Source organism: Schistocerca nitens, chromosome 7 (genome assembly GCF_023898315.1).
Source record: "Schistocerca nitens isolate TAMUIC-IGC-003100 chromosome 7, iqSchNite1.1, whole genome shotgun sequence".
NCBI lineage: Eukaryota > Metazoa > Arthropoda > Insecta > Orthoptera > Acrididae > Schistocerca > Schistocerca nitens.
Genome location: NC_064620.1, coordinates 238,908,634 through 239,052,812, shown reverse-complemented (window position 1 = coordinate 239,052,812; position 144,179 = coordinate 238,908,634). Strand labels below are relative to the sequence as shown.

At 42.7% G+C, this 144,179-nt stretch overlaps 1 protein-coding gene across 1 annotated transcript; it reads right to left on the bottom strand.

The window, feature by feature from the left end:
• Positions 1-24,553: 24,553 nt before the first annotated feature.
• LOC126195550 (nascent polypeptide-associated complex subunit alpha, muscle-specific form-like) lies at positions 24,554-133,905 on the bottom strand. Its single transcript, XM_049934173.1, has 8 exons — positions 133,897-133,905; positions 119,977-120,089; positions 110,823-110,946; positions 95,902-97,810; positions 84,340-84,524; positions 70,982-71,148; positions 29,422-29,720; positions 24,554-24,636 (listed from the first exon to the last, which is right to left on the bottom strand). The coding sequence occupies exons 1-8, from the start codon at positions 133,903-133,905 to the stop codon at positions 24,554-24,556; spliced, it is 2,889 nt and encodes a 962-aa protein (XP_049790130.1).
• Positions 133,906-144,179: the final 10,274 nt, after the last annotated feature.

Genomic DNA, 144,179 nt, shown 5'->3' with positions numbered 1-144,179 from the left:
TGATGATTCCAAGCTCGGATGCAGAAAGGCCTAGGTGTTATTCTGCGATATTCAAAAGTTTTATAGATGTGTTTCATAAACCATTCTTGAAGATTAAACTTTTGCCAGTTAAGACAATGGTGATGTAAAAAAAGTAATCAACACTCCGAATTTAAGTTACACTTCTTTATTACTTCTGTTGCAATATCACTTCACTTCACAAACTAAAACATACTTGAAAATATCTTCTTCACTGTTAAAGTTGACATTTTATAAACTGACTACAATTTGCGTCTTTCCAACATGACGTCTAAGACTTGGCTTTCTCTAACAACCGCTTACTCCCCCAAAAATTAGAGTTACAAGTACTTCAAAGATCATAGTGACAAAAGAAAGAATTCACATAAGAATAATATCATTGCAACATAAACATATCGATGTATCAAAGTACCTCTACATTAATGAAATCAAATATGAATGTTGCTCAGAAATATGTTAACTACTTTAAGGAAACACAGTAGAATATTGCTGGTATCGAGAGGTTGAGGTGAGCTGCCGTAATGGTTACGTAATTCAAGTACCATTAGAAGGAGATGGACAGGTAGAGGTCAGAGAAGTGTCCAAAAACGGACATGCCACCAGACCAATATCTGATGCATCTGTTTAGAGGAAAAAATCCTGACTCATGTCCGGATTTTGATGCCGGATCTCACTCTGAGGTAAGCACTCTAGAACCAAACGGCAGTTCTGTACACTGTTAGCTTTTTCCAACAAAAACAAAAGCCGTATATTTGTGTGATTCTCTGGCAGGTGGGATCCGCCAGTATGATCGGTAATTGATAGATATTTTACTCCTTGACAGCTATGAATCTTTTCTTCCAAGTTTCCTCGCTGGATCCTGACAAGAACTAATATCCTGTTTTAGCCCTTGTGTCTAGCTTAGACGTATGCTTTGATGTGGCAAGCAATGTAATGTAACATAGACTTTTTGAATGTTCATTTACGCCCCAGTGTAGCAATTTCCTAACTTATTTTGTTACTGCTGGTCGTTTGGCCCACGGAAAGCTATAGGAACTGTGGCAGTTTGTTTCGTGAGGATATACATCTAGTTTACGTTTGTATCCGTGGATAATACCGAGACATTCCTCAAAAATAGTATCGTAACATTTCAATACTTGTTCTAATTCCATCCTTTGTGTAGCAATGGAGAGAGTATGACTCGTTTATTTTCTCATTTATGGCACATGTTACATTGTCAGTCTTGTAGTCACCGTTCTGCTGGATAGTATCTGTGAACTATGCACAAATCTCACTTTTACTCCCTGTCAAAATTTACCATGGCCAGTAGCTACAGTAATGAAATCTGTAGTGATGTCATGACAGTATACTTTTACACATAGTTTACCAGCAAAGAGGTTGATAACTGCATCCCTCCTCGCCCAAAAAAATCAGTCCCTGTGATGCAGTTGTTATCAGGCATTCTACAATGAGGGACGAGTCTGTAAACATTATTTTCCCTAATACGATCTGCATCATAGCCTGGGTATTCACGGGTTTAGATTAGGAGCTAATTGCCTCCACAAGCTTGCATCCACTCACTATTCAAACACCCTGGCCCAGAGGGCGTCTTTCTAGCCTAAACTAATTCTCTGAATTATTGTGAGTCGAGTCAGAGTGGACTTGCGTCACGTACACTCTGGGCTCATGGTTCCTAGGTCGATTCTCGTGCCTGTTACCATGTCTGTGCTGCAATCGCCTGAATCACCACGCCTATTATTATCTTTATGGTTGTTACTGTGATTACTGCATCTCTCGCATTGCATTCTTTCACTACATGAATGATAGCAACTGTTCGATATGAGCAGCTCTCCATGATAGCAGCGGTTTTCCGTGTTCTCTGAAGTTGCATTATCTCAGTTGAATGACTAATTGTCATTTTTCTGTCCGGTGAAAGATGTGTTTTGTGCAGCCCTAATATCTATATGTATTAGATCAATGTACCAACATGAAGGTCAGATCTTTTTCTGTCACCTTTCTTCATATCTCTCTTATTTGGACAGACAACCTAGACTTCAAAATGTGAAGCACATCTAGATTCACAGTTGTCTTATCCCAATATTTTATGTTCACGTATTTTTCGAAATAGCACCAGAGACTGACGTGGCACTTATTGCGTGATTAAATACTTCTTTTCAGAGGCGTTCCTGCACTCCTTTGGATCAATATTTTGCAAGGAATGACGTTTCAAATTTCTTGTAAGTTTGACGACTATTTGCAGCCTGTGTTGTCCAGAGTACTGAATCGCCCTTCATATAACCAATGACAAATATAATTTTTTGTTCTCCTTTCCATGAATGGAGTAGAATTGCTTTAAATGAACGGATAAAAACAACTGGATGCATTCGCTTTTTGTCCGGTGTAAAACTGGCAACATCAGGCAATCAATGTTTTCTTCCAAGATCGCATTTTCAGTCAATGGAGCAGTATCTATTCTGTACATACTCTCATTGTTGTTTGCAACATTGTGACTTGTTTGTGAACTGGGTCCAGCTTGCAATACAAATGTGCCATTCAGACTTTTTGCATTGTTACTGTCACTAATTTCTAGTGAGCTATTGGCTTCAATTACTTAATTTAATTGCTTTATGGTTGCGATTTTCTTTACTAGAGATCCGCACCACTCCTTGAATTCAGAAAGAACGGGCTCTTTTACCTCTGAAATTTGTTTATTGAGATTTTCTACCTGTACGTCCTGTTCTTTTTTTGACTGCAATAAATTGTTTGGCTACAATTTCATTTACACATCTATCAGTCTCTTCTCTACATTTTAAAAATGTGTTTTCCCTTTTGTCTTTTTGTAATTGTTCCCAGTGGGAAACCTTTAATTAGTTAATTGGCTACCTTTTCCTTCTAGCGGTTTGGCCGTTTCCTCTTTCATCATTGCCTGATGATGTCTGAACTGTTCTGATATTATTATTTCCTAATTTTAGTAACATTTTCTATTTTACTTTCAAGATAAGCATGCAGTTTGGATTAGTAGGTAGTAAACAATTGTTCCCATACACAAGAAGATTCTTCTCACGCACGGGAAATTTGTTCAATTACATTTAACGTATCGGTCTGCGCTTTGGACTTCGTTACCGGTGTGCGAGAAATTCCTTTCCGTGCGTGAGAAATTTGCTCAATCTTACTTAGTAATTGCGTTTTCATCTTGGTCTGGATGTTCAAAACAGTTTTCATGGCAAAATTTAAAGTTTTACAAGTTTGCCAAACATTTCGTTTACTTGTTCTACAGGAATGCCTCATTTGGCTCTTTCATCCCCATTTTTTAAAAATTTATTGTTAAGGGAATGCACAAAATAAAGCGATGAATAGTTACTGTTTTCCAAAATTGCTACGGCAATATCACTGACAATGAAATGTCTCCTGTTAGAAACGTAACGTAGTAGCTGCCAATGAACATGGAACAATTTCAAAGCGTTTCACATTCTAGAAGCTCCGCACGCTGTTCTACCACCATTACATGCAATACTGAAACTGGGAATAATGAAATTTGATCTGAAAGAATGTTGACTGCCATCTGCATAGGAAATTTTTTAAATGCCATTATGCTGTGTAGAAACCATCGAGAAGGAAAGATCTGACTTGCCATATTCCGCCGATGTTACTCGTGTTTGTCAACACTGGCTTGAAAATTCTCGATTTTCGTCAGTCCTTGGCTTTCTTCTTTCCTCTCTTTTTCCTTCGTTATTCCCAGTTTTGGAATATGAAAAAGGTATAAAACGCTTTTATTATATACACAATAATTCGGCCTCGTACAGCGGTCGCCAGATTAGGATCTGTGAAAATAAAGTCCACAGTGTATGATATTAATAAACGCATAATGACATAGCTAATTGTTTCAATGAATAAATAATGGCAATGAAAAAGCTTTTTATCTCCAATCGTTTATTCTCGGGATCTTTAATTACCAATAATTCATATATTCTGTGAGAATGGAATTATTTGCGCATTAATTACTTGTTTTCTCTCGCAGTAACTTAACATTGTGTTTTCGCGATACGCAACATTCTAAACGCACACATTGTGCATAATACTTGAACATGATTATAAAAACCATTAATAACAATGTGTGAACAGAAGTATTTTAGAGTAAAAGAGTGTTCAACACATTAATAAGTTACCTTATTTAATTAATCTTCTCAAGAGTCTTAATAATACATGAAAGACTCGTTTCTGGGTCATATCTCAGCACAAAAAATTTATTTTTGCAACTTACGACTTCTATTTTGGGAGGAGTAGAATAATCTGTTGTACTCGTACTCAGGCCATAAAAAAGAAAACTAAATGCGAAATAGCTTCGCTCATTTACAAGAGCGATATAATATTTACAGTACTTGCTTTGGATTGTTAGTGATTCATTACAGAGCACTTACATTAAAAATAATACCGGATACTACAGGTGGCAGCAATACTGTATAGAAAAGAAATTATTAACTCTCAGGTTTGTGTTGGTTAGTGCTTCCATAACTTCTGTAGTTTCAACATTTCTTAAATTTGTGAACAGTATGCGATCGCCGCAACAGTATGGTAGTAAAGGGTAAGTTTTTTTTTATCTTGGCAATAAACTTTTTTAAAAGTATAATCTACAGTCAGGTGATTTAGTTTTGCATGGGGAAACAAGTATCTTCCAGTATATTTCAAACATAAAAATCAATGCGTTCTAGCATAACAAATGGTCTAGTTTCGTTACACAGTAAATGTTGCTTACAGTATACAGCGTTTTAACTCTCGTTTAAACGTTGTTCGTAACTGAATCAGAAATCCTCTTATGTATTGACATGTTTATTAAAGATTGTAGCTGTGACAATTACGTCCACTTATTAGAAGGAATGAAATGGAAACAAAACGAAACAGAATAAGATACAACACAGTAACATGGCAGAGAACAATGACTACCTCACACAGCACTTTGAGCCATGTAATGTTGTAATGTTGGCTGCAGCAAAAAAAGGAATGACTACTGGACGAAGACTTCCGACTTCCACCGATTCAGGACGAGAGATGATCAGCCATCATACAGTAACACGATGTACAGTGTTCTTAATTAAGTGACCAAGAATAGAATGAAGTTTACGGTCCATAAGTGAAAAGTAACGAAATTATACAGTTCATTTGCTTTTGGTTTCTACAGAACACCGTACTTAATGTCTGGAAGAGAAATATCAAAGCAAATGTAACGAACAAAATATTCTTACTTTATTTCTATTAAATATAGGCAAGTGCTTATTATGTTATGAAATTAACCACGACTAAACTGGTTGCAAGTGCTGTGGCCCTTTCACATAATGTTTCTATTTTATATTATTTGTTTTATTTTGATGTCATCTTCGAGGGGAAGTGTAGGAAATCTAAAGAAGTCAGTATAGTAGAGGAGAGAGGGGCGGCAAGATGGAGAAGTGTAGGGGACCTGAGGATTTGCAGGGAGCAACAGAATTTTGGTGGTACTAAAGTCAAGGTAAAACTGGCGAAAGAGAAGGTGGATCGCATTAAGGCTTTATGAGTGTGGAATGTGTGAAGAGATGTAGTCTCCTTTGTCAGGCAGGTAGTAGTCTTAAGTCTATTGTGGGATTCTTGTTGTGCATTTATTCGGTGGGGTTTAGTTTATGATGAAGTGTGTGGTACTTTAGTGTGTTTGGTCCTAATGGGGGTAGGGGGAGAGCCGTTGGTGGTTTGTCCTCTAATTACTGCCTATGTCTTAGATGGGTTGATCTCGAAAAGCCATCGGGAGAGAAAATAGTTGATATGAAGCTGAAGGAGTCGGGATCTCTGGAGGGTGGAGTAAAGGGCTGGGAAGGTGGCGGAGGAAGTGAGTGGGAGGAGAGGTGAGGCGTTCAGGTATATCTGCAGTGTCGGCCATTTCTCTTTTACATTAGGACCTACTTACAACATGCAGTTACTGGTTATGGCGCCAAATGATTCAGTTTGCGTTGAGGAGTCTGTGATTGTACTGTTTCCAGTCTCCAACGATTTTATTTTCTTCATTTTCGTACTTACATGGAATCTGTAACAACTATTGTAACTGCAAGCGTCGTGTTGCGCTGCTTTGTTTAATAGGCACGGTGTCCCGTAGGTGTTCCGTCTCTATTGCTTTTCTGTTCCTTCATATTAATTATCATCAACCAACATCCAAAATTTCAGTGACCACTGACACTGGACTTCATGGTAAACAAGAGAACTGCACAAATCAAATCTTTTTAATAAATTTATTAATGTAGTGAATTGTATTTTATTTTTAATTTTATCGAATTTGTAGATTCGTATTAACTTCGCAATGTAGGAGATGAAGAAATCGCAGAATTATTAAATTTCATTTTTTGTAAAAAAATATTTGTTATCCATTCACTCACACAAGCACTACTACTCATTAATAAAAATTTCGCTGCCTGTATTCCTGTTCTTGCCTTGGACTGTTAAAATTCCAACATTTCATTTTTAATCGAGATAAAAAAAAGTTATTCACCAATAACATGTACTGGGATCTCATGTCTCTTTATGAAATATTTCTTCTCGATCCTGCTCTTAATGAATTCCCTCTATATATGTAGTCTGTTCACCGTAAACTAGAGTTGATATATTAGCTTTACAGAGTGTGCGCTTCGGTAGACGACATTCTGTTGTGACAGTCTGACATCACAATGCTTTTACACTGCAGTTATAATTATTACAATTCAGTGCTACGAGGCAGAGACAATGCGACTGCTACGTTCTCGCGATCGCTGACCGTCGCCCAAAACACAACGGTGACCGCAACTGCAAAGTTCCTCGTTAATTGAGGAAGACAATACCGTGTTGGCAACGCAAAACAATGAAATAAACACATCTGCGCGAATATATTGAAATAAATTCATTGAAATATGAAAATATAAGTATTTACCTGACATCGCTCGGCGGGAAATGACAGAAATGTTAAAGGCAGTATTTGTAACACTACAATGTTCGCCTTCTTGGGAATATCAAATTAATGTTTTTATTTATAATATTTTCCACTCTTTTCAACCTCTGCTTGTAAAATATGATTGACCAATGCTTATTAGCTGACAAAGGAGTAGAAATTAGAGGAAGAAGAGTAGGGTGTTTAAGGTTTGCTGATGACATGGTCCTTCTAGCCGCAGGGGAAAAAGAATCACAGGATTTGGTGGACACCATTGAAGCCAACGGAAAATTATGGAATAAAAATTAACACAGAAAAACCAAAGTATTGGCACTAGGAGGAGATAAAGAAATAAAAATTATGCTGAATGGATAAATACTAGAACAGGTGCAGAATTTTAAGTATCTTGTAAGCAGGATAAACACCGACTGGAAGTGCACCACAGAAATTAAAACAAGGATAGAACTGGCAAAAAGAGGCATTTTACAAGAAAAGGAGAATTTTCTGCAGCGGTCTGGACAGAGAACTCAGGAAGAGACTCATAAAATGTCTTGTATGGAGTGTTCTTCTATATGGCGCTGAAACATGGACTTTGAGGAAGAACGACAGAGAAAGGCTGGAGGCTTTTGAGATGTGGACATGGCGGAGGATGGAAAGAATAAGTTGGATGGACAGAGTAAAAATGAAGAAGTACTGAGAAGAGTGAGAGAGAAAAGACAGTTACTAGATCTAATAAAAAGAAGAAAAAGAAATTGGATTGGGCATTTATTAGAATGACGGACTGATAAAAACAGTTTTAGAAGGTTATGTTGGAGGGAAAAGGAAGCGAGGAAGGAAGAGATTTCAGACACTGGATGACGTGATGGACGGTACAACAAACAGCAGCCTTAAGAAGGAAGCAATGGATCGCAGAAAATGGAGAGGCAAAGGACCTCTGATGATAATTATTTTTAGTTTGTATCATATTAATCATAAGATGTTTTACATTATGTCAAGACCCACGAAACCACATACTTGTGTGATGGATCGGGACAGGTCATATTTTATTTGTGAGATAACTGTTCTTTGGCAAACAACTGGCACTGCTGTTACACTCCGTTGAGGTCTTTTGATAAGCAGACTAAAGCTTCGTAATGGAGGAGAAAGAAAGCCACAAGATATGAAATCAATACGTGGTGTTAATCAGTCAGTATAAGGAGCGGACAGCCAACGCTGAAATTGCTTCGATTAGCCGCTCGTACACCTGTAGAACGAAATTTACGGCTTAGAACTCGACCAGAACAATACGAAGGCGAAATCATTGCAGCGCACCTTCCCCAATTCAAATAGTCTATTACAAACGCAAAGAAAACTGATCCACTCACAAAGAATGTCTTTTCTTTTAACAGATTATGTAGCCTGAAAGCTATAGTACTGTGTGTTTAGTGTATCGTTGCCATACACTAAGTGACCCACTGCTAATCAATTGATAAATCTAAAAAAATTAGCATAACTTCATCACTTACTTGTATATGTTCCTTTGTTGAAAGCCGCGCGGTCAGAGGCGCCGTGTCACTGATTGTGCGGCCCCTCCCGCCGGAGGTTCGAGTCCTCCCTCGTGCAAGGGTGTGTCTGTTGTTCTTAGCATAAGTTAGTTTAAGTAGCGTGTAAGTCTAGGGACCGATGACCTCAGTAGTTTGGTCCCTTAGGAAACCACACACATTTGAACATTTTTGAACCGTCGTCCAAATACTGAGATATATGTCGGGTGGTCGCGACAGAAGAACTCTGAAACATCTGAGGGAAACTGTTTAAATTGTATACAACAACACAGCTGATCCTACTACCTTTACAAACAACTCACCTTAGTGTGTTTTGTTAAGTGTTACAATTATTGATACATAATACAAAGTCGTTAAAAAAATTAGCAGACCTGGAAAGATCCGATGACAGCATATACCTCCTGGGGAATGGTAGATCTACTGATAATAGTGCCAACGTCATCCGCAGACAGACAGCGTAGCGCCATAGCTACCAGAGCGCTGTCTGTGTCTACCCGTTAACAGGGAATGTTCACAGCCAGAAAGCTCAGTGTAATGCAAACGTGTGAACCAAATAGGTGACCATGCCATGTAGATGCACTCGAGCTTCCTACGGACTGCTGAACGAGTTTGAAAGGGGTCAAATTGTGGTCTTCGGAGTGCCGAGATGATCCTTTCGCAAAATCGTCCTACAAGTTGGACGTGATGCACCAGTTGTGCAACGATGCTGGTATCAGTGGTCACGGGAACATTTTCACACCAGTAGTCGACGTTCTGGACACACAAGCAGCACAGACGCCAACCAGGATTGTCGTATTGCAAGGGCGGCAGTGGCGGACGTACAGCTACCACAACACAGATGAGAAGGCTTGTAAGCCCAGCCGTGTCAACAGGGACTGTTGCGAACTGCTTATTAGCAGTGGGACTACGGACACGCAAACCTCTAGCCCGTCTTCTACTCACACCACAGCAACGATGTGCATGGCTCGATTGGTGCCGTCAGACGATCACTTGAAAGATGCACTGGTGCGTCGTGATCTTTTGCGACGAAAACAGATTCTGCCTGCACGCAAGTGATGCTCGTTTGCGGTTACGACGTAGACCTGGTTGTAATATCCACGACACTGTGTTCTAGCAACAAGATGTTAAAATGAACTAAATGCGCAAACTTCAATAAATATTATCGATACTACGTATGAAAAAGACTGTATCGTGTAAAAATGACGATAATTATTTCATTATTTCTGTAATAATTTAATTTCTCTGTGAATTAAAACTATTATCAGAGAACTACATTCATAGACAACGACAATTATGATCTTTTTTGTTATCTGCGATAATTATGGTTCAGTTGTTCTCCCTGTGCTAACCGATGAACTGTTCGGACGTGAGACGTGTGAGGTCTGTAAAGAGAAAACCTGTAACTATATGTTGTTGTTGTTGTTGTTGTTGTTGTTGTTGTTGTTGTGGTCTTCAGTCCTGAGACTGGTTTGATGCAGCTCTCCATGCTACTCTATCCTGTGCAAGCTTCTTCATCTCCCAGTACTTACTGCAACCTACGTCCTTCTGAATCTGCTTATTGTATTCATCTCTTGGTCTCCCTCTACGATTTTTACCCTCCACGCTGCCCTCCAATGCTAAATTTGTGATCCCCTGACACCTCAGAACATGTCCTACCAACCGGTCCCTTCCTTCTCCGTGGATTTTAATACCTACACCGAACTTTTCTTTCGTTTCCTTTATTGCTTGCTCAATAGACAGATTGAATTACATCGGGGAGAGGCTACAACCCCGTCTCACTCCCTTCCCAATCACTGCTTCCCTTTCATGTCACTCGACTCTTATAACTGCCATCTGGTTTCTCTACAAATTTTAAATAGCCTTCGCTCCCTGTATTTTACCCCTGCCACCTTTAGAATTTGAAAGAGAGTATTCCAGTCAACACTGTCAAAAGCTTTCTATAAGTCTACTAATGCTAGAAACGTAGATTTGCCTCACGTGTTCCAACATTTCTACGGAATCCACACTGATCTTCCCCGAGGTCGGCTTATACCAGTTTTTCCATTCGTCCGTAAAGAATTCGGGTTACTATTTTGCAGCTGTGACTTATTAAATTGATAGTTCTGTAATTTTCACATCTGTCAACACCTGCTTTCTTTAGGATTGGAATTATTATATTCTTCTTGAAGTCTGAGGGTATTTCGTCTGTCTCACACATCTTTCTCACCAGGTGGTAGAGTTTTTTCAGGGCTGGCTCTCCCAAGGCTGTCAGTAGTTCTAATGAAATGCTGTCTACTCCGTGGCCTTGTTTCGACTCAGATCTTTCACTGCTCTGTCAAACTCTGCACGCAGTATCGTATCTCCGATTTCATCTTCATCTACATTCTCTTCCATTTCCATAATATTGTCCTCAAGTACATCGCCCTTGTATAGACCCTCTATATGCTCCTTCCACCTTTCTGCTTTCCCTTTTTTGCTTAGAACTGGGTTTCCATCTGAGCTCTTGATATTCATACAAGTGGCTCTCTTTTCTCCAAAGGTCTCTTTAATTTTCCTGTAGGCAGTATCTATCTTGGCCCTAGTGAGATAAGCCTCTACATCCTTACGTTTGTCCTCTAGCCATCCCTGCTTAGCCATTTTGCACTTCCTGTCGATCTCATTTTTGAGACGTTTGTACTCCTCTTTGCCTGCTTCATTTACTGCATTTTTATATTTTCTCCTTTCATCAATTAAATTCAATATTTCTCCTGTTACCCAAGGATTTCTACTAGCCTTCGTCTTTTTACTTGCTTGATCCTCCGCTGCCTTCACTACTTCATCCCTCAGAGCTACTCATTCTTCTTCTACTGTATTTCTTTCCCCCATTCTTGTCAATTGTTCCCATATGCTCTCCCTGAAACTCTGTACAACCTCTGGTTTAGTCAGTTTATCCAGGTCCCATCTCCTTAAATTCACATTTTTTTGTAATTTCTTCAGTTTTAATCTACAGTTCATAACCAATAGATTGTGGTCAGAGTCTACGTCTGCCCCTGGAAATGTCTTACAATTTAAAACCTGGTTCCTAAATCTCTGTCTTACCATTATATAATCTATCTGATACCTTCTAATATCTCCAGGATTCTTCCATGTATACAACCTTTTTTTATGATTCTTGAACCAAGTGTTAGCTATGATTAAGTTGTGCTCTGTGCAAAATTCTACCAGACGGCTTCCTCTTTCATTTCTTACCCCCAATCCATATTCACCTACTATGTTTCCTTCTCTTCATTTTCCTACTCTCGAATTCCAGTCACCCACGACTATTAAATTTTCGTCTCCCTTCACTACCTGAATAATTCCTTTTATCTCATCATACATTTCATCAATTTCTTCATCATCTGCAGAGCTAGTTGGCATATAAACTTGTACTACTGTAGTAGGCGTGGGCTTCGTGTCTATCTTGGCCACAATAATGCGTTCACTATGCTGTTTGTAGTAGCTTATCCGCACTCCTATTTTTTATTCATTACTAAACCTACTCCTGCATTACCCCTATTTGAGTTTGATCAAAAGTCTTGTTCCTCCTGCCACCGAACTTCACTAATTCCCACTATATCTAACTTAAACCTATCCATTTCCCTTTTTAAATTTTCTAACCTACCTGCCCGAGTAAGGGATCTGACATTCCACGCTCGGATCCGTAGAACGCCAGTTTTCTTTCTTCTGATAACGACGTCCTCCTGAGTAGTCCCCGCCCGGAGATCCGAATAACTACACTCCTGGAAATGGAAAAAAGAACACATTGACACCGGTGTGTCAGACCCACCATACTTGCTCCGGACACTGCGAGAGGGCTGTACAAGCAATGATCACACGCACGGCACAGCGGACACACCAGGAACCGCGGTGTTGGCCGTCGAATGGCGCTAGCTGCGCAGCATTTGTGCACCACTGCCGTCAGTGTCAGCCAGTTTGCCGTGGCATACGGAGCTCCATCGCAGTCTTTAACACTGGTAGCATGCCGCGACAGCGTGGACGTGAACCGTATGTGCAGTTGACGGACTTTGAGCGAGGGCGTATAGTGGGCATGCGGGAGGCCGGGTGGACGTACCGCCGAATTGCTCAACACGTGGGGCGTGAGGTCTCCACAGTACATCGATGTTGTCGCCAGTGGTCGGCGGAAGGTGCACGTGCCCGTCGACCTGGGACCGGACCGCAGCGACGCACGGATGCACGCCAAGACCGTAGGATCCTACGCAGTGCCGTAGGGGACCGCACCGCCACTTCCCAGCAAATTAGGGACACTGTTGCTCCTGGGGTATCGGCGAGGACCATTCGCAACCGTCTCCATGAAGCTGGGCTACGGTCCCGCACACCGTTAGGCCGTCTTCCGCTCACGCCCCAACATCGTGCAGCCCGCCTCCAGTGGTGTCGCGACAGGCGTGAATGGAGGGACGAATGGAGACGTGTCGTCTTCAGCGATGAGAGTCGCTTCTGCCTTGGTGCCAATGATGGTCGTATGCGTGTTTGGCGCCGTGCAGGTGAGCGCCACAATCAGGACTGCATACGACCGAGGCACACAGGGCCAACACCCGGCATCATGGTGTGGGGAGCGATCTCCTACACTGGCCGTACACCACTGGTGATCGTCGAGGGGACACTAATAGTGCACGGTACATCCAAACCGTCATCGAACCCATCGTTCTACCATTCCTAGACCGGCAAGGTAACTTGCTGTTCCAACAGGACAATGCACGTCCGCGTGTATCCCGTGCCACCCAACGTGCTCTAGAAGGTGTAAGTCAACTACCCTGGCCAGCAAGATCTCCGGATCTGTCCCCCATTGAGCATGTTTGGGACTGGATGAAGCGTCGTCTCACGCGGTCTGCACGTCCAGCACGAACGCTGGTCCAACTGAGGCGCCAGGTGGAAATGGCATGGCAAGCCGTTCCACAGGACTACATCCAGCATCTCTACGATCGTCTCCATGGGAGAATAGCAGCCTGCATTGCTGCGAAAGGTGGATATACACTGTACTAGTGCCGACATTGTGCATGCTCTGTTGCCTGTGTCTATGTGCCTGTGGTTCTGTCAGTGTGATCATGTGATGTACCTGACCCCAGGAATGTGTCAATAAAGTTTCCCCTTCCTGGGACAATGAATTCACGGTGTTCTTATTTCAATTTCCAGGAGTGTATATAGTTAATTATTATTTGAAAAATAAAGTCGCTATTGTCTAGACGTGGATTTGTATTTATTTCAATTGTAATCCAATCTAATTAATGTTTTTAAGTGTTAATTTTCAGCTCCGAAATTATGAACGCAGCCATTAGCGCTAGTAACTTACAGCGGAGTTTACTAGTAGCTGGTATAAAAAGTATGAAACATTTTTCATTGAGAATAATTTTAAATTCTAAAGAATAGAGAACAAAAGGCTTAAAGACTTTTATCTGAATATATTAACTGGTTGTAAAAGGAATCGAGAATAACAATAGACAAATTGACTATCGTCTGTCTGCCGCCATGTTAGCAAAAATATCTCCGCGGCAGTTTTGAATCGAGAATTTTAACAAACATAAATGTTGTTAGATATAAATGAATGGAAATAAATGTGCACCGGTGGTCCCGAATCTACTTTAAAAGACAGAATTCAACTCAGATTGAATCTTTAAAAATAGTGTTCACAGTACGTTACGTAATATCAGTTTCTTATTTGCTGATGTATGAAGCCTAATTATTTCGGACGATTTACATGAAATATTTTAATAGGAGACATACGTCAGTGATGTGCGCGGGTAGTATTTTGTGACTAAATGTCCCTTTTGCTAGAGAAAAGTGCTTCCATCTTAAGAGACAGTTGTGTAAAATCTGATTAATGATTTGCAATTTAGTGCCACTCACACGACTTTACAGCAACATTTCTACACAACGTCAAGTGGAGATTTCTTTAGCAGAGTGACAAATATTAGCCGGGATAATCATTTTTGAGATCAGACGAATTGTTATGCTGACAAGAGGTAACAATTTTTATATTTTTTTGATCTATCTGAAACATCATTTATAAGTAATTAAAGTCACGAAATACTATAAACCGGATTCGCCACATGGTGAACGTTGTCTCGTAGGGTGCATTCGTCCAAAACACACTGGTCCCACCCTGGGCTTTCTGGTCCGGATAGCAATAAGTTACAACTCTCGTTCACGTTTGTTGTTTCTGTAGGGTACGCTAACCGAGCGCAGTAAGTGCAGCTGTTCTTTTGCCGTTGTTGGAACAAGTAGATGATATATTGTTCCAGCACGATGATGTTCGCCCACACACTTTCCTCGAAGCTCAACGTACTCTGCAAGACGTGAAGGAACTTTCCTGGCCAGCACGATCTCTGGACTTATCTTCAATCGAGCACGTATGGTATAAGATGGAACAAGAAGTGACTCGTGCGACTCGTCAACCAACAACTCTTACAGAACTACGTGAACAAGTCCTAACGTATCCCAGAACAGTATTCGTCATCCGTACGATCGACCTGATGCGAGAGTGAGAGCCTAAATTGCCACCTATGGAGGCTACACTGCGTACTACTAGTATGGGTGTTTCAACATGGGTCGGTACCTGATGTGTCAGAGCCGTTTGTGCTATTGATCTGTAAATGTAATCATTTCATGTACTCCATATGCAATGTTGCAACAAAAATCTTGAGTGAATTGCAAACCTCTAAAAGAATGTACAAAACAACGTGCTCGTCATAGCTCTCCATCAGCAAAAACGAGAGTTTCCTCTGCCTCTGCCTCCTCCACTGAAACTTAAGAACGCTTACTTTTTTATTTTAAAAAACATTAATTCCAAATGCACAATTCCCGTGGATATACTTATCTCGTAGATGTTTATTTTCCCGGATTGCAGGTCTGCGCCTTGGTATATACGAGGTGCGACAGTAAAGTAATGAGACTGACGTGAAAAAAAAATGTTGCTTACCGTTTTAATCAAGTTTTGCGTTGTCTCCTTCAAACTAATTCCCTTCTGATTGCACACACTTTTTCCACCGCTTCTGCCATTGATGGTAACATCTCTGGAATTCATCCTCCTGTAATTTCCTCCAAGACCCTCGCCACAGCTTTTTGAGCATCTTGTGTTGTTTGAAAATGGTGTGTCCCTTGACCGCCGTTTTGACTCTTGGAAATAGAAAAAAGTCGCACAGAGCGATATCTGGTGAATAAAGTGGCTTTGGTAGTAGTGAAATTTGTTTTGAGTTTAAAAATTGCAGTACTGACAGAGCAGTATGGGATGGCGCATTATCGTGATGCAGAATCCAATTATCAGCAATGTTGGCACGGACACGAAGAACTCTTTTACGAAGTCTTTCTAAAATTTCTTTGTAGTATTATTGGTTAACTGTTTGTCCAGGAGGTACCTACTCTTTATGAGCAATTCCCTTGGGATCAAAGAGGCACACAAGCATGCATTTCACTTTTGACTTTGACATTCGAGCTTTTTCTGGTCTGGGTGATCCCTTTGAGCAACATTGCGAACTTTGGCGTTTTGTCTCTGGATCGTACTGAAAAAACCAACTTTCATCACCAGTGATAACACGGCTTAACAATTCTGGATTGGTTTACGTTTGCTCTAACAGATCGGCTGCCACATTTTTCCGTGTTTCTCGCTGTTGTGGTGTGAGATTTTTGGGGACCATTTTTGCACAAATCTTTCTCATACCAAGATCTTCAGTTATTATTAGACGAACCGTTTCTCGATTGATGTTCAGTACTTCTGCAATCATTTTCACGAATAATCTTCGATCAGATCGTACGAGTTCATGCACCCTGGCCAAGTTGACATCCGTCCGTGAGGTTGACGGACGTCCACTGCGGTCTTCATCTTCAACATTCGTTCTGCCTACGCTAAACATTTTACGCCAACTACAAAATTGAGCTCTTGACATAACCTCCTCTCCAAAAGCGCCGGCCGCGGTGGCCGAGCGGTTCTAGGCGCTACAGTCTGGAACCGCGCGACCGCTACGGTCGCAGGTTCGAATCCTGCCTCGGGCATGGATGTGTGTGATGTACTTAGGTTGGTTAGGTTTAAGTAGATCTAAGTTCTAGGGGACCGATGACCTTAGAAGTTAAGTCCCATAGTGCTGAGAGCCATTTTTTTTCTCCAAAAGATTTCTGAAGCTTACTGTAAGTTGTCGCGTTTTCACCCAATTTAACGCAAAAAGAAATGGCATACCGTTGCGCAATACTATGCGGTTCCATTTCCGTGACGAGAGACACAAACACGTGTTAACTTATTACAGCACAACTCACGATTCAGCAGTTGCATCGATGTGCCTCTTGGACTAGAAGCAGCTTATAGACCGAGGTCAAAGATATTGTGCCTACGCAAGCCTGCAGGGTTGCCACATCTTGCAAAGAAAATCAGTCTCTTTACTTTATTGATGCACCTCGTAAATGACGACCTAACTTCGATAATGTATCTTCATTATTGTTAAGTACAGAAACAATAAAATCATATCGGTGCACTGAAGTTTTCTGCTGCCTCAGCGAATCACTGCTGCCACTTTCACCCTAGGCAATACAGTTCGGTTCCATCTTGGAAACATACGCCCATTTGTCGTCTCCTGCAGCAACTGCCAATGCTCTCATCTCGACAACCGCCGACGCAAGTCCAGCTGCCAAATGTGCCTCCTTCGTCTCAAGCTACTGCTTTTATCCAAGTTCCCAGTGGTATCACTTCCGTGGCATCAGACAAGCCTAAGTAAGAATTACGACATTTCTGATGATTCCCATTAAGTATTGTGTAAATTTAAGTTCTCTTTATGGCTAATAGAGAGATAGTTCAGTGAATACAAATAATATTTGGAATTGCCCATACACTGGCAGTTCTGATCGCATGCAAATTGTGTTGATAGTATTATGATTGAAATGGGTTGAAAACGGTTGTAAGGACTAAAAACACATCAAAATCCTAGAAAAATACCAAAATAAAATTCTAACAGTATGCTATAGTGACGTATATCAAACGACTGCGTGCGATCGGAGGATTACTAAATTGGAATGAGTTTTTGTCCAAGCAAACAATTACTTATTAATTAATTAACAATAAATAAAAGATAGTGTTTTAAGAGAAACTAGGTGTCGGAATCGAGATGATTGGCCTTATGCTTTGATTTAAATACTTCAATTGCCCAAAAGACTTTTTCTAAAAAAGCGTCAAAAATAAGCGTCACAAAGCGCAGTTTGTAGCAGAGAGGGTGCCACAAATACGCTTCTTGTATCGACATCAAAAATTTAATGAAAAGCATAGAAAACACATGAAACGCGAAACTAAACGGAAAGAACTCTACCCCTGCCTGGGAGGGGTGTGGGGGGTGGTGGTGGGGGGGTGATATGTGTAACAATAATTTTTTATATAAAGACAGTTCTATATTTACATCTACGTCTCTGCTCCGGAAACCCTTACGGTATGTGGCTCAGGATCCTTCCCCCCCCCCCCCCCCCCCTTTTCCTGATGCAGTCGCGTATACTTCACGGGAACAACGATTGTTGGTGAGCGTCCTTGTGGGCTCTAATCTAATTTTTCATCTTCGTGGTCTTTTCGCGATACATACGTACAAGGGAGCAGTACACTGAATGAATGTTACAGAAACGTACGCTCTCGGAACTTTAATAGCAAATCTCACCGTGATGCAGAACGCTTCTCTTGCAGCACCTGCCACTCGACCTGGCTGACATGTCCGTGAAGCTTTCGCGCTTAATAAACCTGTAACGAACGAGCCGGCCGTGGTGGCCGAGCGGTTCTAGGCGATTGAGTCCAGAACCGCGCGACTGCTACGGTCGCAGGTTCGAATCCTGACTCGGGCATGGATGTGTGTGATGTCCTTAGGTTAGTTAGGTTTAAGTAGTTCTAAGTTCTAGGGGACTGATGACCTCAGATGTTAAGTTCCATAGTGCTCAGAGCCATTTGAACCATTTTTAACGAACGTCCTTCTGTGGGTCTTCTCTATTCCCTCTATCAGTCCTATCCGGTACGGATCCCATACTAATGAGCAGTATTCAAATACTGGTCGAACGAGCGTTTCGTAAGCTGCTTCATTTGTTGACGGACTACATTACCTGAGGATTCTCCCAATGTGTCTCAGTCTGGCATCTGCCTTACTTGCGATGATAATTTCCAAGAATGATTGCCTATCGAAGCTGCGGTGTCCAAACGATACATATCGAACGTGCGATCGTAAATCGATCATGCGGCTCTGGTGGCGGGCGTTGTGATCAATTATTTGTGATCGTCATTTTTATCTGTTTTCTGTCGTTCCCATAGTTGCTCTAAATTACATACCTCCGCGAATTATTTGTGACTTTCTAGGGAATCCCAGACGATTTATGTCGTTAGTGACTGGGGTGTCTCTTGTTCTTGACGTTTCTTCGGCGGATTCTCTCACATGGAAAAATCTAATTCCGTGTTTATCCAGCGCAGAAAATTGTTCGACTTTTTTGTCGCAAATGTGGAGAACCACCGGACGAGGAAAGAAGGGACTATGTACAATGTCGTGGTGCGAAGCGTGTAAAACTTCGTAAGAACAGTTTCGATGCTCAAATACCGTTTACAATTTCATTGCGGACAGGGCGGAAAACAAACGAGTATCAGGTAGAATACATGGTTCGACTATTCCAAATTATCCGTCCAGAAAACCGTAATGGACTTTCACATGATGACAACAGCGACGAGTAAGGTAAGTTGACTCCTTTGCAGTTACAAGAATTTTTGTAACGCTCTTCTTTTGTCGTTGCTGTAGCGACCACCGTAAAAATACTCGTAACGCTCGCCACCAGAGTCGCATGATCGATTTACGATCGCACGTTCGATATGTATCGTTTGGACACAGCGACTTTGATAGGCAATCATTTTTGGAAATTACCCTTGTGATTAATTGTATGTGGTCTTTCCATTCAAATCGCTCCGCATGTATACCGCTCGATGTATTATGGAAGTAACTGCTTCCAGTCATCGCTACTGCGATAAAGGCTCTTTATGTCTTCGCAATACATTACGTTTCTTTATGTTTTGGGTAAATTGCCAATTCATGCACCGAACACCGATCCTCTTGAGGTGTTTTTGAATTTCGCTACACTTTTCTAGTGCTGCGACTTTCCTGTATAAAACAAAATCATCCGCAATAAATCTCACGGAACTTCCGACGTTATCTGCTAAGTTATTAGTATATATATTATGAAAATTTATGATCCTATAGCACTCCGTTGGGGAACATCCGAAGTAATTTTTACGACTGATGACTTTTCTCCATTCAGAATGACATGCTGTGTTCTGTTTGCTACAAAATCATGCAGTTTGTGTGATATGCCATACGCTCGTAGTTTTGTTCATTAGGCAGCAGCGCACAACTCTATCGAATGCCCTCCGGATGTCAAGGAACGGGAATCTATCTGGGTGTCTGTACCTACTGCTCTCTGGGTCTCGAGGACGAACAGAGCGAGCCGGGTCTCACACGATCGTTCTTTTCGGTACATTCTTGATTTCTACAGAAGAAATTTTCGGTCTCCAGAAATATCATAACAACGCGAGCATAAAATGTGTTCGAGAATTCTACAATAGACCGACGTCAGAGATATAGGCATATACGAGGGTAATCCCAAAAGTAAGGTCTCCTATTTTTTATAAATACGTAGACCTGTTTATTTCTACAGTGGTTTACACCAGTTTACAGCTTGAACATTTAGCTATTTTTCAACATAATGACAATTTCTGTCGATACATTTTTGTAGACCCTGTGCCAGTTTTTGTATGCCCATGTTATACCAGCTCGCCGCCATGCTGTTCAGAAAGTTATGAACCTCTTCTTACACCTCGTTGTCGGAGCTGAATCGCTTTCCGGCCAAATGTTCTTTTAACCTAGGGAACAGGTGATAGTCACTGGGCGCCAAGTCAGGACTATAGGTTGGGTGGGTGATTATGTTCCACTGAAACTGTTGCCGAGCGATGTGTGGGTGAGTGTTGTCATGGAGAATGTGTACGCCCTTGCTCAACATTCCTCTTCTCCGGTTCTGAATTGCCCATTTGAGTTTTTTCAGAGTCTCATAGTACCTTTCAGCGTTAATTATGGTCCCAGTGGGCATAAAGTCGACCAACAATACCCCTTTCCGATCCAAAAAAACGGTTGTCATGACTTTACCGGCAGGCTGTGTTTGTTTGAATTTCCACGGTTTTGGCAAAGGAGGATGCCGCCACTGGCGTGGTTGTTGCTTGGTCTCAGGTGTAAAGTGGTATGCCCAGGTTTCGTCACCCGTGACAATTGAGTCCAGAAAGTTGACCTGTTCGGCTGCAAGGCGGTGAAAAAATGCGCGGGAAGCATCAACTCGTTGCCGCATGTGGTTCTCAGTCAGCATGCATGGCATCCATCTTGCGCACACCTTTCGGTAGTTCAATGTTTCCGTTAAAATTCTGTGATCGGTGCTTCGGAACCAACGTGCAGAGATCACGCATGCTTTGCTCAACCTTGAACACTGTCTCCACAGAAATTGACGGTCTCCCGCTTCTTTGTTCGTCGTGAATTTCGGTCCGACCAGCTGCAAAGTCTCTACACCACTTACGAACATTTTTGACATCCATGTACGACTCACCATACACTTCCGTCAATTGGCGATGGATTTCAATCGACGCAGTGCCCTTTGCATTCAAAAACCGAATAGCTGCGCGCAATTCACACATCCAATAAGAACTCCATTCTCAACGGCTGCCAAACCGAGGCGCGACGTGCGCATGTTTACACACAGCGCGTGAAGCACTCTTCATAACTGCCACACAAACAGAGTCCTGTACTTATAAAAAAAATAGGAGACCTTACTTTTGGTATTACCCTCGTAGTTTTACCTGTCTGTTCAACGACCCTTGTTAGAAACCGAAATGATCTGTGCTTTTTTTCCACTGATTAGGAATGCTTCGCTCCTCTAGAGAACTAAGGCACATTGTTGCTCTATTTTGTGTAGAGTCGAAACTGTATTCCGTCAGATCAAATCCCCTTTCCTTTGTTGAGCTATTTCAGTTGATTTACATCCATCGATCAGCTATTTAGATTCTTTATTTTGTCGTACTTGAGACGATTTAAAGAAGGAACCACAGCGCTTTCTTCCTCTGTGAGACAGTTTTGAAAAACGACATTTAGTATTTCGGTCTTTTCTGAGTCAGTCTCTGTTCCTATATCAGTATGGTCACAGACTGTCTGAACAGATGGCTGCCGGCTGGTGTAGCCGAGCGGTTCGCAGGTTCGAATCCTGCCTCGGGCATGGATGTGTGTGATATACTTAGGTTAGTTAGGTTCAAGTAGTTCTAAGTTTTACGGGGTCTAATGACCTCAGATGTTAAGACCCATAGTGCTCAGAGCCATTTGAACCATTTTTGAACAGATGGCTTCGATACATTTACAGATTTTCTGTCAAACCGGTAGATATTATGTTCTTGCATAATTTCATAGCGTTTTTGCTTGGCGTATTGGTATTCCGGTTGCCATGAGTTTATTTATCTACTGTTTTTATTTATAATTTAGTATTGCTATGTGAGTTTAGGTATTATAATTTTGTCATTTGAAGATAGTGAATGGAGCTGCGAACGCTAGAAAATGGAGGGCCAAGTGGAGAAATTGGAACATTTGCGACATGTTGTTCTGCTTGAGTCCAACAGAGGGATGAGAGCAACGGAGGCAACCAGAAACATTGGCGCGGTGTATAGGAATATACCACTGGACAAAGCACGGCAAGAAAATGGTTTTCTCGTTTTGAGGAGAAATTATCCGACATTAGTCGCTTTCCACGTTCAGGAAGATCTTTGGGATTTGATGAAGGTCTTGTAAAGGCATTTAATCTATAATGATCCACGTCAGTATTTTCGAGAACTGGCAGATGTGATGAACTGTGCATTCCACCATCGCGCGACATTTTCATGCAATGGAGAAGGTTCAAAACCCGACTGTTCAAAAAATGGTTCAAATGGCTCTGAGCACTATGGGACTTAACATCTTAGGTCATCAGTCCCCTAGAACTTAGAACTACTTAAACCTAACTAACCTAAGGACATCACACACATCCATGCCCGAGGCAGGATTCGAACCTGCGACCGTAGCAGTCCCGCGGTTCCGGACTGCAGCGCCTAGAACCGCACGGCCACTGCGGCCAGCAAAACTCGACTGTATCCATACGAAATGCTGTAAGCCAAAATCACATCTATGCTTGCTCGTTAACAGTTGGCTCGTGAACAACACCCTGCATCGTTACTGTTGACAGAAAAGATGCCTTTATGCTAACACATGGAATGGAAGGAATGGCTGAGCCCAAGCAAAGCAGCAGTTACCCATACAAAGACCTGCACGAACAGTGGCGATATGGTGTAGAACTAATTGCTTCCCCGAGGTGTAACTATCACTGCTGACATTTATTGTCAACAACTGTGACATCTTGCAGACGCAAACCAAAAACGACGATTAAGAAGACTGCATAAAGTGATGTTTCTCCACGATAACGCCCACCCGCATTTTGCTAAACTGACGAATAGCACTACACAGGTACTGGGAAGTCATTTCGCACCCACCTTATTCACCAGACCTTGCAACCTCAGATTTTCACCTTTTCTCCTCTCTGTCGAACAGCCTTCAAGGAACTTCCTTTCTGGATGAATATGCACTCCGAACATGACTCGGCGACTTCTTCGTCTCAAACCCACATGATTTCTACAGTCGCGTTGGCAGACTGTTGTAATTAATGACAGAGAATATATTATTGATGAATAAAGTCTCTGTTACGAGTATCTGTTGTGTTTATTAATCTTATGGAAAAACGCTACAAACTTATGCAGCAGCCCAGCAGACTTTACTTTTCGTTGAACGCTTCACAAGCCCAGCTCATACTACAAAAACTGTTGATAGCCATTAGGTTTGTAAACTTGTATAAAAATTAAGATTTATAAGCTCCGTTCCCCCATTAAAAAAATACCATGTTCCTATCGTCTAACAAAACAAAGAGGTATATGTTTATCGTCATCCAATACGGTGCATAAGAGTTTTGGCACAGTTAGTGTCCATTACCTAAGAAAATACACTGCTAAAAAATTCCGCAATATGGTGTCTTACTTTTGATTGTTTGTCTTTCCTGTGTATCTTCCAATTTCAGCCACGGGAATATAATAAATGCAGCATGCCATCTGCAACACAGGCATACTCAAGTATCGGAAAAATAGGACTAAATTGTGACATCTGAATAACGTATATTAAGACACGAAAACGTCACCATACATCCTGAGCACTTTTTGTAGTGGTAGTGGACTTCGTGTGAGCCACCTCAGATGAGTTGTTAGGCTATGCCAAGGCATTTCGAAAATTTCATTACATGGGGTCTGTGACCAACAAAATATACGGAACCGTGCTCTAGTTGCTTATTAATCTCGGAGTCATGCTGTAGATTAGCACAGAAACTTCTGCTCTTCAGAAATAAATTATTGCTGATGATTCCTTCGTTCAGATATTCGTTATGTTCATGAAACACACAATAACATCCCAAATTCTTGGGATTAGAGCTTAATAATTAATTATTTCACGTTTCTGTCGACACAATCATGCACGATTCATGTGATTTTTTAAAAATGACTACAAGCTTTTTTGACTTTCGTTATGTTTATGAAATACCCAATAACACCCCAAATTCTTTGGATTACAGCTTAATAAATAATTATTTCATGTTTCAGTCCACATTAATTTGGACAATTCAATGGATTTAAAAAACTTACTGCAAGCGTTTCTTTTTTTTTACTTTCGTTATGGTTCCTTCATTCAGACATTCATTATGTTCAAGAAACACACAATAACATCCAAAATTGTTAGGATTCCAGCTTAATAACTAATTCAAATGGGCTAAACATACCACACAACTCCTGTAACTTCGTTTCTACACATGTATTTACATTTAGCTTTCACGTTACCGTGCAGCCTCTTTAGTACAACTGCAAAGCTCTGTATACGTACTAAGTCAGTCACTATGACGTAGCGATCTCCTCACCCAGCGTGAGATGAATGTTACCCATATGAAAGTGGGTTAAAAACAAATGAAAACATGTTCCAGAAATCACGTGTATATACCAGGCGGCTCACACTGTTTTGCCCAAAACCTTCTCTTTTGCTTGATGGCGAGACTCTTCTTCATAGCTGAAGACTTTTATTTTCTTTGATGCTGGCGAAAACGAAATTTAAGTTTTACAATATTTTTCTATGGTTTCCACGGTAAGGTTATACTTAATGGTATCCATGACGCCATATGTAAGAGTGTAGGCCTGCCTACTGAGCCAACGAGAACAGTAGCTAATCCAAGCTGACCAACTGATCACGAAATTCTGGTTTAGGAATAAGAAACATAATACTCAAATGACAGTCACTGTGAATATCGTCATCGCAATACTGTTGCAGCATGCAAATGCGGTATGTGACAAACAACACCACTCTTTGAGTACAGTAATTTTATTCTTACACGTTGGACATGGACATGGTGGACCTACGTCACGTGGCACAAGTATAATTTTACAGCAGCACATGAGCAAGGACAGCAGAGGCGATCACTCCTTCCCTTCTTCCTCCCTTTTACTTGGGTGACGTGGCGCTCAGCACATTGCGGACGGTTCGTTTATTCCTTCTGCAAACACAGAAACATAATTATGTCACTCTATGATAGTGAGAGTCATGGAAGTTTTCAAAACCGATTTTACGTGCAGTAAAAGTTTTTAAAAGGTTAGATATGTAACGTTTTTGCAATTTGCTGGGATTTCAAATTTCTTGTTTCATGTGTGGTACACTATGAAATACACTCCTGGAAATGGAAAAAAGAACACATTGACACCGGTGTGTCAGACCCACCATACTTGCTCCGGACACTGCGAGAGGGCTGTACAAGCAATGATCACACGCACGGCACAGCAGACACACCAGGAACCGCGGTATTGGCCGTCGAATGGCGCTAGCTGCGCAGCATTTGTGCACCGCCGCCGTCAGTGTCAGCCAGTTTGCCGTGGCATACGGAGCTCCATCGCAGTCTTTAACACTGGTAGCATGCCGCGACAGCGTGGACGTGAACCGTATGTGCAGTTGACGGACTTTGAGCGAGGGCGTATAGTGGGCATGCGGGAGGCCGGGTGGACGTACCGCCGAATTGCTCAACACGTGGGGAGTGAGGTCTCCACAGTACATCGATGTTGTCGCCAGTGGTCGGCGGAAGGTGCACGTGCCCGTCGACCTGGGACCGGACCGCAGCGACGCACGGATGCACGCCAAGACCGTAGGATCCTACGCAGTGCCGTAGGGGACCGCACCGCCACTTCCCAGCAAATTAGGGACACTGTTGCTCCTGGGGTATCGGCGAGGACCATTCGCAACGGTCTCCATGAAGCTGGGCTACGGTCCCGCACACCGTTAGGCCGTCTTCCGCTCACGCCCCAACATCGTGCAGCCCGCCTCCAGTGGTGTCGCGACAGGCGTGAATGGAGGGACGAATGGAGACGTGTCGTCTTCAGCGATGAGAGTCGCTTCTGCCTTGGTGCCAATGATGGTCGTATGCGTGTTTGGCGCCGTGCAGGTGAGCGCCACAATCAGGACTGCATACGACCGAGGCACACAGGGCCAACACCCGGCATCATGGTGTGGGGAGCGATCTCCTACACTGGCCGTACACCACTGGTGATCGTCGAGGGGACACTGAATAGTGCACGGTACATCCAAACCGTCATCGAACCCATCGTTCTACCATTCCTAGACCGGCAAGGGAACTTGCTGTTCCAACAGGACAATGCACGTCCGCATGTATCCCGTGCCACCCAACGTGCTCTAGAAGGTGTACGTCAACTACCCTGGCCAGCAAGATCTCCGGATCTGTCCCCCATTGAGCATGTTTGGGACTGGATGAAGCGTCGTCTCACGCGGTCTGCACGTCCAGCAGGAACGCTGGTCCAACTGAGGCGCCAGGTGGAAATGGCATGGCAAGCCGTTCCACAGGACTACATCCAGCATCTCTACGATCGTCTCCATGGGAGAATAGCAGCCTGCATTGCTGCGAAAGGTGGATATACACTGTACTAGTGCCGACATTGTGCATGCTCTGTTGCCTGTGTCTATGTGCCTGTGGTTCTGTCAGTGTGATCATGTGATGTATCCGACCCCAGGAATGTGTCAATAAAGTTTCCCCTTCCTGGGACAATGAATATTCACGGTGTTCTTATTTCAATTTCCAGGAGTGTACTTTCATGTCATCATATAGAACAGCAGTCTGAACCATACAGAATGAGACAAAAGCAGTTCCGCTACTATTTTTGTGTCTTGCATTCTGGGTGTGTAGCTCTCATTCCGCCTGAAACTGATTTTCATTATTAGCCACAAATAACGTGTATGCGTTAATGTATCGTGGAGATAGTATAAGAATTCTACGACCCGCAAAATATTCGCTTATCTATTTTACAAAATATTGTCACTACTACTTTTTAGTGAATGAATACTCTGTTCACGTTAGCAACATTGATCCAGAACAATAACTGCGTAGGTTGACAGAAAACGAAAGTATACAAAATAGTACTGACGTATTCAAGTCAATTCAGTGGGAGATACATCAAAATGCGAAACATGTCAAGCTCATATTCTTGCCACGGTTAACGGTTGTGTTGTTTCACTGCCCCTTCACAGACAGACACCTGATCAGAAATGAAACACTGGATCAACTTGTTGTGGGTCACCGCAGTGAGTTTAAGCGGTTTATCCTTCTGACGAGTCCGTCTGCTTAGCTGGGTGGTAACGAGCTCGCCTGCCATGTTAGCGGGCCCGGGCTCCATTCCCGGCCGGGTAGGAGATTTTCTCTGCTCGGGGACTGGGTGTTGTGTTGTCCTCATCATCATTTCATCAAGTCGCCCAATGAAATAAGACTTGCACTTGGTGGCCGAACTTCGCCGGTAGGGGCCTCACGGCCAACGATGCCATACGCTCATTTCATTTTTATCCTACTGACGAAACCCGCGCGCTGCACTACCAACCAGTGCAGAGATTGTTATATAGAGCCAGTGGCTGGAAAGACCCGTCAATAGCCGATTACAAGATTAGTGTTGAGCTTCTTGAGGCTGTAACGGTGTTTAAAAATCTTGCACTTATACGTTGGAACTATATGAAGGGAGATAACAATTCATATCACTAGGATGGAAGGCAAATGGGAGCCTTAAATTTCTTGGTAAGGTTCTAGTAAACTGCAATGTGTCTATGAAGGGAACTAGGAGGCTAGCGGAACCAGTTTTAAAGTAGTGAACCAGCATTTAGAGTCTTTACGCAGAAAACATTACACATACATCAGAATCTGCCACCTGGTTTGCTACAGCTAAACCCACTTGATCGCCCCTGCAAATGTTACACCCAGATATTTGTATGAGTTGACTTATATCAATATTGTGGCTCTCTGATACTGCAGTCGTAGAAGACTCCGTTTCTGTCTTTAGGGAAGTGCACAGCTTTACATATCTGAACATTTAAAACAAGTTTCTAAGCTTTGCACCACACCCTCTTCAGTAACTCCTGGGTCAGCATGCCAAATTGGTAGCTGTTGGGACACAGGTTCGATTCCCGGCCGGATCGGAGATTTTTCCTTTTCTTCGAACCATCATAACCGACTCGAAAATGGGCTGCACGCCGTCATATGACAAGTCTTCGCATGTATGTAACTTCGTACCAGGACACGGCCAGGCCGTAATGAATGTGGGCATCTCGAAAGAACGGGTACATAATATTTTGCATAAACATTTGGACTGCATCGAAAAATGAAAAAGGTTTGCCCCAAACACGTAAGTAGTTTTTATTTTTGCACGAACTTTTCAAACGTTCCTCGTAAGCTGACACTTTTGTCCTCGATGGTGAGTGTTCATCGGAGGTGAGGGTATGATCTGGAGAGCCCCAGGGAAGTGTGGTAGGTCCGCTGTTGTTTTCTATCTACATAAATGATCTTTTGGATAGGGTGGATAGCAATGTGCGGCTGTTTGCTGATGATGTTGTGGTGTACGGGAAGGTGTCGTCGTTGAGTGACTGTAGGAGGATACAAGATGATATGGACAGGATTTGTGATTGGTGTAAAGAATGGCAGCTAACTTTAAATATAGATACATGTAAATTAATGCAGATGAATAGGAAAAAGAATCCCGTAATGTGTGAATACTCCATTAGCAGTATAGCGCTTGACACAGTCACGTCGATTAAATATTTGGGCGTAACATTGCAGAGCGATATGAAGTGGGACAATCATGTAATTAATGGCAGTTGTGGAGAAGGCGGATAGTCGTCTTCGGTTCATTGGTAGAATTTTGGGAAGATGTGGTTCATCTGTAAAGGAGACCGCTTATAAAACACTAATACGACCTATTCTTGAGTACTGCTCGGGCGTTTGAGATCACTATCAGGTCGGATTGAGGGAGGACATAGAAGCAATTCAGAGGCGGGCTGCTATATTTGTTACTGGTAAGTTTGATCATCACGCGAGTGTTACCGAAATGCTTCAGGAACGCGGGTGGGAGTCTCTAGAGGAAAGGAGGCGTTCTTTTCGTGAATCGCTACTGAGGAAATTTAGAGAACCAGCATTTGAGGCTGACTGCAGTACAGTTTTACTGCCGCCAACTTACATTTCGCGGAAAGACCACAAAGATAAGATAAGAGAGATTAGGGCTCGTACAGAGGCATATAGGCAGTCATTTTTCCCTCGTTCTGTTTGGGAGTGGAACAGGGAGAGAAGATGCTAGTTGTGGTACGAGGTTCCCTCCGCCACGTACCGTATGATGGATTGTGGAGTATGTATGTAGATGTAGATGTAGACACTTGCCAGCGAAAGGCAAAGGTCCCGAGTTCGAGTCTCGGTCTGGCACACAGTTTAAATATGGCAAGAAGTTTCATCCCCATATTGACATCCACTGACAGGTGTCTGAATGCTTATGCTCGGGCTTCGGGGTCTTACCGTCCGAGGCGGACAGATAGCTGCTGTCCTCGGAGCTGGAGGAGAGGTCTCCGCTGTCGCCCGCGGGCCCCACCTTGGGCCGCAGCCTGGGGCAGGCGGAGGGCGCCAGCTTGGCCCCGGAGCGCGGCTCCTTCTCCTTCTTGCGGCGCGTGCCGCGGGCCTTGGCGGTTCCCCGCTTCGCCCCCGCCTTCCGCTTGCCGGTCTCCGTGCTGGAAGCCGCCGTCTTGGACGCCTTCTTGCTGGCGCGGCCCGCGGGCGCCGCCGCCGGCTTCTGCACCACCACGATGTCCTTCTGCTTCCTGCAACAGTCATCGTTTTCCGGCTCTACCTGTTCTGCGTGCTACGTACAGGACGCACAGTGTGGGAGGGGACAACGGTAGTGGTGGGTGTTAAATAGTCAACGGTCAATGCACGGTAGGGAAGGTCCACTTCAACAGCTGAAGCCTACGCACAAATGATATCTCGCATAACTTGTAAGCTGCAATTAGAACGACTGCAAACCATCGTACTAACATGTTCTGTCAGTACGACCAGTAATTCTACAAATATAGAATTTCAAAGTACATATTTCTTCAAAACAGAAACAGTTGCTTAAAAACGGATCAAACAAAGAATCAGGAGTCTGAATATACACTTGTAGAAGGAAATGTCATCAAATAGATAATAGGTAGAAAATGTAGAGTAGCGGACATTCGAGCTTCCTAAGAAATTGAAAACGTAAAATAAAGAACACGGGTCATGTGGAAATCATGTGTCAGTTTCCTGACAACCTGTTCATCAGTACTATGTAAAAATAATATTTTTCTCCTTGTTCCGCATTTTTCCTGAAGTAGTGAAACTCAGCGAGTACACCTACCTATCACCACCAACCCCTTCCTTTTTTTATTTCATTTATTTTTTTTTTGTCCGCCCCCGGTAGCTGAGTGGTCAGATTTTCTTCGCTCAGGGACTGGATGTTGTGTTGCCCTGATCATCATTACTCCAGCCCCATTGACGAGCAAGTCGCCGAAGTGGCGTCAAATCGGAAGACTTGCACCCGGCGAACGGTCTATCCGACGGGAGACGCTAGTCACACGACATTTACATTTTGTTATTGTGCGACTGGAATATCTAGGGTTCCAGCAAGCCTCTCAAATAAGCTTTTACTGAGATTTTGGTTTCGTCCTATACCTGCTCTGACGTATTATTATTCACGTACTGGCCAAATAGCAGCACGCGAGCTACAATCTATCAATGTTGCTTTTGATGGCTGGCCTTCCTTTGTGTCCAAATTTGTTTCGTACTTTCAGAATGACGTCTCTTTCTTTCATCAAACCACGGTGTACCAGTACGTTTTCTACTTTCCCTCTGACCAAATTTCCAATCAAATATCTTTTGCCTGACTGTTTTTCTATCTGTAACGTCTGCCTGAATTATTCTGGCTACTTTAAGATCCCCCTTAATCGCAGCGATCCATTTAATTGGCTCAGGTTCGGCCTTACTTCTGTTTTCGTATAATTCTACTATTTGTTTTGTCAACCTAGTTGGTGCACTCCTTTAATGTGCTCATAAAATTTAAATCTTCGTTTTCTTATGTCACCACGTATGTCTGTGTATTTTTCTATTCCCTTATTACTTCTGAGCGTATATGTTTCTCCATCAGTAATTTTGGGGCCTAATATTTTTCTAATATCCTCTCTTTCTTTCTTTTGAATTTCTTCAATATCCCTCTTTCTATTTAAAATTAAAGTTTCTGCTCTATAAAGATATTCAGGTTTGATTACAGTGCTGTAACGCCTAAGTTTACTAAATTTAGAAAGTGATTTTTTATTGTAAATATCTTGTGTTAACCTGAATGCAGTTGCCATTTTTTGACAGCGAACTTCGTTTGCAGCTTTTTCCAGAAGTTTTCTTGTATGATTTCCTTGTTACATGTCACATCTTCTATTTTTTCGAATGATACTTGTAATCCTGTTTTATCCGCAACTTCTTTGAGAATTTCTATTTCTTTTTGAACTGTGGTAGTACCCCTAGTTAAAATTACCACATCATCTGCGAAGGCGAGGCAATCCAATGTTACTCTAATGTTAATCTAATGTTACTAACTTGATTGATTTATCTATATTTTAACTCGACTTCTTCTCTCGCCATTATGTAATTACCTTTTCCAAAACACAGTTAAACAGTAATGGGGAGAATCCCTCTCCATGCTCTGACATAAATTTAATGCCATTACAAATAGTAAAATGTGGCTAATTATGAACATGACTGAAGCTGTGGTGCATGAAGACTGGAGTGACGTGCTATGTAGTAAAGAAATAACAGTGGGAAAGGTCTAAGTATGTAACTCGACAAATCATACCACATTTCAAAAACTTGGTGGCCAATTTCGTGAAACAGCATTCCTTAGATCAGACTGGCGGGAAATGGTATGCCTCGCACTGCGCCAACTGTTCAGTGTGAGGCAGCTGTGTTATGGGAAATTGAGGACAATCCCAGCATCAACACACATTCGATAGGCAAAGAACCATAGAACCATATAGTTCCAGTGTCAATATATGGAACATCTTGCACGAGACAGGCATGCATCTGTGGAAGTATCAGATGGTACAAGACTCATCAGCTGATGACTTTCCTCAGGATTCGGATTCTGCCAATGGCATCTACACCAAACTGAAAAATCCATGACTTCCAAATCTGTTTAATTTACTGACGGGCTATTTTCATCAGACACAAGAGCCACGTCTGTTAGTTGAAAAACCACAAGACAACTCCTGTGCACTCAAAGGTCAAAGATATTGTGCCTACGCAAGCCTGCAGGGTTTCCACATCTTGCAAAGAAAATCAGTCTCATTACTTTATTGTCGCACCTCGTAGACCATAATATGAGATCTGATGGCGGTGTGGCCAGGGGAGATGCGACAGACCACCTTCGTGCTCAGAAAACCAGTCCTGGACGATGTGAGCAGCCTGAACAAGGGCCCTCTTGTCTTGGAGCACAGCATCGCAAGTAACGCAAAAAATATTATGACCAGATAAACCAAAACGGCCTTATACTCTTTTGCAACAATGCAACCTTCCAGAGTAACCATGAGGCCCATGGAACACAAAGATGTCGTCGCCCAAATCATCAGCGAACACCCGCCCTGTTTCACTCTTGAGACGTAAACGCGGCCAGAAGTTGGAAACAGTGTGAGCCGACACTCATTCGACCTAATGACTTTCTTCCACTGCTACGTTGCCCAGGTTTTATGGCTTCGGCACTACGTTTTACTGTTACAGTAATTTGAATCACTAATGAGTGGTTTCGGGATTCCAGCTCGCCCTGTTATTCGCTTGTTATGGAGCTCCCCTAGTGTTGTTTTGGTACTCATGGTGTTCGCTAGCCGTGCGGTGACATTTACTGCTGTCATTCTCTGATTTTTCGTCACAATTCTCTTCAATGACCATGTGTTACGATCTCTCAACACAAACTTTCATCCGCGTTATGACGTATCAGATGATTTTTTTTTCGCTATCCGTGTATTCGATATATATTGTCGATACAATGCCTCTTGAAACACTAAACACTTCGGATCCCTTGGTTACAGAAGCAGCCACCATACCAGCATCCAAAGTTTGCTCATGATCGAGTTCCGCTTGCTCCAATATAATGAGCTCACAACTACACAGAACACTGTTCTGGCCACTACTGAGATTTGTGACATATTGAGGACATTACGCAGGAGCCGTTCGTGGTGAAGTACAACAGCGTAACCTGCAGGCCGGGCTATCATCTCCATTAATGTTCAAGCATGCATATCTCATAGTGGGTGTTTCAATATTTTCATCAAACCACTATCATTCCTCCTGCCTTTGTAACTCTGTAAATGTAACTGTAAATGGACTCTCCCAAGAGAGAGTCTCCATTCCTTCCAAGGTACTTATGTAAGTGTAGACCAGACATGGCTCAAATTCAAAGATACAGTATCGACAGCAATAGATAGCTTCATACCGCATAAGTTAATAAGAGACGGGACTGATCCACCATGGTACACGAAACACGTCAGAATACTGTTGCAGAAGCAACGAAACAAGCATGCCAAAGTAAGAAGAACGCAAAATCCCCAAGACTGCCTAAGTTTCACGGAAGCTCGAAATTTAGTGCGGACGTCAATGCGAGATGCTTTTAATAGTTTCCACAGTCAAATATTGCCTAAAAATATGGTAGAAAATCCAAAGAGATTCTGGTCGTATGTAAAGTACACCAGTGGCAAAAAACAGTCAATACCGTCACTGCGCGATAGCGACGGAAATGTTACCGATGATGGTGCCACTAAAGCGGAGTTACTAAATACAGTTTTCCGTAATTCCTTCATGATAGAAGACGAAGTAAATATTCCAGAATTCGAAACCCGAACATCTGTTAGCATGAGTGACATAAAAGTGGATATCTTAGTTGTTGCGAAATAACTCAAATCACTTAAGATAGGCAAGTCTTCCGGTCCAGATGGTATACCGATCAGGTTCCTCTCACAGTACGCAGACACAATATCGCCTTTCTTAGCAATCATATACAACCACTCACTTGACGGAAGGTTTGTTCCTAAAGACTGGAAAGTAGCACAGATCACAACAATATTCAAGAAAGGAAATAGGAATAACCCTTTGAATTACAGACCCATATCACTGACCTCAATTTGCAGTAGGATTTTGGAGCATATACTGTACTCGAACATAATGAATCACCTAGAAGAAAATGACTTATTGATACATAACCAACACGGATTCAGAAAATATCATTCTTGCGCAACACAGCTTTATTCCCATGAAGAAATGAGTGCTGTAGAAAAGGGATCTCAGATTGATTCCGTATTCCTAGATTTCCAGAAGGCTTTTGATACCGTTCCTCACAAGCGAATATTTATCAAATTGCGTGCATATGGAGTATCGTCTCAATTGTGTGACTGGATTCGTGAATTCCTCTCAGAGAGGTCACAGTTCGTAGTGGTAGACGGAAAATCATCGAGTAGAACAGAAGTGAAATCTGGCGTTCCGCAAGATAGTGTCATAGGCCCTCTGCTGTTTCTGATTTACATGAATGATCTAGATGATAATCTGAGCAGCCCCCTTACATTGTTTGCAGATGACGCTGTAATTTACCGTCTAGTCAAATCATTAGACGATCAATTCCAATTGCAAAATGATTTAGAGAGAATTTCTCTATGATGCGATAGGTGACAATTGGCACTAAACAAAGAAAAGTCCGAGGTCATCCACCTGGTTACTAAATGAAATCCGATAAATTTTGGGTATACGATAAATCGCACAAATCCAAGGTCTGTCAATTCGACTAAATACCTAGGAATTACAATTACGAGCAACTTAAATTCGAAATACCACATAGACGATATTGTGGGGAAGGCAAAACAAAAAGTGCGCTTTGTTACCAGAACACTTAGAAGATGCGACAAACCCACTAAAGAGACAGCCTACATTGTCAGTCCTCCGCTGGAATATTGCTGCGCGGTGTGGGATCCTTACCAGGTAGGATTGACGGAGGACATCGAAAAAGTGCAAAGAAGGGCAGCTCGTTTCGTGTTATCGCGCAATAGGGGTGAGAGTATCACTGATATACGCGAGTTGGGGTGGCAGTCACTGAAACAAAGGCGGTTTTCTTTGCGGCGAGATCTATTTACGAAATTTCAATCACTAACTTTCTCTTCCGAATGCGAAAATATTTTGTTGACACCCACCTACGTAGGGAGAAATGAACATGATAATAAAATAAGAGAAATCAGAGCTCGAACGGAAAGATTTAGGTGTTCACTTTTCCCACGCGCCGTTCGAGAGTGGAATGGTAGGGAAGTAGTATGAAAATGGTTTGATGAACGCTCCGGCAGGCACTTAAGATTGAATTGCAGAGTAACTATGTAGATGTAGATGTAGAATCGTTTGAACGTGTGTCGGAAGTATAGAGGAGGCAGCTGATGGTTACTGTCTTACATCATTTTTCTTCCAGTATGCGCAGCCGCAAACACATATACAAGAGTGAAGGCACAGAACATTCTGGCCCATCCTTGACCTCCGCCAACTACTGCGGAAGCAGCATCGCCTCACATACCAGCTCCATACTGATTCGCCAATATAGGCCAATAAAATTCCATGTTTAATTACATCATTAATGAACCTTAGCTCAGTTCCTCTCCACTTCCGACATCCAAACATATCGCTAATTTTAATTACGCTCGTTTTAAAGAACTGTAGGAGCCGGAGTCAAATCAGCATATTAGAATTAATGTTGCGATGCCGCAGTGGTATTACACACTCTGATGAAGACCACTGTCAGCAGGGGCCGAACCGTTGGTACATCGTTCTACAACGTGAAGCGACCTCCTAGCCAGAAGAAACTTGGGGCAACGTAAGACTGGCGGTGCAGCTCTGTAGGCAGCTGGTGACTAGCGAATGGGCAATCTAAGTCTACATCTGTATAATTACACTGCAAGTCACAATTAAATGCAGGGCATCGAACCATCTTCAAGTTATTTCTCGAACAGCGCGCGGGAAAAACGAACACTTAAAACTGTCTGTGCTAGCTCTGATTTCTCTTATTTTATTACGATGATCATTCCTCCCTCTAACCGTGGGCACAAACAAAATATTTTCACACTCTGGGGAGAAAATTGATGATTGAAATTTCATGAGAATATCCCGCCTCAACGAAAAACGCCTTTGTTTCAATGACTGCCACACCAAATCATATTTCACATCCGTGGCGCTCTGGCAATTTCTCCATAATGAAAAACGAGCTGCCGTTCTTTGAACTTTTCAGTGCCCTCCGTCAATCGTATCTGATGTGGATCCCATACTGCACAGCAGTACTCCAGAAGACGTCGTACAAGCGTAGCGTCGGCTGTTCCTTTACTAGACCTGTTGCATTTTCTGAATGTTCTGTCAATAAATCATAGTCTTTGATTTGCAATGAATGAGGGACCGAAAAGAGTAACGGTCTTGAGGGTCTCACCGTGGAACCTGCAAGCATACCTTGTCTACCTCGCAGAAAGTTATTTGGGAAACGGAGATGCGTTGAGCACTGTCGTGCTGATAATGCGAGTTTTACGATTTGATCGCGCTTACACTTTGTCGAGTCAAGCGTAAGTTGAGTCAGCCAGCGGGTCGTGCCGCTAATGCAGGCGGGCGGTATCTGGAGTACTAATATTCGATATCATCGATATTACCAAAATATCTGTGTCGAGAATTTAAGCACCGCTATTAAAATTTCAGTACGTAAGTATTTTGATATCGATGTTAAAGACAATACATCGACATTCAACGCTGGCAGGAAAAGAAATAAAACAAGCTACTTGTTACCACCGTTAATAATTTTCGTGCCCCAGGCGCTAACTGATTCAAATTCAGAAGCAAATTTCCCCGTCAATTCAATTCTTGCTATCAGTTGAATATGTTACGGTATATACCGTCTCAATTTGCTCCATTGTACGTTTGAGAACATACACACTGAAGTTGCTTTAGCATGTTGAAAGGCAATCAAAACCACCAAGGATTTGCTTGCAGATGTTGAAACGACTGACAGCGAGGATGAGCAACGCATAGATAAATTACAGGAAAACGGAGAAATCGAACTATTTCATTTATGGAGTGAACGTTGTAAAATAGCAAAAGAAAAGGATAATTCGCAAACTGCAACAGAAACGGGTCTATCAATACATTCAGTTTCTATTTGAAGGATCGCCTTCTATATCTCAACGCCATTATGAGTATGGAATTAAATCATCGGTAGTACATATCCATGCTCCAAGAGAATGCACTTACAAATTTGAGCTATGTAGCCACATCCTCAACTTCTGAAGGACTGTTCTCAAAGTGAGCATAGCTCTCCCTCATCAACGCAATGCAGTGAAGTAGTTTAACTGTTGCTGTATTTATTAATTAATAAATATATCAGAGTAGCGAACGAGCAATGCTTCGCAATTGCTAAATATGTGTGGGAACTGCACATGCGTCCTCAATTTCTTGCCCCTCCTTGCCCTCCCCATATTCTCAGCCCCCCCCCCCTCCTTCCATCTCCATACATCTCGTCCTACCTCTGTCTCTGTGTTCATAACCGCCTCCTCCATCTCTCTGTCGATTTCCGTCTGAATGTTCAACAGAGTGTCGTGTAGAAATTTGAAATAAACCTGTCAAGGTCTTTTGAGATTTTTGGTAACAACGATTCCCCTTCATCTTACGTATATACTCATATATGTAATATATTACAAAAATATGTAGTCTAGGTCTGTCCGAATGTTCATTAAAGTATCATGTAAAAATTAGAAGCGAATTGGTCAAGAACTCTTCGATATTTGTTGTAACTACGCTTCCCCTTTATACATTACAAATATATGTATATATTACATATATTATAAAAAATATAGCCTGTGTCCGTCTGAACTTGAAAAAAAATTGTGGTAAATCGGTCAAGAATGTATAGAGATTTTCGGTAACAAAGTTTCTCCTTTGTATATTACATATGTATTTATATATTATACATACAAACTGTCAAACTATTCTTTTGTTGTAAAGACATGTGATAGCAGAACACAACATTTTGTTTGTTTTCTTTTTCATACCAAAAATAGTGTTATAATCCACAATTCATCATCATCATCATCAGCCAATTCAATCATTAGATGATGTGGCCTCTTCGAGTTGTGGATTCAGGTAGGCTTTCAGAAGTCTTCTCCAAGTGGGACGGTCTTGGGCAGTTCTCTGCCAGGTGTTACCAGCGATCTTCTTGATGTCTTTGTCCCCTCTGTCTGGTGGTCTTCCTCTAGGCCTCCGGTGCTCTCTCGGACTCCACTCCAGTACTAGCTTCGTCCATCTGTTGTCTTTTCTTCTTGCAACGTGGCCAGCCCACTGCCATTTCAAGGAACCTACTTTCTCTAAGATGTCATTAACCTTCGTCACAGACCGGATGTCATCTGCCCTTTTCCTGTCTTTTCTTGTATAACCCAGCATTGATCTCTCCATGGCTCTCTGTGCTGTCCTAAGTTTCCCTTTTGTGAATGAGTTCAGTGTCCATGTCTCGCAGCCAAACGTCATCACAGGAAGAATGCATTGATCAAATACTGCTTTCTTCAGATTTACTGGCATTTTTGATCTGAATACTTTTGAATTCTTCCCAAATGCTTGCCAGCCAAGCTTGATGCGTCGATAGATTTCTGGCCTTATGTCTCCCTTCATATTTATAATCTGGCCAAGGTAGACATATTCACTGACCTCTTCTAGTAGACTGTCTTTGACTTTCACATCTCCAGCTGGGACCCATTTGTTGGGTATTACTTTTGTTTTGGAAAGGTTCATGTTCAAGCCAACAATTACGAACATAAAAAAGAACAAAATCCAACGAGTCGTTCTCAAGTGATTTTAAGTTGCGACTTTCCAGATGGGTTTTCCAAAAACAAAAAAAAAAAAAAAAACAAAAAAAAACTATCATACAACTTTGTCTACACAATTATGAACACAACAAAATCAAAAATCAAACAGATCTGTAGGGCCGTTCCTAATTGATGATTTTTCATACATGCGCCAATTGAAGTTAATTTTCGACTTTCCATTAGATTTTTCGGAATTTTTCTCTCATACAAATCTTGGCCTGACGGTAACGAACACAGCACAAAAAATCAACCAAATTGATAAAGTCGTTCTCAGGTGACGATCTTTCATATATTCGTTAACTGATTTTTATTTACATAGATTTATTTGCATGTTGCCTTTTATTCCATTCTATAAATTCGTCATTTAACATCGATGTTTGGAACATAGATGTTTTTGGGTCGATTAGAGAAGAGAGTTGTACTGAATACTGGTGAAGATTAAAAGCGAAATAAATGTCTACCAAAGGTAATTTCAGAATGCCTGTAGCTAAATTTGTGGGCGATAATAACCACAGAAATAAAGCGGAAGCGATGTAAGCTCACAGTTGTTATAATAGACATACAACAGAAACGTTTTGTGAGGCAATTCTGTGAGCTTGAAGAGATAAGAGATTGGACATTAGCTAGCTGCACTAGGAGTAAGCAGTATAGGAGGTACAGCACTCACAGCAGAAGCGAGAGCGGAGCCCTGCGCAGAGGCCGTGTAGACTTGGCGTTCGGCTGGTACCTCGCAGAGAGAGGGCTGAGGGACCGGGGGGCGTCTCCACATCTGCAAACCAGGCACAAGCGTGGGTACAACAGGCAGAGAGCCAAAGCCTAGGGCTGTTTCCAGTCACACATGACCTGTTAAGCTACATCTAGTGGAACACATTCTCCATCGAAGGTGTCCGGACATCCCTACGTAATGCGGAATTGACGATTAGATGGCACGAGAGGCGGGCCGCCAGAATGAAACGAAGCGGTGACTATAGTGTTGTCAGCAGAGAAGCAGTACCACTAGAATGGAACCGTCGGGAGAGCTCACTTTATTCGAACTGGATCACATCTGAGTAACAAATCCTTCAGCAGCATTTCAATCATTCTGAAGTCGACTGTTGGTGATGTGACTGTGAAATGGAGATTTGAAGGAACAACCACACCTAAACCAAGATCAGGCAGACCTCATCTACTGATGGACAGGGACTGCCGAGAGTTGTGAAGGATGTTCGCAAAAAATCGCATGAAACCAGCTGAAAGCATCACTGGAGAGTTGAAATGTGCGACTAGCAATCCAGCCAGCACAATGACTGTGAGTAAGTGGTTAAAAAGAATGGGCAACAATAGTAGAGTAGCTCCTCAAAAGCCAAGTATTTCTGCACTCAATGCTGAGCTATTCTTGAAATGGTGTAAAAAGCGACGCCACCGAACGCTGGATGATTGGAAACGAGCAATTTTGAGTGATGAGTCATGATGTACCCTGTGGAAATCCATGGAAGTGTTTGGGTTTGCCGTATGCCTGGAGAACGTTACATGCCATCACGTGCACTGCGAACAGTATAGTACACATGAGATGGTGCTACGGCTTTGGGATGGTTTTTTGTGGTTAAGGCATTGTGTTCTTAGTGTGTTTAAGAAACCTCTAAATATTTTACGAAGTTGTGATCTGAGAGCGGCAGAGGAACATTTCGGAGACGGTGACGGCTTGTATCAGCATGACAATGCACCCTGCCATAAAGCAGCACCTGTGCTGCAATGATTTGTGGACAATAGCATTCCTCAAATAGACCGGCCTGCCCATAACCCCGACCCGAAGCCAATGCAACAGCTTCGGGATGAATTACATCGTCAACTTCGCTCCCAACCCTAGCGTCCTACATCACTACCTTGGCTGATTCCGGCTCTCGAGGAAGAATGAACTGTCGTTCCTCTGCAGACATTCAGACACCTCATTCAAAATATCTCTAGCAGAGTTCAAGCTGTCATATAGGCCAAGGGGGCACACCCTTTGCATCAATACTAGAAGTACTGGACTTCGCCGTACCCCTAGCAGTACCATGTGGGTCATTTTTGACCCACAGTATAAAACCACCGTTTTATTCATATTTGGTTGGTGGTTGGCGTTCAAGTTGACAATACGTCTCTAAAATGAATCGTCCACTGTCAAATATAAATTTTCAGATGATGATGATGGGGTCCCATACTCCGAGGGGCGTAGGGGACGATGCAGGAGACCCGCACCGCCGACTAGGCAAGGTACTAGTGGAGGTGGTTTACCATTGCCTTCCTCCGACCGCAATGGGGATGAAAGATGATGACGAAGACGACACAACAACACCCAGTCATCTCGAGCGAGCCGGCCAGGGTGGCCGAGCGGTTCTAGGCGCTACAGTCTGGAACCATGCGACCGCTACGGTCGCAGGTTCGAATCCTGCCTCGGGCATGGATGTGTGTGATGTCCTTAGGTTAGTTAGGTTTAAGTAGTTTTAAGTTCTAGGGGACTGATGACCTCAGAAGTAAAGTCCCATAATGCTCAGAGCCATTTGAACCATTTATCTCGAGGGAGGGAAAAATCGCTGACCCCGCCGGGAATCGAACCCGGGACCGCGTGCCCGGGAAGCGAGAACGCTAGCGCAAGACTATGAGCTGCGGAAAAATTTTCAGAAGCAAACTTTTTTTATTTTAAATTTTACAGAAGAAATTCCACAATCTTTCACCAATCGCCGTTAAAACAAGTAAGTAAATCAATGTTATAACGTTTTTCTTATAAAAGATTGAAACAGAGTCAAGACATTTGTTTATGTGAGTATTAATAGTATCTTCACTTTTTTAGAAAAAATAAGGTAGGTACCAAATATTTGTGACAGATTCTAAAATGCCAAAAAAAAAAAAAAAATGGCTCTGAGCAGTATGGGACTTAATTTAGATCATCAGTCCCCTAGAACTTAGAACTACTTCAACCTAACTAACCTAACTAACATAACACACATCCACGCCCGAGGCAGGATTCGAACGTGCGACCGTAGCGGTCGCGTGGTTCCAAACTGAAGCGCCTAGAACCACTCGGCCACACTGGCCGGCTCTAAAATGCAGCAGGTGACTAAAATGCTCTGCGTGCTTTCTTGCTTATTGCAATCAAGGAACCAAAACGTAAGAACAAATAACATCAGCCTATAATTATAAATATTTGGAAATATTTAAGAACAATGACTTGACAGAATTGCCTAAGTAGGGGTTCAGACATTCGACAAGAGTTTTTGCTCGGCAGCTTTTGCACACATGCTTGTTGCACTTGAAGCATACACCTGATGTTTTATTTCCCCTTGTTATTTTGTTGCTTGCAGGAAACTTGAATTTGAAAAGACCTACTGTCATGCAGGCCAGTTCCGGTATCGAGTGCCTGAAACGTGGGATTGACTTCTCTCTGCAGTTTATAAGAAGCAGCAAGCTCACCTGCAACTCTGAGGATAATGTCCTGAATTTGACAACGCCTTTTCCATATTGACCAGCGTTGGTATCGAGGGCCTGCAAAAGGGAGATTGACTTCTCTCTGCAGTTTGTAAGAAGCAGCAAACTCATATGTGACTCTGAGGATAAAGTCGCGACGTGAAATCTTCTTGGAGGCAAGTAACTTAAAAATTGTTTGACTGTTGATCATGGCAAGGTAAGGTATATTGTAAAAGACACGCACAGGCCATCAGTGGGCATCAGCTCGGACACTGAAGTGTCTAGCCATTGGGTCAACTATATCGACGCCTTCCTTAGTTTTATTATAAAACTTCAGTTTCTGGAAGTTTCTTCTCAGTATTATCATTCCTCTGACATTCAGCTTGCATGTTACTCAGGATACGGATATTTTTTTTCTTTTTCCCTTGGTACGCTGTGAGAAGACTGTCGCCTGACTTATATGTGTGTTGCATACAATGTGTCGTCTCCACTTCGCACTACAGGAAGAACTTCCTTGAGTGATCTCTGAAGAGCGCCAACTAATCTTCTTCCTTTTTGTTTCAGCTCATCTACCAGTTTCACCCACGTGAAGAACTTGTCAATCGTAACGTTCCGTAAGGGCGACGCGCCTGGCATCAGCTGCCGTGTAAGAAAGCTGTTAGCAGTGCCCAAGACAGCAGTGTAGAAAAGGACGAAGGGATTTCCCCACTGTATAATGTTATTCTGTAGCTTCTCAGTGTCACTCTGTGGGTCTGCATATCGCCAGTCCATAGAAAACGGAAAATTACGCTGATATAAAGTATCATCCGACCTCCGAATACTTCGTATTCCACGTTCTTTTGGCCCAGAGTATCATAATGTACTCTAACATCTAGTGAATAACGTCGAGGCAAGCCCAGAAACTATTCAGTGTCGGAAAACCGGTGTTACTGATATTAAATTGCGTTAAAATGTGTATGGGTCAAAAATAACCCACATGGCACTACTGGTATAAGAGATAAATTTTTCATACTTCTAGGTGAGCTAGGAGGATGAAACTTTGGTGAGCTGTACAATCCATAAATGATGAAAAGTCATGGGAGCGTTTGGTCCTGAAATGATTGTGGATGATTGTGGAGGGGGCTACGGCCCTCGTAAAACCGTCGTGGGTCAAAAATAACCCATATGGTACTTCTAGTGTTAATGTCCACTAATAAGTGTTCAGAGACTTTAGATAATATAGTACACCCAGGTAGAGACATAGGAAACAGAGCATAGCAGTAATTTTTCTCGCCATCCGGAAACTCTTAGAGAAACTGTCACAGTCACATGTTACAGAACACATGTACCGCTTGATTGATTCGTTTCTGGCAGGGAGACAGGGAAGGTGCGGCAAACATATTAGTACGATCGCGTATGATGTGATGGGGGTACGAAAGATTCGATACTAGGCCTCGTATTCTATAGTCGCCGCACCAGAGTCGGCAGGTCGTGAAATTGCCTTCTACGCTGACGACACGGCGATACAAATCAGTAGCAACATTAACTTCATAGAGGAGAAAAATCAGGAACTCCTCGACGCAATCGCCAATTGTTGCAATGCCTGGAAAATAAATATAAATTGAAAGAGAAAGGTTGCAGTAGTATTCATCTGTAAATTAACCTTCCCAGATCGCCAGACTTATGTGGCAGACAGAAATCTGCAGTGAAGTGACGCGACGTCTACGGAGGCCTTCAGTTTGATAAGCATTACCAGAGACCAAGTAAGGTTGCGCTGCCTTCTATCAGATGTACACGCGTCTTAAAGGAGAAGTGGGGAGGGGGATTACAGAGAGAAACGGATCTTATGATCTAAAGGCGTGGCATCTTGTAGCCAACTCTGTATGGATTGAGGGTGTGGCCCGTTGCAGCGAACAAACACTTACAAAAGCTACAGTCTCTGCAAGACAAGGCCATGCGCACGATGGTAGGTGCCAAGCACGAATATAACGAGCTGGCCGGAGTGGCCGAGCGATTCTAGGCGCTACAGTCTGGAACCGCGCGACCGCTACGGTCGAAGTTTCGAATCCTGCCTCGGGCATGGATGTGTGTGATGTCCTTAGGTTAGTTAGGTTTAAGTAGTTCTAAGTTCTAGGGGACTGATGATCTCAGAAGTTAAGTCCCATAGTGCTCAGGAACCATTTGAACGAATATAACGAAACTCCTAACCGAACCATCCATCTACAAACAAATTAAGAGGAAGTCTGAAAAACTCTTTGACAAAGCTGTCACACCAACCCACTGAGCTTTTTAGGTAAACAATACCCATTGCTTTCGATAAACAACCTCCCTCCACTCTCAACAGACAGTTTACGATATAACCATTTGTTCTCTGAAACAAGAGAGGCGTCAACTACTGGAAATTCGAGCAAAAAGAGACGAGGATATATTTCTAACTGAGGATTGTGAAACGAAACAGCTTTCTGTGGCTAATGACGCTGGAAACAACGCCGTGATGCAACTGAAAGGGCCGTCATTACGTTTCGCTACAAGATAAGGACCCAGCAGCAGACAACGAACAGCGTCATTACGACGCTCTGGATGTTAAGATAAAGAAACATAAAGCTGCAAACGAACATAAAGTAGACGAACCAGTCAAAGTTTTCTACGCAGAAGAATATGAGGACGTCGGACAGATAAGTGGCATTACAAGTACCGATCCAGCGCAGATGAAACTCCCAAACACAACAGATGCTTTTTTAAATTAAAAAATATCGTAAATATGCCACAACTTAGTGGAGCAGGCTTATAACATTGCAAAAATAAATGCAAAAAAACTAATAGCAAATTAAAAATAACGTTACTCGCTAAATTTCTTTATTGCTATGCTGTTGGCGTAGCCTCGTTTACAAAAAATTTGTTCTAAGAAAATGCAGATGACGGGCTACTAATCTGGTGTGAATACTGCCAGGACTGGTCGTAGCGGGAAGGTTATCCTAGTGAGAGAAGAAATTTCGTTTTCTGACACAGCACATATCGATACGTGGCATGGAGTATTTGTACTTCTTTTCACTTGTCAACAGTAAATACTGATGAGCCAAAAAGTTATGTGCATTGTCTAGCTGTAACACCTCGGTTCAGTTTACAGTGATAAAAGCCATAGAAAGAATAACTTAAAATTAAGAATACAATTTTTAGAGGGGAAAATAGTGTAGAATCAGAGTTCGGTAATTGCAGATCAAAATTATAGTATATTAGCAAGTAGTTTAACGTCTAAGTACAGCAAAGCCAAGGAAGCTACGTCATGGAGAAGGCAGTGACGTTAAACTCTTGTTCAAATGGTTCAAATGGCTCTCAGCACTATGGGACTCAACTTCTGAGGTTATCAGTCCCCTAGAACTTAGAACTACTTAAACCTAACTAACCTAAGGACATCACACACATCCATGCCCGAGGCAGGTTTCGAACCTGCGACCGTAGCGGTCTCGCGGTTCCAGACTGTAGCGCCTTGAACCGCACGGCTACTCCGGCCGGCTTAAACTCTTGTGATGAAAAACCTATAAAAAGGCCTGATCGTCATTGTTGCCGCCTTTTTTTCCTTGATTGTTTCGTTAAAGGGCGGGGAACCCGTGTCAGTGAGCGAGACAATAATTAGGTTGTACTTTATCGTGTTAAGATTCACGATAAACTGTTAGAATATTACGGAGATTAAAAGTGATGTAGTGTACGATCTCTGACTGTTGGTAGCAACGGAGCATTAAGGGGAGTTTAGGACTTTAGTGCTAGATTGGAACTTTACGGACATATAGACGACAGAAACTCAAATTATCTGCTGATACGAGTGAATTCAGAGGTACCGGTATTCCGATATTAACCTGTGGACTTTTGAAAGTGTCGTGTGCCGTTAGTTGCGAATCTGGACGTAGAGCGCGTGCATATCGGCATTTGCGGACTATTTAGATTCCTCCAGGCTAGGAACCTTTTAAATAGACCATCACCCATCACCATCTTAATCCTTGAATATAGAGTGAAAGTGAAATACAAGAATGTTGTACTTATTTCATTTACCTAGTACTAATGAGTGAAGGTTTTACGGAATCAAAGCTATTCAGCAGTAAGCCAGCACCATCTAGCGGAAAGCGTAGGCATTAACTAACACGCTAACTGAAGTGAACGTTTACGTGTTTTACGGACTGCTTAATATGAACTTTAGTGACTCTTTGACGTCCCCACTCCCTCCGAAAGGTGGCGCAGGCTGTCTTAATCGTAAAAGGGGAGAGTTTTAATGGGTCAAATTACTAAATAAAAGCAATAGTTACAAGACTCGCAGTAATAGCAAAACACAAGGCCCGCACCTCGTCGGAGAGTCGTCGCTGTCGCGTCGGGAAGTAAAGCCGGAAAACCTACCGACGATACGTATCTACGAGCGGACGTCGACGTGGAGTATCTAAAAAGGGAACCACAAGAGAGTTGGGGATGCTTCATGGCTCGATACTGAGTGCCTTCTGTTGGCGCTGCGAGCCAATGACGTGATAAGCAGCGGCGTTAGACGAATTGGGAATCATTTTATCGACGATACAGACCGAAAATTGGGAATCCACTGACGATACAGGCCGCAAATTGGGAATCCTCTGACACAAGTGACTTTCACAAAGTGTCCAGCGTCCGTAAGAGCGTTTTGGAAACGGCGAGACGATTGGCTGTTCGTGTGCTACTGTCATGAGCATGTATGAAAAGAGGTTGAAGGACGGAGAAACTACGAGTAGACAACAAGGTGTTGGACGTCCACGGCTCATCACAGAACGTGGAGGTCGGAGGCTTGCTCGCTCCATGAAACAGGATAGGTGGCGACATATGGCAGATGTGAAGACAGAGTACAGTGGTGGTGGGGACACAAATCTTTCGGAGCTCACGGTTCATTGCAAATTTTTTGAAAATGTGTCTCCGCAGTAGACGAATCCTAAGTGTTCCAGTTTGATGCTACAACATTGTCAATTACGACTGCAATGGGCAAGGAATTATCGAGTGTGAACCGTGGCTCAGTGTAAAAGTGTCGCTTGGCCGGATGCATCAGGTTTCTTGTTACACCAATTCGATTATCTTGTCCGATACGGAAACGAATGGGTGCTCGAAACATGCACGGTTCCACTGACCCATGACGGTGGAAAGTGGGGGGCAAATTATGCTACGAAGAACTTTCACCTGGCCTTCCATGGGACCTGTAATAGTAACGGAAGGCACCGTGACAACTGTGGAGTACGTGAACATTACTACAGACCACCTGCATCTCTCCATGTTTGATGCCATCCCCAACTCTGATGGGGTCTTCCAGCACGATAACTGTCTACATCTACATGGATACTCTGCAAATCATATTTTGTGCCTGGCAGAGGTTTCATCGAACGACCTTCACAATTCTCTATTATGCCAGTCTCCTATAGCGCGCGGAAGGAACGAACACCTATATCTTTCCGTAAGAGCTCTGATTTCCCTTATTTTATCATGGTGATCGTTTCTCCCTATGTAGGTCGGTGTCAACAAAATATTTTCACATTCGGAGGAGAAAGTTAGTGAACGGAATTTCGTGAGAAGGTTCCGCTGCAACGAAAAACGCTTTTGTTTTAATGATGTCCACCCCAAATCCTGTATCATTTCAGTGACACTCTCTCCCCTATTTCGCGATAATACAAAACGGGCTGCCCTTCTTTGAACTATTTCGATGTACTCCTTCAATCCTATCTGGTAAGAATCCCACACTGCGCAGCAGTATTCTACAAGAGGGCGTGTGTGTGGTTTGAGGTTTTCGGGCGCTAAACAGCATGGTCATCAGCGCCCAAACGCATAGAAACAGGAACACATGCGGTGAAGGGACGAAGACGGACAGCGAACAAGGAGAATGACTAAAAGACACAGACCTGACGCAGTTCCAACTCCACACATACAGAGGCAAAACAAGAGGAGAAGAAACGCACTAAAAAAAGGAAAGGAAGCACAAGGAAAAGAGAACAGAAATCGAAGTGAAATAAGTAAGTAATAGTGACTGGCGGACCTCTTACCTAAAACCTGGGTGAGCCAGTCACCCAGCAGCACATTAAAATCCTCTCCCTAAAATCCGAGGCAACAAATTGGACAGGACACAAAACCGTAAGACCTTAACCACAGTTGTTGCGTCGTCTTGCAAAATAGAGGGCAAATCCGGTGGCAAGGAAACCACCGCCCTCTGGTCAGAGAATAAAAGACAGTCAAGTAAAATGTGGCGGACAGTAATCTGGACGCCACAAGCACTGCAGATTGGGGGGTCGTCCCGCCGGAGTAAAAAACCGTGCGTTAAGGGACTGTGCCCGATGCGGAGGCGAGTGAGGAGAACCTCATCCCGCCTGCATGACTGGTAGGACGTACGCCATGGCCGCATGGTGGCCTTGGCCAGACGCAGCTTATTTTCACCGACTGCCAGCCACTCCTCTTCCCATTGACGCATAACACGAAAACGCAAAAGGGAGGTGACAGCATGGAGGGGGACGGCACATTCAAGAGGGCGGACAAGCGTAGTGTAAGCAGTCTCCTTAATAGATCTGTTACATTTTCTAAGTGTCCTGCCAATGAAACGCAGTCTTTGGTTAGCCTTCCCCACAACATTTTCTATGTGTTCCCTTCAATTTAAGTTGTTCGTAATTGTAATTCCTAGGTATTTAGTTGAATTTACTGCCTTTAGATTTGACTGATTTATCGTGTAACCGAAGTTTAACGGATTCCCTTTACGAGGGTTGGAACTTTAACAGTGGCAACTATTTATTTACAGTTCGTACAAAATAGATACGTGTTTCAAAGTTTTACTGATCTTCAAAGTAGGCACCAGCATTGTGTATAACCCACTGCCAGCGATGTGGAAGTCGTAGCATAATCTTAGCAGTGTTAGTTGTGTTGACAGTTCGAGCGGCGCGGTCTGTTGCCCGACGAATTTGTAGCAGTTCTGAAGCGAATGCCGTGAAGTGTTTCCTTAAGTTTAGAAATCGAGTTGAACTCACGAGGGCTTAAGTAAGGAGAGTGCAGTAGGTGGTATAGCACTTAGCAGCCCCATCAGTCAAAAAAATCAGTAACAGCTTGCACTGTACGTGCTTTGGCATTGTCCTGCAAAATGATGGTCAGGCCCTGCAGAAAGTGTCATCACTTATGTCTCTAAGCCGGTAGTAGATTGTGTTCCAAAAATGAACAGCATACACAGTATATTTATAAAATGAACAGCATAGTTATTTAAATATCGCTCGGAAGACACAGTACATGTTGCACCATTGTCATACCGAAAGAAATATGGACCGACGATCGCAGCTGTAGTGAGTCCACACTACACCGTTAATTTCGGGTCGCGTAGCGCTTTTCATGAAATTTCTGTGTGTTCTCTGTGCCCCTAAAAACGGCAATGTTGCTTGTTAACTGCCCTGACAATAAGAAGTGTGCCACGTCAGTCATAATAAAGTTGTCAACAATTCCTGGAGTAGCCTCTCACATTTCGAGAAACGTTTCGCGAAACCGAACACGTGCGACCTTGTTAACGGGCCTCAATCGTTCCAGTACCTGTGTCTTATAGCGCCAAGCATGCAAATTCAGGTGTAGAACGTTCCGTACACTGCCATAGCTCATGTTTAGAGTCTGTGATAGGCGACGCAGCGATAATCGTGGACTTGTTTGAACTGATGCTCGTACTTGGTCGCATGTGTCTGCCATGGTTTAATTTGTGGAAAGCTTTGTGTTGACACTATTCGTTTCACTGTAAACCTTTAGCAGATGAACACGGTCTTGCACACTCCACTTCTCCATCAAAACTGAATTTCCCACTCTCTTACAACGCTGCCAAGAGTGTCACTAAGTACCTGAGCGCGCAACCGCAGTTAAGACAGACACCTGAAACGGATGATCTTTCTGGCTCACCACGTGCTAGACGGATTTATCTAATACTGAAATTGACTTCTTTCCAGCAGTTTCTGGTTATTCGGAAGTGTGAGTATTATTAACTTCAGGAGTTTCCCTATGTTGGCCACTCTTTCTCCTACGTAGGCAGCAATTCGGTTTCTAGATTGAGCAGACGAGTGTAGGAGTTCATTCTGCTGTTTTTGAATGTCGCAACATTTTACAACATTAAACATCATTTTGTGAGCTTGCCTCGAAAACCCAGCTCTCTTTCCACGAACAAGAGTGTAAGGAGATGTATGTGTCACCATATATGAATCAGCATCAAACTCATAAACCATTTTTAAAATAAATAAAAGTCACAAATAGCGCTTCAAAAGTTACGACTCGCTATGGCGAAGTTAACCCGGAAGCAATATGACTACAACATTGCACATTATTGAAAGGTAAGAGGGGCAGCGACCGGAAACAAATGGATATTGGTCAGTGGTCATACTCAGTCTTTCGCTATTTATCAAGAAAGCGATTGTAGTCGTAAAAGACTGGTGACTCTTCTTAGTGTTCAAGTAAACAGTTAACACAATGACCGAGATAGGAAACTTTTTCCACTTCGTCTTAATTGAAACTGGCGAACAACTGGAGTGTCCTTTTTCTTTTTCTTTTTTTTTTTAATATTAAGAACAGATTGACAGAACAAGACAACTTAAAGATTATAAAGCCACATTCAAAAGATACTTAAAAGTTACCTACCCAGAAATAAAAATGTTCGCGTTTGAAGATGCCATTCATTTCCTATATAGACAAGCGTTCCACCCACAGTGCCCTGACCAGTCCTTTGTAGTGACATGTTGAATGGAATCGTCTGCAGGCTTATATTTGCAGGTGATAAACAGTTTATACAGGGTGGCCAGAAACAGTCTGAAAAACTTGTTGGAACGTAGGTTGAGCTGAGAAATAACAGATAAGAAAAAAATTCGATATATTGTGCCTTTTGCGAGTTACGTAGCAGTGAAATTAGCAATCAGGCCGTTGCACTCGCAAATTCAAGCGGCCTACCAGAGATGGTGTCGCCAAACGTGTTGTTCGTTTGGTTTCCTAAAACCGAAAACGAGAGCGATACAAAAATTAGACATGGAACGGCAGTAAGAATCGAACCCGTGCCGAAGGCTGAGTAGTCTCGAGCGCTATCATCTACGCAAACGACAGCAACTGATACTAATTGTATCTGGCGGGCCGCTTGAATCTGTGCTCGAAACGGCTGATTGTCTAACGTCAAGGTAATTGACTTGGGAACGGTGCACCACATCGAATTTTTTTCTTAACATTTATTTCTCAGACAACCCTATCCCACAATAAAGTCAATAAACGTTTCAAACTATTTCAGACCATGCTACATGAATAAAAGAAATAATTGCTTTTTCTTGATCAAAAAGGTAATATATATTTCTAAATTAACTTTTTAATCAAGAAGAAGCAATTAAATGTCTTTTATATGTGTAAGTTGTTTATCTTCAGAAGATTTCAGGTCGTTTTTTACATATACTTCTAATTTTAAAATGCGGTACCATGTCAACTGAAACTGACGACCATAAGGAAAGAAGAAAAATAGTTTTGGACAGAAATAAGAACCATCTGGATCAGTCTGCACAAGTATTTCCTGTCATTCGATTTTCATTGATCCATTCATTCCGCTTCAATATGTTTAATTCAGTTCACAAAGTGAACGTCTTGTTGGTCTTAGCCTGGTGCATGTCTTTCCATTTCACAGTACTTCGATCTGTATGTCCACTAGGAAACGAATCTGAGACCCCTGTATCAGTAACCAACCCTGACAAGCACTAGACTTTTCGACTCCAGCCTCCTCTTATCCCATCTTTGCTTTCGCCATATTGACCTCGATCGACCCAGGTTATCTAACCTGTCCTGATTGCCTCAAATAACTTTTCCCATGGGGCAAGGCGCCGAGCTCTATGAAATATCGAAAGTTAAAATCTTATGTGGGCCAATGAACTACCAATAACTGGTGTTTCTCCAGCAGAACGAACTCGGTTGGAGCTAATCCATGTGTTCCAGTAGGCCAGCCTTGTTACAGGCTGACGCGCTGATACGAAACCTTACTCGCATGTAAGACATTAGGCGGGCGATACAGGTCAACTAGCTGCCGATTAGCGGAAAAAATTCCGCTTTTCGACTGCGTCATCGAAAAGACAAACCCGATACAGAAGCAGTTCTGAAAAACAGCTGAAATAAAGTATTTCACACTTCGAGACATTAAATTTACAAGGTGTTTCGCTAGTTGCTGAGGTACTGTCTAACGGCTGCTTCGATACAATCCCTCTTTCTAACGTCAAGCCTACCAAAAAAGTGAGTGACGACAAAAGCAAAGGAGCACGTCAGAGGCGCAATGTTTCTCGTCCGAGTTACATGTACTATCTTTTATTTGTTTATTTTTGATATCGGGGAAATCATGTCGTGTTTTGAATAAAAGTACTAATGTCTAATCCTGTACGAACAATACAAATCAAAATAATTTCTGAGATTATAAACGGTTAGTAAAAGTGCTGATCTTTTTTTATGCCACACGGCAGCTCGGGCGATGGCATTCACTCGCTAATATGTAAATCTACACAGACATTAAATTATAGAGGCAAAGGTAGAAAAATGGGCCCCTGCTGGTATTATGGGCCCCCTACATATTTGGAAGTACAGGCCATGAATTCTAGCGGAGAGCACATGAGCCACTAGAACTAGTTGCCAAACTTCACTGTAGTGTGTGCAGACGTAGTAGCTGTCATGGTTTGTGAGTAATTGTGCTGCGAATTTTTTCGCTGTCATCAAAAGTTTGAAAGGTTAGTGTTTATTTGAATAAAACTCAACTTTCTAACATGTTATTACTAAAACTAAGGTAAGGTACGTATTTGGTTTGTTGTTGGGATGCCGTTTTACATTAATTAACGTCGGTTGCGAACCAAACTAACCGTAGGCAAAATCGTTTTTCCCAAGATGTCGAGGGTGGATATATGGGCCCCTTTTGCTGCTGGTATTATGGGCCCCGTAAAATCAATCAGATTTTATGGGACCATTTACAAATATTGCTACTCTTTATGTTTCAGATGCCTCGAAGACATCTTGTACCACCAAAAAAATCGAAACGGCAATCGTGAGACAAAGCAAATATGTCAAATGCTATTGTAGCTATTAAAGAGAAAAAAATTGGGTTGAAAAAAGCGGTTAAAGTGTACTCTGTCCCTCGTTTTACGCTCCAAAGGCTTTCACGAATCGATAAACCGGTCGAAGAAATAGTTAATATTAAACTGGGCCGTCCACCGGTTTTACCACAGGGACTTGAGGACGAACTGGTTAAATATCTTCCCATTGGCCGGGCGGAGTGGCCGTGCGGTTCTAGGCGCTACAGTCTGGAGCCGAGCGACCGCTACGGTCGCAGGTTCGAATCCTGCCCCGGGCGTGGATGTGTGTGATGTCCTTAGGTTAGTTAGGTTTAATTAGTTCTAAGTTCTAGGCGACTGATGACCTCAGCAGTTAAGTCGCATAGTGCTCAGAGCCATTTGAGCCATATCTTCTCATTATGGAATCCAAATTCTACAGCCTTACCAGAAATAACGTCAGGCGCATGGCCTACCAGTTTTGCACAAGAAATAAAATCCCTCATCCATTTGTAAAGGGCGAAGTTTCTGGTGGAACTTGGTTTGACTATTTTATGTCACGGCACAAAAATATTGTCTATTTTGAAGCCATCCGCAACTTCGATTTCACGTGCTAATGAGTTTAATAAACAAGCTGTCGACAATTTATTCAGTTTACTTGAAGCTGCGTTCAGTAACTACAAATATCCTGCAAACAGAGTTTTTAATGTAGACAAATCAAAAAATGGCTCTGAGCACTATGGGACTTAACTGCTGAGGTCATCAGTCCCATAGAACTTAGAACTACTTAAACCTAACGAACCTAAGGACATCACACACATCCATGCCCGAGGCAGGATTCGAACCTGCGACCGTAGCGGTCGCGCGGTTCCAGACTGTAGCACCTAGAACCGCTCGACCACCCCAGCCGGCAGACGAGTCAGGTCTTAGTGTCGTTCAAAGAAAAATTTCTCGTGTCATCGGCCTGAGGGGAAAAAGACAAGTTGGTGCATTATCTGCAGCTGAAACAGGATCATTTGATGCTTATGCGTGTGACTTTTGTGAATAGACTAGGCGTAGGCTGTGAAAATCATCCCACCAGTAGACTAATTAACAATGTTCAGAGTGAATCTTTCTTTCATTATACACAAAAATTAAATAAAATTATTTTTTCAAATTTTTGTTTCTTTTTATTTCAAACTACCTCGGGGCCCATATTACCAGCACAAATTCTTGACGCAACAAAATGCAGACTATCAGGAAAAATAAAATTTTGTTTTAACTATTAAAAAGTTGAACCAAAACATGCCGTAACTATTTGCAGGACATACTAGAGAAATGCTTTATGTTAATTTCAGGTGATTATACTAAAAATAGAAGGTGTTATATAAAAAAAACAAAGTAGGGGCCCATTTATCCACCTTTACCTATATTAAATGCATTAATGAAAATGTACAATAATTATAAAATAACGTAATAGACTCCACAATCGATGTTATATATGTTGTTCGAACTTTTCCTATCGCTCGCTTCATAAAGTTGCAGAATTGAGCAACTCTCCGCATTGATTTTATTTCAGTGACTACAGAATTCTTGTTGATTTTAAGGTCCTCATTCTTTCCCAAAATACTGTAGTTCATTTAATTTGAAGAGACTCTGATCTTCCGAAGGATGACAACTTACAAACAGATTACGCCCTGCGCCTATTGCCAGCGCTTTGTCTGTAATTAACTGCTACACAAAATTGGTAACCAATATTGACAAGAATCTTCTGCAGCAAAATACAATGTACACTGAGTTGGTTCATTAATCTTCGAACAACAGAACACACCTAGCTGTGTCCTTCTCATTCGCACTGAAGTAACTCAGAAATCAAAATTCGTTCATTCCAGGGAAGTCATACTTTGTTCATTTTGATTCAATACGAAACTGATTATAAATGTACTAAGGTTACCTACAAATCGCCGGCCGGAGACGCCGAGCGGTTCTAAGCGCTACAGTCTGGAACCGCACGACCGCTAGGATCGCAGGTTCGAATCCTGCCTCGGGCATTGATGTGTGTGATGTCCTTAGTTTAGTTCGGTTTAGTATTTCTAAGTTCTAGGGGACTGATGACCTCAGCAGTTAAGTACCATAGTGCTCAGAGCCACTTGAACCCTATCTACAAATTATTCCACATTCCGATGTTCCCGCTAACAATAGCTACTAAAATGTATCAAGTAAGTTGACATCTAATACCGTAAATTTACTTCTGCGCAGTGCGAAAGATTCACTAGTTCCTTTCTTCTAATTAGACATTATACATCAAATAATATAATCCTCGACATAACTGCTGAAGTACTTCCCACCTTAATTACCGCGAGTCCATTCTCCGCGACGCTGTCCCCGGAAGTTAACATAGCCCACCCTCAACTTGTGACTTCAGAACCACAGCCCAACCTCAACTTGTGACTTCAGAACCTATAAAACAGACTAGTAGTGCTCGGTACTGCAAGATTTTGCTTTTATTGCTGGTCGTAAATATAAACATTTTGATCTCATTATCCTATCATCATGTCCGTTCTTCTTGCCAGTGTTATCCACAGTCTAGTAGTGCTCGGTGCTGCAAGTTTTTGCTTTTATTACTGGTCGTAAATATAAACATATTGATCTCATTATCCTATCATCATGTCCATTCTTCTTGCCAGTGTTATCCATACATTCCTTACTTCGCTGATTTCGCATGTAGCTTCATCAGAGACAAGGGTATCGTCAGAAGTGCTCCAGGGAAGTGTGATGGGACCGTTGTTATTCGCCATATACACTGATCAGCCAGAACATCATGAACAGCTACCTAAAAACCAGTATGTCCACCTTTGCCATGGATAACAGCGGCGACACGTAGTAGGATGGAACTAACGAGGCCTTCGTAGGTCGCTGGAAGGAGTTGGCACAACATCTGCGCTCACAAGTTACCTAATTCCCATAAATTCCGGGGATGTGGGCGATGAGCTGAAGACCTGTTCAATTAAATTCCAGATCTGTTAGACCTGGTTGAGATCTGACATCAATTGGAACTCGTCACTGAGTTCCTCGAACCACTCCATCACACCCCTGGCCACTGCTGTCGGGAAACATGATTGTCATGAAGAGTCGTACGTGGCCTGCAACCAGTGTACGAAATTCCTTGGTCATCATGGTGCCTTGCAAGAGCTCCACTGGACTCGTGGATGCACACGCGAATGTTCTCCAAAGCATAATGGAGCCGCCGCCTGCTTGTTTCCATGTACCCAAGTCATTTATACTAAAATCACTTCTGTTAGAACCACAGCTCTACCACCACGGCGACTGAAATAATATATATATATTTCATGTTTATATCAGTGGCTGCTTAGACACAGTGTAGCAAAGTTTAAAACCTGTGATTTGATCATCTATTTTTCCACAACCACATCAACTGAGTCATGCTAATTGCCAGTGAATTAGCATATTACACAAATGTTTTCGCATTTAATTCGACAAAATTGATTTATATAACCTAAGATACATGTTTTAACGATGCCCCTCGTCACGACTGTGTCACCTACCACCACGTCAGAGAAAGCCCCTTGTCCTTCCTAACTGTCCTCGCCCTTCTCTATAACGTCATTCTCTCTACCGGCTTCTAGCCCAACCTGTGGAAAACTTCCCGCATCCACTTATTCCTCAAACCCAACTCCCCTTCCGTCGCCTCTTCCTATCGTCCCATCTGCCTCACGTCTATCTTCAAAAAGGTCTTCGAATCCATCCTCTCCTATTGTATCCACCAGCACCTTAATCAACACCACCTCATCCCTCTTACCCAGTGTGGCTTTCGACCCTCCTTCTCCATCGAAGGCCAACTCCTTAACCTCATCCACCTTCTCTCCCTCCAGCTTAACTCCCGTCCCTCCGCCATTTTTGTTTCCCTCCACCTCCAAAATGCCTACGACCGCGTACAGCATCCCAGTCTCATTTTTAAACAAACCTACGCCCTGCATATCAGTTTGGTCTGTATGGTTGCTTCCTTCCTCTCATGCCGTCCTTCCTATGTCACCCTCCACACTGCTAGTGTCCCACAGGCCTCTGTCCTCTCCCCTCTCCTCTGTTCTTGTACACCACCGATATGCCTAAGCAACTCCCACCTGTCCACCTTCTCTAATATGCTGATGACACCGCCTTCCTGGCTCTCTATCCTACCCTTCAATGGTCCCAACGCACCCTCCAAACCCACCTTGGCAAGTTCGCCACTTGGTGTAACCAGTAGTCCTTCATCTCAACCCCTCCAAAATCCAGGCAATCATCATAGGCCGCAACCACCCGCTCCTACCGTCTCCACGATTTCTACCTCACCATATATGGTCGTCCCATCCAGCTCAGCCCCATCCTGAGGTACTTTGGGCTCACCCTCGACCATCACGTCACCTAGACCCCTCACCTCCTTACCATCCAGCAGAAAGCCCATTTCCGCCTCTGCATCCTGTATGGCTGGACATGGGGATTGCATCCTTCCACCATCCTTCACAGCTACTAATCCCTCATATGTCCTAGTCCTATCCTCTGTTATGCCAGCATTGCCTGGATCTCCACCCCCCCCCCCCCCTCGCTTTTTACAAGATCCTCCAAATCCTAGAACGCCATGCACTCCACCTTGCCTTCTATATCTGACTTTCTTCCCCCACACAACTCCTGTATGACTTCATCCCCTCCCCCCACGTCCTCCTCCTCCTTCAACATCTCCGCATCCTTTACACTGTCCACAGGCTTGATTCCCCCTACCCCCTGGTTTCCCCCTTCCTCTCCACCCTCACCTGCTGCCGCCCCTCTATCACTGTATCCCACTCTCTCTCCACCTCCACACCCTCCATCTCCTTCATCAGGGCAATTTCCAGCACCTCTCCCACAAGGATGTTGAACTTCGCTGTGACATCTACCCTTCCTTCCAACTGTAACCTGGTTTTGTTCCCCCCTCCCCAAGGCCCCCTTTTTCCTCTCCCCTCCTTCTTCCAGAGCGGATTTCCCTCCTTCTCTCACTGAGTCCCTGCACCCCCTCCTTGGCTGTTTTCCTCTCCCATCCCTTCCCTCCCCAGCCCTCCTTTGGTGCGCCCCCCACCTCATCCCCCTTTCTCTCCCTCCTCCTCACCTCCTTTTTCCCTTTTCCCTTCCCCCCTCCCCCCCCCTCCTTGGCAGATCCTCCCAGGTTTTTATTCATTACCAGTGTGCTGCATTAGTGTTGTGTTTCGGTTCTGTTATACAGTGCCATCTAGTGATGTTTTAATTGTGTGTTGGACCTGTTTATCGTCCATGACTGTTCCGTGCTCCGCCGTCCATCACATGGCTATTTTCATCGTTCTAGGACTTTTTATGCTCTGTCTGTACTTCGCCTGGTACCTTTTAAACTAGCGTGTGTGTTTTTTGTAACATACTTTTTTAGATTTTTATCTCCGACTTGCAGTCACCACTTTATATGGTTTCTTTTCTTATGTTCCGCCTTTTTTGTTTCGATATTCGGCCATAGTTTCTTCTTTATATTGTTTTAAATATATTCCTGTCTATTTATGTCTCTCGGCTGAAGATCAGCTCTTATGCTGCTGCCAGCCCGCCCCTAATTTTTTTTTTTTTTTTGGTCATCAGTCTACTGACTGGTTTGATGCGGCCCGCCACAAATTCCTTTCCTGTACTAACCTCTTCATCTCAGAGTAGCACTTGCAACCTACGTCCTCAACTATTTGCTTGGCGTATTCCAATCTCTGTCTTCCTCTACAGTTTTTGTCCTCTACAGCTCCCTCTAGTACCATGGAAGTCATTCCCTCATGTCTTAGCAGATGTCCTATCATCCTGTCCCTTCTCCTTATCAGTGTTTTTCACATATTCCTTTCCTCTCCGATTCTGCGTAGAACCTCCTCATTCCTTACCTTATCAGTCCACCTAATTTTCAACATTCGTCTATAGCACCATATCTCAAATGCTTCGATTCTCTTCTGTTCCAGTTTTCCCACAGTCCATGTTTCACTACCATACAATGCTGTACTCCAGACGTACATCCTCAGAAATTTCTACCTCAAATTAAGGCCGGTATTTGATATTAGTAGACTTCTCTTGGCCAGAAATGCCTTTTTTGCCATAGCGAGTCTGCTTTTGATGTCCTTCTTGCTCCGTCCATCATTGGTTATTTTACTGCCTAGGTAGCAGAATTCCTTAACTTCATTGACTTCGTGACCATCAATCCTGATGTTAAGTTTCTCGCTGTTCTCATTTCTACTACTTCTCATCACCTTCGTCTTTCTCCGATTTACTCTCAAACCATACTGTGTACTCATTAGACTGTTCATTCCGTTCAGCAGATCATTTAATTCTTCTTCACTTTCACTCAGGATAGCAATGTCATCAGCGAATCGTATCATTGATATCCTTTCACCTTGTATTTTAATTCCACTCCTGAACCTTTCTTTTATTTCCATCATTGCTTCCTCGATACACAGATTGAAGAGTAGGGGCGAAAGGCTACAGCCTTGTCTTACACCCTTCTTAATACGAGCAATTCGTTCTTGATCGTCCACTCTTATTAATCCCTCTTGGTTGTTGTGCATATTATATATGACCCGTCTCTCCCTATAGCTTACCCCTACTTTTTTCATAATCTCGAACAGCTTGCACCATTTTATATTGTCGAACGCTTTTTCCAGGTCGACAAATCCTATGAAAGTGTCCTGATTTTTCTTTGGTCTTGCTTCCATTATTAGCCGTAACGTCAGAATTGCCTCTCTCGTCCCTTTACTTTTCCTAAAGCCAAACTGATCGTCACCTAGCGCATTCTCAATTTTCTTTTCCATTCTTCTGTATATTATTCTTGTAAGCAGCTTCGATGCATGAGCTGTTAAGCTGATTGTGCGATAATTCTCGCACTTCTCAGCTCTTGCCGCCTTCGGAATTGTGTGGATGATGCTTTTCCGAAAGTCAGATGGTATGTCGCCAGACGCATATATTCTACACACCAACGTGAATAGTCGTTTTGTTGCCACTTCCCCCAATGATTTTAGAAATTCTGATGGAATGTTATCTATCCCTTCTGCCTTATTTGACCGTAAGTCCTCCAAAGCTCTTTTAAATTCCGATTCTAATACTGGATCCCCTATCTCTTCTAAATCGACTCCTGTTTCTTCTTCTATCACATCAGACAAATCTTCACCCTCATAGAGGCTTTCAATGTATTCTTTCCACCTATCTGCTCTCTCCTCTGCATTTTACAGTGGAATTCCCGTTGCACTCTTAATGTTACCACCGTTGCTTTTAATGTCACCAAAAGTTGTTTTGACCTTCCTGAATGCTGAGTCTGTCCTTCCGACAATCATATCTTTTTCGATGTCTTCACATTTTTCCTGCAGCCATTTCGTCTTAGCTTCCCTGCACTTCCTATTTATTTCATTCCTCAGCGACTTGTATTTCTGTATTCCTGAATTTCCCGGAACATGTTTGTACTTCCTCCTTTCATCAATCAACTGAAGTATTTCTTCTGTTACCCTTGGTTTCTTCGCAGCTACCTTCTTTGTACCTATGTTTTCCTTCCCAACTTCTGTGATGGCCCTTTTTAGAGATGTCCATTCCTCTTCAACTGTACTGCCTACTGCGCTATTCCTTATTGCTATATCTATAGCGTTAGAGAACTTCAAACGTATCTCGTCATTCCTTAGTACTTCCGTATCCCACCTCTTTGCGTATTGATTCTTCCTGACTAATGTCTTGAACTTCAGCCTACTCTTCATCACTACTATATTGTGATCTGAATCTATATCTGCTCCTGGGTACGCCTTACAATCCAGTATCTGATTTCGGAATCTCTGTCTGACCATGATGTAATCTAATTGAAATCTTCCCGTATCTCCCGGCCTTTTCCAAGTATACCTCCTCCTCTTGTGATTCTTGAACAGGGTATTCGCTATTACTAGCTGAAACTTGTTACAGAACTCAATTAGACTTTCTCCTCTTTCATTCCTCGTCCCAAGCCCATATTCTCCTGTAACCTTTTCTTCTACTCCTTCCCCTACAACTGCATTCCAGTCGCCCATGACTATTAGATTTTCGTCCCCCTTTACATACTGCATTACCTTTTCAATATCCTCATACACTTTCTCTATCTGTTCATCTTCAGCTTGCGACGTCGGCATGTATACCTGAACTATCGTTGTCGGTGTTGGTCTGCTGTCGATTCTGATTAGAACAACCCGGTCACTGAACTGTTCACAGTAACACACCCTCTGCCCTACCTTCCTATTCATAACGAATCCTACACCTGTTATACCATTTTCTGCTGCTGTTGATATTACCCGATACTCATCTGACCAGAAATCCTTGTCTTCCTTCCACTTCACTTCACTGACCCCTACTATATCTAGATTGAGCCTTTGCATTTCCCTTTTCAGATTTTCTAGTTTCTCTACCACGTTCAAGCTTCTGACATTCCACGCCCCGACTCGTAGAACGTTATCCTTTCGTTGATTATTCAATCTTTTTCTCATGGTAACCTCCCCCTTGGCAGTCCCCTCCCGGAGATCCGAATGGGGCACTATTCCGGAATCTTTTGCCAATGGAGAGATCATCATGACACTTCTTCAATTACAGGCCACATGTCCTGTGGATACACGTTACGTGTCTTTAATGCAGTGGTTTCCATTGCCTTCTGCATCCTCATGTCGTTGATCATTGCTGATTCTTCCGCCTTTAGGGGCAATTTCCCACCCCTAGGACAAGAGAGTGCCCTGAACCTCTATCCGATCCTCCGCCCTCTTTGACAAGGCCGTTGGCAGAATGAGGCTGACTTCTTATGCCGGAAGTCTTCGGCCGCCAATGCTGATTATTTATCAAAATTTAGGCAGTGGCGGGGATCGAAACCGGGACCGAAGACGTTTTGATTATGAATCAAAGACGCTACCCCTAATGTGGAATGCAAATAACAATAAAAGAAAAACATTTTAACGATTACTTGGGTTCTACTAAAGTCTATTGATTTATAACGCTTGTAAAACTTGATAATGACCTAACGCCGAAATCTAGATTGCGAAATAAAACCTGTTGTACAGTCAAATGAGGGTTATTTCTTTCAGAAAATTGTGAGTAGTCTCACCACTTATTCGAGTCACATATTCCAATTCCATGATGCACTTCGCACTTTTTTTTTCTTGCATACTTTTTTTTTGGACCACAGCATTGTGGTGTATGCACTTTATTATTGACACTTGCATATAATGCTGTAGGCATTAGTATGTACCATATTTTATCTTTTAATTTTTTAAATATTTTTTAAACTTTTTGTCACTAATTTTTATATTCTTATCTGACTTCTATTTATTTGTGTTGTATTTTCTTCGACAGCCTTCTGAAAAAGGGCACTAAGCGTCTGAAACCGGCGAAGAAATTAAATATCGTTTATGCAGCTGGTTGCTTATTATTTCATTATACACGACTACAGTTGCTGAAGATGGAAAAAAACGCTAAAACTTTTCTGTTGTAAAAGGAATATATTCTCAAAATCATTTATGATGTGTGCTAACTCGCAGACCTAAGTCATAAATTTATACCATGGTTTCTTTCAGTTGGATGTAATTGTTTGAAATCCTGCTTTGTTATAATTGTATGAGAAATTATTCGTAATTAAGTATTCTGAAACTCTTTCTTATTATTGATATTACTGTGTGAGAAGTTATCTGAAGTATTATTGAAATACTTCAAATGGCTCTAAGCACTATGGGACTAAACATCTGAGGTCATCAGCCCCCTAGACTTAGAACTACTTAATCCCAACTAACCTAAGGACATCACACACATCCATGCCTAAGGCAGGATTCGAACCTGCGACCGTAGCAGCAGCGCGGTTCCGGGCTGAAGCGCCTAGAACCGGTCGGCCACAGCGACCGGCCATTATTATTATTCTTTCTTTTCTCAGACGTTATGTCTGGTCAAAAATGGAAAGTGACGCGGCCCTCCATCAAGCGTGACTTCCTTTTAACTGTACGGTATATGTTACATTGCATTTAGGAACTTTCGGGCGATTGAACATGTATCAATAATTACAGATTTCTGTAGTTGTATATATAAGTTTGGATGTAGCTGTATTGCGTTGATGTACTGGTGGATATTGTGTGGTATGACTCCTGTAGTTGATAGTATAATTGGTATAATGTCAACTTTATCCTGATGCCACATGTCCTTGACTTCCTCAGCCAGTTGGATGTATTTTTCAAGCTTTTCTCCAGTTTTCTTCCGTATATTTGTTGTATTGGGTATGGATATTTCGATTAGTTGTGTTAATTTCTTCTTTTTATTGGTGAGTATGATGTCAGGTTTGTTACATGTGTAGTTTTATCTGTTATAATGGTTCTGTTCCAGTATAATTTGTGTTCAACATTCTCCAGTACATTTCGTGGTGCATACTTGTATGTGGGAACGTGTTGTTTTATTAGGATATGTTGTATGGCAAGCTGTTGATGTATTATTTTTGCTACATTGTCATGTCTTCTGGGGTATTCTGTATTTGCTAGTATTGAACATCCGCTTGTGATGTGATCTACTGTTTCAATTTGTTGTTTGCAAGGTCTGCATTTATCTGTTGTGATATTGGGATCTTTAATAATATGCTTGCTGTAATATCTGGTGTTTATTGTTTGATCCTGTATTTCAATCATGAATCCTTCCGTCTCACTGTATATATTGACTTTTCTTAGCCATGTGTTGGATGTGTCTTGATCGATGTGTGGCTGTGTTAGATGATACGGGTGCTTGCCATGTAGTGTTTTCTTTTTCCAATTTACTTTCTTCGCATCTGTTGATGTTATGTGATCTAAAGGGTTGTAGAAGTGGTTATGAAATTGGAGTGGTGTAGCCGATGTATTTATATGAGTGATTGCTTTGTGTATTTTGCTAGTTTCTGCTCGTTCTAGAAAGAATTTTCTTAAATTATCTACCTGTACATAATGTAGGTTTTTTATGTCGATAAATCCCCTTCCTCCTTCCTTTCTGCTTAATGTGAATCTTTCTGTTGCTGAATGTATGTGATGTATTCTATATTTGTGGCATTGTGATCGTGTAAGTGTATTGAGTGCTTCTAGGTCTGTGTTACTCCATTTCACTACTCCAAATGAGTAGGTCAATATTGGTATAGCATAAGTATGTATAGCTTTTGTCTTGTTTCTTGCTGTCAATTCTGTTTTCAGTATTTTTGTTAGTCTTTGTCTATATTTTTCTTTTAGTTCTTCTTTAATATTTGTATTATCTATTCCTATTTTTTATCTGTATCCTAGATATTTATATGCATCTGTTTTTTCCATCGCTTCTATGCAGTCGCTGTGGTTATCCAATATGTAATCTTCTTGTTTAGTGTGTTTTCCCTTGACTATGCCATTTTTCTTACATTTGTCTGTTCCGAAAGCCATATTTATATCATTGCTGAATAGTTCTGTTATCTTTAGTAATTGGTTGAGTTGTTGATTTGTTGCTGCCAGTAGTTTTAGATCATCCATGTATAGCAAATGTGTGATTTTGTGTTGGTATGTTCCAGTAATATTGTATCCATAATTTGTATTATTTAGCATCTTGGATAGTGGGTTCAGAGCAAGGCAGAATCAGAAAGGACTTAATGAGTCTCCTTGGTATATTCCACGCTTAATCTGTATTGGCTGTGATGTGATATTATTTTAATTTATTTGGATATTAAGTGTGGTTTTCCAATTTTTCATTACTATGTTTAGGAACTGTATCAATTTAGGATCTACTTTGTATATTTCCAATATTTGTAGTAACTATGAGTGGAGTACACTATCAAAAGCTTTTTGGTAATCAATGTATGCGTAGTGTAGCGACCTTTGTTTAGTTTTAGCTTGATATGTCACCTCTGCATCTATTATCAATTGCTCTTTACATCCTTGTGCTGCTTTGCAACAGGCTTTTTGTTCTTCATTTATAGTTTTATTCTTTGTTGTGTGTGTCATTAATTTCTGTGTAATGACTGAAGTTAATATTTTGTATATTGTAGGTAGGCATGTAATGGGGCGATATTTAGCTGGGTTTGCTGTGTCTGCTTGATCTTTAGGTTTCAGATAAGTTATTCCATGTGTAAGTGTATCAGGGAATGTATATGGGTCTGCAATGTAACTGTTAAATAATTTAGTTAAATGTGAGTGTGTAGAGGTGAACTTCTTTAACCAGAAATTTGCTATTTTATCTTTTCCGGGGGCTTTCCAGTAGTGAGTAGAATTAATTGCTTGGGTGAAGTCATGTTGCAAAATTATCACTTCAGCCATTTGTCGTATCATCTTGTATGCGTCTGTTTCTGCTTGTATCCACCGTGCATGACTGTTATGCTGTACCGGGTTTGACCATATGTTGCTCCAGAAGTGTTCCATGTCTGTTATGTTTGGTGGATTGTCTATTTTAATGTGTGTGTTATCTATTGTCTGGTAAATTTTCTTTTGGTTTGTGTTGAATGTTTGGTTTTGTTTCCTTCTATTTTCACTTTTTTTGTATCTTCTAAGTCGTTTGGCCAATGCTTGTAATTTCTGCTTCTTTTCATCTAATTGCTCTATCGCTTCTTGTTGTGAGATTTTACCTAACCTTTTTCGTTTTTTGTCTTACATTTCATTTCTTATAAATTGTGTTTGCTGTCCAATGTCTTTTCTCAGTTTTTCTATTGTGATCTGTAGCCTGTGTTGCCATCCTGGTTTTGTGGGTTTCTTCTGTGTGTTGGTTGATTCTGATCTCTGCCTAGTGTGCATATTTAGTGTAGTGAGTGCTCCTATATAAACCAGTAGTTGTAACTCTTCCATAGTTGTATTTTCATTTATTTTGTTGTGTATGATTGTGTTGATAGTTGTTATTGTTGTTTCGACTTGTGGGTTATTTGGTGGTATATGCAAGGATGGTCCAATGTCTGTATTTGTGTCTTTGTATTCTATATATGCCAACTGAAATTTTTCTTCTATATCTAACATGTGTGTCACTTCGTGTTCTATTTGTGCTTGTTCTGGTGGCTGTCTTAAGATTTCGTTTTCCTCTGATTGTTTAATTGATGTGTGTTGTTCTTTGTTTGTTTGCTCTGGGGTGTTTGAGTCCATTACTGTATTTTCTTCTTCTTCTGATTGCACATTATTTTGTTCCAGTATTTGTTGTACTTGTTGTTTGATGTTTGCTAATTCTGACTGGGGTATCCTGTTATTTTTTATTATTGCACGGATCTGATCAGCTAGTCGTTGTTCTGTAAAAAATTTTAATTCTGGGTATCTGGTAATAAATGTTGTGTATACTTGTGATCTGTATCCAGTTGTGTTGGTTCCTAAGTTTGTTGCATGGTAATAACAGAACATGAGGTGTCTGTTATCTTCATCTGACCATCTCATCCTCTGTCTTTGTTTTCCTTCTAGAGTGGTTGGAGGAAGCATATCCTGCAAAACACTTCTATTTCGATTTAAATCATTTTCCGTGTGGCTAGCAGTGTCGTTACCATTGTGGACGGGCATAGGGTTCAAGCGTCGTGCCCGACCATGACAGCGCTTGTCCGAGGCTTCATTAGTTCTGTCCTGAACCAACTAATCACACTAAAAGGGGGGTTAGCCCTATTAGTGGTTTGTTCTTTTCGCCGCGTTTTACGACTGGCAGAATATACCGGAGGCTTATTCTTTTCTCGGGCCTCCACGGGGTCGGAGAGGGACCTCTTCAACTTTATTATTATTATTATTACTGCGTGAGGCATCATTTCCATTAACTTTTATGGATTGTTGAAATTTTAAATTGTTAGTGGGGATTGTTAAAATCATCTGAACGGAATGTTTGTTGGCTTTTAATATCGTAAGAAATGGATGTTGTCTTGAAGAAATGTAACACCCACTTCATACTAACCCTTCCACTCACTGAAGCTGTAACATTGAGTAACGATAAAGGCTATGTTACGGCAGAGTCAGGGCTGCAAGGAGTGTCAGAATCAGAGACATTATGTATAATACTGGGAAAGACAGCACAATTAACAATAGATAATAAGGAATTGCACGGTCAATTAGTAGCACAGCCGGTACAGTGAAGTGTAGACGTGTTAGCTGTGGATCTAGTTACTCCTTTTTCTGGTAAATCGACTGAGGATGTGCAAGCATTTGTTGGGGACCTTAACGATTTCGCGGAGATTGAAGTTTGGACTGATGTGGAGCTTATATGAATGGCAAAGTTAAGGTTAGTGGGAGTAGCAAAGGCTCATGTGGGATTTACGGAAGTTCTTAAGAGAGTAAAAGCATTTGAGGAGTTTGAGAAGGCGTTGGTACGAAGGCAGAACAGTGCCAGACAATTCCGAGAGCAGTTAGATACGGCAGTGAAGAAGAGAGTCTGTGGAAGAATTTGCGGATAGGGTAAGAAAGATCAATGGTTGCATGCATGAGTTAGGACAAGCATTTGACGCATGTTTAAGGGGGCTGCCTACAGATATGTCAAGAAGAGTGCAAACAGAAGTTCCAGTTGATTTTTACGCAGCTGTTAGGCTGACAGTAGAATGCGAGGAAATTTATGTGTTGAGCCAATTACAAGGCAGGCAGGGAGTATTTTCAGCTAATATAAGGTGTTATAGATGTGAGCAGATGGGACACGTAGAGGCAATGTCGCCAACACGAAAGAATGACTGTAAGAGCAGAGGTCAATATAATCACAGCCGTAGTTTCAGAGGTAGTGTACTGGGGAAAAACAAACGTTAAACGCCGGAGGGAACCCGATGTTCAACGACGGGCTTTCCCAATAAAATTAGATGCCACGGAAGTGTATGCAGGGGCGGACTGTACGATGGAAGGAGAAGTAGGAGAGAAGAATTATAGTATGTTATTGGACACAGGGGCCAGATACCATTGAAACTGCATTACGAGGAAAAGTGAAGCATCTGAAGAGAAATGAATGGAATCAATGGATATAGATTTTTCTGTGGATACGTTTAAGTTCAGTCATTGTGCAGAAACTGTGCCACATGTAACTGAGTGCTACTACATGATTCTGGAACTGGCTTTCTTACATCTGCATCGTGCCAAAATCGACCTACATCAACATACAATGGAACCTGACTGAATGAAGTTTAAGTTAGGTGAAGCTCTTGCCAGTGTAGGGCTGTCGAAAGGGGAGTCTATCGCATGTGATGAAACAATTAAACCGTGAGCAATTGTATTAAGTCTCGATTCACACAACTACATACCGAAGGATACCAGGAAATCGCGTTGGATTAATTTTGGCTCTAACTTACCTATGGGGATGTTATGCGTGGTGGAACCGTGAGAAGGAAATGAATTACTAGATCCGGCAGGTTGTTTTGTGAAAAGGAGTATTGTACGTGTGCGTGATGTGAATGCGGAAAAAGGCATACCTGTAATCGTGGATAATTTTGGCGCCGAGGATTTGAGGTTAACAAAGGGGTTGTGAATCGCTAACATGAGTATCCTGGATGAGGAAGAGTGGGGCAGGAGGAGTTTCGGCCAGACGCCATTGAAACTGCATTATGAGGAAAAGTGAAGCATCTGAAGAGGAATGATAACAAGCAGATGGAGGAGTTACTGTTGGACTTTAAAGATTTTTTCCAATGGGGCCATTGGCATCCACGCATATTACACAGCACCAGATACCGATAGGGCGTCAATTACCGGTGTACTTGCAACCCATATTGAGTACTGAGGTACTTACAGCCGATTCTGGAGAAGTTCATTAATCAGCAAATGGAGGATGGGATTATTCAGGAAATTAATAGCCAACGGGCCACAGGAATTGCCATTGTGCCTAAAAAATCAGTGGATGGATCAGGAAAATACAAGTTTTGTTCCAATTATCGACAATTGAATGCCAAGACTGTAACAGATGCCTACCCTTGCCAAACACTACGGAAATTATAGACGATATGGGCCAGTGCAAGTAATTTTCGAGGACAGGCTTGAAAAGTGATTCCCATCAGTTGGAATTGGTTCCAGGAGACTATCTGAAGAGAGCATTCTTTACAGGGAGACAATCAATTTAGGACGACGTCTTCTGGGTTGGAAAACGCACCTACGACATTTCAGATATTGTTGGATAAGGTTGTAAGAGTTTTAAAATCATGTCAGTCTATGGTATATCGGAATTGTTGTTTGAACTGCTAACTGACCACGTTTCATTTCCGTACAAGGCTACAGCGCAGACAAATTTCTTCAAAAAAACTCCCTAACATCTAAATTTATATCCGATTTCGCGAAATTTCTCTTTTTCAGAAACGCTTTCTTTATTTAAGTCAGTTCGTTCTTTACTGCTCTCTACTTTAGCTATCATCAGTTATTTTGCTGCTCAAATGGCAAAACTCGTCTCCTAATTTTAGTCTTATTTCATGATCTAATTCCCGTAACACAGTCTGATTTAATTCGACTACATTCCATTACCCTTCTGTTACTTTCACTAATGTTCATCTTATCGCCTCTTTTCAAGGCACTATCCACTTAGTTGAACTGTTCTTCCAAGTAATTAAGCTCTATATGACAGAACTACAATGGCGTTGGCAAACCTCGGAAGTTTTGGTCTCTCACCGGCAAACTTAATACCCTTTCCAAATTTCTCCTTGGTTTCCTTTACTGCTTGGCCATCGTACACAATGAATAACGTTGGGGCGAGCCTACAGCCCTGTCTCACTCCATTCTCAACAACTGCTTCGCTTTCATGTCCTTTGAGGCTTCTAATGGCAATCTGGTTTCTGTAAAAGTTCTACATAACTTTTCGCTCCCTGTGTTTTATCCTTGCTATTTTCAGAATTTCAACGAGGGTAGTCCAGTCAACACTGTCGAAATCTTTCTCCAAATCTACAAATGATATAGACGTAGGTTTGACTTCTTCAAGCGATATTCTAAAATAAATCTTAGAATCAATATTGCCTCAGATGTTCCTATTTTTCCCTGGAACACAAAGGAATGTTCCCCGACGTTGGGGTCTACCGGTTTCTCTATTCTTCTGTAAATACTTCGTGTCGGTATTTGCAGCCTTGACTTACTACACTGATAGTTCGATAATAATCACGTTTGTCGGTTCTGCATTCTTTTGAACTGGAATTATTTAATTCTCCTTGAAGTCTGAGGATATTTCGCCTATCTCATATACAGGGTGTTAGGGGTTAAGTGCAGATATTTTTATTCGTGACTGAGTACAATGTACTGAACAACATTACATCAGTATTTACTTCATTTGCAGGATAATAATTACAGTTATTGGGAGTAGTATGTTTTTAGGTTGGTTAGTACCTCCAAGCACATGTGGAAAGAGCAAGCCGTTAATGCTTCTCAGGCCAGGCGTTGAAGTGTAGACCTGTGGACGCAAAACGGTTAGTCTATACTGACAGGCATACTCCACTTAGTGGTGTAGTTACGACCGTGCAGAAAACATCGAGTATTAAATTATGTGACATGTTTGTGGGAAACCTGACACAGAAAAAGGAAGTGACGTGGGTACTTATTAAAGTACAATATCTGCACGAACACACCTAACACTCAGTATCTTGCGCACCAGGAGGAACAGTTTTGTCATGACAAGGATGTCAATGATGTAAACATATATTATGAAGACATAATCAATGTCTACGATTTAGACATCCTTGTAGAAAAGAAAAAGCAAATGAGTAGAATCTGAAATTGGCATTTGGTTCGTAGATAGCCATGACGAACAAATAAATATGTATCCAGGAGTACCGCTAACCGCCTGGAACAGATTTGTCAGTGAGTGTACCTGGTTGCCGCGACGCGCCCTTTGCGCCCGCCCTTCTCCGGTGGAGGTGGGAGTGGCGCCTTCTCCGGCTGTGGAACTGCCGCCTTCATTGGCCGCTCGTCCCGGAAGGCCATCATCTTCTCGGTCATCCCTGGGTGCTTCATAGTCTCCTCTTCGATCGTCTCGTGCTGCAAAATCGAGGACCATACCATATGTCATTAACCATATCCAGATCTCACCCGATACTATTATAGTCTTATGGACTGGGAGGCCCTCGAGGAGTAGGTCAGCTGCTTAATTTGAAAGATTTTGTCTCGTCAAGGACAGTGACAGCGCACCTTTACTGTTGTGTTGTTAGCGTATTTGCCCAGTTAACGCGGTATTGGCTACGATTTGCGCTCGTGGGGAGCACCTGAAGTGCTGCTGGATTCCTACATCAACGTGCTATTTGGAGGAGGAGCGAGTGAGGCAGATAAATTCCTAATGCTGCAGCAAGGGGAGAATAGCGAAGAGGTATTTGCAATGCAATGAGACTGTTCATAGAAGGCGAGCATTCCATTTCATTTTTAAATACAGGATTTTTATCAATGAGTTTATTTTCAAGATTTTATTCTTCTACATAATTAACAAAAGCTTTTTCATGGAGTGTCAATGACTGTCCCATCTAGGTTAGGGATATTTTTACCAGAGTGCTTTATTTTTTATCTTTTAGTACAATGTGTATTGGAGCTATAACTCCAGTACTAAGTCAACGTTTTATTCTTTTGCGACAGAATTGAATTTATCTTTTAACTAAATAAGTACATTATACATTGAAGGTATAAGCAGAACGAAACATCTTAAGCATCATACGAAACAAGTTACATACAGGTATATGACACTGAAATATGATGTTAATAAGTTTGTATAGGCTTGGAATTTACACTACTTGATGTATCAAGAACAATGGTCCAATAAGTCTGGATCAATACAGTTTAAAATATTTTGAATGTGAATCTTGGTGGGCCTTGGTTAGTTTCATAATAGGAAAAATTTTGTGTACACAATTTGTAAGAAGCCTGTAGAATTTTAGAACATGTTTTTTGCTCGAGTATCATGTCGTTTTTGGAAACCCAGAATCTACTGTATAGGAATCAACACGGATTCCGGAAACAGCGATCGTGTGAGACCCAACTCGCTTTATTTGTTCATGAGACCCAGAAAATATTAGATACAGGCTCCCAGGTAGATGCTATTTTCCTTGACTTCCGGAAGGCGTTCGATACAGTTCCGCACTGTCGCCTGATAAACTAAGAGCCTACGGAATATCAGACCAGCTGTGAGGCTGGATTGAAGACTTTTTACCAAACAGAACACAGCATGTTGTTATCAATGGAGAGACGTCTACAGACGTTAAAGTAACCTCTGGCGTGCCACAGGGGAGTGTTATGGGACCATTGCTTTTCACAATATATATAAATGACCTAGTAGATAGTGTCGGAAGTTCCATGCGGCTTTTCGCGGATGATGCTGTAGTATACAGAGAGGTTGCAGCATTAGAAAATTGTAGCGAAATGCAGGAAGATCTGCAGCGGATAGGCACTTGGTGCAGGGAGTGGCAACTGACCCTTAACATAGACAAATGTAATGTATTGCGAATACATAGAAAGAAGGATCCTTTATTGTATGATTATATGATAGCGGAACAAACACTGGTAGCAGTTACTTCTGTAAAATATCTGGGAGTATGCGCGCGGAACGATTTGAAGTGGAATGATCATATAAAATTAATTGTTGGTAAGGCGGGTACCAGGTTGAGGTTCATTGGGAGTGTCCTTAGAAAATGTAGTCCATCAACAAAGGAGGTGGCTTACAAAACACTCGTTCGACCTATACTTAAGTATTGCTCATCAGTGTGGAATCCGTACCAGATCGGGTTGACGGAGGAGATAGAGAAGATCCAAAGAAGAGCGGCGCGTTTCGTCACAGGGTTATTTGGTAACCGTGATAGCGTTACGGAGATGTTTAGCAAACTCAAGTGGCAGACTCTGCAAGAGAGGCGCTCTGCATCGCGGTGTAGCTTGCTCGCCAGATTTCGAGAGGGTGCGTTTCTGGTTGAGATATCAAAAATGGTTCAAATGGCTCTGAGCACTATGGGACTCAACTGCTGAGGTCATTAGTCCCCTAGAACTTAGAACTACTTAAACCTAACTAACCTAAGGACATCACAAACATCCATGCCCGAGGCAGGATTCGAACCTGCGACCGTAGCGGTCTTGCGGTTCCAGGCTGCAGCGCCTTTAACCGCACGGCCACTTCGGCCGGCGGTTGAGATATCGAATATATTGCTTCCCCCTACTTATACCTCCCGAGGAGATCACGAATGTAAAATTAGAGAGATTCGAGCGCGCACGGAGGCTTTCAGACAGTCGTTCTTCCCGCGAACCATACGCGACTGGAACAGAAAAGAGAGGTAATGACAGTGGCACGTAAAGTGCCCTCAGCCACACACCGTTGGGTGGCTTGCGGAGTATAAATGTAGATGTATAGATGTAGATGTAGATGTAATATCGCTACCTATCCCGCGGCGGTACCGATAGTCGCAGAAGGCGACAGTCGAGGGTAGTAATTAAGGTTCCATGTTACGTGTAACCCGCAGTGCCGACGCCGTAGCTACAAGACGCAAATTGCTGTACTTTGATAAACCTATTCACCACTGAAGTTTTGTATTTTACGTCAATGTCGAAGACTCAGTGTCAGATATAGTAAAATGAAAATTCTGAACTCGTGTGTTGTGTCACAAGTCAGTTGTCAGCCGCGTTACGATGGTTATGGGACAAGCAGCGTAGAATGGATCGAGACTAAGTGAACGTTCAAATAGAGGGAGATACATATAATAAGTTTGACTAAATTTCATGAAAAGAGATACTTTTCTTTCAGATATCGTACTGTGTGATCAACAGTCAGCCACGTCATGAACAGTCACACATACTCAGGCGAAAACAACTGGTAGCAACACTAAGATGGACTGATGTTAAATTTGAGAACTGTGCCACCAGTCAAAGTAACGATAATGCTTTCGAACAGTGAACACTGCGTGATTGCGGCATAGTAATAGAAATGAGTGACTCACGCCAGGACAATAGACCTCAGTATACTTCAAACAAACTACGTGGTTGAATACCAGTTAATACAAATTAGTAGTTACTCAACAAACAAAGTAGCTCCACTATATAAACACGAGCTTAGTAAAGTTGTTATTTTGTCTACTTGCCTAAGAGAACTAGATAGGAAATCCTGGGGAGTTATAGCCTGTTTATAAATTGAGAAGCGAGCAGCGCCCGTAGCGCATGAAGCTGTCTTTCCTGGAAGAATGCTACCATTGTCGTACAGGTTGACTAAGAATCAATTTCCCCTCTAGCAGTGTAAAACAGTTCGCAGAGACTTATGTAGAAGCTGTCCATGTGTTCTTCTTGCGGTAATATTATTAGTAACTCACACTGCGCAAAATAAACACCCCCAGCCCGAACCGCGGGCATGCATGCAGACTGAGTTGCCAAGGATTCATGAGACGAATTGCGGTAATGTCAGTATAACCTTGTGAAACACCCTGTAGTTGCTTCTTGTGACGTAGTGGGGACTCTCCTGCCCGCTCTTCAGTTTGTAGACCTAAGAAGGATGGAAGAGCATGAACTAAATCCGGTTACCTACCTTCCTCGCACTTCTACAACTCCATCCCCTTCACCCGATTACAATCCCAGAACACAATTTATGCCTTAATACTGCACTCGTACGTGGTACACATTTAATATTTGTTCTTAACCCATTTCATTTAATATTAAACTGTAATTTTATACCACTAAGACACTATATTTGCGATTTTTCCATCCCCTGCATTTTTCATACACAATATTTTCGATACTGAGAGAAAAGAAATTATGTTGAGATGGCAAAAATATTTCTAATCAGTTACAATGACGATATTCACTGATTTTCCTGAACGAGACGTGCTGAAAGACAAAGAGCCGTTCTGACTATTTACTCAGAAGCTCGCTGTGACAAAAATAAATTATAGTTACAAAGATAACGCTGTAATCTGTGCACCAATCTTAATGATTTAATTTTTTTTAATTTGGACAAATTATATAGAAATTGTGGGATTACAGCAAGTGAGGGGAGCCAAAATAAAATAAACTATGTTCATAATTTGACTATCAATAATCATTTCACACTGTGTTCCAGAGCTAATTTGAACTGTTCTGAAGAGCTCTCTGTACCAAATGGAGTATAGTGTTCGCTATATCTAGTTACTCACAGGATGTAATCACAACTTTTATATTAAGTTGTCGTTTAGCAGCAACGATATCTAACACTACATTTCTCTCTTTTGCGCACAGAGATGATATCTTTAGTTAGTCTATTACTTGGCAATGGAGGTTCTCTTGGTTCAGTATTTTTTATTATTTTTTGTAATATATAATATCATAAGACCTAAGGTATATACCTAGCTAATAAATAGTCTTACATTCTTTCAAAGGAATTAAGAGTGTTCCAAAATTCTCTGGTTAAATAGTATAGAGCTAAAGAATGCTAAAGTGAGTACTTTGAGATGAGGAATAGTTGTGGTCTTCAGTCAGCAAATTGGCTGATGCAGCACTCCACGCTACTTTAGCCTGTGCAAGTCTTTCATTCTCCGAGTAACTACTGCAACTAACACCCTACAGAATCTGTTTACTGTATTCATCTCTTGGCCTCAGCCTATAATTTTAACCCCCCACACTTCCCTCGAATTCCCTCAGAATACGAGTATGTCCTATCAACCGATCCCTTCTTTTAGTCAAGTTGTGCCACAAATTTCGTGTGTCCCCAGTTCTATTCAGTACCTCCTCATTAGTTACGTGATCCACTCATCTAATCTCCAGTATTCTCTTCTAGCACCACATTTCAAAGTCTTCTATTCTCCTCTTGTCTAAACAGTTTGTCACCACTTTTCATTTCCATGCATGGCTACACTCCGTACAAATACTTTCATAAAAGATTTTCTAATACTTAAATTGATATCAGATGTAAACAAGTTCCTCTTTTTCAGATACTCTTTTCTTTTCACTGTCAGACTGTTTTTATATCCTCTATACTTTCACCATCATCAGTCATTTTGCTTCCCAAATAGCTTAACGTATCTTCAACTCCTAATCTAATTTCCAAATTCGACTACATTCCATTGTTTTACTTTTCTTGATGTTCATCTTGTAACTTCTTTTCAAAACTCTATCCATTTCGTTCAACTGCTCTTCCAAGTAGTTTGCCGTCTCTGACACAATCACACCAAAGCTCAATTCTTTATTTTTTCTGATTTAACTTTAATTCTCTTTCGCAATTTCTCCTCGATTTCCGTTACTGCTTGCTTACTGTACACACTGAATAACACCGCGGAATAGCTACAACATTGTCTCATTCCCTTCTCAACCACTGCTTCCCTTTCATGCTCCTCGAGTCATAATTGCCGTTCCGTTTTTGTGATAGTTGTAGATAACCTTTCGTTCCCCTTACTTAAATCCTGCAACCTTCAAAAATTTCGAAGACATAGTGAACATTGTTACAATATTCCTCTAAATCTGCAAGTGCTATGAATGTAAGTTTGAGTTTATTCAGTCTATCTTCTAATGTAAGTTGTAGCGTGAGTATTGTTTAACGTGTACTTATTTCTGTGAAGTCCGAACTGATCTCTTCGCCAAAGCCGGTATAATGAACCGGTTAGAAATGAATATCTGAATATTTAGTTTTCTACTGATATATATATATATATATATATATATATATATATATATATATATATATATATATATGTGTGTGTGTGTGTGTGTGTGTGTGTGTGTGTGTGTGTGTGTGTGTGTTCATAGCGACTGTTCAAAGAGACGACTGCTTGTCTCAGTGAATTATGTGGTCCCAGATCTTGCTTATGTTATTAATGAAAGCTGGCCTACCAGTACTCTCCACACTATCTTCTTCGAATTATGCATTTCACTGGCAGTGTGACCGTGTTTATTAATGACGCTCCTTCCACACGATCGAACATGGGCAACTCATAATGTACTGGTCAAACAATCCGAGCCTTGGCCAGCTTTCAGTGGATTGAACGACAAAGTTTCTTGTGCGTTTGTAGGTACAGCGAGTAATTTCTCCCAATTAAGATGACCACTACTGGGACCAATTAGGATGACCACTACTGCGAACTTTTCTCTGTACATATTTTTGCCTTTGGGACACTACACCTCACTAGGCATTAAAGACAACTCTCCAAAATTTGTAATGGGTAATGCTCTTCTTTTGGCAACCAGCCATGAACTGCAAGAAATGGTAAACTCCATCATAGATAATAGACAATTGCTATTTTTAAGGTAGTCACCGAAGTCGATGGAGAGGCTAATTTTAATACCTCCTAGCAGTTCAAGTAATGATTTTCGATCATTTGATTGCTTATCTCAAACCATTCAGTTTACCACCATCTAGGGCTTGCATAATTTTGACGTCCCGTATGCGCTTACATGCAAACACCAAACAAAAATATGTGTGGTGCATAGTTACGAAATGCCTCAAGCGGTTCCTAACGAGCTTTCTTCACAGGTGATTTGTTATCTGGAAAGCCACGCGGAGTGGCCGTGCGGTTAGAGGCACCATGTCACTGACTCCCGCCGGAGGTTCGAGTCCTCCCTCGGGCATGGGTGTGTGTGTTGTTCTTAGCAAAAAAATGGTTCAAATGGCTCTGAGCACTATGGGATTCAACTGCTGAGGTCATTAGTCCCCTAGAACTTAGAACTAGTTAAACCTAACTAACCTAAGGACATCACAAACATCCATGCCCGAGGCAGGATTCGAACCTGCGACCGTAGCGGTCTTGCGGTTCCAGACTGCAGCGCCTTTAACCGCACGGCCACTTCGGCCGGCTGTTCTTAGCATAGATTAGTTTAAGTAGTGTGTGAGTCTAGGGAGCGATGATCTCTTCAGATTGGTCCCTTAAGAATTCACACACATTTGAACATTTTTGTTATATGGAAGGAAATACGGAAGGGAAAAGGGGGGGGGGGGGGAGGAGAAGTATCACAAACCTACAACTCCTTTCTGGGGTTACGGGAAAGTGCTAACAGATAAGCATAACTATGAAACGCCTGGAACTGTTTCAACCAAATTTGGTACACACGACTTACTGTATGTAAAAAATGGCTGTTGGTCTAGGATACTGCAAATACCCCTACGGAGGCCGGCGAGAGTAGGGAAGGGGAAGGATGATAGGTAAACATTATTCTGCAAGATCTGGAGAAATTTCAGCCAAAGTCATATACACATAGCTCACTATCAAGGAAAAGGTACTGTGGCCTTAGAATGATGCTGAGCAATTTAATTAAAGGCCGAGCGGGATTAGCCGAGCGGTATCAGGCGCTGCAGGCATGGACTGTGCGGCTGGTCCCGGCGGAGGTTCGAGTCCTCCCTCGAGCATGGATGTGTGTGTTTGTCCTTAGGATAATTTAGGTTAAGTAGTGTGTCAGCTTAGGGGCTGATGACCTTAGCAGTTAAGTCCCATAAGATTTCACACACATTAACATTTAATTAAAGCAACGATCTAATAGGAATAAAAGGTCTGAAACAGTCTTTATCCCATGAATGCTCCTCTTTCCGGTAAATCAACATATTTTGAAATCTATGACTCAGCAATGCTAAGGAAACAGCTTTATTTGTGAATAAAAATCGCTAACATCACGCCGAGTCACGACAGGCTCGTACGCCATGCTGGAGTGACAGGCGGCAATGATGAAAGGATAAGCCTGTATCACATGGAGTAAGATTTGGTGTGAGTTTATTCCATTACTCATGCAGTAGCTCTCAAGCAGTCACCATTGAATGGTAGGCAGTTTGCCTGCAGGTAGCTTCGCACGTGTTCAGGTGGTAGCTCTGGTGCTATTTTCCATTGGCAGTCTGACGAAATAAAATGTGCCTTAACATCTTTTAAGAACAGAAAAGTGACAGCAAGAGATGGTATTAATGCTGAATTGCTAAAATGTGAAGGAATGATGCTACATTGCGAGTGCTACATCTCTTAAACGAATGTTGGAAGGGCAAGTGCGTCTCCAAAGACACGAAGATGCCAATTTTTTTAAAAAATAGGCAGAATCCTATTTATTAACTAGAGAGGAATAATTTTGTTAGACTCAGCATACAAGGTATTTGATAAGATTTTAAGCACAAGATCTAAAAGCATAACGGAAGTAGTACTGCATGAGGAACAAATAAGTTTAAGGAAAGAAGGCGCTACGATAGATGCAGTTTTTATTTTACAACAGGTAATACAAAAACTCAGAGAATTAATAAATAACCACAAATTGCTTTTATCGATTTTTAAAAAGGTTTTTGACATTGTCAAAAGACAGAAACTTTGGAAGATAATGACGAATCGCGGATATCTGAAACAGCTGGTAAATGTGATAAAATGTTTGTATCAGAACATGGCTTTCACTCGAGATCTCAACGGAAAAATGACTAATGAGATACAAAATAACAAAGAAGTACGACAACGCTGCTATATCTCCCCAAGTTTAACATTTACATACACGGATTAATGTACATACATATCGAAAACAGAATTTCAGTAACGTAAATATATACCTAGACAGGAGGACTTTTTTAAATAACTTACTACGTGTTGACGATGCAGTGATCCTAGTAGATAAAGAAGAGGGCCTTGAGAAAAGAATTTACTTACTGAAACAAGTAAGTGCGGAATTAAACACGGAGATCGCAACAGAAAATCTAAGACAATGGCCCTCATGGCGAAAGAACACATTAGAACCAAATTAGTGGGAGATCAAAAGATTTTAGAAGAAGTAAAGTACTTCAGTTACTTAGGATGTCAGGTGACGTATGGCTACATCAAAAATATGAAAATTAAACTTAGCAAATTTGGCTAGGTATGCGGAACAGCGTAACGGCTCCATGTGAGCCGCTACATGGCTTGATACAAGAGTCACACGCTCAAAACACACCTGGGTGCCCTTCCGACACTCAGGGAATTTTTATCCGGAATTGTGTTATTTTATCACTCTTGGTATAGTCTGCAAAGTGAATGCGGGTCGTCTGCTGACGTTTGAGTGGGCTGTCTGCTGTGGGTTCTCTGAATGTGGAGATGCAGTTTAGCCAACCATTGTATCTGCACTGGACCAGGGAGCAGGGAGACGTAAGTTTCCCGCGCGTTAGCAGGCCCCGTTAGGTTGGCAAATAACCGCTGGGCAGATTCTCTGAGCCCTTCCGGCCACCGTGTGGGGACTCCGGACGAGGGGAGACGGTTAGGCATTCCCTGCTGAGACTCTGGTGAGTATAGACGCTCTGCGTGATGGCTCCTACAGCCATCTTAGTTAGGACATATAGTCAGTCTGCATAAAATTGCTTTTTTTTTTTTTTGGTATCACTGATGAGGGGCCAGCATTCCATATAACCGTACTATTAAGTAAAGTGAGTGACCAAGGAGTTGTTTTCATGATTTTATTGAATAAAATGTTGCTGTTACATAAAATTCTTAACTTGGTCTCACAGCAACGTCTTATTTCCGTTACCATTCCCGTTAAGTTATTGAAACTTTCAACTTAAAGTTAACAAATGATCAGAAATTTTGTAGTGATATTTGCTGATGCAAACGGTCGTAAGCGTCTTTCACAAAAGATTCAGTTGCCATTTTCAAGTTGAGGATGCCTGCCAAGGCTTTGCGGGAAGCAAGTATCATGCAGCAATTATTGGAATCCTTAAAAACAAAATTAGGAACACTTCGATTTCTACAAAACAGCTGCAGTCTCCACACTGCTCTATGGAAACGAGACCTGGATGATTAGCAAAAAGCGAGAAAGCCGCATTCAGGCGGAAGAAATGAAGACAGACTAAGGAATCAAGATATTACAAAAGAACTAAAAATGTTTAGCCTACATGACAAAATTCTAGAGTATAGGAGAAAACGGAATGAACACCTAGAAAGAATGGAGAGTGACAGACTCCCCCGGCAATGATGGTTCCGTAATAGGCAATTTCACACAATGCCTGAAGAGAAGATAGAGAAGACTCTCTGAGTGGAACCCGGCACTGGCCAGTTTGGCATCTGACGTCACATGCTGCAAGCAGGAACCTCGTGGCAACCGCGGCCACTATAGAAAGACGCTCAGTTGGAAATTAAGCTCATAAAGCCTTTCAGTTACTGCAGTTGCCTCAATAGAGCATTATTGCTTTAACTGATGCATATACATTGGGCTGTTGTCATGTGTTTTGCCGCCCTGGGCGAGAACTAAAAAATGACATCCCTTCTTCTTTTATTACCAGCGGTCTTCCTGACATCCCCCCTCCCCTCCACCACCAGCGACGTCCAACGCCACAACAATGCAGATCTCCTTCTATAGTTTTAATCATTAACCTAAGGTGGCCAGACCTCCTCATTTTCTGGCGACAGTCCTCAATTTTCATACTGTGTCCGCAATTCCTTTAAAACATATTGAGAACAACAAAAGTTTTGAATTATTTGTTTTTGTCCTCTGTTTTGAAATTTCCCAAAATAATTGAAAGGGAAAGCATGACCAGAACATTTTAAACTAGAAGTCAAATGAATATACCAGTGCAAGCGAATCTTCCATCACTTATTTTTATTTAATTACAAGAAAATGGACCAATAAAGGCGTGGAACTATTTTCTGATGCGTATGAATTTTTCCTTGAATTTAGAAATAGTGCTATACTAATCGCAGACATACTAAAGCAACAAACTAGGTCATCTGTTTTAATTGAAATATTTTTAGAATGAGGAATAAATCTCATCTTTCTCAGCAGCCACTTCCTTGAGATTAAATAAATAAATGAAGCCTTGTTTGCACTTTCTATTGAGAGTTCTACAACCTTCCTTTGCCGACTCGGTGGCGCAGTGGTCTAAGTAATTGGCTTCTGATCATCCGTCCGAGATGGGTCTGGGTTCGAATCCCAGTGAGGCATGGAGCCAGCGTTCGACAAGATGAATCAAATAATAATTAAATCATGGCCCTAAGCTGTCGACAGGCGTTGATATACATCAACGGGGATAGTTGAAAATGTGTGCCCCGACCGGGACTCGAACCCGGGATCTCCTACTTACATTGCAAACGTTCTATCTATCCGAGGCACCGAGGGCACAGATGATAGTACAACTGCAGGGACTTAGCCCTTGCACGCTCCCCGTGAAACCCACATTCCCAACTTAATGTCCACACTCTACATTCGTAGTGCCCCTACCCATTACACTCATTACTCGCGGCAGACTATCTTACCGAGTCCCGTAAGAGTTCGGGCAATACGTGTGCATCCTCACAGAAGAAGAAGAAGAAGAAGAAGAAGGAGGTCAATGGCCGGTTAGCCTTAACTATATGAAGATGAATCAAGGTCATGTGTGTTTCCGTTTAGTACTCAGTAGCGGCTGCTTTAGTTTTGAAGTAGGTAGAGACAACGTGTTTACTTTCTTAGAAGTAACTCAAGACTTATTAAGTAACTCTTCCATATGCTTTTGAAAAGAATTCGATGTTTTAGTTTTTCCTCTTGAAAGGGTCCTGTAGCCACCTTTCATTAGTCCGGTAGCCCATTTTCACTACCATTTCTCTTTCTTTTTCTTGTTTCTCTTTTCTCATAATTCTCATTGTGGTGTGATTGAATGAATGTGGTTGTGTGTCACGTTGCTAGACGGTGGCGTAGTCTGCTGCAGAAAGTCCGCGATAGTCGTACAGGTTCAGCAGCAGTTGTACAGAATAGCCAACTGTCGTAGTGGTCAAGTAGGCAAAGAAGTTTGCGCTACTTGTGAGAAATCCACCTGCATTAGGTTGGAAGCGGAAATGGCATCTTTGTGCTTTCCGGGCCACGCGGAGCGTGGAGGAGGCTTGAGAGGAAAAAGGGAGGCAGTCTGCCGCCGGTACGGGAAGCGTCCACAGCTGTGCTCCAGTCGAAGGGTGAGTGAGACTGACCGCGTGGCGCGTCGTTACTTCGCGAGAGGAGAGCTGTTAGCTTTTGGTCTCGCTTTTCAACTCTGGAAGATTCTTTGCCTTGTCACAGCAAGGAATGCAAAACTTCGGCAGATGTTTCTTTAAGTAAATTTCTATAGCATACTTGGATCCGTCGGAAGAGCGCCACACAAAGGTGTCGATAAGAAGTGAGCACTCGCTTCTGTATGAATGTCTGTTTGCCTTCAGCTGTGCTTGTATAAGCTTTTGTTTTTCTAAATATTAATAGCTTTGCCTTCTCGTAAATTTTCCTTGCTTTATTTATCTTTCGTCCGTGGGGAGCCAACCACCTTGTTGAACATTAGAGTTGTTGGGCTACCGTCATTACTAACTGTCCGATCTCATGTTTATTTTAAAGACCGTTAACTGCTCATGATTGTGTGATGTGATATTGTTGCAACTTGGCCACGATACCTAGAAACTGCGTCTCCACAAATCACGTGGGCACGCGGGTGTACTGCGAAACGTGTACCGTTTCACCCGTTATTGCGATCAGTTATCAGGCAACAGCTGTTGTATGAATGATTCACACCAATGATTTTAGGTGTAGATTATAACGGTGAATGTATCGATGCTTTTCTTTAATGTTTTAGGAATTAATGTTATCAGGAATTGTGTACATGTTTCACATCCATACCTTAGGAATAAATGATTTTATTTACAATTTTCTCTTGAATTCCGACGTTACGTTTTTCCACCTAAACCACTCACCTCATAGCTTTCCCGTTAGCACATCCAACGCGTTTTCTTACGCACAGGTCCAGTGATTAGTTTCCCCTTTTATTTTAAAACAAATGCTTTAGATTAAGTCTTATTTTCAGGTGTGTTGCTGGGAGCTGATCTTATGCACAGTGTTCATGCATTTTCTATTTTATTTTAAATGTTTGATTCTCGTGAACAGTGCACGGGCAATACTATTAATTGCATCGCATCCCCTATGAGCGATATCACGACGTATGCATTTTCATGAGTTTTTGGTCTGCGATCAAATTAATTTATTTTCCGACTCGGCCAAACCTTTGATTAGTTGTATGGTTAGAGTCGGCGGCCACCCTAATCTTTAACGTAATAACCCGTAGAAACAGGTTAGTTACACTCTTTCATTTTTTCTCTTCATTTGCTCTATTTTTTTATGTTTGATTTTAAATTAATTTTTTCCGCCCTTTCCCGCCCCTAAAATTTTGCCGCCCTAGGTGGCCAACGGGTCTGGTATAATGAGAGAAACGGCCTTGCTTATACGGAAGAGTTCTGCTTATGCGCTGAGAAAACTCCCAGTCACGTCAACAAGCATCTGCACTTTAAACACACAGTTTGCACCAGAGAGTTTGATGCTGACGTTAAGCCCTCGAAGACGCACCTGCCTGTACTGCTGCGGGGAGATGACCTTGTAGTGACTCTGGCGCAGCCACTGGTGCACGGCCGAGGTGTAGTTACCAGAGGTGTCCGGGAGAGCGGCGGCCACGTCCACAGAGTCCTTCCCGGCGCGTTGCCCTCGCTTGTGTCTCAAGGCAGTTGCCCTTCCGCGCGGCGGCTCCCGGAGCCCTGGGAAGTCCACCACCCAAAACACTGAAACACTGACAAGCGCCTATGCTCTTCGTCTCACAAAGTTACCACTCAGGTTGAGTAACACGGACAGTCCTGTTAAATTTACCGCTCTTTCCATCAATCAAAGAATGACCACAAACAATCAATCGACATTTCTACTATAGCTTCGGAAGCAAGCTCTTAGTCCGTTATAACCAAAATTTTCACGTAACATAACAGAAACTTCAATCTAAAACATAAAATTGCTTGATAATATCCACCTTCATACATCAAATGGTTCAAATGGCTCTGAGCACTATGGGACTTCTATGGACATCAGTCCCCTAGAACTTAGAACTACTTAAACCTAACTAACCCAAGGACATCACACAACATCCAGTCATCACGAGGCAGAGATAATCCCTGACCCCGCCGGGAATCGAACCGGGGAACCCGGGCGTGGGAAGTGAGAACGCTACCGCACGACCAAGAGCTGCGGACAGCTTCATACATCATTTTATTATACACTCTAAGAAAAAAACCGTACGCACCATGAAGGAATTATCCAATGGGACGAAAATCAGTAGATGCGATGGACATACACAAACAAATGATTAAAATTTTAGAAAAATTGGATGATTTATTCAAGAGAAAGAGCTTCAGAAATTGAGCAAGTCAATAACGCGTTTGTCCACTTCAGACCATCTACATCTACGTCTTCATGATTACTCTGCAATTCACATTTAAGTGCTTGGCAGAGGGTTCATCGAACCACAATCATACTATCTCTCTACCATTCCCCTCCCGAACAGAGCGCGGGAAAAACGAACACCTAAACCTTTCTGTTAGAGCTCTGATTTCTCTTATTTTATTTTGATGATCATTTCTACCTATGTAGGTTGGGCTTAACAAAATATTTTCTCATTCGGAAGAGAAAGTTGGTGACTGAAATTTCGTAAATAGATCTCGCCGCGACGAAAAACGTCTTTGCTTTAATGACTGCCATCCCAACTCGCGTATCATATCTGCCACACTCTCTCCCCTATTACGTGATAATACAAAACGAGCTGCCCTTTTTTGCACCCTTTCGATGTCAAAGCAGTTATTCAGATTGGCATTGACTAACAGAGCTGTTGGATGTCATCCTGAGGGATAGCGTGCCAAATTCTGTACAATTGGCGCGTTAGATCGTCAAAATCCTGAGATGGTTGGTGGCCTCTCCCCATAATGCTCCAAACGTTCTCAATTGGAAAGAGATTCGGCGGTCCTGTGGCGAAGATGGGGTTTAGCAATGACATAGACAAACAGTTTAAACTCTTTCTGTGTGCGAACGGACATTATGTTGCTGAAATGTAAGCCTAGAAAGACTTGCTATGAAAGGCAACAAAAAGTGGTCTATATACCGCTGTGCTGCAAGAATGCAGCGGATGACAATCATACGGATCGTCTACATCTGCATCTACATGGATACTCAGCAAATCAAATTTAAGTGCCTGGCAGAGGGTTCATCGAACCACCTTCACAATTCTCTATTATTCCAATCTAGTATAGCGCGCGGAAAGAATGAACACCTATATCTTTCCGTATGAGCTCTGATTTCCCTTATTTTATCAAAAATGTGTGTGAAATCTTATGGGACTTAACTGCTAAGGTCATCAGTCCCTAAGCTTACACACTACTCAACCTAAATTATCCTAAGGACAAACACACACACCCATGCCCGAGGGAGGACTCGAACCTCCGCCGGGACCAGCCGCACAGTCCATGACTGCAGCGCCCTAGACCGCTCGGGTAATTCGGCGAGGCCCTTATTTTATCGTGGTGATCGTTCCGCCCTATGTAGGTCGATGTTAACAAAATATTTTCGCAATCGGAGGAGAAAGTTGGTGATTTGAATTTCGTGAGAAGATTCCGTCGCAACGAAAAACGCCTTTCTTTTAATGATTTCCAGCCCAAATCCTGTATCATTTCTGTGACACTCTCTCCCATATTTCGCGATAATACAAAACGTGCTGCCTTTCTTTGAAGTTTTTCGATGTACTCCGTCAGTCCTACGTGGTAAGGATCCCACACCGCGCAGCAGTATTCTAAAAGAGGACGGACAAGCGTAGTGTAGGCAGTTTCCTTAGTAGGTATGTTACATTTTCTAAGTGTCCTGTCAATAAAACACAGCCTTTGGTTAGCCTTCCCCACAACATTTTCTAAGTGTTCTTTCCAATTTAAGTTGTTCGTAATTGTAATACTTAGGTATTTAGTTGAATTTGCGGCTTCTAGATTAGACTGATTTATCGTGTAACCGAAGTTTAACGAGTTCCTTTTAGCACTCATGTGGATGACCTCACACATTTCGTTATTTAGGGACAACTGCCACTTTTCGCACCATTCAGATATTTTTTCTAAATCGTTTTGCAGTTTGTTTTGATCTTCTGATGACTTTATTAGTCGATAAGTGACAGCGTCATATGCAAACAACCGAAGACGGCTACTCAGATTGTCTCCCAAATCGTTTATATAGACAAGGAACAGCAAAGGGCCTATAACACTACCTTGGGGATCGTGCGTTGCAAAGAAATGGCACCCAAAGCCACCAATCCTGGTTTTCGGGTCGTATACTGGGCGACAGCCAGGTTGGTACCCCACTCCAGTCCATGGTGTCTCCAGACACGTCTTCGGGCTGGAATCCTATTGACTGGAGCAGAATTGTCTTCAGAGATGAGTCCTGCTTCGAGCTGAGCTCCTTCGAAGACCTGTCTGGAGACGCCCCAGACAGCGCCTGATGTTGCTGCCAAACGGCCTGACAACTAGGAGTAATAGTCTGTAGTACCATTGCCTTTCGTAGCGGGACCCCTTTGGTTGTCATCCGCGTCACCCTTACAGCACAGCGGTACGTCGACGATATCCTACGCCCTGTTTTGTTGAGCTTCATGGCAATCCATTCTGAGTTTACATTTCAGAAAGATAATGCCCGGCCGCACACGGTATTTCTACTGCTTGCCGAACCGTACCTTGGCCAGAAAAATCGCCAGATCTCACTCCAATTGAGAAAGTTTAGAGCATTACGGGTGAAGCCCGCCAACCAACTCAAGATTTTGACGATCTGAACAGCCAGTTGGAGAGAATTTGGCACGATATTCCTCAGAAGGAACTTGCCAACATCTCTGGCAATCAAGGCCAAAACTGCTTGCATAAGGGCAGTGATGGCAAACTCGTTATTGACTTGCTTAATCAGAGAAGCTCTTTCTCTTGAATAAATCATCCAATTTTTCTGAAATTTGTCTGTACATGTACGTCACATTTATCGATTTCAGCCTCTTTCGGATCATTCCTTCGTGGTGCGTCTTTTTTTTTTTGTCTTAGAGTGTATTTAGTCTTGCGGTTCTCATTGTGTGACTCAAATCTTCGTTTTTACATTCCTTTATGATATTCAGTGTCACAACAACTGTTTATCTATAGTGAGATAATAGGTTCTGTGGGGAGAGGGGACTTCTCTGGCCCATCCCACCAAGACCAACAAAACACCACTGCTCTTAATTTTTCACTCATTTTAAAAACAGACCTCTGAAGCAAATGAGCCATCACAGTGGAAGTATAGCTCAAAATACCTCGATTCAGAAAAATTGTTTCACATAATGATAAGTTTTTTAATTAATATTAAGTAATTATAACTTCAATATGAATACACTGACAACTTCCAAAATACATTGCCTTGATAAAATGAGATTCCACATCCATACTCTCCAAATGAAATCCTTCCGTTTGATACGAATATTAAAAACATTTTTCGGAATTTTTTTAGGAAATTATGTTACAGGTTTTCTATCTTCATCTCATACCATATAATGTCATTGATTTTCATGCAGACAGAACTGCCGCTCTTTGACAGAGATCCATTACTATTAAGAGGTCACTAATCATGCGGTAAATTGTCCTTTAACTTATTTAAAATCATCTAAATTATAAATTGAACCGAAATGCACGGGTTAGTTAACACTGTAACAACTTCTAAACAAACTCTCTCAGTTGAAGGTGGACCGTGCCTGACTGTCAGCGACAAGAAGAGGTTGGAACTACATAGGTGTATCATTCGAATTGGATTCGTATTTTTGCATCAAATTATTTTATGATGGAAGACAAGACACAGGATATCTTAAAACTCGAACCAACCTATGTTTCATTCATTCGTTTTTTTCGAGCTTAAGGTAAAAAAAATGTAAAATTGTATTATTATTCACCGTTAAAATAACTTCAGGCGTCAACAAAAGGCCTGGTCCGACGACTCTGGGCAAAAACAATAATAACGAATATAAATATCAGCAGTGACATCCTTACTTCTACGGATCTCGTTCCGTTTGGCGCCACCAGCAGCCATAATGGCGGGGAAAAGCCTGGAGATGGTCTGAGGGAAGGGCCGAAACCTGTTGATAAGGAATAAAAACCTGAAAACGGGATCGAGACTGTTTCTATTTGATTTTTATCAGACAAGAGTTGCGAATTTAGGATCTTCAAGTCTGTATTGATAGAGGCTCGTGAAATTGCCAAAATTAATCACAAGGTTGACCTCCACATCAACAGAATCTCATGTCACGTTACATTACTTTCCCTCAAGTGCTCGTGCGTACACACTAGACTTTTTTTTAACCATCACCCTTCAGACTTTTTTGCTGCGGCCCACCACGAATTCTTCTCCTGAGCCAACATATTCATCTCAGAGTAGCACCTGCATCCTATGTCCTCAATTATTTGGTGGACACATTTCAAACACTGTCTTCTGCTAAAGTTTTTACTCACTACAGCTCCCTCAAGTAACACGGAAGTTACTCTTTGATGTGCTAAAACATGACCTGCAATTCTCTCCCTTCTACGTGCCAATGTTTCCCACACATCGTTTTCTCGGCGATTCTGTGGCGAGCCTTTCATTTTTTCTCCTAATTCGCAACATCCTTCTGTAGCGCCACATCTCAAACGCTTCGAGTCTCTTCTTTTCCAATTTTCCCACAGTCTATGACTCACTTCCATATAACTCTACAACCGCAGACATTTGTTCCTCAAATTAAGGTCGCTGTTTGTTTCTAAACTATCAGAATTTCTTTACTTCGTGGTCCCCAATTTTGATGTTAAACTTAATCACTAATCTCATTCCTGCCAACGCTATTTCCGCCTTTCTTCAGTTTACTCTCAATCGGCAATGCTTGATTATCCAACAGGTCCCGCAAATGTTCCTCACTCTCGCTGAGGATAGCAATGTCATCAGCGTCATCTAACAGATCCTCTATTTTCTTTCCTATTCTTCGGTATTTTATTCTTGCCAGCAAATTCGATGCATGAGGTATTGAGCTGTGTGTGTGATAGTTCACGCAGTTAACTGCACTTTCCACGGAAGTCTAATGGTACGTCTCCAGACTAAATTTGTTTACAAAGTAACAGAAATAGTAATTTTGCTGCCACCCTTCTCCCACCCCACAGCTCACACGATGTTACAAATTCCGAGCGAATGTTATTGATGTCTTCCATCTTATTTGACTGAATACTAGACTACCAGTTTCCAAAGTACGGTAACTAACCCCTTCGGCTTAAGCAGTAAAACAAAATTTTCTGGGAGACAAAAACAAAATGGGTTCACTCATAAAATTAAATTATTTTGAAAGAGGCTATTTCGATTGTCGATATTACATTAGATCTTGAAACTTGTTAGAGAAGTAACCATTAATTACTGAAAATTTTTGATGAGGATCATTAGCACTTGATGCGACATGGTACAAACCACAGCTTCTGAATCGAATATATCATATATTTGAAACTTTTGCGCTATCAGTGAGGACAAAAAGTTGCTGACCCTAGCAACTTGCTTGGCTTTACATCTCCCATGAATCAACTGAAATATCGCCTCGCCCGTCACTCATTGTTTAGTTAGTCTGTTGCTCGCTCGCTGGAGAATCCTAAATAACAGAATGTATTGATTTTCAAATTGGAATATTTTGTAGATTTCTTTGGAGAAATAAATACACCTCACTCGACTTCTAATCTCTATTTTTATTTTAATGTTTTGTATTGGCTCTGAGCACTATGGGACTTAACTTCTAAGGTCATCAGTCCCCTAGAACTTAGAACTAATTAAACCTAAGGACATCACACACATCCATGCCCGAGGCAGGATTCGAACCTGTGACCGTAGCGGTCGCGCGGTTCCAGACTGAATCGCCTAGAACCGCTCGGCCACACCGGCCGGCAATGTTTTGTATTAAAACATCGATTAGTATTCAGTTGTTATCGAGAGTATTTAGATCAAGCAAAAGCAAATCGGGAGTCGTTTCAGAATTTAATGTTCAATGTTTAACTTAGAGTTTCAAAGAGTACTAGAAGATATCTGTCTCGTGTTTTTTTTTTTTTTTTTTTATTACCCTGATTACTTTCAAGCAATTAAATATTTTTCAGATCGCATTTTCACTCTACAGCAGACTAGGGGCAGATCTGGAACTTCTTGCCAGATTAGAAATATGTACCGGACCGTGACTCGAAGTTAGGACCTTTTCCTGTTACGGGCAAGTGCTCTATCAATGACAAGGAGAACACAGCAAGAGCTGTAAACTGATTTCCTGGAAACTTCCCTTAGTGGAAGAGTGGTTAAAATAAGAGAATAGGTGTCTTGGTTTATCCACAGATATTCGACTGTTTCCATGAAGACTTTGACGTAACTGGTTCAGGAAAGTGGTAGCACAGTGACTGGCATTCCGGTTTCACACTTCTGTACCAGTTTTCGAAACCCGATCATTATTTACGTTTTATTTTTTGATCTACCCATGTCTGTAGAAGAGTACTAGACGAATTTGTAAAACAATAAATGAATGAGAAAATGTTTTAATTGTTTTCAGTAAAATTCTGTTGTGTGTTCTGTTAATAATATTCGTGGTGTTACATGCTTGTTACCCGGAAGTGGTTTCCGATGGCCGGCCGAGGTGGCCGAGCGGTTCTAGGCGCTACAGTCTGGAACCGCGTAACCGCTACGGTCGCAGGTTCGAATCCTGCCTCGGGCATGGATGTGTGTGACGTCCTTAGGTTAGTTAGGTTTAAGTAGTTCTAAGTTCTAAGGGACTGATGACCTCAAAAGTAAACAGACAGCAATGGATCGTAGACATAGATATTACATAATGTGCGTATGACACTTATTGTGGAACGCAGTTGTAATTTTTTAATTGATATAACACCAGTGTATCCCCTAGCTTGATAAGGAACGTTCTTGTAGTGAGGTTCCACGTACATAAGTATCTGAAAAAGAAAAAAAGAAAATGGAAATAATAAACGGGGTTCGAACATGGGGCTCAAAAGTGTGAAATTACGACGCTACCCACTATTCCAATTCTTCAGTTGAACTTACCGCCCTATAAAAAGCATCTAGATTGCTTCGAAAATATTGACCATCGTTTTCTCAGAAACGGTCGATTATCTACGGATAACCCGAGACATGTTTTCGCTTATTTGAACTCCCTTCCACTGATCGACATTTCTGGGAAAATAGGTTATTGCACTTGCAATGTTCTTGTGAGCAATCCAGGCATGACTCACGACCCGTCCTCGCAGATTTACTTCTGCCGGTACCTCCCCTCGTACTTTCGGAACTTATATACTTTCTTCCTCGAGTATTAGCCCGAATGATATGTAGTAGAATTTCTGTGAAGTTTGGAAGGAAGCAATTGATGTACTACCGGAAGTAAAGCTTTGTGGTTCAAATGACTCTGAGCACTATAGGACTTAACTTCTGAGGTCATCAGTCCCCTAGAACTTAGAACTAATTAAACCTAACTAACCTAAGGACATCGCACACGTCCATGCCTGAGGCAGGAATCGAACCTTCGACCGTAGCGGTCGCGCGGTTCCAGACTCTAGGGCCTAGAACCGCTCGGCCTCTCCGGCCGGCTAAAGCTTTGAGGGACAAGCTTGGGTAGTGCGTGGCTGACTCAGTCGGTCGAGCTGTTGTCCAGGCACGACAAAGATCCCAGGTTCGAGTCTCGGACCGACATATTTTAATCACACAAGAAGTTTCAATTAAATGTTTTTTCACAAAACTACATCTCATGCTGATCAATTTGATACCCCATTTTCCCATTTCTCACTCCTTGTGTGGCTGTGAAAATTCAGGCAAAATTTTTTATCTCAAATCACTAATCACATTTTCTAATTGACCTGATTACCTTCAAATAAATAAACCCTTTTTTGCAAAATCAGACCTTGCACTGCTCAATTTCGTATCCAGTTTGTCCATTTCTCATTCTTTGTTTGATCATGAAATTTTGGAGAAAAATCCATTGTGTAATGTATTGGGAGTCTTTGTTATCGCTCAACTCAAATATTTTATCAAAAAATTACTGACACTAGGCAATTGCATGCCACTTCATCTACCGCGATTCCACTGAGGTTTCACCCCGCTTGTCACTCACTTTTTAGGCAGTTTGTTGTTCGTTCAATGACAAATCCTAAATAACAAATAATTTATTTATTTCCGAACTGTAAAGTTTTGTTAATTTCTCTGTAAAAGCAGACACGCTTCATTCGGCTTCCAAGGAGGTGCCAGTGAATCTTTTAACACCACAGTAGATAGTTGCTTGTTTCATTAACAAATTTAAGAGTTTTACCGACACACAACTGAAATTTTGGACTTTTTAATGCTCCTAGAATTAAAGATGAAGATCGATACAAGTTGTGATAATTAGTCCTTGTTGTATTTGTTTACAATGCACCGTAAAGCAATTTCGACATATAGGTATGTGTTTTGTGAGTAACGCTCTCATCATCTGGATGTTCGTGTCCAAATCACCAGTCAGAAGTACGTGAATAGAGTTCGTCTTACTTTAAAATTTCCAACCTCTTTTCCACTGTATCGTCTCATCACACTACCCCTCTTCCACCAATGTATCTTCTTTTTTACAGAAGTGTCTCCAACTGTATCCACTTTTACCCACAATCATACTTCACCGACAGCACGAATTCTTATACGAAAGAAAATTCGACAGGGAAACCCATTAGGACGAATAGCCATAGAACATGAATGCAGGTTCGGTCTGGGTTTTCAAGTAAAAGTATACTCTAATGATCTGAAGAGAACAATTACTTTTACCTCAACAACGAAGCCATTTCAAAATAAGTCATTAAGTTGTGCCTGTCTACATAAAAACAACAGATTTTCTGCCACGTGAAACATCAGGCCTTCAACTTATCCTTAGAGAACCAGCATCACTGGAAAAAATCAAGGACACAATCAGAAGTAGAAAAGCTGAAAAAGAGACGGTAGGGCAAAGTGCATCTCACAGTCAGAGCGAGAGAGAGAGAGAGAGGGTGGGGGAGAAAGCAGAAAGGACTGGCAGCTATGTATGGTTACGATGTTGATGATGATGACTACGATTGCGGTACTTAGTTAGGCCTGTATGAAAGAAATTAATAGTGCCAGTGCGTGTTTTGTCCAGTACGATATAATGTTTCGTGTCAGTCTTGAGACATTACCCAAGAAATTCTCATGTGTGATACCTGCACTAATTCTGAGTCAATTTCAATTAATTGCCAACATGTCTTCCACCAGCATTTATTCTACCTTAACTATATTCGATAAATTACAGTCAAGCTAATTACACGTTAACTGCATACACCATTAACTTACGAAATTATCTTACAACTGTCGCGATATTACTTTACACCTACGACTTAATTACATGCCCATATCACGCAATAATAAATGTAACATAAAAGTCGGTCAATTTTTATTTGGGTTTGGTCTGTTAATATGATTTACGCAACTCGAGGAAATGCTTTCGTTCTAGAGAGTGAACAAAATGTTGCAAATGCAAATTTTTCACAAATATACCGCCCTTCGAACCATTTACGAAAGAGGTGACAATGTTTCCCTTGCACTATCAACTTAAGTACATACGCTGACAACGCAACGAAAACGTTACATCGCCGGTGAAACCACCGGTCGAAACCGGTAATTGCATTTTGAAATGCTTTTGTAATTATTGTCACAAGAAAATGAAAGAAGATAATTATTCAGTCAATTCTCTGCTCACAATATGTCATTTTTCAAATACGATTAAGATTAAGATGAGGCAAGACACAAAATTCTTTACTACAACAGAGTAATCGAGGCGAAAATAGGTTTACTTCCGACGTCACAGTCTTCTGTCAGCATGAAAACTTCCTTCGACTCACTGAAGGCTACTTTTCATTGACGACCGGTGCGAATGCCGCCTTTTTAGTACAATGTGTGATGTTTTAATGTCCAGAGTTAATTGACTTTCGAATACATAAGAGTGGCTTCAGTGAGGCCGGTTGGAAGAGATGAAGGGCGGTATCCATGTATGATATCGATGATGTGGGATGTCACTTGAGATAAGTGGCTCGGTTCAGTTGCCTCCGAGCCTTTGATGTGGATCGATCGTAACTAAAATAAAACCATATTTAGTCCTGCTATCAAGGGTCGTGACACAGCTAACCGTCGACCAGAGTAGTTCGATGAAAGTTTGAGTTAAACCTGTACTGCTACTTGATAACCCTCTGAGAGTTGTTCTTAGCATAATTTAGTTTAAGTAGTGTATAAGGATAGGGACCGATGACCTAAGCAGTTTGGTCCCATAGTTCTTACTACACAAAATGAAAAGTCGGGGCCCTTTGTTTCCCATTTGTACTCGCACTGCGCTAGTGAGATGCTTCAACTATATTTACGTCCAAGTTTATCCTCCTCAAAATCCTGTATGCAGTGTGGTGGTGTCTACATGAAGTACCAAAACCATACCTCCCTCGTCCCCGCTCCTTATTCTATACGTGAAAAAAAAAAAAAAATGCGTTCGACTCATTTCAGTGTCAGCTTCAATTTACTTAATTTTGCCCTCAAGATCATTCCTTGAGGTGTGGCTGGTAGAAAGTAATAAGTTCCTTATTTATTTATTTATTTTTGCTATATAAAGGCACTGTATTTGGCCAAAAGAACATGAACAGCCAACAAAAGACTGACAAATGTGCTGTTCAAGAGGGAATCATGTGGAACAAAGACTGGAGGAAAAGTAGTACAGCCGGCCGCGGTGGTCTCGCGGTTCTAGGCGCGCAGTCCGGAACCGTGCGACTGCTACGGTCGCAGGTTCGAATCCTGCCTCGGGCATGGATGTGTGTGATGTCCTTAGGTTAGTTAGGTTTAAGTAGTTCTAAGTTCTAGGGGACTGATAACCACAGCAGTTGAGTCCCATAGTGCTCAGAGCCATTTGAACCATTTTTTTTTTGAAAAGTAGTACATAATTTTGATGTTCCGTTTTTTAAAAGCAAAACTGGTAGAGATGACATTCCTGCTTCCGGCGCAAAACCTTAAACATATTATTACTGGAAGTTACATGTAGTGAGACACTTTCCGCACGTTTACCTTCAGTGTGAGCGGCTCCAATGGCGGCCCCTTTTCGGTTTTTTACGGGAGTCAGCAACTTCTTGTTCCCATCGCCAACGCTGGTTTTCCGCGGAGTGCCTTCAGGCTGCTTTGCCGTTGTGTTTCCGCTCTCTCCCTCCTCTTCGTCTGCTAAGTGGTCCGAAACGGCAGATCTGGGGGTCGACGGGTTTTTTACAGGCTGCAAGCTCGTTCTCGCCAGCTTTCTAATACGTGGCGATGTTTTGGTGAGCTGTTCTTCCTTGTTAAAATCTGACAGCTCTTTAGCCTGATAGTCAGACTCGTCCGTCTCCTTAGACGGCTGATTCTGAGCTGTGGGCGCTACAGCAGAGGGAGACACAGCAGGTCTTTCTTTGGCAGTTTGGAGATCTCCACCTGCAGACAAACGTGATTTGGGATTCTGAAACCTTCCCTTTGTGTCCTTACCTGTTGTGGCGGTTGTAGTCTGAGGCGCTGGAGAATCTATCTGTAACTTCGTCGATACGTTTGCAGGCGCAGTCGCCTGAGCCTTTTTACGTGAAGGTACCGATAGCGGTGTTGTCGAATGCTTTCGTGTGATTACGTATGTCCTCGCCGGCGAGTTCCTCGGTGATGGTGACTTCGGCGAGTTTCCTGGAGAGGCTTTTGCAGCATTTTTTATTTTCCCTGAAACAGTGTTTTTTGAAGGTGTGTTGCGCGTTGTCATCAGTGATGGCCTCGGCGAATTCATTGATGAAGTCGCTGGTGACGCTATGAGAAGCGTCGGTGAGAAAAGCGCTGGCGACTTTGGTGGAGAGTCTGTCTTCTTCGCTACAGGTGTAGGAGGCTTCTTCTGCGAGGCCATTCGTGAGGTATCCGTTGCAGCTCTGGCTGTGTTTATCTTTGGTGAAGACATTGGTACCAGTCCTGTCGAAGGCATTGTCGGCATTTGTTGCTGTGGTAGACCTGGGATACTGTGGCCGTGAAAATGCGCTGGCTTTCCACCGTACGACTCTAGGCCGATACCTTGTGGATCACAAAACGGAGGTCCCACCGCCCCACCCCTGCCAAACTGCGCCTTCCTCTCCATCTGGTAGATAGCCCCGCCTCCTGCCATATACGGATTCCTGTGCTGCATCAGCGCTGCAGGGTTGCCACGTCCCCGGCCAGACGTCACATCGTTCATAGTCTTGTTCATTTCTGATACCGGTGCACCAGTGCTGGTTTGTAGCTTTCCCCTCTCCGGTATCTTTCCACTTTTGGTTTCTGCCATTTTGAGGTTCAGGTTCCTTAGTAATCTCTCGTCACTTTGGTCTTTCGGCATACCTCTCCCGCGTTCGGTTGGTGCCGCTGCGTCTCCTTCTGCTAATGCCCTTCTGGGAGAATTCGCGTTCGGCACCTCTGCTGAAACACGCGGGCTCGCTTTCCCGCCTCCTTCCTGCTTCCCAACAGGGGCGCGGGGCGTTTTCTCGGCGTCCGAAGAGAATCGCGGTGACGTGTTCTCTTCTTTGAAGCCTCGAGGTGTGACGGGCGGCGAATTTGCGTGAGTTTTCGGTGAATGCATGTGGATGTCCCTCGGCGAAATGCCAGTTGGGCCTGAGCTGACTCTCACAGGCGTGACGAGATGAGCCATCGCACCGACGGCTCTCCGCGGCCCGTGGGGAGTCGGGGCACCCTGCCGCATCTTGTCTGGTGGTTCGCTGCTCTTACTGCTGAAGTGCTTTGGCGGGCCGGGGAAGAAGTACCCACCGTGGAGGTGGGGCGGGAGCATGAATGGTCCTGGCGGCCCTTGACCCGGGGTCAGGCGAACCATCTCCGCCGGGTGGCGACCTATGGGCACGAAAGCCGGCCGTTGTGGGGCCCCACGCGCCCGTCCGATGCCGCCCGCTCCACCCAGTTCGGACCTCTGCGCTTCCTGGAGTTCCTTCTGGATCTGCAACAACATGGCCCACATATGTCAGGTATTCTGTTTCTGATTTCGGACCTGTATCAATGCACTAGTGCCGTTAACTAAGGGGACTTTTGTTCTGTATGGTGACTATGGTTATACTCTACTGGCCATTAAAATTGCTACACCAAGAAGAAATGCAGATGATAAACGGGTATTCAGTGTGTGTGTGTGGTTAGCATTTGCTTGAGTCCCTTGGTGTGGAGCGTGTGGCACCCCAACTCCAGGGTTTTACCCGCCTGCCTCCCAGGTTGCTCCAGAGGCCCAGCGTCCTTTTAGACTTGTCAGAATACCGGAGGAACTGCACTCCTGCGTTTGTTTTTACCTCCTTATTTTGCGATATTTTAAACCAGCATCCCGACCATGTACCAGTATCTGCGGTGTTTACCATCTTTGATGCCGAATTGTTTGCGATCTTGCGGGCATTGGAGCAGATGAGATGTGTTCCCAGTCTTAAGTTTCTCATCTGTTCTGACTTCCTGAGTGCCCTTCAGACCATGCAACACTAGTACCCAGCGGATACGGTCGTCCAGAACATCCATGATGCCCTACTCCACCTGCAACGGCAGGGAAAGGAGGTTTCTTTCTGCTGGGTGCCGGGGCACGTGGGTATTAGGGGAAACGAACTGGCGGATGTGGCTGCCAAAGATGCATGTTCCCTCCCTCATGTTATTAAATGTGCCGTCCCCCTCCATGCTGTTACCTCCCTTTTGCGTTTTCTTGTTATGCATCAATGGGAAGAGGAGTGGCTTGCAGTCGGTGAAAATAAGCTGCGTCTGGTCAAGGTCATCACGCGGCCATGGCGTACGTCCTACCAGTCATGCAGGCGGGATGAGGTTCTCCTCACTCGCCTCCGCATCGGGCACAGTCCCTTAACGCACGGTTTTTTACTCCGGCGGGAGGACCCCCCCCCCCCCCCCCCCAATCTGCAGTGCTTGTGGCGTCCAGATTACTGTCCGTCACATTTTACTTGACTGTCTTTTATTCTCTGACCAGAGGGCGATGCTTTCCTTGCCACCGGATTTGCCCTCTATTTTGCAAGACGACACAACGACTGTGGTTAAGGTCGTACGGTTTTATGTCCTGTCCAATTTGTTGCCTCAGATTTTAGGGAGAGGATTTTAATGTGCTGCTGGGTGACTGGATCACTCAGGTTTTAGGTAAGAGGTCCGCCAGTCACGATTACCTACTTGTTTCGCTTCGATTTCTGTTCTCTTTTCCTTGTCTTTCCTTTCCTTTTTTAGTGCGTTTCTTCTCCTCTTATTTTGCCTCTGTATGTGAGGATTTGGAACTGCGTCAGGTCTGTGTCTTTTAGCCGTTCTCCTTGTTGGACAAATATATTATACTAGAACTGACATGTGATTACATTTTCACACAATTTGGGTGCATAGATCCTGAGAAATCAGTACCCAGAGCAACGCCTGCGCATTGAGTCACGATACCACAGTTCATCAAGAGTAGTGACTGGCGTATTGTGACGAGCCAGTTGCTCGGCCACCATTGACCAGACGTTTTCAATTGGTAAGAGATCTGGAGAATGTGCTGGCCAGGGTAGCAGTCGAACATTTTCTGTATCCAGAAAGGCCCGTACAGGACCTGCAACATGGGGTCGTGCATTATCCTCCTGAAATGTAGGGTTTCGCAGGGATCGAATGAAAGGTAGAGCCACGGGTCGTAACACATCCACTGTCCACTGTTCAAAGTGCCGTCAATGCGAACAAGAGGTGACCGAGACGTGTAACCAATGGCACCCCATACCATCATGCCGGGTGATACGCCAGTATGGCGATGATGAATACACGCTTCCAATGTGCGTTCACCGCGATGTCGCCAAACACGGATTCGACCATCATGATGCTGTAAATAGAACCTGGATTCATCCGAAAAAATGACGTTTTGCCATTCGTGCACCCAGGTTCGTCGTTGAGCACACCATCGAAGGCGCTCCTGTCTGCGATGCAGCGTCAAGGGTAATCGCAGCCATGGTCTCCGAGCTGACAGTCCGTGCTGCTGCAAACGTTGTCGAACTCTTCGTGCAGATGGTTGTTGTCTTGCAAACGTCCCCATCTGTTGACTCAGGGATCGAGACGCGGCTGCACGATCCGTTGCAGCCGTGCGGATAAGATGCCTGTCATCTCGGCTACTAGTGATTCGAGGCAGTTGGGATCCAGCACGGTGTTCCGTATTACCCTCCTGAACCCACCGATTCCATATTCTGCTAACAGTCATTGGATCTCGACCAACGAGAACAGCAATGTCGCGATACGATAAACCGCAATCGCGATAGGCTAGAATCCGACCTGTATCAAAGTCGGAAACGTAATGGTACGCATTTCTCCTCCTTACACGAGGCATCACAACAACGTTTCACCAGGCAACGCCGGTCAACTGCTGTTTGTGTATGAGAAATCGATTGGAAACTTTCCTCATGTCAGCACGTTGTAGGTGTCGCCACCGGCGCCAACCTTGCTTGAATGCTCTGAAAAGCTGATCATTTGCATATCGCAGCATCTTTTTCCTGTCGGTTAAATTTCGCGTCTGTAGCACGACATATTTGTGGTGGAGCAATTTTAACGGCCAGTAGTGTAATTTATCCACAAACTGTATGAAATTGTTACCTAAACGCCTAAATTTCCATCTTGATCAGCAGAATTTAGGGCCTCTGGCCATTACCAAGTGATGAGTATGTGTACAGGTTACTTATAAGGTACGCCTACATATTGATCACTTGATAATGGCCAGAGCAACTGAAACCATCTGATGCTTTAGACTTTTATCTAATAACCTTTGTGTACTGATGAGGTAGGCGCTCCTCTCGCTACTCTGAGTTAGATCTTTTGTGATTAACTGCACTTCTCGCCCATACCAATGACATGGCAAACCATTGCGTGGCAATTGATGATGGACCTTCAGCTCTCCCAAACAAACCGTGAAATAAAGAGATATATGATACTATTCAAAACGTCCCGCACCGATGACTTAACAAACCATTGCATGATATCTGACGACGAAGGTTTCAGCTCTCCAAACTAGTCGTGCATTAAAAATATTTCTCACTCACAACGAAGGCGGATTTAAAATCAAATCAGAATGGTTGTTCTCCGAATCTGACTATCGTAATAAATACAATGTAACTAAAGGAAAATTACATCACTTTATGACTAAATTTAAATTTCAGATGTTTGTTTTTTATACGTTTTTCTAAAAATTGATATACGTAGCACAAAATAAAAGGTATCTGCTCGTTATCTGTGTAGTTCTTCACCATTTAAAGTACATATATGATGACATTAAGTTTCCATATTAAATTACAAGGATGCTCATGTATCTCCTTCTTTCCTTGCTAACGGTTTCGCTATTTTTTGTTCCAGTCTGCAATATGTATTAAAAGACTTTAGACTTTAAAGTATTGTCCTTTCTCCTAACAGACACATGATCATTTTTCTTGAATATTTGTAAAGTTTTTGATTTTTGTCTGATAAGAGAGAAAAGTTCAAGCAAGGTGACAACTTATTCTGTAAGCAGAGAAGCAGCTTGCTTTTGTTCCATACTTAGTTATTTCAATTTCTAAGAACTATCCTATATTCAAAATACCTCGGTACTAATACATAGAGCGTAAGAAGATAAAGAATGAATACCCTAGGAGACAATCTAAGTTATACAAAAATGTTCTATTAAATTTTTTCCGGCATTTCTGTGAACTGTAAAATTAACATTTTAAAACCATCGGAAAAAATGCAAACCTCTTGTCAGTTTGATTTTACTTCGTAGCAGGTGCTTATATTTGTCTTCTATACAGAACAATTAGTAGTGTTAAGTATTCAGAATTCATTATAGTTAATTTATCTGTGAAGACAGTCAAATTTGACAGTAATGTCAACTAATCTATTGTTTAGCAAAAATATGCATATATAAAATTTATGTTTATATTAAACCCAAAATGTATTCCTTTTTATCACGGTAGCACTTTTTTAGACAGCATATTAGACAGTAAATTACAGTTATGAACACATTAAAAAACTTTATTTTGTGCTTTCTCTTATGATGTATCAAGAAGAGCATAGGATGCAGTAAGTTGAGATGAACAAATCTCTGTAACAAGCATAAAGTTGCAATAAGAATATGAAACAGTAAAGAATTAAATACACATTTTTACCATTCCCTCTCATTTAACTAAACTGAATATCAAGAATTCAGTATTTCTAATGTGCTTTAATATTGGTATTATTTACTCTAATATGGTTAAAAAAAGTCGTTGTGTTGTGGATAAATAAGACATTTATGTTACATGTTAGTAAGTGTGACACACTGTTCCTTTTATGGTTGCCCAAAACCGATTTGTTAGCTATATGACTTACATGTTCTGTAGTGTGACTGACTAATAAAATCAGAAGGTCCACGCCATCTTGGATTTCATCATTCTGAATGAAGATTGTCATATTTCGTGATTTTTGTGCTATAACTTGTGCCCAATGAAAATGTACTATTTTTGACCAATCATGCATTAAAGATACATTAAAAATTAGTACACGTAGTGCCACACAAATGTAGGGAAATATGACATTAAAATTTAAAAATGGTATTTACAGTTTTCTAACGAATGTGAGCCCTGTACCTGTGAACGAAAGATTTTATCGACGGTAGTTTATCTGGAAGCACTTGTCGCAATGTCTTATTCAGAGATACATCAAATTGATGAGATTGGACCAGTTTCTCCAGCCGGGTGCAGCACACTCGGTCAGTGAGATGCATGATGTGAGGACTGGCATGGAAACGACACTGGGATGTGGTACACCTCATGTTGAAGTTATTAGTTTCTATGTGTTTATTCCTGAAGCGAACATTTTATCTTCTCTCCTTGCGATGCTTTTTGAATGTGAAAGTACGTTATAATTTCACACTCACGTTTTTGGAATGTCTGTAGATGAGTAACTGATGGCGATCTAAGGATTTTTGTGTGCTTTCCCTATTCCTCAGGCGAAATCAGGAGGTATTCACATTGTCATTAATTGGCTTCAGTTGGTTTTGATCACAGCATCACTGTCACACTGAGACCCAGTCGTGGAACTTGACACCACATTAACGAATAGATACTTTCAACGATTACAACAGTAATGTTAGTAATAAATAGTTCATGTCTGATGTCACTTTCTCTACGCATATCTACAAGATGAGCAGCCTAAGCAGTTCCTTTGGAACGTATTGGAGGTATAGAAACAGGCTTTTTGAGAAGTAATAATATATAGCCAATACTCGTGACGATTTCTTTGTTTACAGATTTGTCGAAGTAGGTTCGATTTTTTCTTGAAGATGGAGCTGCGCAAATTATAAAATCCTTTCATAACAGCTTTGTGACGATATGATAATCATTGTGATTTACAGGGAAAATTTATGCTAAAAAAGGCGTGGACTGTGGTAAGTACACTTGTGAGCGAAACTTAAGGACGAAAGTAACTTTAGTATGATGTATCAATGCCAAGCAACACAACTCGATGAAACTTTGACATACATAGAAAGAACTGCTATAGTACACTGTAGGAGGTAACTGAAAAGAATATGCAATGAAACGTACAGAAATGACACTTTTATTCAAGGACGACAATCACATTGAAGTCACCGCGATTTATGATGGACGCTTGACCTTACAAAAGACGGAACATGGTTTTTAATAAGGTATGTGATCACCACAGAAGGCAACGCATGCTCTGCAATTGCTCCCACACTGGCCACTAGGTTGGTAAGGAGTTCTTGTTGTAGGGAGTTCAAATCCATCAGCGCGGTTGACAACTGTTGGATGGTTGTTGATGCATGTGGACATACTGCAGTATGTCTTCCCATTGCATCCCACATGTCCTCAGTTGGATTTCAGTCAGGGGAATGGGCAAGATTGTCCATTCATCAGATATCCTCTAGCACCATGAGCTCCTCCAATTGTGCTGTTTGATGCGGTCGCGAATTATCATCCACAAAAATGAAGTCAGGGCCGACTGCATGTGGCAGGAATAAAGTGTCACAATAGCGCTGACAAGTGAGTATACCATGTTCACTATTTTGGAAATCAGTATATCCATGCAACATTATGCCTGTCCATACCATCATGTTTGACAATGTTCCAGAGTGCATTACATGTTCTCACTTCTCGCTGTATGAAGGTACAACCAGAAACACTACTCAGACTGAATCTGCTCTCATCCAAGAAGACCATGAAACCCCACTTTAGGCCAGTCACTATGCTCTTGGGACCTTCGACAACATACAGATTGAAACGTCAACTAGCCCTTCTCGGAATAACTACTCTGATGACAGGGGATGGTGATATAACATGAAGCACCACACAAACTGATATTCATCAAACTGTGTGGAAATGTTCATCACTTACCAGCTGGAGCCTCGTATGGAAGCATACACTTTCCCATCACTTCCCAGACAAGCTCTATGGGCGACAAAACAGGAACAAGACATGCCAGTAAAGTATCTGTACATTCTTAAATGCACCTGTGGTATTAGCTACAGTGTGGGGTCTTGTATTGTCATGATGGAATATACCAATTTGGTACCCAAGTCATAAAGTATACGACAACATCGTTCACCATTCTTGCCACATACTATCAAACATGCAGTCTTCTTTCAAAAATTACCAAATCAGTCCTATTGCCATATCCAATGACTGCCCCCACCATGAGTCCAGGAGCTGGACTCAGAGCTTGTCAGACACAGAGCTTGTCTGGGATGTGATAGGAAGGTGTATGCTTCCATACCAGTTTCTAGCTGGATTTTGATGAAAATTTCCACACAGTTTGATAAATATCAGTTTGATAACATGGTGCATCATGTTACTTCACGAAGGGCTAGTTGATGTTTTAATCTGGATGTTGTCGGAGGTTCCAGGAACACAGGGACTGGACTAACAAGGAGTGGAATCATATGCTCTTCTCAGATGAGAGCAGATTCAGCCTGCGTAGTGATTCTGGTCGTACTTTCATACAGTGAGAGGTGGGAACATGTAATGCACCCAGGACCATTGTCTAACATGATCGTTGGATGCATTTGGTCATGACTTAAAATGGTTCAAATGGCTCTAAGCGCTATGGGACTTAACATCTGAGGTCATCAGTCCCCTAGACTTAGAACTACTTAAACCTAACTAACCTAAGGACATCACACACATCCATACCCGAGGCAGGATTCGAACCTGCGACCATAGCAGCAGCATAGTTCCGGACTGAAGCGCCTAGAACAGCTCGGCCATAGCGGCCAGTATGACTTCATTTTCGTGGATGACAATTTGTGGCTGCAACAAACAGTACAGTTTGAGGAGTTATTGGTACTACAGGACATTTGGCGAATGGATTGACTTGCCCATTCCCCAACTTAAATCCTATGGAACATGCATGGGGTGCACTGGGGAGACATATTGCAGTATGTCCACATGCACCAGCGACCATCCAGCAGCTGTCAACAGTACAAGTGGATTTAAACTCCCTACCGCGAGGACTCGTTATCAACATAGTGACTAGTGTGGGAGCACATTGCAAAGCATGCGTTGCTGTCTGTAGTGATCACATACCCTACCAAGAACCATGTGATCTTTGAGCACATCGCCCACACACGTTGGCCTCAAGTTGAGCTCCACAAACAGAAGTGATACTCATCAATGAACACCACAGAATGACACTCAAAGTCCCAGTTAACTCTCTGTTTTGTGTGGTATGGTGTTGGTGGCAAACAACGCTTGCCATCTCGAAATATCAACCCATCTACCAGTAACCTGTACTCACCAACGATCGTCTTGTGGTATAGTCCTCCTGGAAAGAACTGTGTCTGCGTTTCTTGCCACATTGTTGTTCTCAGTCCATCTCGACATCATACGAGGGTTGCCCAGAAAGTAATGCACCACTTTTTTTTTTCTCAGCCGAAAACAATGCTACGAATGCGAAACGCTACTACGTGCGTATTATCTGAAGTCTCCTGAGTGAACGCGCCAACTTTCTGTCAATTCCAACATATAGCGGAGCTGCAGAACATTTTCAAAATGGCGTCTGTAGGTGACGTACGTTACAAGAAAAGTGCTGTCATTGAATTTCTCACTACAGAGGAAGGAACTGAGGGGAATATTCACAAACGTTTGTGCAAAGTCTATGGAGCGTCTGCTATCGAGAGAAGTACACAGTTAGTCGCTGAGCATGGAGGGTGAGGTCGTCAGAAGGCGGTTCGGCGGAGTTCCACGATTTGCAGCGGTCGGGGAGACCATCCACACCTGACTTAGCCCCCTCGAACTTTCGACTTCCACTTGTTTGGGCCATTAAAGAATGTCATTCGTGGGAGACATTTGGAGGATGATGAGGGGGTGGTTCACATAGTGAAGCACTGCGTCCGCCACGAGCACAAGGATTGGTACTGACAGGACATAAACACCCTTGTTTCGCGCTGGAGGAAGGGCATAAAATGGGATGGAGATTACGTGGAAGAATAGAATGTGCAGATAAAACACCATTCTTTCATGTGTGCAATTCTCATTATGTTCAATAAAGAATTGTTGAAGAAAAAAATGATATGCATTACTTTCTGTGCAGCCCTCGTACATTCTCTATTCCTTGCACTACAGCTGACTGTCTGTCCTGTCTGTCGGTGAGATGATCCCGTGACTCCATTCCAGTGATTTGACTTGACTTTTGTCGAAGTCCGAAACATCGCATAAAACTCTTGAATGCTTGGGGCTCCACGTCCTGAAGATATTTATGAAAGGACATCTTGGGACACCATGAACTGGCTTGAAATAATTATTTACGAAATCGATATTTGGTTGTATATTCAATCATCAGTGGAATCAAATGCAAAGGAACCGCAAATGTATTTACATCGATTTCTACAACATGACAGGTGCATATATGATAGTAGGAATGTAAATTTACTTATGTATCTCTATAGCAATGACATATGTGTCAATTAATACAATAGAATTCAATGCTCATTTAAGAGAACACAAACAATCTGCTAACGTATTAGTAAAAATATCAAAAAGAGGCAGATTATTAAAGATTCTAAAATAAACTGAAATGTCCATCCATATGAGGAAACAACTGGACATACATAATGAACAAATAGAGTTAAGATGTATATGCTAAATTTCAACAGAGTTTTAACCGAGTAAATTCTATTTGGAGCTTCTCCATAGCCTGTAAGTAAAACGGTGAATTTTCCAATTTTATACCTTTTGTATACTCTACCTTCCTATACCAGCTGTACAAAGACAGTGTTTTATGTGCTGGGTGTCCCAAAGTAACATAAAAAATGCTTAGAATGTTGTGTAGGAAGGCAAACTGATCAGTTCTGAAGAAGGAACACTTACCTAGAAACGCAAGTCCTGGAAGCTGGACAATGTCGAAGTCTAAGATTGAGCAGCTGTGGCCCTGTAGCCATCTTCACAGACGACCCGAGCATAATAACATTCCTCCCCATGCACTTCATTCCTCTACACAGCCTTTGGGCTCATCCTACTGCAGACCTTGTGTGCTCTGTCAGTGTAGTAACATTGTTCGATATGTACCATTGCACAGCTGCGGAAATGACCAACATGCTGTTTGCATACAGCAAAGCAGATTGCAATGGGAGAGATTAGCAAGGTTGTATGTGAAGCACTTCCCGAAAAAGCATACTCCACATCATTCCACGTTAGCAGCAATTGAGAGATATTTCAGAGAAGCCTGAAAGTTACACGTAGGTATTTTCTGCCTGAGATGTGTTCATTGTACAGTAAAGTATTAGCACTTTGGGCTTAGTATTTGTGAATAATATCTCCAGTTTACTGTGTGCAGGTACTCTATGCTTGGGTTGAACACTATACTTGGAGGTGTATGTGAAGACAATGTTTGAAGCGGACTCAGCCACCAGCACTCTGCATGTGGCACAGGCGCTGCACGTGGGTAAAAGTGCCATGCGGCATGCGTCTATGAACACTGTCGCCACCCATACCATATGTAGAAAGTCCAGGCATTACGGGAGGGGTACAGTTTGTGCAGTGGTGTTTACAACAATGCATGCTAAAGCCACAATTCCTGTGCTTGCTGCTATTCACAGATGTATACATATTTAAATTGCACAACACGCGTGTTTGGGTGGATGAAAACCAACGTGCACAAGTGTTTCAAAATCACCAAGACAGGGTTGGTATTAACATCTGGACTGGGATATCATTAGATCATATTTATCGTCAAACTGACTAACAGAACAGTGATCTACCTCACATTAGTTAGGGATGTATTGCCTAAACTATTGGATGTAGTGCCACTAAATATTCAGATAAATGTGTGACTGCAACATATCGGAGCTCCAGCATATTATGATGCTGATGTGCAGAATTACCTCAATATTACATTTACCAATCGATGGTTTGGTAGGGGTGGGCCAGTTCTATGGCCAGCACATTTGCCAGATCTGACAACTGTCAAGTATTTCCTGTGAAGTACACTCATGCTCATAAATTAAGGATAATTGCAGAATGTGGTGCCACACAACGTGGCACTACACAAAACTGGCGCTAATAGCATAGGAACATAGGGAACACACACGACACAGATCTGTAAGTCCACGGTACTGGTGATAAGTTTAGAAAACCGTCCCGAAATACATGTGCTACAAAACGCCACTCTTTCCGGCGCATGAACCCTGACATCAGTATGGGATATGATCACCATGCACACATACACAGGCCGCACAACGGGTTGGCATAGTCTGGATCAGGTGTTCGAGCAGCTGCTGGGGTATAGCCTCCCGTTCTTGCACCAGTGCCTGTCAGAGTTCCTGAAGTGCAATAGAGGTTTGAAGACGTGCAGCGATATGTCGACCGAGAGCATCCCAGATGTGCTCGATGGGGTTTAGGTCTGGATAACAGGCAGGCCACTCCATTCACTTGCTATCTTCTATTTCAAGGTATTCCTCCACGATTGCAACTTGGTGGGTCCGTGCGTTATCATCCATCAGGAGGGAGGTGGGACTCACTGCACCAATGAAAAGGCGGACATGTTGTTGCAAAATGAAGTCCCGATACACGCGACCTGTTACAGTTCCTCTGTCAACGACATACAGGGGTGTATGTGCACCAATCATAATTCCACCCAACACCATCAAATCACATCCTCCCTGCAGGTCCCTTTCAAGGACATTTAGGGGGTTAGTATCTGGTTCCTGGTTCGCGCCAGATGAAAACCCGGCGAGTATCACTGTTCAAACTATACCTGGACTCGTCCCTGCACATAACCAGGGACCACTGTTCCAGTGACTATGTACTGTGTTCTTGACACAAAGTTTTATGGCTCTCCTGTGACCAGGGGTCAGTGGAATGTACCTTGCAGATCTCCAGGCGAATAAACCATGTTTGTTCAGTCCTCTGTGGACTGTGTGTCGGGAGACAACTGTTCCAGTGGCTGCAGTAAGGTCCCGAGCAAAGCTATCTGCAGTACTCCATGGCCGTCTGCGGGTACTGATGATGAGATATCGGTCTTATTGTGGTGTTGTACACTGTGGACGTCCCGTACTGTAGCGCCTGGACACGTTTCCTGTCTGCTGGAATCGTTGCCGTAATCTTAAGAGCACACTTTGTGGCACACGGACAGCCCATGCTACGACCTGCTGTGTTTGACCAGCCTCCAGTCGCCGTAGTATTCTACCCCTCATAATGTCATCAATATGTGTTCTTTGAGACATTTTCAACACACAGTCATCATTAGCAAGTCTGAAAACGTCTGCACACTTACTCGCTGCACTGTACTCTGACATGCACCAACACACCTATGCATATGTGGACTGCTGCCAGCGCCACCGTGCGACGACCACAGATCAATGCACCGCATGGTCATACCCCAAGGTGATTTAAACCCGCAAACCGCCCACCAGAGCGTTGTTTCACAATGTATCAGCAATATCCTTAATTTATGAGCATGAGTGTAGTATGAAGACTATGTTGTGTGGCACACCTGTGATGTCAGTGCAGGACCTTACTGATCGAGTCCACAGAGCGATTGAAACACTTCAAAGAAAACTTCATGTATTGTCTCACGTGCACGAGGCTCAGCACTGCCAATGCAGACCCTGCATTGACGTAGGATGTACACAGTTTGAAGCCCATTTGTAGTGTAGACAGCGCAATGTACTCCTCATATTAGGTTTATTGGCTTAATATGAAACGCACAGCCATCTCATACTTTGACGCTCTCCGTTTCTCAAGCTGTGCATTTCAGGACAAGTGTTTCTTCTTGAAAACCCATCAGTGTGCCTTCTCACAACATACTGAGCATTGTCGTTGGTTTTTTGGAACACTCTGTATATGAATGATTGTCACAGACGTATATGACCTTAGAAATAACAAAAGTAGATAATGCAGACTCTTTGACCTGTCAGTTCCTTGTTTACACTATATGACAGTTATGTCAGACATGATCAGTAACTGAAACTTCCTGGAAGACTAAAACTGTGTGTCGGACAGAGACTCGAACTCGGGACCTTTGCCTTTCGCGGGCAAGTGCTGTACCAACTGAGCTACCCAAGCACGACTCACGCCCCGTCCTCACAGCTTTACTTCTGCCAGAACCTCGTCTCCTACTTTCCAAACTTTACAGAAGCTCTCCTGTGAGAGCATTTGCCCGCGAAAGGCAAAGGTCCCGAGTTCGAGTCTCGGTCCGGCACACAGTTTAATCTGCCAGGAAGTTTCATTTCAGCGCACTCTCCGCTGCAGAATGAAAATCTCATTCTGGATTTCAAGTGTAGTTCATGGTGTTTTAAACACGTCTTTTAATACATCCGAAACATGACCACAGCCATCACATTCACTCCTCTAGGCATGCTGTGTGGCGATCTCCACCTAAAATTTCCATATCTTTTACACATTGGTTGGTCATTAAGTACTTACACCATTCGTCATCTGTAGGAATGTCTTTCTTCTGTATCGAGAATAAGCTCGCATGAGGATGAAATTTTAATTGAGACACCCCACTGTTAGTACCTGTCTCTTGTCCTGCGGCGGGGCCCTGCGCGGCTGCGGCCTGTCCCCAGCCTGAAGGCCTGGCTCACCCACCGGTTGCTCCGCCATCCGCCTCGGTGGACCCATCTGCCTGCCCTCGGCTGTCCTGCCAAACACAGCACTGGAATTAGCGCAACTCGCTGGTTTCTACTGCGCAAGCGAAACTTGTAAACAAGCTGTGTGCATTGTCGCGTTTGATGGTTCAAATGGTTCAAATGGCTCTGAGCACTATGTGACTTAGCATCTGTGGTCATCAGTCCCCTAGACTTAGAACTACTTAAACCTAACTAACCTAAGGTCAGCACACACATCCATGCCCGAGGCAGGATTCGAACCTGCGACCGTACCGGTCACGCGGTTCCAGACTGAAGAGCCTAGAACCGCACGGCCACACCGGCCGGTTCGCGTTTGATGAAAAGTAGCCAAACAGCAGAGACTGTAGGACGACATGTTGAAGACCTCCTGCCCGCTTTCAGTTGCCTTTTCATTAATTCAAGTACGCTTGGGTTGGGTAACTTAACGTTCTTGCACGTCATTGCCATACTGTACTACAATACTTTCTCTTCTCTCTCTACCTTGTTCGAATCCATACCGGGATAAATAAAGAACGGGACACCCTGAAGTAATTAATTATTTAACAAGGGAGATACATATTAGCACAATGGATATCGCAAGGGAAGGCTCCGGTAACTGAGAAAGTTACGCATTACAACCACACACACTGACACGATCCATACTTATTATCTCATTAAATTTGTGTACTACCTGGCTTATGCTTATAACGTTTACATTCAATGCAGGGATAGTTAAAATGGCGAGGACTGTGGTCCAAATCATCACATGTAATGTGGAGGATCTTCTATTTGGCAAAATTGTTTATTATAGTTTTCATGAAACTAAGGAAATATATGCATTAGCAATATCCTGATGGAACGTATTTCGCCGGCTGGAGTGGCCGAGCGGTTCTAGGCGCTTCAGTCTGGAACCGCACGACCGCTACGGTCGCAGGTTCGAATCCTGCCTCGGGCATGGATGTGTGTGATGTCCTTACGTTAGTTAGGTTTAAGTAGTTCTAAGTTCTAGGGGACTGATGACCTCAGCTGTTAAGTCCCATAGTGCTCAGAGCCATTTGCACCTTTTGGAACGTATTCCCTAACCCACTTGTGTCTTAGATACGATATGTATGTACATATCGGTGGGATCTATGTTGCTATACTAGGAGACAATCAAACCTCTGTCAAAAATGGGTTTTGATGTGGAATTCTAACACTGATATCTAGTCCCCCGTTGACCTACGAGATTGGCTATGCAGTGCTGTTGAGAATGAAATTTTGTGGAGTGGGAAATCAAAATTCTGTTCTCGTAAAAACGAAATAATTTGGACGGGAAAAGGGGCAAACAGACATGAACATTAATTGTAACACAGACACATTATACAATAATACATTCTTTTGATTGTTTCACAAACATACACCTTAATTCCTAGTCTGAATTTCAACAAGAGGGTGTAACACGGTGCGGTTTTATGCGTCCATTGCCAGTTCCGTAGATGGCAGTGATTTTTATCAAAATTGCTCATCATTTTAATGACACGCTCTTGGATTATAGCAAAATGTCTCAATTGAAATTCCTCAAGAACGATCTACATGTTCCATGCCTTGCTCACCCTCAGTGATTGTTCATGGGCTATATTAAACACAAAATTTCACAGAATTTACCTATGATTACTAAAATTATGACGTTGGTGGTCAATTCTCCGATTGGGGCTACATATGAGGACGGATTGGAGACAATGACCGATTGTAAAAAGTCCATTAAATAGCAAATTATTTCAAATGCAAATTTTTCTTAAATATATCATAAAGATCAGACGTTTTTCCTAAATACCTGTATACAAGTAATACCTGCATACGAGTTCTGTGAATCATCTAAGTTGTTCAAGTTCCGACCACATGGATACTTCAAACATAGGATGAGGTCCAATTAACTAATAAAAATCCCAAATGTTTATCAAAACAACAAACGTTAATCGTAGTAAGAAAGTAAATTGAATTTAGAGCTCATCTGAGACCAGTTGTGCTTAAGCCATTAAAAGTTCACTTAATTTAACGGATGGCGGATAGGTCCATGCTTGCATCTGAAACCGAAAGCCGGCCGCGGTGGTCTCGCGGTTCTAGGCGCGCAGTCCGGAACCGTACGACTGCTACGGTCGCAGGTTCGAATCCTGCCTCGGGCACGGATGTGTGTGATGTCCTTAGGTTAGTTAGGTTTAAGTAGTTCTAAGTTCTAGGGGACTGATGACCACAGCAGTTGAGTCCCATAGTGCTCAGAGCCATTTTTTGAAATCGAAAATCCTAACTGCTGCGTTTAATATTGAAAATTACTACAAATGGTGGTCCTTAACGAAAATTTAACTATCAACGGCGTGTAAGAGAATGGATTAGACACATACATAATATAATACTTCATCCCTGTTATCTTCGAATCTTCGTATGGCGGAGACCATCACTGGCCTCATGCTCACCCTCTGCAGTCCCTGAAACGAGTGACCAAAAGATGGCGACCACCCCCAACGGTCGCTTTGCTTTCATTGAAGGGGAGGAGGAACCGCTACCAACCACTGAAGCCGAGACACAGTTGCATCTTTGACTGAAATCACAGAAGCGTTTAGGTTGGCACCAGAACGCAACAGCTTATCTGTGTTTGTTACTCTATCACCCAGCGAACGTTGAATGGAATACTCCCTTTCAAACTCAAAAGGTGGCAGAGGTAAAATATAGGGAGCGAAAGGCTTTTTATAATTTTTACAGATATCAGATGGCAGTTATAATAGTCGAGGGGCACGAAAGGGAAGCAGTGGTTGAAAAGGGAGAAAGACAGGTTAGTAACCTATTGCCGATGTTATTCAATCTGTATTCTGAGCAAGCAGTAAAGGAAACAAAAGAAAAATTCGGAGTAAGAATTAGAGTCCAAGGAGAAGAAATAAAAACTTTGAGGTTTGCTGATGACGTAGTTCTGTCAGAGACAGCAAAGGACCTGGAGGAGCAGTTGAACGGAATGGACAGTGTCTTGCAAGGAGAATATAAGATGAACATCAACAAAAGCAAAACGAGGATACAGGAATGTAGTCGAATTAAGTCAGGTGATGCTCAGGGAATTAGATTAGGAAGATGAATTTCGTCATTTGGGAAGCGAAATAACTGATGATGGTCGAAGTAGAGAGGATATAAAATGTAGACTGCCAACAGCAAGGAAAGCGTTTCTGAAGAAAAAAAATTGTTAGCATCGAGTAGGTTGTAGTAGTTACTCAGAGTGTCAGGAGGTCTTTTCTGAAAGTACTGGTATGGAGTGTAGCCATGTATGAAAGTGAAACATGGACGATAAACAGTGTACACAAGAAGAGAATAGAGGCTTTTGAAATGTGGTGCTACAGAAGAATGCTGAAGATTAGATGGGTAGATCACGTAACTAATGAGGAGGAACTGAATAGTACTGGGGAGAAGAGAAATGTGTGGTACAAACTGACTAGAAGAAGGGATCTGTTGGTAGGACACATCCTAAGGCATCAAGAGATCACGAATTTAGTACTCGATGGAAGTGTGGGTGTAAAAATCGTAGAGGAAGGCCAAAAGATGAATATTCAGAAGGATGTAGGTTGCAGTAGCTACTCAGAGATGAAGAGGCTTGCACAGGATAGAGTTGCATCAAACCAGTCTTTGGACTGAAGACCACAACACCAAAAACACCCGTCAGGCGAACTTTTTCAAATGACAACTCAATATTTAATAATACATAACAACACAGAGGGAGAAGGATAGGATGTGGATACGTGATTTATAATAAAGACACCCAGTAATGTCCCGTCCTTCACCAGATATTCGCAAAATAATAGGAAATAAAATAGAATGTCAATTTACATCATTGAGACAACAAAACTATTATGCTCTTGTGATAAGGTAATGAGGCGGAAACCGGTTCAGTGTCGATGTACAAGGCATGAAAACATATTCTCATACACAACTTCTGGGTGTCAGCTATCGAAGGCCCAGGACCAGAGCGATAAAGACGTTTATCTTAGGCACATAATCCAGAAAGTGATCAAGCTGCAGTGATATGGAACTTCAGTGAACTTTTCCTGGACTCCAACGTACTGAATCCTCCGCCAAAATGGGTGCATGGAGCTCATCTCAAACGACGTGACGCGCAAACCCACCACTCCTGAAAACTTCAAGGGCTCTAAAAAACGCATGGAAAGAAGAACAGGCAAAATCACGATAGCAAAAAGTTCGCAAGTATTCTGACATACAACCTATTCGCCTCCACAAATTGTAGTTTACAGATTGGACAAGTGATCGAGGATATCTAACGTCAACAATAAGAATACTTTTACATTATGGAAACTTTTCCAGAGACCTCTGCAAGACTGATCTCAAGACCTTCCTCAAGTTGTGCAGATGAGTCTACATCAGAAGGTGATACCAATCACATTTGCTTCTCATGTAGGTAGCATAATGATCAGGAAGTGACTTTGTGCAAGAGACTAGCATATTTGAGGCACTAATGTCTCATTAGTATCACCATTATCCTCACATCAGAAAATGCCAGTGGCTTTGCCTCGTTGATGCACTAGTTCTCATCACAACATCAAAGTTAAGCAACGTTAGATGGGCAATACTTGGATGGGTAGTTGCGTCGGTACGCCACATAGTATTGGCTGCGTACACTTTGTCTTCATGGTAAAAGGGAGGAGGAATAGAGGCGTACAGTACGGCGCCTAATCACCAGAATCTGAGCCAATGATTGAGCTTAAATTCCAAGCCGCTCCATGGTGTCTCTTGAAGTGTATGTGCATATGACTCTGTTGACGGTGATTGGTCCCTTGTCGCCTTGGTGCTAATCGAGAAGAGTAAGTTAGATGGGCGTCATCCAACACAGACATCACACCACACCGCACATACACACACACACACACACACACACACACACACACACACACACAAATGACAGGAAAACATTTCCAATTAGGCGGATGAATCTGCTCTTCGCAGTCTCCGAGCCAACGATGCCAGATAACACTTTTTTCACGTAAGAAAATGCAGCAACTTACAAAATAAACATAGATGTTTTGAGACCTGTAAAGTACAGATAAAATCATCAGCTACGATTTGCATTTTATGTATTTTTTTGTCTACCTCCTGTAGCTGAGTTGTCAGGGGGGGACTCAGTTCGACTTCCGGTACCGCTAAGGAATTTTCCTTGGTGAGAGCAATGGTACGGGGTGCACGCAGCCTCGTGAGGCAAAGTGAGGGGCTACTCGACGGATTAATAGCGGTTCCAAAATCAAGAAACCTGACAACAGAAGGGAGAACTGTGTCACAGCGGTCGATGGGTTTATCAGGACCAGAACGTGTAACTTTACTGATGTATTTATTTTAGTAATACATTAAGAAACACAAAAAACAGACTACAAACAATGATCAACAAACAGACTAATGAGAAGAGTTATTTGAGATGAAGAAACTAAGTTGAATTCTCAGAGAATGAAGAAATTCTGAGCCAACAGGAAACTGAAAAACGCTTTTAATAAAACTGACTGAAACAGACCAATAAATAAATATTGAGACGGTAAAAGGATTTGTAACAACAATTCAGCGGAATGAATAGTTCCTTCATTTATCAACATAGTCACCCTGGCGACAAACACACTTCTCCGAACGAGAGACCATTTTGTTGATACCGTCACTGTCGAACGTTGACTTCGCTGACGGAGCTGCAACCCACCTCTGCCTGCACCGCTTCGTCGCTATCAAAGTGAAGTCCTGGAAGGTGTTCTTTAAGTTTTGGAAACAGATGACAATCGGATGGGGCCAAATCGGGATTGCATGGAAGATGATCGATGATAGAGAACCTTAGGCGTCGGACTGGTGCAGACGTTGCACCACTCCTGCGTGGTCTGTCGTTATGATGCTGAAGGAATTCGAAACTCAATTACAGCACGCTGTTTTACACGCACCTACACAGTTACGTTACACACCGCCATGTTGCTCGCTACAATTCGGAGCCCTCTAGCGGCAGACGGCTGCAAATATGGAGATGTGAAGAATAAAGATGGAGAATGTTAATCTTTGTTTTATTTAAAAAGCTATAACAGTTTTTACATGAAAAATTCGGAGGAATTACATTCCAGCACACCCTCGTATTTAGCAAAGAATATAAATTAATATCCTAAGAAGTCTTTTCAGCAGGTATTTGTCTTGAGTCTAGCCTTGGAAGTGAAATATGAAGGATAAACAGAAAAGACAAGAAGAGAATACAAGATTTTGAAATGTGGTGCTGCAGGTGAGTGCTGAAGATAAGATGGTTACATAAAATAACTAATGAAGAGGGACTCAATCGAACAGGGGATAAGATAAACTATAATTATGGCAGACCTTGACTAACAAAATGGATGAGTCGATAGGACACATACTAAGTTACGTAATTCAGGGGAAAAAGGAGGCAGGGGAAGGGGGGGGGGGGGAGCGAGGCCAAGGCTTGACTACAATAACAGGTTCAGATCCGTCAGGTCATAGCAGTTATAGAGACTTCCACACGACTGAGTGAAGAACTGCACAAAATCTGTCTTCGGACAGGGAATCAACACAACAAAAACACTTGTGCGACACAAACGCCAATACATCTAGAAAATTTATTACCCCGAGCAACAACGTAAAGTAATCAGTGATCTGTGATGATACTAATGATGGTCTTTCTCGTTGCCGCTGCAGGACTAACAACAGCTTATAAAGTTGTCAGGCGTCATCAATCCCACCAAACTCCTGATGACATCTCCCTCACTGCTGCCTTCCTGCACCAGACCTTGTCTGACGCCATCGCCACCCATATCCCTACCAAAGCCATACACCCTCACTGCCTAGCCCTGCTCCTGCAAGCCGTCCTTCTCCTTCGTGAATCCCGCTGCCTCTGCCGCTCTTTTCTCCGCACTCGTGACCGGGACACACTCACCCGCCACCGGCAATTACAACGACACATCCGCAACATGCTTATTGCGAAGAAATGCCGTGATTGGCGACAGACATGTACACATCTAAACACCACGTTCCCAATAAACTCTTCCAAGTACTGGTCTGCTTTCCACCGCCTTACTGGGAACCGCCCTACCTCACAGTACCCTCTCCTCCTTGATGGCCGTCCCCTTCCTGACAACCTCAGTAAGGCCAACCACTTTGCCTCCCACCTATCTGATGTTTTTTCCCTCCCAGATGTACCCCAGTTTGATTATTCCCTCTTCCCTGACGTCATCGACTGTACGGATACCTCTGTTCCTCCCCTTGCTTCTAGATTCCAGTACTTGGGCCACATACCACCATCTGAACTTAACACTCTCATCACTACACAGGACATCAGCCTCACACTCCACACTAAACGCAACACCGCTCCCGACCACGATCGCGTTACCTTCTGCCACCTCAAGCACTACCCTCCATCCTTCCTTGTAGTCCTTGCCACCCTCTACAACGTAATCCTTGCCACCAGCTTCTACCCCAACCTGTGGAAAACCTCCCATATCCTGAAGTTCTCCAAACCCAACAAGCCTCCATCTGATGCCTCTTCCTATCGCCCTATATGTCTCACCTCAGTGTTCAGCAAGCTCTTGGAATCCATCCTTACCCAGTGCATCCATCACCACCACCACTGACACCACCTCTTCCCCAACATCCGATGTGGCTTTCGACCTTCCTTCTTTGCCGATGACCAACTCCTACGCCTCACTCATCTCCTTTCCCTCCAACTTAACTCCCGTCGTTCTGCCATTTTTGTCTCCCTCGACCTCGAAAGACCTACGACCGTGTCTGGCATCCCAGTCTCCTGTTTAAACTCCAACCTATGCCCTTCCTGTCAACTATGTCCGTCTGATTGCCTCCTTCCTCTCCCTCCGCCCCTCCTATGTTACCATCCATAACGCCAATTCCCACATCTTCTGCCGCTCTGTGGGTGTGCCCCACGGCTCTGTCCTCTCCCCTCTCCTCTACCGCCTGTTCATGGCAGATATGCCCTTACAGTACTCCTCCTGCAGTATGCCAATGACACCGCCTTCCTTGCCCTCTCTCCTACCCTTCAACGGTCCCAACGCCTTCTCCAGAATTATCTTGACCTTTTTGCCACATGGTGTAAACAGTGGCTCCTGAAAATCAATCCTTCCGAGACCCAGGCGATCATCATAGGTTGTACCACTCGCTCCTTCCTGCTTCTTGATTTCTCCTTTACCATCTGCGCCTGTCCTGTCCGTCTCTCCCCCACCCCCACCTGCCTTGGGCTCATCATTGACCACCTCACCTGGATCCCTCATCTCCGCTCGATCCAATCCAAAGCCCACAACCGCCTCTGCCTCCTCAAACTCCTCTCTGATCGAACATGGGCGTTGAACCCCTCTACCACCCTCCACGCCTACAAATCCTTAATCTGTCCCATCCTCTGTTACACCAGTCCCACCAACTACAGACTTTCCCAATGAAAGAATGTAATTTTTAGGGCCACCGATAGCTCCTGAAACGAGATGTGCTATGTGTTTTGTAACTACATAAGTGAAGACATTACACGTTCATTTTGTACCAGGGATGTGCTTTTTTATGAGATCTTCGCTTAGTAAACTTAATAAATCACTGTTTCATATTAATTTCGAAACTGCGTCTGCACAACATATTAGTGAGGTGACACGGTATGAACTCCGCTATGTTTCGACGAAAGTAGCAAATTATAACATGGCAAGAAGAGAAATGTGTAGGTTTTAGTCACAATTCGTTACTCTTGACGCTTCTCTGAAAATGGCTAACAAACCAAGCGAAAATAATTCGCTGCATTTTCAACGGAATTATTTGTAGATACTAACTAAAGCAGAGGTGACAGATCTTTTTAATGGTCACAATGCAAATGTGGAAAGGGAGCATCTGCACTTAAATGTGAGCGTGGGTTTAAATGTAGAATGGAACTTCCCCTTCAGCGTTCGGCTTTTCTCCTACAGCGCCTACCCGTAACCCCCACACTACCGCTCTCCCTACACATGCCCTGCCGACTGCTTGTCTACCGACCACGGTATTCTGTGCGGGCTCTACCCTTAGCTTATTTTATTGCTCACCTGGAGAGCTGTGGCAGCTTGGTGGCTGTTGTTCCGAATTCTCGCTGCTTCTTTGGATCCAGCCTGACGGGCTGCAGCAAGCCCGCCCTCGACTGCATCACCACCGCACCTCGCTGCACACACGAGACCACAATAACGCCACACCAACACTAATTCCTTTTCTGTTTGGAAGGGAACATATACAGGATGCAGTAAATTTTGAGCACTCAGACTACACAGTGCAGTTCGTTGAATACTTGCATGAAAAAAATGATCTATAGTAAATTTTATCCTGTGCATATTTTCGGTAGATATAGGAAAAAAATCTTCAGACAATTTGCAAATGTTACATAACATATTTTTTATTTTATTATTATGTTGGTTAATCATATTTTCGGATACACAGATTTGGTATTTATATTCATATATCATCAGTGGTCACTGTCACTCCGTATTGTACCACGTGGTGTAGGTTTAGATCGCTCACACTAAAAACTGTTTTATGGTTTGCTTCTGTTGTTAATGTACATTTGTTGTAATTTTTGTAATGTGCGAAATTAGTATTTAATTTAGGACCGACTAGACACTTCAACAACAACAACAAACAACAGGATTAGCGTTGCCACAACTTAACAAATAGCCTCTAGTCCTATAATGTTACACAATGCCCGTTTCCAACTGGCCATGATTGATTGGCTAATGGATATGGGTGCCTTCAATAACTGCTTACATAACATTTCTGATTTACGTAATTTGTTAATAATAGTTCGCTGAAAAACAAATCTTAAAACGCTTCATAGAAAGGCTTGTTAAATAACTGTTCCTTTTATTAACTGGGTAATAAATTCTCAACCAATAACAGTAGCAAACAATATCACTTCCAAATAAAAACTTACGGAATCGTAATGGTAGAAAGGTACCTTACAAACTTCAAAATTCACTTTAATTTAATACACAGATATAAAAACATATCCAAAACTCACAGTTAGCATATTTGTCAAATTCCAGTATTTATAGCCCGCTGAACTACAGCGCAGAACTGACAATTTCAAATCTGTCCAATGAGTAATTCTGAAGCAGAAAATTATGTTCACAAATAAGAAATATAATGGAGTGTAGCCATGTATGGAAGTGAAACGTGGACAATAAATAGTTTAGACAAGAAGAGAATAGAAGCTTTCGAAATTTGGTGCTACAGAAGAATGCTGAAGATTAGATGGGTAGATAACATAACTAACGAGGAGGTATTGAACAGAATTGGGGAGGAGAGGAGTTTGTGGCACAAACTGTCTAGAAGAATGGATCGGTTGGTAGGACATGATCTGAGGCATCAAGGGATCGCCAATTTAGTACTGGAGGGCAGCGTGGAGGGTAAAAATCGTAGAAGGAGACCAAGAGGTGAATACACTAAGCAGATTCAGAAGGATGTAGGCTGCAGTAGGTACCGGGAGATGAAGAGGCTTGCACAGGATAGAGTAGCATGGAGAGCTGCATCAAACCAGTCCCAGGACTGAAGACCACAACAACAACAACAACAATAACTTTATGGCAACGCCCATCGGGCATTGGCCACCCTTTTACACAATCGTAAATTTCGTTGAAAAGTGACAGTTACTGCTCTATCCTCACATAGTTAAGTAAACCAACACCGCAGAAGTCACTGAAGGTTAATACACGTACCATATTCCACCTCTTTCTTCTCCAATATCAAGACATCCTTATTGTGGACCAACATGTTCAGGTTGGGCCCACGCTGTCTTATCTGCCGTGGAAAAACACCCACAAAAGACGTTGGTCACAGCTCGCCGTAAATTGCGTCCATACAATTGCAGAGCCCACGGCATTATCGTTCCACAGCAGCGTTGAATTCCCAAGCGTCTCGGTTTCACCATCAATTCATTACCACAGAGTGCCAAAATTATTAATGCACAATTCGGACCATCCGGACCCCAACACTCTGCCGTTCTGTCCTTCTCGCTCGGTACTCCCCAACCCTCCTCTCCTCGTCGCCAGAGGGCCACTCGCCGCCAACTCGGCGCCCCAGTATGTCTGGCGAGGCCAATATCGACCATAATACTCGCGGGCGTAACACAATCTTGCTGAAAATCGGCAGAGTAATTTGACACTTCATCCTTAAATTTGACAGACTTACGATTCTGACAGTTGGCCAAAGATGATGTGTTGATGTTATCATTTTGGCTGTATCTCCCTGTAATCGATGTGTCTGTTGCTTATTGTTTGTGCCTATCCATTATCTTTGGTTAGGAATTCAATAAAATTTTCTATGAATTATTTATGTCCAGAATGAGATTTTCACTCTGCAGCGGAGTGTGCGCTGATATGAATCTTCCTGGCAGATTAAAACTGTGTGCCCGACCGAGACTCGAACTCGGCACCTTTGCTTTTTGCGGGAAAGTGCTCTACCATCTGAGCTACCGAAGCACACTCCGCTGCAGAGTGAAAATCTCATTCTGGAAACGTCCCCCAGGCTGTGGCTAAGCCATGTCTCCGCAGTATCCTTTCTTTCAGGAGTGCTAGTTCTGCAAGGTTCGCAGGAGAGCTTCTGTAAAGTTTGGAAGGTAGGAGACGAGATACTGACAGAAGTAAAGCTGTGAGGACCGGGCGTGAGTCGTGCTTCGGTAGCTCAGATGGTAGAGCACTTTCCCGCGAAAGGCAAAGGTCCAGAGTTCGAGTCTCGGTCGGTCACACAGTTTTAATCTGCCAGGAAGTTTCAATTATTTATGTATTAGTTCGTAGCTCGTGGTCTCGCGGTAGCGTTCTCGTTTCCCAAGCACGAGGTCCTGGGTTCGATTCCTAGCGGGGTCAGGGATTTTCACCTGCCCAGAGATGACTGGGTGTTGTTGTGCCGTCTTCATCATCATCATTCATCCCCATTACGGTCGGAGGAAGGCAACGGCAAACCACCTCCATTAGGACCTTGCCTCGTACGGCGGTGTGGGTCTCCCGCCTCGTTCCCCTACGTTCTGTGAAGAAGGGTAGCACTTCATTTCCATTTATGTTTTAAATCCGATTATTCATTTAAAATTTCATCAGGGCATTCTATCGTGTGTATTTAGATTTTTAATTCTTTAACTACGTTCATTGGTAAACCTTTATGTAATATGTGTAGAATTTTCATTGTTAGCTAGATTCGTTCTGCGTTGTGGTTATCGTTGTTTCAAGTGGCTGAAAAAGCTAGATGCATTATTTTCGCTAGTCCTCGAGTGCTCTAGATGTCTTGTGCTGAAGTTGCGACTTGTCTGACGATAAAACTTTAAATTATGAAAATTACAAGATAGGAACATTAACAACAGAAGCAAACCAGCCGGCCGAAGTGGCCGAACGGTTCTAGACGCTTGAGTCTGGAAGCGCGCGACCACTACGGTCGCAGGTTCGAATGTCCTTAGGTTAGTTAGGTTTAAGTAGTTCTAAGTTCTAGGGGACTGATGACCTCAGATGTTAAGTCCCATAGTGCTCAGAGCCATTTGAACCACTTTGAAGCAAACCACAAAACAGATTATAACATAAGAGTCCTATACCTACAGCACGTTGTAATACGACACAGAGTGACAATGACCACTGAAGACATATGGACGTAAATACTAAATTTCTGTAAGCGAAAATATGATTAACCAACATTATAATAAAATAAAAAAATGTTATTTAAGTTTCGCAGATGGTCTGAAATTGGCCTTCTAACCGAAATGGATCCAACACAATAAATACGCCGTTAAAATACTGTACAAGCAACCTGGATTTTGTTACATAATTTCTCTGAAAGGTAGCTTCTATGCAGCGGGCCCAATAGATCGTAAACTATAATCAGATTTGCGACAGGCACAAGGCATGTCCAGAGAATAAGAGTCCGCAATTGTTTCAAAATCGAAAAAATTACAAATTTACACCAAACACAATTTTTCAAAGAAGGACATTATTCCACCAGGTTGTGCTTTAAACTATTTTATTTGCGCTGCTACTTTCGCGCATTTCCCATCGTCAAGTGCATCGTTTCGTCAAAAAACCATTACAAATTGCACTATAGAGAGTGATTCCTATAACTTTCAAAAACCCGCGAAGCGACGTAGATGATGCAGAGACAGGTAATTCAAATTCCACAAAAGTTATTCAGGACATGTCACGTCACCATATGACGTGCTCGCCACACGTGCAGCAGTTGAGCCTACCGCACCTGATAACCCCAATCCGAGTCAAGCAAAACGTCGCTGTCGCTCAGGGCCAACATGCGCGACTCCAGCGCGTGGGGTTCGGTGTTCGAGTCTTGCGTTTTGCAGGCAGTATTTTTTTATTGCGTCAGACAATTATGTGTTTATTATGACGTAAGATTTATTATCTTATTTGTCGATATCTCGGTCTCCGCTAGTTTGCTGCGAAGTACAGTACAACAAAAACCTACGGTATTGCGTCAAACGTAAATGAATGTAAGCTTCTGAACTGCGTAGTTGCTAGGCGTTCTCTTCTAAATAATGTCTCTAAACAGAAAAATGGACAAAAGAAAAGAAACACAGAATGAGAAAAGCTTTTATTTGGTCACTGAGAGGACAATAATTTTGTAACTTCTACGTTTACATAAAATAACGTTTACAGAAAGTGTTCGAAATTTGCACCTATTGCTCGAATGCAAGTATTGCATCGCTCAATCATCCCTTCACGCCTAAGCTCAACTCCTGCAAGTGCGGCGAGGAACGTCATCTGGTGACGTCACATGTTAAACATTCTCATCCATTTTTGGGGTACTTCTCAACATTTGCGTCCACATGTGTCTTAAACTGCTTGTCTCATCGTCATCTACGTCGCTTAAAGGGCCTTTAAATATTAATAAAAATCGACCTGTATACATGTTCATGCAACTGACACTTGGGCACAAGTACAGAGGAAAATATGCAAGACACGTGATTTTCAGACGACATGACCACGTTACGGCTAGCGATGTACTTGAGAATGGCCGTGCCCGCAACTAGTAGTGTAAATAAAATAATTTAAAACACGTCCTTGTGGGATATCGTACTTCTTCAAATTTGCTGTAACCATTGCGTTTATTTCTTCAAAACGAAGTCAACGGTCGCCACGTAGCATTTCTTCAATCTTTTCCACCACATCAATCGCGATTGAAGAACGCCGGCTTCTTTGTTCATCACACCATCCTAGTAAACAGATTTGATTTGTTAAAAATCTGGAACAGTGTGTTTCCCTCTGCAACAAAAAACTGTGTTACACTCCTCACCTCGTAGGTGCCGGGATTCATGACAAAACACTCATTTCAGCACGGCATTACAATAAGAATTTCCAGCCGAATGAGTTTGTGTTCTACTACCAACACCTTCTCCTCGAAAGCAGTGATGCCAACCTTGACAAAGAAATATACACTTATATGTCTGTTCTTCGTCCGAAAGAACAGACACCATTGATGACCTGCAGCCGTCTAGATCGAAATTTGAATTATATTAATACTGTCAGTTGCGCACGGGCGTTGATATAGATCAACGTGGACAGGTGAAATTGCATGCCCCGACCAGGACTCGAACCCGGGATCTCGTGCTTACATGACAGACGCTCTATCCATCTGAGCCACGATACCCACATTCTCACCTTCTATGTCCACACACTACATTCGTAGTGTCCCACCCCAACACACTCCTTACTCGTGGAAGACATTCTTCCAAGTCCCGTAAGAGTTAGGGGAATATGTGTGCATCCGCACAGAAGAAGAAGGTCGTGGCCGGTATCGCCAGAATTATATAATTATATGGATATGGTGTATGTTCTTTCGGACATGTAATGAGTGTGTTGGGGTGGGGCACTAAGAATGTAGTGTGTTGACATACAAGGTGAGAATGTGTCTCGCGGGAGACGTGCGCGAGATAGTTCCTGCAGTCGCACATTCATCTGTCCCCTCGGTGGCTCACATGGATAGAGCGTCTACCCTGAAAACGGGAGATCCCGGGTTCGAGTCCCGGTCGGGGCACACATTTTCACCTGTCCCCGTTGATCTATATCAACGCCCGTGCGCAGCTGACGATATTAATATAATTCTAATTTTGCCAAAGAAAGTCCCTTTGAGCGTGAGAGGCTCATAGTTCTTACTTTCTGGACATGCCTCGTATCTTTGTTCTAGACGGTTTAACAACGCTGTCCAGCAATAGGAGCCGGCCGCGGTGGTCCCGCGGTTCTAGGCGCGCAGTCCGGAACCGTGCGACTGCTACGGTCGCAGGTTCGAATCCTGCCTCGGGCATGGATGTGTGTGATGTCCTTAGGTTAGTTAGGTTTAAGTAGTTCTAAGTTCTAGGGGACTGATGACCACAGCAGTTGAGTCCCATAGTGCTCAGAGCCATTCCAGCAATAGGAGGTTGTGTTAGTTTCTAATAGCATTTTTTAGTTTCCAAAAGAATTTTTTTGGTTCCCAACGGAAATTTTAGTTTCCGAAAGGGTTTCTAGTTTCTATGACGACTATTAGTTCCTGAAGGTGCTTTTAATTTCTCATCAGAATTTGTAACTGCTAGAAAGGATTTGTAGTTCCTTAAGAAAATTTCTAATTGTTTAAGAGAATATCAATTTATCAAGAGAATTTTTAGTTCACTAAGAGAATTTTTGATTTATCGAGACAGTCTTTAATTATTCATGAGGGTATTTTTCGTTCTCAACAGAATTTTTAATTTCTCAGGATAATTTCGATTTTCAAGAACAGTGTTCCATCAAGAATGTTTAACTTGAAGATTTTGGCTTTCAAGAGACCTTTCACTTCATGAGGAGATAATTAATATTGCAATGTTAACGCTGACGAAAGTGAGATATGGTGAGTGCAAGGTGAAATTAAGACAGAAAAGAGGCAAAAAATTTGATTTGTGGGAGGATTGCTGGATTACAATAATGGAGGTGGTGGATTCGATTTCACGTGAGCGTAAGTGTTGATTTTTTTCTTGTTAATTTTACAAGTTGGTTAGAGTTGACAGTTTCCTTTGCAATGAAGAAACGGGTGTATGCGAAAAGTAGGGAAGCAATGCTGACAGTGGACTGTAGGGCGTTTTAAGAGAACAGAGTGAACGCTTAGAGGCAAACATGTCGCTAAAAGTGATATAATAAAAATATTGATATCTCGCTTCTGTGTTAACATTAGGCAATTGCATGAGTTTTGTAACAGACCATCCTTTAATAGCTCGCCAAAGAAAGTAAAATTAACAAATAGAAATAAATAAGGGTACACCTACAATTAAAATTCTCCACCTCTAGCATGTCTACCCAATACACTACCAAATGCATTATCCGAGCATCGTCGTTCTACTGTACTGAATGAAGATTTTGTCTGTAAGTGTGGTTACAGCATTTTCAAAATGCTATTCCTTGATGTCCATTTTGTTATCGAGGTCATACACGCGACGAAATTTTGTTACAGATACTTTTATAAACCTTTTATGCAAGGAATCGCTGTATAAAGTCGAAGTGTGTTAATGTTTCTACTTTGTATATTGTTTCGGAATCAGGATTTGCATACCCTTCCTCCACATTATCAATCTAGTGTCTTAGCCACTGCTGAGTTGCCAGATTAAGAAAACTCTGTATATTACATATCGTAGGACGGTTCTCCGCAGATATCCTATAAATGTATGACAGTTACTTTGCATTTACGTAATAATAAGACGAACACATTATTAACATCAATAAATCAATTCAAAACATCCAACAGCATCCATTTTATAAATTTTTTTGGATAACAGATTCACGATACTCACATCAGCTATATAATCCAGAAATTAAATCGTTTTTAAGTGGTCAACAAAGTATCAAATATTAACACACAGTCTCACAGCTCTACTTCCACCAGTACTACAAGTCTTACCCTCCAAACTTCACAGAAGCTCTCTCCTGCACTCGTTGCGAGACTATTACTTCTGGAAGAAAGGATGTTGAGGAGACATCGCTTAGCCACAGCTTAGGAGACTGTTTCTCGTATGAATGTTTCACCCTGCAGCAGAGTGTGCGCTGATTTGAAACATTCCCGTCAGATTAATACTTTGTTGCCAGACTGGAAGTAGAACACGGAACCTTTGCTTTTCATGGACAAATGTTCTAACCTTCTGAGCTATCGAGCCAACACAATAGCAATCCCGGTAAGGCACACAATTTTAAATTCCAAACAATTTTCAAAACAGCGACAGTCCCCTGTAGAGTGTAACGTTCATGCATAACTCAACAAATGAGACACGATTGCACAGGCGAAAAGAGAGTTATAAACCCATAAAATTATTCCAAATGCTTATTAGAAAGCTCCAAATAATGGTGTTACTACCCTTGCTCAGTCTAGTGTAGAAACCGTCAGTGGAGAGTAATAAATAAAAATTCTATTTTAAAACATGGAAGCACGATTTTACAATATCAGATTATGCGGTCCGAAATCTTTGCAACAATACACGATGTTCCAAAATAATCTTTACAACTTCGACCGCATACATTTTCAGAAAGTAGTATAGGCAGAAAGGTGCGTTTCGCGCTATAATGTTCACACACGTAAGTTTCAGTAGTCTTCTAACAGAAATCAGTGTATGCGCCATTTGCGATGGTGATGTGCTTCTGTAACATGTACGGAAGTTCCACTGGACCAGGGAGTCAGATTTGTCGTTGTCAACTATTCGAAACATGCCGCAAACAGCATCTACATCTACACCTATACTCTGCAAACCACCGCGAGGTGCATGGCAGAGGGTGCGTTCCATTATACCAGTTTTTGGGGTTTCTTCCTGTTCCTTTTACGTATGGAGCGCGAGAAGAATGGTTGTTTAAATGCCTCTGTGCGTGCACTAATTTATTATAATCTTATCCTCACGATTCCTATGTGAGCGATACGTAGGGGGTTGTAGTATATTTCTAGAGTAATCATTTAAAGCCGGTTCTTGAAACTTTGTTAATAGACTTTCTCGGGATAGTTTACGTCTGTCTTCAAGAGCCTTCCAGTTCAGTTCCTTCAGCATCTCTGTGACACTCTCCCACAGATTAAACAAACCTGTGACCATTCGTGCCGGACTTCTCTGTATACGTTGAATATCCCCTGTTAGTCCTACATACTTGAGCAGTATTCTAGAACCGGTCGCACAAATGATATGTAAGTGATGTCCTTTGTATACTGACTGAAATTCCCCAGTATTCTACCAGTCACTCGAAGTCTACCACGTGCTTTACCCACGACTGAACCAATGTGATCATTCCATTTCATATCCCTACAAAATGTTACACCAGGTATTTGTATTATTTGGCCGATTCTAACGGTGATTCATTAATATTATAGTCATAGAACACTCCTTTTTTTCGGTTTGTGAAATGCAAAATTTTACATTCCTGAACATTTAGAGCAAGTTGCCAATCTCTGTACCACGTCGAAGTCCTAACAATATTTGACTGAATATTTATGCAGCTTCTTTCAGATTCAGCTTCATTTTCTTTCGGATTATTTCAGATTCAGATTCATTAAAGATAAGTGCATCATCTGCAAAAGGCCCGCCTTTACTATTAATATCGTCTGCAAGGCCACTAAGATGAAAAATGAACAGCAAGGGTCGCAACACACTTCCCTGAGTCACACCCGAAGTAATGTCTACATTTGACGATGACTCTCCATCCTAGATAACATACTGCGTCCTCCCTAACAAAAGGTCCTCAATCCAGTCACCAATTTTACTTGATACCCCATATGATCGTAATTTAGACAATAAGCGTAGTTGCGGTATTGAGTTAGATGCTTTTCGGAAATCAAAACTACTGCATTTACGTGGTTGCCTTGATCCAAAGATTTCAGTATGTCATGTGAGAAAAGTGCGAGTTGAGTTTCACACGGTCGGTATTTTCTAAATCAATGCAGGCTGGCATTGAGGAGGTCATTCTGTTCAAGATAACTCATAATGCTTGAACTCAGAATATGTTCTAATATTTTACAACAAATCTTTCTACCTATCCCCATTTCTGAAGTATGCGTGATCGGATCACGCTATAGCCTATGACTATACGAGTCTGGGTTTGGCGAATGCCTTGAGAACGTTACCTGCCCCAATCTGTAATGTTATCAACGAAGTACGAAGAAGGTGGTGTTACCGTATGGGAGTGTTTTCCATGGTCAGCATGTGAGCATGTGGTGATCTTATTGTCATCTTACTGCACTTAAGAAATCGGTAAATACTGAAATACACACACCAAAAAAAGTTTTGCATCAACCCGCTTCCCAGAACTCCTGAAGATAGAAGTTGACTGTGGATACTGTGTCACAGACACAGTCACTTTAACTGTTCGGAGATGTCATTAAACCCGCCCAAAGATATAAACAACCATGCATGAGCAGCGCCTATTAGACTGAGGGGGTGCGACAGCCGATCAGTTCCAGTCATTCCACCAGGTAGAAGGTACACAGCTCGTGTTGTCTGTAGTTCAACCATGCCTAGACGGTCAATACCGCAGTTCGATCGCGTCCGCATTGCTACTTTGTGCCAGGAAGGGCTCAATCAACGGAAGTGTCCAGGCGTCTCGGAGTGAACCAAAGTGATGTTGTTCGGATATGGAGGAGATACAGAGAGACAGGACTGTCAATGACGTGTCTCGCTCAGGCCGCCTGAGGGCTACTACTGCAGTGGATGACCGCTACCTACAGCAAGGCCAACATGTTGAATAATGCTTTTCGTGCAGCCACAGGACGTCGTGCTACGACTCAAACTGTGCGCAATAGGTTGCACGATGCGTAACTTCACTCCCGACGTCCATGGCGAGGTCCTTCTTTGCAACCACGACACCATGCAGCGCGATACAGACGGGCCCAACAACATGCCCAATGTACCGCCCAGGATTGGCATCACGTTCTCTTCACCGAAAAGTGTCGCATATGCCTTCAACCAGACAATCGTCGGAGACATATTTGGAGGCAACACGGTCACGCTGAACGCCGTAGGCACACTGTTCAGCGAGTGTAGCAAGGTGGAGGTTCCTAGCTGTTTTGTTGTGGCTTTATGTGGGGCCGATGTACGCCGCTGGTGATCATGAAAGGCACCTCCAACCGATAGTGCAACCATATCGGCAGCATATTGGCGAGGCATTCGTCTTCATGGACGACAATTCGCACCCCCGTCGTGCACGTCTTGTGAATGACTTCCTTCAGGACAACGACTTCGCTCGACTAGAGTGGTCAGCATGTTCTCCAGACATGAAACCTATCGAACATGCCTGGGATAGATTGAAAACAGCTGTTTGTGGAAGACGTGACCCACCAACCACTCTTAGGGATCTACGCCGAATCACCGTTTAGGAGTGAGACAATCTGTACCAACAGTGCCTTGATGAACTTGCCGATAGTATGCCACGACGAATACAGGCATGCATCAATGTAAGAGGACGTACTACTGAGTATTAGAGGTACCGGTGTGTACAGCAATCTGGACCACCACCTCTAAAGGTCTCGCTGTATGGCGGTACAACATGCAATGTGTGGTTTTCATGAGCAATAGAAAGTGTGGAAATGATGTTTATGTTGATCTCTATTCCAATTTTGTGTACGGGTTCGGGAACTGTCGGAACCAAAATGATGCAAAACTATATTTGATGTGTATATAGAAACTCATTTTATAGCATTGCGAATTGCGTATAGTAGATGAACAGTGAGGAGACAATGATCGTATCAGCATGCTAATGCAACCTGTTATGAAGCAGCAGCTGTGAGGCAATTGTTTGTGTACAATAACATTCCTGAAATGTACTGGCCTGCCCACACTCCCAATATGAATGCAGTGGGACACCTTTGGGATAAGTTAGAAAGTTGACTTCGCTCCAAACCCCTTCGTCCAACATCACTACCTTTTCTGGTTTCGGGCCGGCCGCGGTGGTCTCGTGGTTCTAGGCGCGCAGTCCGGAACCGTGCGACTGCTACGGTCGCAGGTTCGAATCCTGCCTCGGGGATGGATGTGTGTGATGTCCTTAGGATAGTTAGGTTTAAGTAGTTCTAAGTTCTAGGGGACTAATGACCACAGCAGTTGAGTCCCATAGTGCTCAGAGCCATTTTTTCTGGTTTCGGCTCTTGAGTAAGAATGGCTTGTCATTGCTCCACAGACATTCAGATACCTTGCTGAAATTGTCCCACCAGACTCCACACCGTCATAAATGAGACGGGTGGACACACCCCATATCAATATCCGCTGACAGGAGTCCAGGTACGTTTGATCAGATAGCGTATCTGTGTCTGTAATACACACATGCTCATAAATTAAGGATAATTGCAGAATGTGGTGCCACACAACGTGGCACTACACAAAACTGGCGCTAATAGCATAGGCACATAGGGAACACACACGACACAGATCTGTAAGTCCACGGTATTGGTGATAAGTTGAGAATACCGTCCCGAAACACATGTGCTACAAAATGCCACTGTTTCCTGCGCATGTACCCCGACATCAATGTGCCAAATGATCACCATGCACACGTACACAGGCCGCACATACTCTGGATCAGGTGGTCGAGCAGCTGCTGGCGTATAACCTCCCATTCTTCCACCAGTGCCTGTCGGAGCTCCTGGAGTGTCCTAGGGGTTTTAAGCCGTGCAGTTATACGTCGACCGAGAGCATCCCAGACGTGCTCGATGGGGTTTAGGTCTGGAGAACAAGCAGACCACTCCATTCGCCTGATATCTTCTGTTTCGAGGTACTCCCCCACGATGGCAGCTCGGTGGGGCCGTGCGTTATCATCCATCAGGAGGAAGGTGGGACCCACTTGCACTGGTGCAAAATGAAGTCCCAGTTCACCTGACCTGTTACAGTTCCTCTGTCAAAGACATGCAGGGGTGTACGTGCACCAATCCTAATTCTACCCAACACCATCAAACCACTACCTCCATACAGGTCCCTTTCAAGGACATTAAGGGTTCGTATCTGGTTCCTGGTTCACGCCAGATGAAAACCCGGCGGGACTCACTGTTCAAACTATACCTGGTCTCGTCCGTGAACATAACCTGGGACCACTGTTCAATGACCATGTAGTGTGTTCTTGACACTAGGCTTTACGGCTCTCCTGTGACGGAGGTCAGCGGAATGCACCTTGCAGATCTCCGGGCGAATAAATCATGTCTGTTCAGTCGTCTGTAGACTGTGTCTGGAGACAACTGTTCCAGTGGCTGCGGTAAGGTCCCGAGAAAGGCTACGTGCAGTACTCTGTGGCCGTCTGCGAGCACTGATGATGAGATATCGGTCTTCTTGTGGTGTTGTAGTGGACGTTCCGTACTGTAGCGCCTGGACACGTTTCCTTTCTGCTGGAATTGTTGCCATAATCTTGAGACCACACTTTGTGGAACACGGAGGGCCCGTGCTATGACCTGCTGTGTTTGACCAGCCTCCAGTCGCCCTAGTATTCTACCCCTCACAACGTCATCAATATGTGCTCTTTGAGGCATTTTCAACACACAATCATCATTAGCAAGTCTGAAAACGTCTGCACACTTACCCACCGTGCGACGACCGCAGGTCAAATGCACCGCATGGTCATACCCCGAGGTGATTTAAACCCGCAAACCGCCCACCAGAGCGTTGTTTCACCATGTATCAGCATTATCCTTAACTTATGAGCATGAGTGTAGGTTGCGACACGGATCACTGAAGCTTTAAGTATATGAGTGAAATGGAATACCTGTTTAAAATTACTTAAATCTTAACAGCGCGAAGAAAAGCATTACATTAAAAACGGAATAATTTTGTTATTGCTACCAGAAAAAGGTGTGAATGATGAGAACTCTACCCATTTAAAAAGTTTAAAGGGTTTTGCGTGATGTATATTATTTGCCGTATAGGTACGACTCGCTAGTAGCAGTGGTAATAGTAGTAGCAGCATTGTTTATTGCCTGTCCAAGTCAGCATAAAGATGCCTGGTTTTTTGCGACTGATAATGATGGCAACGACGACCTCAGCTCACCTGCTGCATGGCTGCCCTCTACACGCAGACGGCCGCACCGCGCGAGCTGCTCAGGAGTCAGGGCGACCCCTGGTCCAGCGAGCTCTGCCCAAGCACACGCCTGCGTCTCTCCACCCGCAACTGCGTAGATCACAAGACAAACAACTAATTATGACAGCGACTCGCTGCTCACGAGTGACACATACAGGGCGACGATTATTGAACAATTAGAAAAAAAAGCGTCACAACTTCTGAACAGTTCCTTGTTCCTCCCCTCCCCAGGGCCCCCCTTTTCGTCTCCCCTTCTTCTCCCAGAGTGGATTTTCCTCCCCCCCCCCCCCCCACCGAGTCCCTGCATTCCATCCTCGCCTCTTTCCCTCCCACGTCCTTCCCTCCCCGGACCTCTTCGGCGCGCCCCCCGCCCGTCATCCCCACTCTCTTCCCCTCCCTCCCTTCTTCCCTTCTCCCTCATTTCCCAGCGCCTGGCAGATCCTCCGTTTTGCTCATCGCCATCAGTGTGCTACGTCAGTGTTGCGTTTGGTGCTGTTCTCTTGTGCATCAAAAGGTGTGATTTTCATTGTGTGCTGGACTTGTGCATAGTGTTACTGTCAGTGATTGTTATGTGCTACGCCGTCCGTCGTTACTTTTATGCTCCTGTCATCCGTCTCCTTGTGTTCTTTTAATTGTCCCAGTGTGTGGTTTTCTTGTGCGCCATTTTTTACGGTTTTTATCTCCATTTTACAGTCGCCCCTTTTTGTCTATTGTCTTCCATAATGTTCCCCCATTTTTATTTCTAGGTCCACCATATTTTCTCCTTTGTGTTATTTTTAAATGTCTTCTGTTGTATGTTCTAAGTCTCTCGACTGAAGAGCAGTGCATATGCTGATGCCAGACCAACCCAATGGGGAATTGAAATACAGTAAAGGAAAAAAAAACTGTATGGTTTCGTTTAGCGACGAAGCCCACTTTCATTTGGATGGGTTCGTCAATAAGCAAAATTTGCGCATTTGGGGGACTGAAAATCCGCATTTCGCGATCGAGGAGTCTCTTCACCCTCAACGGGTGACTGTGTGGTGTGCAATGTCCAGTTAGCCCCCTCGCAGAATATGTAGGTATGCGTATAGTGAAACCAACAAAGTCTTTCCTCGTAAGCACTCTTCTTTGGACGATGGCCTAGGGTACTCATATTACATACTTGAAAGCCTCCTTGCAAATGTCACAGAGGCAGCAGTCGCTCATTTATAAATTACATTGGGTAATAAAAATTACGTACGGGTTCGTGCATGTCTGCATGGACGTCCATGCATTTTCCTTATGCTTTAACTGAAATGTAATCTACACTTGCTATGAAATACAAAATAAAACAGGAATAATCTGTCAAAAAATGCTAAAGCTTTCTCTTTTGTACACATGGCTGGCTGACTACAAAGAAAAAGGAAAAGTGCCAGCCACCGTTAGAACAAGTGAAATGTAGTTGACAATCTGTAGCGTGTTTTATCGATTCCACCCTCTCTCACCCCGCCCTCTTTTCTTTCTCTCCTGTGTCAGTAAAAGATCCCGTCTGCAGTCGACCTACCCTCATCACGTTTCCTAATGAAATGTATATTTGATATACTACAATGCATAAATAACCAAAAATTGTCAATGCTGTCGTCCTATATCCCTCCACAGCTATTTAATTAAAATTTTAAAACTTTTTTTGATAGTTACTATTACAGAGTTTCTTAAAAAATGTAGTACTAATCAACAGTAAAAGACGTAAATAAAACTCCAAAGTAAGACTGCCTACTCCTTGCGTAATTAAAGTTTGCCAGGTGGAAATAGGTAAGCCCTCATCAGGCTTTTCTGTGTATAACTATATACGTACAAAATATAAATAATGTTATTGTGAACACGTTGGCATAGGGTTGCCTTAACAAAAGGGGACAAAACATTTAATTAGATAGATCTTAAGAGTCTTAGGATCTTAAGATCTCAGACTATGAGTCGAGAGCTCGCTGTGGGTCAGTAACTGTGAATTATGCCTCAAGTTATTTGGCTCTAAAACAATTATAGAATGACCACACGTACAGGACGTCGCACTAAACAAAGTGTGCGGTTGGTAATTACGCCTGTTTTGTATCAAGCAGTGACGAAGAAAAAGGAGTAGTGTCATACTGTCTTTGTGCTTCCCGAGTTCCGCGGAACTAATGCAGAAGGGTGAGTTGGCGAAGAGAAGAATAGTACGTACCCGACGACCACTAATCATCGACATGGATATGGACTTGAATAACAGACTTCCACATCTACATCTACACAAATACTCCGAAAGCCACCGTAAGGAGGGTGGCGGAGGGTACCCTGTACAATTACTTATCATTTCCCTCCTGTTCCACTCGCAAATAGTGCGAGGAAAAAACGACTGTGTGTACGCCTCCGTATGAGACTTAATTTCTCCTATCTTATTTTCGTTGTCCTTACGAGCGATGTATTCTGGCGGCAGCAGAATAGTTCGGCAGTCTTAAAAAATGGTTCAAATGGCTCTAAGCAGTATGGGACTTAACTTCTGAGGTCATCAGTCCCCTAGAACTTAGAACTACTTACACCTAACTAACCTAAGGACATCACACACATCCGTGCCCGAGGCAGGATTCAAACCTGCGACCGTAGCGGTCGCGCGGTTCCAGGCTGAAGCGCCTAGAACCGCTCGGCCACTCTGGCCGTCTCTCCTTTACAGTTGAACCACTATTTCTTAAAATTCTCCCAATAAACCGAAGTCGACTATTTGCCTTCCCTGCCACAGTTCTCACACGCTCGTTCGACCTCATATCGCTTTGCACGTTACGCCCAGTTACTTAAACGACTCGACTGTGCCAAGCTGAACACTAGTAATACTGCATCCGAACATTACAGGTTTCCTTTTCCTAATCATCCACATTAGCTTACATTTTTCCACATTTAGGGCTTGCTGACAGCCATCACACCAACTGGAAATTTTGTCTAAGTTATCTTGTACCTCACTACAATCCTTACCGTACACCACCGCATCAGCAGCAAACAACCGCAGACTGCTGAAATCCCTGTCCGCCAAATAGGTCGTACAATAACTGGAAAGCTACTTTAATAGTCCTCAGTGACTGTTCAGTGAACTTAATAAAGATCTGGTGGTACGGAAATTTTCCTAAATTACACAAAATGACATCAATGCAACAGAGCGTTGAGCACAGATTGGCTCATGATAATTGCCACCCACAACACCTAGGTTGCCCTTTCGATAGTTTGTAGGGAGAGGGGGGGGGGGGGGCAAACCGAGGGTTTGAAGTATTTTGAACACTTAGGAAGACGAATGGCGACTTGTAAGTAGCCATAAAGAAGTTCCAATTCCGAACCTGATAAGAACCCGCGTTAATACAGTCTTTTAAATCATTTTCTTGAAAGAAAAAGATCTGACAACAATACATTTTTTTGTTTCCTGAGAGCTAGAAGGCGGGGCGGGGGGTTCGTGGCAGCCCTTGCCCACAGGTATGGAAGCCATTGTGCATCACTAACTGGCGTGTAAGGTGCATTTCAACATTCTACAGCAGCAAAGACATCAGAAAATGAGACAATACGTGTAGCGAACTTACACATTACTGTGATGGTAGTAAGTGGCCTTCAAACCATGTCTAAACTGAACCCTCAAATACACTCTGAATCACAATACTAAAAACCACACCGCTGATTTCCTTTATTGATCATTTTTATTAGATGTGATCAGAGCTTGCTAGTAGGTAACGAGCCCGATTTAACTTGTATTAATTGTTCACTCTCTGAAGACTGTCGGCGCGATGGCTGGTGGGAGTATCTTTCGATGGAAGTTCACCTGTTCCTATCGCTACCAATGTTAGTTTTCAATTTTGAGTGTCTTCATTAAATACATTAATAAATTTAAACCATTTTACATTAGGATACATTATAACAATTCCGTGATCTTTACCTCCATGTCATGCGTCTGCTATCGTTTACGAGTACGCAGGTGCACTGAACTCTGTATCGGCTGCTAGCTAAGGTGCATTACACTGGCTGCGGTGAGAAAGCTGTTAGCACCGACCGTCAGCCAACACACGGAGTAATTAATACCCAGCAGCCGACAGTCCGGTGATCACGTTTGTTTTCATACTCTGGCGCATAGTCTTCGAAGATGGTGGCGCATAGTCTTCGAAGATGGAAAGGGCTTTGTATGCAGTAAGACTGCATAACCATCAATACCATGACCGACAGGCTTGAATACTTCACACTGTCAGTGTTAAAATTACCTTAGATTTTCCCAATTGAGCACAATAGTGCACATTTTTATCTCAAGAATAACAACGAATTAAAGAAATACGAAATTAAAAACGTTCGATAAAGGCGTCATGTATTCTTCCGTGAAAAGTACTGTTTGTACGACTGGACAACAATAAGGCAAGAATATAACTATGCTGTGCAACACAGTCGACTTCGGGCGACGTGGTGATGATAATGATGTTGACGCGGCGCAATCAATATGCCGTCACTGACGTCACAGCTGGCCTTGTATGACAGCGCGTTTACGTAGTTGAATGAAACCGAAAATGAAAACCTACGCGAAATGATATAGCTAGCTAAGTTTCACAGAAAGATGAGATTTCCGTGTGGGGACGTTAGACTAAATAAAAGTGACAAACACACCCAACAGTGTACTGACGAATTCACTTAGCTATATAGCTAAATTTTAGCGGGCAACTAAAACAAAATTAATATAAGCAAACCTAACATGTTCAGAGTTAAACATAATCTCCGTATGCGCTATTTTTCGGTGATGGTTTAATGCAGTTTTACAAACCTGGCGCTTCGTTTTGACATAACTGATACAATTCTAGATTACATCTGCGTTATGCACCGGTACTCATATCTACACCAAGCACGAATCTTTCCTCCCATTATCCCTTCAGTTTCATTTCCTCACGTACGCGCTGCGTACTGAAAAATATAAGCGGACGGTGAGAGATGGCAGCTTCTCTATCGATAAAAAGCAGAGGTCAATTCTAGTGTCCGATTCCACCCGTCGGTTTCGAGCAATGACATCATCGAAGACAAAGAAGCTAATTAGAGGCAATCTGCGAAAGTAACTGATCGTAATCGTGGTCAACTGAATGTAGCATACGATATAATTACAATCACAGGTAATTGGATTAATTACGTAGCCAAGAATTATAGTGAAAAGAATTAAAGTACCATAACGAAAATAACAGAAAAAGAGAAACATACATGTCTGCAATAATTTAATATTGCAATTTATGTGAGTAAGAAAAGCACAGCTATCTTTAAATCTATTGCAGTATAGCGCGTTTGAAGTCGCGATATTATAAAATAGCGCCAGTACATAAAAATTATTATTGACTCTAAAAGGATTACTGCGGGAAAGTGGGGGTTTTGGGCAAGGAGACACTTAAAACTGGTATAGGCATGTGTATTCAAATACAGAGATATGTAAACAGTTAGAATACGGCGCTGCTGTTGGTAACCCCTCTATGAGACAACAAGGGTCTGGTGCAGTTGCCGCAACAATGGCAGATTATCAAGATTTAAGTGAATTTGAATGTTGTGTCATTGTCGGCGATGGGACATAGCACCTCCGAGGTAGCGAACAAGTGGGGATTTCCCCGTACGACCATTTCACGAGTGTACCGTGAATATCAGGAATCCCGCAAAACATCAAATATCCGACATCGATGCAGCCGGAAAAAGATCCTGCAAGAACGGGACCAATGACGACTGAAGAGAATCATTCAGCGTGACAGAAATGCATCCCTTTCGCAAATTGCTGCAGATTTCAATGTTGGGTCATCAACAAGTACCGGCCGCTGTATCCGAGCGGTTCTCGGCGCTTCAGCCCGGAACCGCGCTGCTACTACGGTCGCAGGTTCGAATCCTGCGCCGGCCGCGGTGGTCTCGCGGTTCTAGGCGCGCAGTCCGGAACCGTGCGACTGCTACGGCCGCAGGTTCGAATCCTGCCTCGGGCATGGATGTGTGTGATGTCCTTAGGTTAGTTAGGTTTAAGTAGTTCTAAGTTCTAGGGGACTGATAACCGCAGCAGTTGAGTCCCATAGTGCTCAGAGCCATTTGAACCATTTTTTCGAATCCTGCCTCGGGCATGGCTGTGTATGATGTCCTTAGGTTACTTAGGTTTAAGTAGTTCTACGTCTAGGGGACTGATGATCTCAGATGTTAAGTCCAATAGTGCTTACAGCCATTTTTTCCTCAACAAGTCTCAGCGTGCGAAACATTCAACGAAACATCATCGATATGAGCTTTTCGGAGCCGAAGGCCCACTCGTGTATGCTTGATGAGTCCACAGCCTCGCCTGGCTGAGCCAACAGTGGACTGTTGACGACTGGAAACCTGTTGACGGCTCGGACGAGTCTCGTTTCAAATTGTATGGAGCGGATGGACGTGTACGAGTATGGAGACAACTTCATGAATGCAAGGAGCCTGCATGACAGCAGGGGACTGTTGAAGCTGATGGAGGCTCTTTAATAGTGTGGCGGTGTGCAGTTGGAGTGATATGGGGTCCCTGATATGTCTAGATACGACTCTGACAGGTGACACATACGTAAACATCCTGTCTGGTCACCTGCATCCATTCATGTCCACTGTGCATTGGACAATTCCAGCTGTCAATGCGACACGCCACACGTCCAGAATTCCTACAGTGGCTCCAGGAACACTCTTGTGAGTTTAAACACTTTCGCTGGCCACCATCCTCCCCAGACATGAACATTGTTGAGCATATCTGGGAGGCCTTGCAACGTGCTGTTCAGAAGAAATCTCCACCTGCTCGTATTCTTACGGACAGCCCAGCACTACTTCAGACATAAGTCGAGTCCATGCCACGACGTGTTGCGGCACTTCTGCGTGCTCGCAGGGGCCCTACACGATATTAGGCAGGAGTACCATTTTCTTTTGCTCATCAGTTTATATGAAACATAACAAGAACAGAAGCATGAAATGTGGAGGAACCGACACTGAAATCTTGAAATAGCATCGAATATTCAAGTAACGGAAAATCACATAAAGTAACAAATATTGGAATCGGTAACTGGAATCAACTTATATAGGTAAATTCTAGTTACCGATTCCCGTCATTCCGCCGTTCGTTATTTAGATCGTTTCTATAACATGTATGTACACTACAGTGTTATAGGATTTCTACACTTGATATTGTATTGTATTGTATAGAACTGGGTACCTCGAAACGACGGAGAGGCTTCGTCCCCGCCGTAGCCCTCAGTGGTTCACAACCCCACAACAGGCTACAGCAGTCCACTCACCCCACCGCCGCCCCACACCGAACCCAGGACTATTGTGCGGTTCGGCCCCGAGTGGACCCCCACGGGAACGTCTCACACCAGAAGAGTGTAACCCCAATGTTTGCGTGGTAGAGTAATTATGGTGGACGCGTACGTGGGGAAAGTGTCTGCGCAGGAATCGCCGACATAGTGTAACTGAGGCTAAATACGGGGGACCAGCCCGCATTCGCCGAGGCAGATGGAAAATCGCCTTAAAAACCATCCACAGCCTGCCTGGCACACCGGACCTCGACACTAATCCGCCGGACGCATTCAGAGAGTAATAAGAACACTAGAAATTTTACGAAAAGAGGGTTCACACACTTACTGCAAACATGTCCAAAATAATGAACCATCGAATGGTTGGAACCGGTAATTAGAACTGACCTCCTATATAGATCAATTGTAGTTAGCGATTCCAACTACTCTATGGTTCATTATTTAGAGCAGTTTTCCGACAGGTGTGTACACTGCAGTGTAATACGAGTTCCGCACTAATAATTGCTCTATTAACTACAGCGAAAAAGTAACTAGTATTGGAAACGGTAACTAGAATTACGTATATAAGACAATGTAGTTATTGGTTCAAATATTTGTTTCTTTTGTGAATACTCGTTTTTTGTCTAGTGGCTTTTTTAGGATTTCTATGTCGGTTTTTCTACATTTCATACTATATTTTCACATAAATTATTATTTATTTCAATTTCCCGTTATTGTCCTATATTTCAGTATCTCCTCGTCCAAAACCCCCACTTTCCTGAGGTAGTTCTATTAGATTCAGTAATTATAATTACAAATTAACGCAATTTTATGATATTACATTAATACATGCTTACTGTAGTAGAATGTAAACGTTTTCTATGCTGTGAATCTTCAGGTTTTCGCGGCGCAAAGACTGCTCCATTAGGTTTCGGGAATGCAGCCGCATAAATTCTGCTTCTTCTTCTAATATTTCGGCTGTATACCTTTCAGCCATCTTCAGAGAGAGCCGTACGACTGACGCTCCAGCGCTCGCTCCATCCTTTTAAACTCGCGGACCGCGCCACTGCGCATGCGGCCGCAGATAAACAAGGCGCCAGTGATGTTAATCGGCGGCAAAGACGTACAATATGTATGAGTTACGTCTGTGGCTGCGCATTCGATCCATGCTGGGAGGTCGATGTATTACTGGGAGCTGAACTGTAGCGACGTCTTTGTAAGTTCAATATTGAAAGTGCCGGATTCCATGATTTATCTAATGTGAAACCGCTGTCTCTATTAATTAAATTCTTCGTCAAGCGGATTTCAATGGCCTCTTTTACTACGGAGTCCCAGAAAGATGAAACAGAAGTCAGAATTTCGACATTTTCATATACCATAGAGTGACCAGAATCAATACAATGCTCTGCCACAGCCGATTTACTGGGTTGTAAGAGCCGAGTGTACCTGCGATGTTCCGTACACCTCTCTTGGACTGTACGATTCGTTTGTGCGATATATGAAAGGCCACATTCACATGGTATCTTGTAAACTCCAGGCTTGCGGAGTAGTAAGTCATCTTTAACGGAACCCAGGAGTGCAGCCGTCTTCGCCGGTGGACGAAAAATCACTTTTACTTTATGTTTAGTGAGGATCCGTCCTATTTTGGATGAAAGGCTTCCCACATACGGCAGGAAAGCCATGGATTTAAATGTTTCCTCGTCATCTTCTGCATTCCTTACGGACACCTTAGGTTTTATTTATAGTGCCTTACGTTTCTGTTGTGGAGAATACCCGTTGTCCTCAAAAACTCTCTTCAGATGTAAAAGTTCGTCTTTTAAACTACTTTCATCAGATATGACGTGTGCTCGGTGTACCAAAGTTCTTAGAACACTACTCGTCTGCGAAGGATGGTGACAACTATTTGCATGTAAATATAAGTCCGTATGGGTCGGTTTCCGATATACTGCATGACCCAAAGCGCCATCTTCTTTGCCCCGAACCAAGACATCCAATAATGGAAGACATTCCTCCTTTTCCACTTCCATTGTAAACTGAATTTTCCATGGATGGAATTCAGATGGTTTAAGAAGTCCTGCAGTTTGTCCTCGCCATGGGGCCACACTACAAAGGTATCATCAACGTACCCCCAAAAAACTGTAGGCTTCAAACTAGCAGACTCCAGGGCCTTCTCCTCGAAGTCTTCCATAAATAAATTGGCCACCAAGGGTGACAAAGGACTACCCATGGCAACACCGTCAGTCTGTTCAAAAAAGTCGTTATTAAATAAAAAGTATGTGGAGGTCATCACATGGTGAAACAAAGCTAAAATCTCCTTATCAAAACTTTTTCCAATGAGATCTAAAGATTCAGAGAGAGGTACCTTAGTAAATAGCGACACTACATCAAAGCTAACTAATAGATCAGAGGTGTTCAGTTTCAAAGATTTTAATTTGCCAATAAAAACTGTCACCATCCTTCGCAGACGAGTAGTGTTCTAAGAACTTTGGTACACCGAGCACACGTCATATCTGATGAAAGTAGTTTAAAAGACGAACTTTTACATCTGAAGAGAGTTTTTGAGGACAACGGGTATTCTCCACAACAGAAACGTAAGGCACTATAAATAAAACCTAAGGTGTCCGTAAGGAATGCAGAAGATGACGAGGAAACATTTAAATCCATGGCTTTCCTGCCGTATGTGGGAAGCCTTTCATCCAAAATAGGACGGATCCTCACTAAACATAAAGTAAAAGTGATTTTTCGTCCACCGGCGAAGACGGCTGCACTCCTGGGTTCCGTTAAAGATGACTTACTACTCCGCAAGCCTGGAGTTTACAAGATACCATGTGAATGTGGCCTTTCATATATCGCACAAACGAATCGTACAGTCCAAGAGAGGTGTACGGAACATCGCAGGTACACTCGGCTCTTACAACCCAGTAAATCGGCTGTGGCAGAGCATTGTATTGATTCTGGTCACTCTATGGTATATGAAAATGTCGAAATTCTGACTTC

What these genes read in the sequence shown, in the direction of transcription:
- LOC126195550 (XM_049934173.1), bottom strand. An exon ending in AAGCTGCCACAGCTCTCCAG is followed by an intron (nt 110,947 to 119,976) that starts GTGAGCAATAAA and finishes TGTGTTTGGCAG; the next exon opens with GACAGCCGAGGGCAGGCAGA. An exon ending in CCCCGCAGCAGTACAGGCAG is followed by an intron (nt 71,149 to 84,339) that starts GTGCGTCTTCGA and finishes TCGATTTTGCAG; the next exon opens with CACGAGACGATCGAAGAGGA.